This window comes from Felis catus, chromosome B4 (assembly GCF_018350175.1).
Source record: "Felis catus isolate Fca126 chromosome B4, F.catus_Fca126_mat1.0, whole genome shotgun sequence".
Taxonomy (NCBI): domain Eukaryota; kingdom Metazoa; phylum Chordata; class Mammalia; order Carnivora; family Felidae; genus Felis; species Felis catus.
In genome coordinates, this window is record NC_058374.1 from 124,087,832 (window position 1) to 124,227,866 (window position 140,035).

A 140,035-nucleotide genomic window follows, 5' to 3' on the forward strand; every position below is an offset into this window, starting at 1 on the left:
AGGCCGCACAATTTCTTGCGGAACCTTATTTTCTTCCCTAATGGTTCTTTTCCCAGGGGGCCTGCCGAGGACAATTCCCCAACAGACAACACCCCAGGTAGTTTTAAGGCCGAATTACCTAAAAGCGGGAGTACAAGTAGCTTCACTGTGGGTGGTGACCCTGCAGTCACCAATCCGTCCACAGCCCGGGCCCTGCCACTCAGGCTGGGTAGCTCGGCTTCCAGCACTGGCAGGACACAGATGGCTCTCTCCAAACTAATGGTGGAGACTCTGAAAAAAGGGCATTATTTGGAAAGGTCGGTATTAAGGAAACACAGGTTAAGAAAGGGTGCAGTTAGGGAGCTATGACCACTTGTAACTCTGAAGGGCAAGGGGAGGAGGGGTTTCCAGGACTGGAAAGGGAGCAGCCTGCACTGATCACACGAAAGCGACGAGAAGGCTAATTACCCCAAGTTTACAATCTCCTGTTGGTGGTGCCCCCCACTGGCCAAACTCTACTGGAAATCAGAGGGCAGGGGAGCTCCAGTGACATATTATCTTTAAGTCAGCCTCTCAGGACACTGAACAAGTTGAAGAAGAGTGGAGAGTAGGTACATAGAAGCAAATGGAAAATATCCTTGCACAATGTGGGTAGGTTCCCCTGATGTTGTAGGATTCAGCAGCCCTGCACATGTTAAGGAGGGCAGAGCAAGAGCATAGGAGGAGCCTAAGTCCCCGATGGCACCGGGAGTCACCATAGCAGCTGTGAACGAAGTACTCTGAAACACCTAACCGTATGAGGAAAATAAACCATCATGTGGGTACGTCACTTTGGTCCGGTTTCAGTTATATGCCCACAAGCAGTCCTATGTGATTTGTATGCATCTTACATTTGTGGTATTATTAGTTGATACAAAGTATATCTGAGTCATTTTCACTCCGTGTTTACTTTGTATTAGTTGAGAGTCAAATGTTTGTCATTCCTTCTTACCCAAAGGGCCTGCCTTGGCTGAGTGTACTACTTGGTAGATAAGGTCTTAGATAAAATCTGTTAAAGCTGATAGAAGGACTAGAAGGAAAGGAAGAAGCAATCTATAGCAGCAATGAATCACTACATTGGGTCAGGCTGAGAGCCTCTGTTATCGCCTCTGTCTCCCAGGGCTGGGCTCCAAGATCACCCACGTGGGGCAGGAACTAGAACTAAAAGGGGCCTCGGCTCCCTCACTTTTTCCTGATGGGGCTCAATGATGGGTCATCTTCTTGTCCCAAGAGGAGGCACTCCGGGCTCTTCTCTGTTACCAAGCTACAGCCACTGCACCTGCAATGGGCCTCTTTCGCCCTCTTTCGCACAAGAGGAGTGCTTTTCTTCCTCGACTCGTGCACCAGTTGCCTGTTCTGGTAACTGGTGTGGGCACTACCTGGCCTAGAGTCCTGCCTTGCTCTTGCCAGCTGCCCTTCCCATGCCTTGGCCACAGCCCTAGCCAAGACCCGTGGCTGGAGCCCTGCGATCTGTGAACAGACCTCTCAGACACCATCTGCTTCTCTCATCTCAGGAGCAGTGCCTGCCCTGCCTCTCTGCTGAGTCCTGCCCACCTACTGGCACTCCCCAGAACTCCTCCCCAGACCTCTGCCAATAAGCCCTTGGCCTGAGTCCTCAGTCGAGATTAAGGTATCCTTTGGACGTGGCCATTTACACTCTTGGCTGAGAACACAGAGCCGTCTGCCACCTCCCGGCACCAGCCCCTCCCTCCCTGGCTGACTCCTCAGTGGCCTGCAGCTCAGAAGGAACAGTAAAAGCAGTAGTAATATAACGAAAATGACAAAGATGATGCAAGGAAAACAATCTACTATGTACTAAGTGCTCACTACACGTCACACACCACCTACGTGCAGCATAGCCCTTGCTTTGCATGGCGACAGCACAAATTTCAAGTATCAATCATTCGGTTTCATACATCAGGCCCTCAACAATACAGTTCACCGTTCAAATCTGTTACCCGAGTACATTAACTGTGAGTACTTGCCTAAGTACAAATTTTGCTGCTAGCCTTTTCGTCCGTGAAATGACCATGCAAGTAACAGATCCAAATCATGATCTGTGACCAATCGTGTCACTTCTCTGTCAGTCAGCCAGTCAACAGATGACTGGAATTTGTTATTCAGTTTATGCACAGACAACAAAGCACGTGGTCATGTTGTCTCCTTCATTCCCAGTGGTAAACACCTGTGATATTTACAAAAAAAAAAAAAAAAAAAAAAGGATAATCGAATTGCCAACAAAGATAATAGTGTAGCAAGGAAACAAAAAGCAGTAGCGGTGAGAGTGAAGTTCAAGTCAAAGGTAAATGGAGATAGAGAAGAAACAGCTGGCTGTGGGATGACATTGTCACTCCGTCACTATTCTACTCTGGATATACAGCCAGAAGAATTTAGTAAGGGTAAATTGATGAACATAACTGCAGAGAGTAGCTGTGCAGGAAAGAATGAAGATGTTCCAAGGGAAGAGACACGGATAAAAAAAAAAAAATCATCTGTCATCTCAAAGATATTTCATGACATCGGAAGGGCAAAGAATAAAATACAGAAAGCTGATCCAAATCTGGAAAGGAGTATGACAGTTTGCCAAGGCATGGAAAAAATGCTCACTCTGTATAATAAGTTATATGACAGACAGGGAAGGTAAGCACTGTTCAAACTACCCTCGATTGAGTTTTATACAAAAACAAAACAAAACAAAAACCCCCAAACTCAAACATTTAATTCTCCATGTTTCTAACGATTCAAATTACAGGATGACAAATAAAATATTGGGCCTACTAATTTTCTCATTTCCCTAGGCACTTAAAACCAACAAGAAGAGCTGGTTTTCTCTTTGTTTTCTAATGTTTATTTTTGAGAGAGAAAGACACAGAGTGTGAGTGGGGGAGGGGCAGACAGAGGGAGACACAGAATCCGAAGCAGGCCCCAGGCTCTGAGCTGTCACCACAGAGCCCCATGCAGGGCTCGAACTCACGGACCGTGAGATCATGACCTGAGCCGGAGTCGGTCGCTCAACCGACTGAGCCACACAGGTGCCCCTATGTGTACTTCTGAATCCATCGTTTCTTGATCCTTCAGCATCCTGCTCCATCAAGTGTCAATCCTCCCTGAGGCAGGCCTGGTTGGTTGGCTCAAGCAACTTTCATTTCCCACTTCATTCTCCTTTGCTTGTTTCTTCAAAAGACAAAACAAAAGAAAACAACACAAAACTACTTTCCCAAACTCCTGTAGCTACCCTCCTGGAAGATGACCCCCAAAGTCTGTTCTCCTCTTCTTTTTCTGAACCTTGAACATTAGTTGGGAACATGGCCATTCCACATAAAAACTACATTTCCCAGACGTTCTTCAACTAGTCATGGCCTTGTGGCCAAATACTGGCTCATGGGATGTAAGCAGAAATAACATGTACAATTCCAGAATGTATTCTTGAGAAGGGAATTTTCCTTTCCTTCATTCTTTCCTGTTGGCTGGAATACAGATTCAATAGCTGATGCTGGAGCAGCCATCTTGGACCATGAGTTGGAAGGAGGAATTCCAAGCCACAAATTCCAATCCACAGAGTCTACAAATTCGTGAGGACTTGGTGAAATACAGCTGCCATGCCTCCCAGCTTTGGACTGCTACCTGTAAAATTCATTTCTATGGGATAAATATAAGCTTTTAAAGCCATTATTGTTTTGGTATTTCTGTCAGTATAGTGAATGTAATCTTAATATACTGAATGACCTACTTCTAGCCAATGAAACCCTTGGGTGAGTGTGCTAGATGGCTTCCAGGCAAGATGCTTTTTCTCCTTGTAAAAGGAGAGTTCTATTTCCCCATCCTGGCTGTCTTCCTGCCTTACATCTTCGGGCATGATTATGTGAGGACATAATGCCCAGAGCTGCAACAACCTTCTGATGACCACAAAGGCAAGGCCAAGAAAAATTCAGAGCCACTAACCAGAACGGTGACACTATTGAACTACTGAACTAATCCTGGACCCGCCTACCCCAGATTTCTTGTGCAAGATAATGAACAGCCTTATCATTTAGCCTCCGTGTTGAATATTCTGCTACTTGCAACAGAAAACATTTCCAAGTGACATATTCTCTTGCTATGAATATTTGTGCCCTCCTCCCCAAATTCATAGGTGGAAATCCTCACCCCCAAGGTGATGAAACTAGGAGGTGGGGCCTTTGGTATTTTGGTGTGTAGGTCATGAGGGTGGACTCCAGAGAGCTACCCCACCCCCTTCTATCATATAAAGATACAGCGAGAAGTCAGCAGTCTGCAACCTGCCAGAGGGCTCTCCCCAGAACCTGACTGTGCCAGCATTCTGATCTTGGACTTCCAAGATTACAAGTAATCTCTACATGTAATGTGGGCTCAAACCCACAACCCCGAGACCAAGAGTCACATGCTCTACCGACTGAGTCAGCCCCAGCAGCCCAAACTGATTAAGACATCTCTATTGCTCCTACAGGCTCTCCTTTTCAACTGCATCCTTCTGGGGCCCTCAGACATGCTCGTCTCATCCATGCAAAATAGTAACAGCTTGCCATGTATCCATTTCTCCCTGCAGCCACTGTATTTTCTTTCCTTTCATGGGCGAGGCTCTGTAAAAAATAGACTATACACGTTATCTGCACCTCCCTGTTACTCACTTTGATCTTCTGTGGCTTTCCTTCTCCCATTCCACTGGGTGTGTTAATCTAGGCCACTGATAACCTCTTAATTTGCAAATCCAACAAGACACTTGTTTGTCTTTTTCTTATCTGACCTCTCTATGGCTTTTGGCTTTGATAACCACTTCCGCCTCTGTGAAACCCCCTTCACCTGTGGCTTTTTTGACATCACCCTCACCCGGTTCCCTTTTGACCTCTCTGGCTCCTCATTCTCCATTTCCTTCACGAGTGCCTCCTTTTTTGTCTTTACCTCTTGAAAGGTTGGCTTCTTTGGGATGCTGTTCTGCCTCACTCTTCCCTTGCTACACTCTCCTTCTAGGCGGTAACTTCCATTCCTGCAGTTTCAAAGATGGAAGGTAGCTTTCTTGAGAATCAGAGACCTATACTAAACTCCTCACTAGGCAGGGTTGAGTCAAAGCTGCTGTGGTAAAATATTATTCCTATTGGATGGCATGCCTTATCATGGATTGAATTGTGTTCCCCAAAAATATATGTGGAAATCCTAATGCCCAATACACGTGAATGTGACCTTATTTGCAGTTGTAATCAAATTAAGATGAGGTCATTAGGATGCGACTGTGAACTTATAAGCAGAGAAGAGACACAGACACACAGGAACACCACCATGTGATGATGAAGGCAGAGACTGAAGATGCAGCTACAAGCCAGGAAATGTCTACGATCAATGGCCACCGCCAGGAGCCAGAAAGAGGCATGGAAGCATTCTCCCCTCCAGTTTTCAGAGGGCCCTGCTGACACTTTGATTTGGGGCTTGTAGCCTCCAGAGCTGAAACACAACAAATTTCTGTTGTTTCAAGTCACACAGTTTGTGGTATTTTGTCGCATCAGTTCTAGGAATCGAATACACAGTTCCTCCATTGTCCTGCACTTCCTTATCTACACAACCAGTTATGACTTACAATCTCTTCTCTGAATATTTTGCCTTCATCTTTCTCCCAATTCAGGAATGTTCGGTCTTCCACATACCATAAATACGTGGGTTCACAACTTTCAATTTTGTCCTTAGTCTTTTGCTCTAAAGTCATTAAACATACACACAACTTGGGTTTACAACTTCCAATTTTGTCACTAGTCTTTTGCTATAAAGGCATTAAACACACACACACACACACACACACACACACACACACACACCACTACCATCTACTTATGGCATCATTCTTAAGTTAGGACATGTTAACCCTCAACTCTCAGAATAAGGTACAGTTCTTTAAATTAAATATTTTAAGTTCTATGAAAGCTCACTGCTTTGTCCCAACTTTCCCAGTATTGTTTCAGAGGCATACTTTATAGCACAAACATTTAAGAGTTTATGTTATGAGTTTGTCTGTGGCAGAGAAAAATATTAATACATAAATATTCATAAGCTCCTTTCCTTGTTTCCAGCCATCTTCCCCCTCCTTTCCCAAATTCTCTTTGACCATCTTGCAAAATCGGGAAAATAAAAAAGTGAGAGGAAGAACCTGAGAAGCAGCAGCTGAAAGAATAGTGAGAATTCCTTTTTAAAACGGTAGAGAATCACTTCTCAAAAGAAAGTTTAGATAGATGAAAAGGTGGAGAGGCCTGCTTAGGATCGAGGGAGTTGGGGGAGAGGGGGATGATACAGGCATAGGAGAGAACTTGAAAACAAGAGATGAGGAAAAAGGAATTTTAGGAAATCTGCCTGATGTTGTGTGTAGCCCCCTTTGGTACCTTCTCGAGGGTGTGAGGTAGAGATTTAAACTGCTTTCAATAATATTTTTTGTCTTTTTCTGGAATTGTATCTCTTTGAGTGTGATTCGTTATAGGACCGGACAATAAAGCGTCTCAGCCTTATTAGGATTACATATGAATGTGAGCAAAGGCAGTTTACTGTATAGTGGTTAGGGAAAAGGGCTCTGCAGTCAGAAGCCCTGCGTTTGAGTCCCGGTCCCAATCCGCTTCTGCTGTGTGTCCGGGGACAACTGCTTTACTTCTCTGTGCCGCGTATCCCCATCCACGAAAAGGGAGACAGCAGTACCCACTGCACTGGATCGTTGGGAGAATCGTGAGTTCACACACGCAAGGCAATGAGGACTGCGTCTGGCAACCGAAGACCCTCACACGTTATCCAGCAATAAAACAGGCACCTACAGTCTCCCACCTGCTGAAGCAAACCAGCCTTCCGCGGCTCGCTGTTCCTAAACTTCTCGGCGTGGGTACAGCCGCCAAACGCTCAAGTGCCTGATTCGTCGGTGCAGGCTGGGCTCCGACCTTCCCTCGGGGTTGGGGGGGGGGGGCTCAGGGACGGCCGCACGCTCGCAGGGCAGGCTGCCCGCCTCCTCCGGCGTTCGCCGGCATCCTCGACGCCCGGCGCCACCCGCCCGCGCAGGCCGACGTCCCTCTCGGCTCCCCGCGCTCGCGGCACTTCGAACCTCTACGCGAGCTTTCCGCCCCGTCGCGCTAACTGTTCCGAGCCTGACTCGCCCGGGCATCCTAGATGCTCAGTTAAAGTGGCCGTAAAGGCAAACGCTGTACTTTCTCCCGCGATACAAAACGGGGGGGAGGGGAGGGGAGGGGACCCTGTGCGAGGGCTGGGGGCGGGAGACTCGGTCGGGAGGAAAGGTCTTTCCAGCCGGAGGCCCGTTGCCAAAGGGGCTCGGCCGGGACACGGAGCCCGGAGGCGAGGGCGGGGCTCCCCGGCCGGGACCCCTCCGCGCCCCGCGGGCCTCCAGCCTGGCCCCGGGCGCCCGCGGTCACGTGACCCCCCCGCCCCCGGCGCACAGCTGGAGGCGGGTCCCCGCCCTCCCCCGGGAGCGGAGGCGCCGGAGCGGGCGCGGTGCATTGTGGGCAGAGGGGCGGGGGTTGGGAAGATGGCGGCTCCCAGCCTCCTCAACTGGAGGCGGGTTTCCTCCTTCACGGGGCCGGTCCCCCGCGCCCGGCACGGACACCGGGCCGTGGCTATCCGGGAGCTGATGATCATCTTTGGAGGGGGCAACGAGGGCATCGCGGACGAGCTGCACGTCTACAACACGGGTAGGCGCGGCGGCAACTCTACGGCCCCGCCTGTGGGAGCCGCGGAGGGGGAGGGGAGGCGAGGCGGCGGCCGCGGCCCTGACAGCTGTCACCGCCGGGTCACTGCCTCCTCGGGCGGGCTGCGGGGAGCGCGGCTCGGCCGGGCGGGTCCGGGGTCCTCAGCGTCCCGGGCGGCAGCTCCGTTTTCCCGGGGCCCCGCGGGGCGGAACCGGGCCCTGAGCGGGGCGCGCCGGCCCTCAGGCAGGCGGTCCGGGACCTCCTCCCACCCCCACCCCCACCCCCCCGCGCCCCAGCCCTGCTGGCGGACGTAGGCGAGAGAGAGACCGAGAGAGAGAGGGAGGCCGTTTTCACCCGCCGGGGCCTCTTCCCGGAGTCTCGCCCACTCCGGGGGTCCGAGATCCCTCCCCTGTCAAAAACCAAAACCAACTCCAAACCGAAGCTCCGCCGGGCCCTTCTCGTCGTTGCCTGCGGTCTTTCCTTAGGAGGGAGAGAGGCGGGGCGGGGCGGGGGGCGAGCAGGGAAGGCGAGAGGCGTTCTGGTACGCTCCCCGCGAATACTGCCCCGCATCTGGCCGGTGGCAGTCGGGGTTTTTGCCCCGCTGGTCCCCCTGCGCGCTGGCGGGGGAGCGGCCGGTGGCTGAGCCGGGGCGCCCGGCTCCCACAGTGGGGCGTGCTTGCTCAAGTTCAGCTGTGCAGCGCTCCGGAAGACGACTGTCAGCTGGAGCGCCGCTGCGACTCACCAGTGCCCCTTGGCCGAGGGCCCCGGGGATAGATAGGAGGGCGGCGTTCCGTTTTCCCCGCCGTGGAAACGCGCCCGCTGTCGCGCAGGAGCTGTTTCCTCGGTGTGAGGCTGATTGCTGAATTGGGGGTCTATGTCACGATCAGCGACTCGGACCAAATAACAGTCATAGTGGTGAATACAGTAGTGGCGTAGGGGATAGGGGACATTTAATTTATTTTTTCACCCCCCCCCCCCCCTTGCACTCCACTATTTAGTTAAAAAGTTATTTGACAGTTTGGTGTAGTGTAGAAATCCTGGCTTTGGAAGGTGAGACCTGGTTTGGATTTTGCTCTGCCGGGTCCCCAGGATCAGCGCTAAAGTCACCAAACTTAAATAGATTTTCACCGGTAGAATGGAGATGATGATACCAAGCAAGGTTTGGGGAAGAATTAATGACATCGATCAGGGTTTCTCCAACAGCAGCATGTGGCCGTTTTGAACCAGAGGAATTAGTTGTTGGAAGAGCTTGCACGGACCTTGTAAGATGTTTGGCAGCGTCTCTGGGCTCTACCCACTAGTGGCCAGTAAGCATCTCTCCTCTCCCTCTCCAGTAAGGCAACCGCAAAGTTATGTTGTTCTCCTGGGGGCAGAGTCATCCCCAGTTAAGAGCCTATATATATATATATAGAGCCTATATATATAGAAGAGCCTTCTATATGTATCTAGAAGATACATATAAAGTACACACTCATAGTTTGTGACAACAGTGTATCATAATTGGTCTTAATTTTATTTTGGCAACTAGTTACAAATCAATGGTTCCTACCAGCGGTTAGAGGAGACATCCCTCCAGGTTGCGCTGCCCACGGATTTGTCTGTGATGGTACCAGAATATTAGTGTTCGGGGGAATGGTTGAATATGGAAGATACAGCAATGAGCTGTATGAGTTGCAAGTAAGTGTATTTAAAATTTATCTCAATCTGCAGCTTTAATAATGATCTTGCTCTTCATTCTTTGAAAGATTGTGAAATATTTCATTAATGTATTTGAGATAGTGTGAACTTCACATTTTAGAGCTTCAAAGAAAATGTTTCCACTTCACTAAAAAGCCAAAGTTTCTAAAGTGAGTCTTTTTTTCAATACTCAGTGTAACATTTGTAACATAAAGATATGTTACTTAGCATCAATTGTACATGTTACATGTTTGGGTTTTTGTATCTTAGTGTCCTAGTTCTTCAATTTTAGCAGCAACAGAAGCATCTGGAGGGCTTGTGGAAACAGATTGCTGGGCCCTGCTCCCAGAGTTTCTGAATCAGTATTGTCTGATGTGAGGCCTCCCCCCTTGAATTCTTACCAAGTTCCCCTGTGCTGCTGCTGGTCCCCAGACCATATTTTCAAAACCTCTGCTCAGTTATAGAAATTGTTACCATTACACTAATAATCACTTTTCCCCCCGGCAGTATATGTGCACATGCTCACAGACGCGCGCGCGCGCGCACACACACACACGCGCACACACACACACACGCACACACACACACACAGACACACACAAGACAGTTTCTTATGTCCTTTTATGTTTGATTCTCCTAAACCGCACTCAGAGCCCTCTCTGACAGCCCTTAATTGACTTTTATTCCCAAACTGTGCCTGTGTTCACAGGGCTATTATCATGAGGGTATCTGGTAATTGACAGATGTGGGTGAATTATACCTATTTATGAGCAAATCATTTTAGATAAATAGAGCTTCCATGGCCGGAGTATAAGTTTTGGAGTTTGGTTTGTTAAATGACCTTTATGCATACTTAAAGGTTGAAATATATACTAATTTCAGAAAGTAAGAATATATAAATTACGTTTAATCTTTTTTTTTAATTTTTTTTTTTAACGTTTATTTATTTTTGGGACAGAGAGAGACAGAGCATGAACGGGGGAGGGGCAGAGAGAGAGGGAGACACAGAATCGGAAGCAGGCTCCAGGCTCTGAGCCATCAGCCCAGAGCCCGACGCGGGGCTTGAACTCACTGACCGTGAGATCGTGACCTGAGCCAAAGTCTGACACCCAACCGACTGAGCCACCCAGGCGCCCCAAATTACGTTTACTCTTAAAACTATATATATTTAATTTTTCATTTGGAAAATATTTTGAAACTGTTAGCGTTTGAGTTATTATCATGTTTACTATTAGGTTGCTGTTGAGAAAAGCTGTGAATATGGAAGAGTAGACTGAATTTCTATTGCAGTGTTTATTTTAGTTCCAGAAGTTATCTGCTTACTTGTCATTTGTCCCCAGGATAGCTTATTGGAGCCTTCTAATTGGATTTCGATTAAAATGTATTGGTATGATGTTATACTATTGACAATATAGGAATGTTTTCCTGATTTTGCCTGATTGTATTTATGCTCTTTTTTAGGCAAGTCGCTGGTTATGGAAAAAAGTGAAACCCCACCCCCCTTCTTCTGGTTTACCTCCTTGTCCCCGGCTTGGACATAGCTTCTCTTTATATGGTAACAAATGCTATTTGTTTGGTGGTCTGGCAAATGAAAGTGAAGACTCAAACAATAATGTTCCCAGGTATGCTGATTCTTTTTCAGACCAAATGTTTGTTTTATGACTTTTAAGAACATTTAGTTTCTTTCATTTTTAATTACTAAAAGGGATGAAGTTTAGCCTTTTGCATTTGAACCTAACAGTGAACAAATTTGGGTGCACTTATATTTTCCGTAGTCCCTGGAGTATGTATCTGTTTTCAAAACTATGCCTTTTCTAATCAGAAATCGTCTTATTAAATGATACTAATATAACTGCTTATAGCAACATATTTGTACGTTTTGAGTCATGATGTATTTTAGTTGTCATAAATGATAATAAAAAGTAACAAATGGTTATTTTCAAATTAGATGTCTCTAGGAATTTGGTGACAAAAAATTTCACTACAAGATGAAGGCCATCATATCCATTTTTCATACAGGAAGCCGTTAAGGTGGTTCATACAAGCAAATACTTTTTGAACCAATCCTGTCCTCTTTTCTCCAAACAGAACTATCACTACCTCTTTTCTTTTTTGATCACAGTGTTTTGATCACATTGTCATAGCACTCAGGATTTGGAGATTTAGAGTCCAAAAGACTGTTTTCTGATTCACTGCTTACCATGTGTGTCCTTTAGTGGAAGTAATCTAACCCTGTTTTCCTTGACTGTGAAATGGGACTGATTAAATACATAACATTTCAGTGTCATTATAATGGCTAAATAAGATTGTTGGCATCAATCTTTCAATAAGATTGTTGACACTTTCAGGTTGTCATCAGCATAGTATCTACATTACATTGATGTTAGAGGCTTAGCTTTTTTGGTTTTTCAAACTTTAAAAAAATAACACATACTAAAACATCACAGAAAACTTGGAAACTGGAGAAAGGAAGAAAAATTTATCCTACCATACTAATCCAGATACTTCTACTTCTAGCACATGTCTTTTTCATTTTTAAGTTAAATAGATGTTTTTAGTTATAGACTTGTAAAAATTCAAGAAATTAGAAAATATATGAAGTTCTTTCTCTCAACAACACTGTCCTCCAACAGAGGCAAACATAATTCAAGTTGATGTGCTTTTTTAAGAATCTTTTTCTTGTAACATTTATTAGTCAGCTTTTTTTTTTTTAGGTTATATTGTATATATTATATATAATGGGCATGCCTCTCAAGTTTATGCAGCTTGAGGGAGCAAATAGACGCAACGCTTTTTAAAGCCTCTGGTTAAAGCAGATTCATTTCTGTTCACATTCTGTTAGTCAGCGATCCAGAACTGTGTGTTCTGTGCTTGGCATTTTTGTTGAAAATCAATTAACCATAACTGTAAGGATGTATTTATGGACTCTCCATTCTGTTCTCTTGGTCTATATGTCTAGCCTAATGCTGGTACCACACTGTTTTGATTACTATAGCTTTGTAGTAAGTTTTGAAATTGGAAGATATAAGTTCTCAGATTTTATTACGCTTTTTCAAGAGAGTTTTGGCTATTCTGGGTCCTTTGCATTTCTATTTAAATTTAGCATCAGCTTGCCAATTTCTACAACAAGGTCTGCTGGAATTTGGCAGGTACTGTGTGAAAAATATAGATAAAATTATGGAGAATTACTATCTTCTTAATATTGAGTCTTCCAACCCAGGAACCTGGAATGTCTCTCCATTTATTTAGATCTTCTTTAATTTCTCCCAGCAATATTTTGAGGTTTTAAATGTGTGGGTCTTGCTCTGATATTATTAAATTTATTCCTAATTTTTTTATTCTTTTCAATGACGTGAATAGATTTGGTTTCTTAATTTTATTTTTGGATTGTTTATTGCTAGTGTATAGAAATATAATTGGTTTATTGCTAATATATAGAAACACAGTTGCTCTCTGTATATTGAGTTTGTATTCTGTGACCTTGCCAAATTCATTTGTTATTTCTTTGTATGTATGTATGTATGTATGTATTTTGTTTATTTATTTATATACTTTTGAGAGAGAGAGCATGCAAGCAGGGGAGGGGCAGAGAGAGGAAAAGAGAGAATCTTAAGCAGGGTCCACACCCAGCAACATGGAGCCCAATTCAGGGCTCAATTTCACCACTGTGAGATCATGGCCTGAGCTTAAATCAAGAGTCAGACACTTACCTCACTCAGCCACTCAGGCTCCCCTCATTTGTCATTTCTAATTATACCTCTGTGGATTTCAGTTTTATTATTATTATTATTATTATCAATTCTTTGGAGCTCTTTATATATTTTGTTCTTACATTCCAAATATTTTTTCCATGTCTTTTGTCTACCTTTTTTTTTTTTTAAAGAGTTTCATTTTTGTCTTATCAGGTTTGACAATATTTTTTTATTGCTTTCTGGGATTTTTTTTTCCTTGCTTAGGAGTTTCTCCTATGCCAAAATTATTTTTCTATATTTTCTATAATTTCTAGTACATTCTGTATTTTTCTGATATATTCACAGATTTATTCTTTATGTTTCAAATATTTATAGATTTAGAATATATTTTTATGACTAGTATGAAGATTTTTACTTTTCCTTCCTAATGGATTTCTAATTCTCCCACCACCATTTATTAAATAAGCCATTTTTTTCCTCACTGATTTGAAGTCCTATCTCTGTCATATCTTAATCCTCATTTAAATGGGTCTTTTTCTAAATTCTCTAGACTAAGGGTTACAAACTACACTGTATGGGCCAAATTTGGCCTGCTATCTTTCTTTGTTAATAAAGTTTTATTGGAACACAGCCATGCCGATTCATTTGCATATTGTCTTTGGCTGCTTTCATATTAAAAGAGCAAAGTTGAGTAGTTGTGACAGACCTGAAGGCCTCCATAACCTAAAATATTTACTGTCTGACTTTTTACAGAAAAGGTTTGCCAACTCTTATTCAAGACTGTATTCTGTTTCATTAGTATATTTACCCTTTATCATTACTTGTGATCTTTGCTGTAGGTTTCTAGTATTTGCCTTTGGTGAGGTTAAAGAAAATTTTTTTTTTAATTTCTAGTTTGCTAATTGGTTTTTTTTCTCTCCTTTTAACCAAAAATGGATGTTTGTATTCATTTCAGACATGGAAATGAACTTACTGATTTTTCCTTTAATCCATTAATTTTGTTAATTATATTGTTAGGTTCTGAAATGAGTCATCTTTTTATTTATTTATTTTTTTTAATTTTTTTTTTCAACGTTTATTTATTTTTGGGACAGAGAGAGACAGAGCATGAACGGGGGAGGGGCAGAGAGAGAGGGAGACACAGAATCGGAAACAGGCTCCAGGCTCTGAGCCATCAGCCCAGAGCCTGACGCGGGGCTCGAACTCCCGGACCGCGAGATCGTGACCTGGCTGAAGTCGGACGCTCAACCGACTGCGCCACCCAGGTGCCCCCCAATTTTTTTTTTTTCAACGTTTATTTATTTTTGGGACAGAGAGAGAGACAGAGCATGAACGGGGGAGGGGCAGGGAGAGAGGGAGACACAGAATCGGAAACAGGCTCCAGGCTCTGAGCCATCAGCCCAGAGCCCGACGCGGGGCTCGAACCCACGGACCGCGAGATCGTGACCTGGCTGAAGTCGGACGCTTAACCGACTGCGCCACCCAGGCGCCCCGTATTTGTAGTTAACCCCCAGTTTGTTGCATTACAGTGTTCTTTTCATACTTTGCTGAATTCACTTTGCTAACATTCATTTATATTATCTGTATTCACTAGTGATTTTTCCTATAGTGTTTTTATTTGGGGTAGTGAGATCCTGTTCTAATCTGATTTGAGTATCAGGGTTCTGTTATTCCTGGGAACATAACCAGGGCTGTGTTTTGAGGTTATGGGAAGCTCTCCATTTTTTATTATGCTTAACTAACATAATTTCTTGAATATTTAGTAGAAATTTCCCATAATTGAGATTGGTACAGTTTAGGAAGATGATCGTTGACTTCTTTTTCAAATATCTCTTATAGTTATTGATCTATTTAGGTTTTCTACTTTCTCTTGAGTCACTTGGTAATTTATGTTTTCCCTGAAAAATCACCCATTTCATTTAGATTTTTATATTTATTGATAAAAACTGTAAGACAATTCTCTGTATCTCTTTGAAATCTCTATATCTGCTCTTTTCTCATTTTTAAATGCATGTGTTTTCTTTTCTTAACCAGATTCGCTAGTGGTTTGTTATATTACTTGTTTTCAAAGAACCACTTTTTAGTTTTATTATTTTTCTTTTTCATTTATTTTCTTTAACCGTATTCCATTTCTTTACATTTTTCCTTTTCTCTAACTTCTTTTAAACTTTTAATAGTTTGGATGCCTTTTCTAATTTTTTTCTAACTTCTAGTAATTTGAATGATTATTCATTTATTTTCAAATAAATGCTACATATTTTTCTCTGGTTATGGCTTTGGCCATATTCCATAGGTTTTGATATATAGTGCTCTTATTGTCATTAATTTTAATGTTTTTTTTACATTTTTTTAAAAATTTTTTTCAACGTTTTTTATTTATTTTTGGGACAGAGAGAGACAGAGCATGAACGGGGGAGGGGCAGAGAGAGAGGGAGACACATAATCGGAAACAGGCTCCAGGCTCCAAGCCATCAGCCCAGAGCCCGACGCGGGGCTCGAACTCACGGACCGCGAGATCGTGACCTGGCTGAAGTCGGACGCTTAACCGACTGCGCCACCCAGGCGCCCCTGTTTTTTTTTTACATTTTAAAAAATGTTTATTTATTTATTTTTGAGAGAGAGGGGGGCAGAGAGAGGGAGAGAATCCCAAGCAGGCTTCACACTCAGTAGAGAGCCCAGTGTGGGGCTTGTGCTCATGAACTGTGAGATCATGACCTTAGCTGAAATCAAGAATTGGACGCTTAACCAGGCGCCCCTATTTTCTCTTTAACCCAAAAGTAATTTGACACAAAAGTTTAGCTTCCAAATGGAAACTTTTGTTATTGTTGCTAATACCTAGTTTTATTATATTGTGATAAAAATATGTGGTGTATGGGGTTTTTCCTTCTTGGAGATTGTCTTTGTGGTATATGTGGTATATGTGATTGTTCCGTAGGTACTCATAAAGATTGTAAGTTCTTGACTGTTTGGGGATTAGATTCTTTTTAAAAAAAATTTTTTTTAATGTTTGTTAAACGTCTCTTTTTTGAGAGAGACAGAGACAGAATGAGAGTGGGTTAGGGGCAGAGAGAGAGGGAGACACAGAATCTGAAGCAGGCTCCAGGCTCTGAGCTGTCAGCACAGAGCCCTACATGGGGCTCGAACTCAGGAGCCGTGAGATCATGACCTGAGCCGAAGTCGGACGCCCAACCGACTGAGCCACCCAAGGGCCCCGGGGACTAGGTTCTTTATTAAATCAATGTTTTAAATTATTACTCTAAGCTTTTTTGTTTTGTGAGTCTAGGTCAGATCAACTTCTGAATGACATGTTAAAATCTCCCAGTGTGGTTGTGTGTTTGTGATTTGTTCCTCGTATATCTAATTTTCAGCCTGTGTGTATTATTTTGTTGTAGACTTACCTTTTTTATTTTATTTTTAAAAAAATTTTTTTCAACGTTTTTTATTTATTTTTGGGGACAGAGAGAGACAGAGCATGAACGGGGGGAGGGGCAGAGAGAGAGGGAGACACAGAGTCGGAAACAGGCTCCAGGCTCCGAGCCATCAGCCCAGAGCCTGACGCGGGGCTCGAACTCCCGGACCGCGAGATCGTGACCTGGCTAAGTCGGACGCTTAACCGACTGCGCCACCCAGGCGCCCCTAGACTTACCTTTTTAAAATAGGATTAACAACCAGTATGAGCTGGTACAGCATACTGGCTGGTACCCATTCAGATCTGTGTAAGTCTATGCCACATCACTTGTTAGTTTTAATATTATCATTGCTGTTACTTGCTTATAGCTGGATTTAGGGTTCTTTTACTTTGTTTCCCCTACACGCTTCCTGCCCCCAAGAGACTTTGTCTCTTAATAGGGAAGTCTTTTCCTACTTTTGTTATTTTATGTTTTCCATCTATTCTGCTTATTGTTGCTTCTCTACCTCCAGCTCCCTGCCTTTTCCTGCCTTTGCAAGATTTTTAAAAATTGTAATGAGGTTGAACATTTGTGTATGTGTTTGTATATGTGTTTCTGTGTGTGTATACATATACATTTATACAGTTTTTATTTCTCATTCTGTGAACTGTCAGTTTATATCCTTTTGTTTGTGTCTATTGTGTGATTAGTTATAATATTGATCTTGTAGGAGCTTTTTACATTAGGAAAATTTTATCTTTTTTGGTGATGTGTACCAAATTTCTTTTCATAGTTTGTCTTTCTTTTGACATTGTTTTGTATTGTAGTGTTTTTTTCCCCCTAACCATCTTATTAACTGTTTTCCATAGACTGACACTGCTTTGCTTATTTTTCCTTTTCCTTACTTTTTCTTGATGTACTGTTTTCTTCTTTCCTCTTAATGATTTGAAAGTTATATGTGCTAATTCTGTGCTTCTGTTAGTTGTTCAGAAATTATTACACACATTTAAACTGAGAAGATCTTGTCATCTTTGAGAGTAGATTACTGTCTTTACCTTCTTTTACTTACCCTTATTTTCCCATATGTTCCATGTATTTTTGAATCTTATTCCAAATTATAATACTGTTAAGAAATTAATTATTTGGTTAGTCTTACTGTTTGCTTAGACCTCACAACCACACTTATAAACATAAATTTAAATGTGATTATAAATCACTGATTTCTTTGTACTGCCATTTCTCTTATTCAGCGTATTCTTTCTTGGATTTCTTTCATTTCTTTCATTTTTCTGAAATGGCATCTAGTGTCATTTTTTTCCCTAAAACAATTATATAGCTACACTTTGAAGTTTTATATCTCCTAAAGTGTTTTGATTTTGCCCTCATATTTGAGTAATAATTTGATAGGAAATATATTCCTATAAAAGTCATTTTGCTCAAAACATTGAAAACATCAATGTCACGCATGAGAAGTTTTATGCCAGTTTCTAGAGTTAAAAAAAAAAAAAAAAAAGCTCTGCAGGGCATTGCTATGACATTATAGAGTAAAAAGTTTAAAAGAAAAAAGTTACAAAGCAACATTTGTAGTATGTCTCATTTATGCATATGTGGAGATCCATACAGAATGGGGGGTCAGAAAGGGTATTTACTGGTGCACCTGTGTGGCTCAGTTGGTCGAGCATCCAGCTGTTGATTTTGGCTCAAGTCATGATCCCAGGGTCATGGGATTGAGCTCCCCGGGCTCTGTGCTGAGCGTGGAGCCTGCTTAAGATTCTCTGTCTCTCCCTCTGCCCCACTCCCCCACTCACGCTTTCTCTTTCTCTAAAATTAAAAAAAACAAAAGGGGGTATTTACCAATTATTGTCAACAGTGATTGTCTTGGGTATCTAGTACCATGTAATAAACCCCCCAAAAGTTTGTGATGCAAAATAACATTATGCTCAGGGATCCTGTGCGTCAGGAATTAAGATAGGACACAGCAGTGATGGCTAGACCCTGAGATGGGAAGGCTTGAATGGTCACTCCCACATCTGATGCCTCAATGGAAATGGCTGAAGGATGGACTGAACTGGGGCCGTCATGCTGCATGCCTATGTATGCTGCTTCAGATTTGTGTTAGTTGGACTTACCTGATGCTTTAGGATTCCGAGAACAAGTATTTTATAGTGACTTCTGAGGCTTGGCCACAGCCTCAGAACCAAGGCTTGGCTGTGACCAAGCCTCAGAAGTCACATAGCGTCATATCACCACACTCTAGTTGAAGCAGTCACAAGCTTGCCTGGAATTGAGGGTGAGGACAGACATACCTACCTCCTGAATGGAAGTGTCAGAGAATTTGTGGCTATGTTTTCAAACCATCACAGTTGTTGTCTTGGATGTGAGTGTTGGTTAAATGATGGCAGGAATTTTTTTAATCTCTTCTGTTTGCTGCTGATCCCCGCAAGAGTACCTGGTGCATGGTAGTTTTTGATAAATATGTGGTGAATAAATGAGGAAGGGGTTTTTGCTCTCCTAATGCCTTTCTGTACTAAATGAATGTTTCATAGTAAGCATATCTTATCTTTATAAATAGAAACAAAAATCAAATAGAAGATACATGTTCTGTTAATGTTTTAATATTATTTCATGATATCCTAGATATTTAAATGATTTCTATGAGTTGGAGCTACAGCACGGTTCTGGTGTTGTGGGCTGGAGCATTCCAGTGACTAAAGGGATTGTGCCTTCTCCAAGAGAATCCCACACAGCTGTGATATATTGCAAAAAAGATTCTGGAAGTCCTAAAATGTATGTCTTTGGTGGAATGTGTGGTGCTCGCCTGGATGATCTATGGCAACTTGACTTAGGTAAGCTTACCTTGATTCAGACTCAGGAATTGGTTTTGATTGATAAAGGAAAATGTAAAAATCCTTTGAAAAATATTTTCGTTAAAGTATTTATCGAGTCACACTTAGGCTTATAGAAGGCGCGTGTAGCCAGCTCTGGAACAGGTGAGATGTGACGTGAGTGGTTGCTGATCAATAAAGTTAAACAAATGAATGTTTGGTTTATGGCCGTAACTCTCCTGTGTTCCTTATAAGTAGGGTCGCCATATGTCCTGGTTTGTCTAAGGTGACTGATTAATGCTTATTGTCCCATGTAACTATCAGTAGTACCAATTACCACTCTGTAAAATGTCCCAGTTGGGGATGATCAAATTTATATGGTTACTCTGTCTACAGAAAATGTAGCATTAGTAATGTTATTACTGGTCAGTGAAAAACCCTGGGCTAGCTAGCTCTTTTGAAAAGGATCCTAGGAATGAAGTGATTGGGAGGTAGGTGTGCCTCTCACTTTTGACTATCTTCTACACAATGTGCTCTTACTTAAAATGTGAAAATCTCTAATTTGGTTTTAATTCAAAATTGGTGGCACCCTAAATACACCTCTGTATTTCAAACACTAACGTTCAAGTATAAATAGATTACTATAATTAGCTATTTATGTTGGCTGTAAATGCTCATTTTAAGATGAAATTCAAGTAATGGTTTTGAAACAGTTTTGCTTCTTTTTGGTAAGTCCTTTTTTATTTTTTAAGATTCTGCAAGTTGAGGTAATTTGCTATTATTAGACCAAATTGCTAATATACTTAATTTTTACTTCTAGAAACGATGTCGTGGTCAAAACCAGAAACTAAAGGGACGGTGCCACTTCCACGAAGCCTTCACACAGCCAGTGTTATAGGAAACAAGTATGGTGGTGGTTTCTGGTTTTTTTGTTTTTCACTTTTTTTTAACCAACTTAAGAAAGACACACACAGGGAAGAGTGGTGCTACCAAGTTCTTAGGAATAGATTATTGAATTTAATAGTGTCTGATTGTTTCCTGAAGCAAAAATAATAAGCCTACAGAGGCTAAAATACTTCGGCATTTTCTTGTCATGCTGCCTCTTATACTTGTGTGCATTCCTCACAGTGCTTTCCTTGCACAGAGTACATTTACTTAAGTCTGAGGCACAGGCATCTGAGGAACAGATCTGTTCTCTGTTGCCAGGTTTGACACACCTAACTCAGTGTTTCGTTTTACTTATTTTTGGTAGTACTTGACTTATACTCAGGTATGTACTCAGAATGTACACTCACTGGTTAAACTTTGGATAGAGTTATGGTTAGACCGTAAACTCTGTAACCTGAATTCACGTCTCCAGTTTTGGTACTTGTTCTGTATGACCTGGGGCAAGGAAATTTAATCTGTCTATACCTCAGTTTCCTTACATATAAAATACAGTCAATAATAAAACCTACTTCACGAGGTTGCCTTCAGGATTAAATGGATTAATACATATGAAATGCTCCAAACAGTGCCTGCTACATAAGGAGTACGCCATAAAGGTTAGCTATTACTATCATCAGCAATTTCCCTTACTTGTGCATTATTGTGTAAATAGAATTTAATTAAGTATTTTCTTGTGTAGGGACTTTACCTTAAAAGTAATGTTTTAGGAAACAGCTACAACCTCATTAGTTCTTTTTAAAAAATAGCCATAAACAAAATCTGATAGGTACATTTAAAAAAATCTCAGAACCCTTTTATAAAATGTGGTTTTCCACTGGAACTCTAATATAGAAAATAGGTATAAAATAGAGCTTCTCCAGTTGGCATGCTGTCACATCGGCCCTAAGCTCTGCCTGATGAGCCTTTCTCCTTCAAGCAGTCATTAGGCATGTCTCAAGAACCTTTAGGGGCCCGAGGGACATAGTTAAAGGTTTTTTGTGTTTTGTTTTGTTTTAATGTTTATTTATTTATTTTGAGAGAGAAAGAGAGGGAGAGAGAATCCCAAGCAGGCTCCTGCGGGGAGCTCGATCTCACAAACCATGAGATTGTGACCTGAGCCGAAATCAAGAGTCAGACGCTTAACTGACAGAACCACCAGGTGCCCCAAAAGTTTTTTATTTGAGTGATATCAGTGACCAAAGTTATAAGAAACTTAATCTTCTTTGGTTACTGTATGCATACAACTCTAAATTTGACTTTGGATATCGTAGATCATTTGACTATCTTTCTGAGTGAGGTTCACTCATTATAAATAGTATTGATTTTCAAATGTATTAGAATTGAAATATTTTCCACTTAAGTAACTTGCCAGAGACAAATAATTTGATTCTGTATTGCTTCATAGAATTGTAAACTCTTCAGAGAAGATTGCTTTATTCATTATCTTATTCCCATTACCTTGACCATAATAAGTGAGTTAATAGTCCTGAAGCTTTGAGTAAACAAGTAAGTTTAAGTCTATTCTTAGCATTGAAAATCTAAAAAGAAAAAAAAAGTAAAGCTCTAGAAAAAAAAGTCAGCCACTTTATGTTCTCTCTTTTTGTTGTTCAGGATGTACATTTTTGGTGGATGGGTTCCACATAAGGGGGAGAATATTGAGACTTCACCTCATGATTGTGAATGGAGATGTACTAGTTCATTTTCTTATCTAAATCTGGGTAAGTCTTTTAAGAGCTACTTATTGAAATAAAATTTATTAATAAAAGAGTTCTTGTTATTTTGTTATTTAAGAGCAATACTGTAGTCATGGATATTGCTGTCTTGTAGATACAGCAGAGTGGACCACCCTCGTATCAGATTCTCAGGAAGATAAAAAAAATTCAAGACCAAGACCACGAGCTGGACACTGTGCTGTTGCAATTGGCACTCGATTGTATTTTTGGAGTGGAAGAGATGGCTACAAAAAAGCACTGAATAGTCAAGTTTGCTGCAAGGATCTTTGGTATCTTGATACTGGTAGGTAAGAGTATTTAACGAATAGAATTTTCTTTTAGGTAAATAAATACCTGAGCACTGTCTGTCTCTTAAGACTTACTGTAAATGCCACTGCCTCTCTTTTCCATAATTAAAAATGAATGGAAGAAATATTACATTGGAGTAGATATTTCTCACTCCATGAGAGGTTTTTTTTAAGTTTATTTATTTATTTTGAGAGAGAGAGAATCCCAAGCAGGCTCTACGCTGACAGTGCAGAGGCCAGTGTGGGGCTCAAACCCACGAACCACGACATCATGACCTGAGCTGAAGTTGGATGTTCAACCAACTGAGCCACCCAGGTGCCCACGAGAGCCCCTCTCTTTGAGTGTGTAGACTGGGATATGGTGACTCCCTTCCAAAGCATAGAATATGAAAAGAGAAAAACAGTGGCTGTATGGTAGAGAAACCTGGAAAACACCACCTTAATCAAGTAATCAGTGTTAATATCACTAGTGATAGTCATGTTAATATCATTTACCCCTGCTTCTCATATCATGTGATAAGAAGAAACTTCACCTTTGTATTACCCCAAAACCTATAACCCCACTCTGAGAGAACATATCAGATAAGCGCAAATTGAGGGACATTCTAGACATTCTACAGAATATGTGAACAATACTCTTAAATAAAAGTTTCAAAGTGATGAGGGGGGCTTTGAAAGCAATGAGTTGGACTCTTGATTTCATCTCAGGTCCTGATCTCATGGTTCATGAGATCAAGCCCTGCATAGGACTCTGTGCTGGCAGTGTGGAGCCTACTTCGCATTCTCTGTCTCCCTCTCTCTCTGCCCCTCCTCTGCTCTCTCTCTCTCTCTCTCTCTCTCTCTCAAAATGAATGGATATGCACTTTAAAAAAAGTTTCGGGGCGCCTGGGTGGCGCAGTCGGTTAAGCGTCCGACTTCAGCCAGGTCACGATCTCGCGGTCCGTGAGTTCGAGCCCCGCGTCAGGCTCTGGGCTGATGGCTCGGAGCCTGGAGCCTGTTTCCGATTCTGTGTCTCCCTCTCTCTCTGCCCCTCCCCCGTTCATGCTCTGTCTCTCTCTGTCCCAAAAATAAATAAAAACGTTGAGAAAAAAAAAATTTATAAAAAAAAAAGTTTCAAAGTGATGAAAAATGAGGAAAGTGAGAAATAGTTACAAATTGGAGGAGACTAAGGAGATATGATGACTAAATGCAAGGTGGTACACCCTAGATTGGATTAAAACAAACAAAAATGTAAATAGAAAATTGGTGAAATCTGAGTGGTCTGTAGTTTAGTTAACATTATTATTCCAGTGTTAATTTCTTAATTTTGACAAATGTGTTAGGGAAACTGAGTAAAGATAAAGAATATATGGGTACTCTGCATTTTTTTTTTTTGTAAATCTAAAAGTATTCCAAAGTAAAACCATTTTTTAAAAAGTATTACAACACTACAAATTTATTAAATATGGAACTCATCTATTTTTTCATAAATACTTATTGATTGATACTGTATACCAGGAATTGTTCTAAATTGTTCTAAATGCTGAGAAGTGAAATGCTACAGCAGTGAAAGAGACTGATAATGTCCCTGATGTCAAAGAACTTATATTCTTAGAGAGTATGAGGGCAGGGGGATGATGGGCACTAATCAAACAAATTAACAAAATCAGTTCCATTTCTGGTAAGCATGTGAAGACAGTAAGACCAGTGGGATAGTAATGGGAGGCACTGGAGTAAAGAGGGGTGGGGTTAACTTTGGAGTGGGTAGTTAGAAAAGTATGAAATGGCATTTGGAATATAATCCAGATGGGGAGAAGATGCTATCCGTGGAAAAGGCTGGGGGAGCAACACTGTAGGAAGAGTGAACAGCAAGTACAAGGGCCCTGAAATGGGAATGCGTGGCTCGTTTGGGCCCAGTGAAAGAGGAGAGTGTAGGGATGGAGGTTAGAAAAGTGACCACAGGACAGATCTTGTAGGGCCTCAAACATCATGGTAGAGTTTAGATTGTTTATAGAGTACAAAGGTAAGTTATTTATTAGTTTGAAGGAGAGACGTGTCGTGATCTGATGTACATTTTGGAATGGCCACTGCAGTTGCGTGGAAAATAAATTGGAGGTGAGCAAAGGTGCACACAGTGAGACAAGTTAGGAGGCTTTCACAGCAGTCAGAGAAGTCTTAGACTACGGTGGTGCCAGTGGAGTTGCAGAGAAGTGGCTGAATTCAGGATATGTTTTGGAGTTCTTGTTGACAGAACTGGCTGATGAATTGGGGGTGGCATATGACAGAAAGGACAGGAGGATGAAGTTTTTAGCTTGAATAATTTGGTGGTATTTCCACTTACTGAGCTGGAGAAGACTGAGGAGAAAACTGGCTTGGGGAGAAAATTAAGAGTTCCATTTAGACCATGCTAAGTTTGAAATAAGGAGATCAAATAAGTAGTTGAGGAACAAAGAAGTCTGGAGGCCAGCGGAGAATCAGATTTGGAGATGATGTAATGTGCACTGTTATATGAGAAAAGAAGATTATAAAACATATCTATAATTCCAGGGTTTTTTTTAAGTGTATAAATAGAAAATTCTGGAAGGATACAGTAGTATGCCAAAGTGTTATTTAAAGATGAGGGACACCTGGGTGGCTCAGTCGGTTAATCATCTGACTTCGGCTCAGGTCATCATCTCACAGCTTATGAGTTCGAGCCCTGCATCAGGCTCTGTACTGACAGCTCAGAGACTGGAGCCTGTTCAGAGTCTGTGTTTCACTCTCTCTCTCTGCCCCTCCCCTCACTCACACTCTGTTTCTGTCTCTCTTTCTCTCTCAAAAATAAATAAACATTGGGGTGCCTGGGTGGCTCAGTTGGTTGAGCATCCTACTTCAGCTCAGGTCATAATCTCGTGGTTTGTGAGTTTGAACCCCGCATCAGGCTGTGCAGACAGCTCAGAGCCTGGAGCCTGCTTCAGATTCGGTGTCTCCGTCTCTCTCTGCCCTTCCCTGGCTTGTGCTCTGTCTTTCTTTCTCTCAAAAATAAACATTTTTAAAAAATTAAAAAAAAATTAAGATAATTGATGGGGCACTTGGGTGGCTTAGTTGGTTAAGCATCCAACTCTTGGTTTCAGCTCAGGTCATAGATCTCACTGTTCATGAGTTCGAGTCCCGTATTGGACTCCATGCTGCTGGTGCGGAGCCTACTTGGGATTCTCTCTCTCTTTGCCCCTCTGTCTCTCTCTCTCTTTCTTTCTCTCTCAATAAATAAATAAACTTTAAAAAAAGATAATTGATTTATGCTAAGTGAAATTAGTCAGAGAAAGACAAATATCATATGACTTCACTCATATGAGGACTTTAAGAGACAAAACAGATGAATATAGGGGAAGGGAAGCAAAAATAATATAAAAACCAAGAGGGGGACAAAACATAGGAGACTCTTTTTTTTTTTAATCTTTTGTTTAAAAAAAAAATTTTTTTTTTTAATGTTTGTTTTTGAGACAGAGAGAGACAGAGCATGAACGGGGGAGGGTCAGAGAGAGAGGGAGACACAGAATCTGAAGCAGGCTCCAGGCTCTGAGCTCTGAGCTGTCAGCACAGAGCCCGACGCGGGGCTTGAACTCACAGACCATGAGATCATGACCTGAGCCAAAGTTGGACGCTTAACCGACTGAGCCACCCAGGCGCCCCCATAAGAGACTCTTAAATACGGAGGACAAACAGAGGGTTACTGGAGGGATTGTGGGAGAGGGGATGGGCTAAATGGGTAAGGGGCATTAAGGAATCTACTCTTGAAATCATTGTTGCACTGTGTGCTAACTAATTTGGATGTAAATTTAAAAAAATAAAAAAAGATAATTGAAAAAATAATAAATTGAACAACAAAGTTAGAGACTAAATGCTTTGTATGGAAGAAGCACATACTAGCAAGCGGGAAAGAAATATAGAAAATCCAACTTACTGTTGCATCTTTGAAATTGGGAGTTATTACCTGAAGTCCAAGGATAAACTTCAATCCCTGAGATTGGAAGAAAAAATGTGTGTGTATAAATTTTTCTTGGTAGTGAATACATCACTTGAAGCAGATTGTCTAAGTGATCTGTGACTTTTAAAAGATTAAAAATTACTGGCTCTGAATGGCCAGTTGTTCCATAAACCTTAGATGATGTCAACTTAAAAGTAATCATGGTGGGGCGCCTGGGTGGCACAGTCGGTTAAGCGTCCGACTTCAGCCAGGTCACGATCTCCCGGTCCGTGAGTTCGAGCCCCGCGTCGGGCTCTGGGCTGATGGCTCGGAGCCTGGAGCCTGTTTCCGATTCTGTGTCTCCCTCTCTCTCTGCCCCTCGCCCGTTCATGCTCTGTCTCTCTCTGTCCCAAAAATAAATAAACGTTGAAAAAAAATAAAAAAAAAAAGAGTGTAAAAAATAAAATAAAATAAAATAAAAGTAATCATGGCTACTATCATAAAGTTGGAATTTAGATTTTGCTTCTCCTCTTGATAAGTTGGCATGAATTTTGGGAACTGGGGAAATGAGGGCTCTTCATCTTGCTTTTTTTCACTTATAGTTAATCTTTGTGAATTTGATAGCATTTAAGAGTAAATAATGCCATAAGGCTTTTTATTAAAAATAGTCCTTTGCTCCCACCTTCCTCTCATTTTCCTTGCTTCACAAGCATCTGCTTTCAACTCTGTTAAACAATCCTTTTGGGATTTCCTTCCATATTTCCATATAACATTAATATATTACTTTGATTTTTTTCAGTTTAGGCATAAAATGATCACTTTCTACTATAACAGTTAAGGATTTATCTCTTCCTACCATTCCTTGCTTCTCTGCTCTATACCTTTCCTACCCTCATTCTCTCAATATGGTTATGCAGCAATTTTGTTAGATGAGTAGTCATTGTTTACATTATGACCGTATAAACACTGTTCACAGGTGAGCCATGCCATGGATTAATAATTGTCATTTTTGTTTGTCTTTGATATGTATTTACCACCAATTCAGTCCATACTCTTTAATTTGTTTAAATCTTCTCTCATTATGGTTAGATGCATCAGATATATTCTATCATATTTCATCATCTTGAAGAAATTTCTCCTGGGGCTCCTGGTCTGGGTGGCTCAGTCAGTTAAGCATCCAGCTCTTGGTTTCGGCTCATGTCATGATCTCTCTGACCCTCCCCTGCTCGTGCTCGCTCTCTCTCTCTCTCTCTCTCACTCTCTCTCAGAATAAATAAATAAACTAAAAAAAGAAAAGACAAGAACCATCTCCTGCTCCAATCTGGGATGGTTGGCATGGTTCTCCTGCTCCACAAATCGTGCACAGCTATCATCCTGGAGTCTCCCTTCATCATCTTCCTGGAGATATCTTCTGCCTCTCACCTGTGCCAGATTCCCTGTTTCTAGTTCCTGTATTTTTCCCTTTCTTAGTTAACTTTTTCTTTTTTTGTGGAACACATCCCAGGAAAAGAGTGCATAGGAGATAAATTTATTTTCAGATCTTGCATTGTCTGGAAATATATTCAGTCTTCCTTCCATTTAATTGGCTATTTGCAGGGAAATAGAATTCGACACTGGATGTCCTTACCCTTCAGAATTTTGAAAGCATTGTTATATTGTATTTAAGCTTCTAGTGTTTTTGTTGAGAAACCCAAACCACTTCTGATTTTTGTTCCTTTTTTTTTAAAATTTACATATTTATTTTGAGAGAGAGAGTGTATGCAACAGAGGCAGAGAGAGAGAGGGAGGGAGAGAATCCCAAGTAGGCTCTGCACTGTCAGTACAGAGCCTGATGCAGGCCTCGAACTCATTAACTGCAAGATCATGACCTGAGCCAAAACCAAGAGTCGAATGCTTAACCAACTAAGCCACCCAGGCACCCCTGATTTTTGTTTCTTTAAATGTGACCTCCCCCCTCACCTTTGATAGCTTTTGGGACTTTTGTGTCCATTATTCTTAAATTTCATGGTGATGTGCTTTGGTGCATCTATTTTTAACCCAGTGTGTTGAATACTCATTGGGCCCTTTTAGTCTGTAAACTCATGTTCTTTAGTTCTGGGAATTTTCTTGATTTATTTCATTGATGTGCACCCTTCTGTTTTCTCTATTTTCTCTTCATGCAAGCTTCTGTTGTGTAAGTAGTATACTTCTTGGACCTGTCTTCTTTTTGTTTCCTTATGTGGGTTGTCTTTAAGAAACATAAATAAACTGGGTTGAGAATAGGATCATGGAGGAATCTACATGGGGAATAATTGAAGGAACTAGGCTTACTTATCCTCCAAATCATAGTCATCAGTTTTTTCCTGTAAAGGGTCAGATAGTAAATATTTTAGGCTTTGCAGGCCGCGTATGGTCTCTGTTATAACTATGCAACTCTGCTGCTGTAGAATGAAAACAGTCATAACTAATACATAAACAAATGAGCATGGCTGTGTTTCAACAAGACTTTAGTTACAAAAACAGGCATAGACTGGATCTAGCCCATAAGCCAGCCAGTTTGCTGACCGCTTCTCTAAAAGATACAAAAAGATAGATATCAGACATGTTCTATAATGATTAAAATATAGCTTATAGATATCAACTCACTAGGAGACTAAATTTTCTTATGTAACTGTCCAAAGATGGAATGTACTCCCTTAGGAATTGTGAGTTCCCTGAATTGGTAGGTAAACAAAAAGAGGACAAGGATATTGTAGAAATAGTCTCAGATCCTTCTTTCTAGTTCTAAAAGCCTATGATTGTTACTTGTTTTGGAAATGTTGTAATATTTTACATCAAAGTAGTTACCTGTTTGGGGTAGTACAAGTTTTGATAAAAGGGTATTAACTTCAAGAAGTTGTGTTTTCCCAAAATATCATGTCCAAATCATATTTGCTAACACTAACAGTATTTCTAACATGTATGCTATTGGCTGAAAATTGGCTCGTTAAATTAAAAACTTACATAGGTAAAATAATGTAGCTCTAACTATAAAATACTTGGTGCCCTGCCCCCACTTCTAGGGTTAAATATTTCTTTCTGATTCTGGTGACTCACATGGCTTGGAATTTTTCTATTTGTATAAGGAATTAAATAAATAAGTAGGACCAGAACCCCAAACTGTTTTCATTTGACCTACTATAGCTAAGTTTATCTGAATACATCTCCCTGTGGGTAAACAGGTGAAATACTCATTGTTGATGTGTTCAGAGCCCCAGGCCCACACAAATTGTACAAGCAAACTCTTGATACATTTGAAACTTAAAAGTATAATATCAATATTGTTCTTTAGAGAAACCGCCGGCACCATCACAAGTACAGCTGATCAAAGCCACTACCAACTCTTTCCACGTCAAATGGGATGAAGTGCCTACAGTTGAGGGCTATCTTTTGCAGCTGAATACAGACTTGCCACACCAAACTGCATCATCAGATTCCTCACTGGCACCAAATCTACAAGGTAACATAATTTTCACCTGGAAGCTTGCACGTTCAGATGCTTTTTTAAAAAGTGACTACAGGAAAGCCTGTGATTAGGCCTAGTTTTAAAAATGTTATGATGTGATGTTTTCTGCCTGGTTAATCAAATATGTTGCATTTCAGTTCCGAGACTTGCCTGTCTTCCCATCATGATGTGGTAGGTAGAACGCATAGACACATAGGATAGAATGTTTTTTCTGCAGTTCACTCTGATGTACTTCCTTGTTTCGACATGCTACCTGACTTCAGGAGATGGTTTTAATTAGCTTTCATAAATATTTCAGCTTTTTAAACAAGTATTCAAAGTAATAGGCACTTGGAAAGTAAAAGCAGATTTCATTTTACATGTTCTTTTGGAAAGGATTTCAATCAACCAGTAAGCAGGCTATTAAGAAAATAGATTAACTTTGGTAAAGATACTACCTTTTAAGCTTTAATACATAACTTTCAGAAATACTTGATTGTAATATATTTTGTTGAAGCTAATTTAGAGCATGTCAGTCTGAACTTTCTCATTCCTACAGGAGTCAGAATGGACCCTCACAGACCAGGCAGTAATAGCACCGTTCCTAACAGTGTAAGTTAAAAAAAAAATTTATGATGGTAAATGAATGTTTATGGTTAGAGTCCCAATTTTTATTAATATTTGTAGCATATTACCCTAGGACGGAGGTTCTTAACTCTGGCTGCATATTAGAATCATCTCTGAGATTAAAAAACAAACAAACATATACAGAATCCCAAGCCTTTCCCGAGATTTAGTGAATCAGAATCTTTAGGATGATGCCCAGGTAACTCAGGTTTTAAGGAAAAGCTCCATAGAGCACTGTGGCACTGGCCTGGATTGAGAACCCCTAACCAGGAGATTAAAGTCTACCTTCATTGCACACAGCATCAGAGGCTAATCCATTATAATTTATACTTACGGTGTCTTGAAATCTGTATTTTGACATTTCTAAGTATCATACACACTCCTGTTTTAAGTTTCTAAAGATGTACTTCAAAAATGCATATGAAATATATTTCTTTACTATGTATTTCATTGGCCAAAGAATATGAGTTGCTAAGTTGAACACTGATGTTTGTGAGGTTATTTCTTGTTTATGAAGTGCTTCACAGTAGGTATCTGTAGAGACTAATGAATAAGCTCACTAGGATTTACACTGGTTTTATATGGCAAGCTGCTGTCTGCATATACAGTAGATTCTTTTCAAGGGAAATGATGTAGGGATAAGCTCACATGTTCTGAACATGGCTGCTGTGGACAAATATCCTAGAGCCATGAGAAGTTATAATTGACAATGGAGACAGAAAAGTCACAAAAAACAGGTAAGTAGAAGGGGGCAGCAATAGTGGGGTTTTTGAATGAAGCCAGGTAACTTTTATGGCTCAGTAGACCCATAAATATTGCTGTATAGTAACTGATGTTGACCTTGATAACCTGAATTATCAAAAAGTTTAAATGTGTTCATTATAGTGTGTACAAGAAGGCAAAGAAAAACAGAATTAAAGAGACTGCTATTTAAAAATGTTTAATGGCAAAGAATATTGATATGTGTATGTATTAAATCTTGATATCTATTTGGAAACTCAGTCATATAGAATAATTCATTTGCTTGAACTGAGATTTTATTTTTAGGAGTCATCAGGTCTTTAAAATCCATGTTGACTTTGTTAAGAAAATTGGACAAATGTGTTAAACTCAGTAGCTCTGGTGTTGTCGCCTGTGCTGCATACATATTTACTTGCATACTAACTACCACTCATAAAACATAGTCTGGGGTCCCCCCCCCCAGAATATACCCTCCTTTTCCCCTTTATAACTGGTCTTCTGAGAATGGAGATTAAGGGAGGAAATGGGTTTTTTAAACTGTTGTAAAATTTAAAGAATAATCCTATACAAATTAAGTGTATAATTTAAACTTTTATATCTTGGTAAATTTATTTTCAAAAGCATTCAAGTTGTAAATTATTTTGCTTGTTTTTCACATGTATTTCTATTTAACTGAACATTGCTTGCTACAATAAACTTTTATTTCTTATAGATCAGCGATACAACAAACAGTGCAAAAACTGAACATACACCTATGAAAGGAACTTCTGTGAAAAACAGACCAGATCTCAAAGCATCAACTGATTTTAATGCTGCTTTACATCCATCTATGGCAACTAATACTTCTAATCATAATAGTTGTGTCGTGGATATGTTAAGGAAAAATGAAGGTATAAAGATGGCATTTTTTAAAAATGTTTATTTATTTTGAGAGACAGAGAGAGAGAGTGCGAGCAGGGGAGGGGCAGAGAGAGAGAGAATCCCAAGCAGGTTCCGCGCCATCAGTGCAGAGCCCAACACAGGACTCAAACTCACAGACCATGAGATCATGACCTGAGCCAAAACTAAGAGTCAGATGCTTAATCAACTCATCCACTCAGGTGCCTCAAAGATGGCACTTTAAGTAAAGCCAAAGCTTTTTATAATAACGATAGGGAATTATAGTCTCTGAAAGAGTAAATGTTGTATGGTTTGGATCCATTTTCAAAATAATAATAAACTAGCCACATTGACCCTAGTTAGAGTGATGTCAGGATACTAAGAAAGCACTGACCTGAATTGCAAAGCTTAGTTATGAGGTATGGAACTCAAATGAGGCAAGCTCTTGTATGACATTTGAGGTTGGCCAGTATGTTCGGTGTCACATTCCCATTACTGTATTTTCTTAGCACTTAGAACTATCTGAAATTATCTATTTGGGGCAGGGATTTTCTTGTTCATCTCTATTTCCTCAGCACCCAGATCCATGCTTGGTTAATAGTAGTCATTTAGTAAATATTTGTTTAGGAAATAACTGGATTATCCTCAGAAAGATAGTTCATTTATGAGAACTGTTGATTACATTCATGCGGCAGCTTGTACTTTGGTGATCCTTATATTTAAAATGAGTTCATTTGAATATTCTGATGCCATTTCAGATACATTGTATCTGATTTCAGTATCTAAAGTTATTTTATAAATCTCATTCTGATGTCCCTGACATAGAAACATGTGACTTTAGAAACGCCTGGGTGGCTCAGTTGGTTGAGCATCCAACTCTTGATTTCGGCCAAGGTCATGATTCCAGGGTTGTGGGATCAAGCCCTGTGTAGGGCTCCAAGCTGAGCGTGGAGCCTGCTTGGGATTCTCTCTCTCCCTCTGCCCCCCCACCTCACTTTTGTGTTCTCTCTCTAAAATTAAGAAAGAAAGAAAGAAAGAAAGAAAGAAAGAAAGAAAGAAAGAAAGAAAGAAAGGGAAAGAAAAAGAGAGAAAGGAAGAAAAGAAACATGATTTTATTTTTAATTTGAGAAAGTCATGACAGCTGATATAAATCTAATGCCTCTTCAGTGATACGAACTTAACAAGATGAATATTATTTTTATTTCCATTTTTTTAAATGTTTATTTTTGGGAGACAGTGCAAGAGGGGGAGGGGCAGAGAGAGAGTGGGGTACAGAGGAGCCGAAGCGAGCTCCATGCTGACAGCAGAAAGCCCAATGTGGGGCTCAAACTCATGAACCATGAGATCGTGACTGGAGCCAAAGTCAGACATTTAATCAACTGAGCCACCCAGGCATACCTTTATTTCCATTTTTCTTAATGAGTCTGTGGTAGGTAAGAATATTCAATGAAAATAATTTCCTGTAATTTTTCCTTATTTCATCACCTGTGCAAAAGGAGAGCACTTTTGTTTTATTGATTTTCAGGTGGAATCATTTGGTTAAAATTATAAAAGCCTGGTCCTGGACCTCAATTTATATTTCTCTCTTATAGTGATTTTCTATGTCTATCTTATAAAGAAGTTTATGCTCTTGAAAACAAATAGGAGTTTTGAGATTTCAGAATCTTAATATACTCTAAATCGTATGTTGTAAGACAGTTTAGAAAAAATTAGTATGAAACAAATGGGAAAACCAGAGTGGTTGTACAGCGACAGTATCACTGACAGATCGTAGACATTCAAATCTGTGAATGATTGGCTACCCAATCTCAGGTTAACAAGGGGAGATTGGACCTTTTTCTTTGTAGGTTGGAGTAGCTGGTATGTTTCAAAAGTGGAAGAGTGACATGATTAGTTGTTATTGTTGTTTTGGAAAGAACCCTCTGGCCTCACCATCAGAAGAACTGGAGTAGGAAATGATTGGGAGGCTTCGTAGAAGGTTCTTTTAGGACTCTAAGAGATAACCAGAGACTGAAGCAGTGGGTGGAATGGAGAGGAGAGAATATATCATTTCTGAGAGTTTTAGAAACTAACATCTATTACTAGCCTTGGAAACTGGTTGGATATGAGAAATAAAAACGAGTTTACCATGACTCCCAGTTTTTTGGTTGGATATTCAATGAGTGATGATACTCTTTATCAAGAAATGAAATATAGGAGCCAGAACAGATTTGGGAAAAAGGTAAGTTCAATTTTGAACTTAGTGTTTTTGAGACACTTGAGGAACATACTGGTAAAGATTTTTAATCGGCAGTTGGATATTTAGGTGTAGAGTCTAGGTGATAATTTTTGGCTGGAGTATAAATTTAGAAATTAAGGGTAACTAAAATATAAGCCCCACAAGGAGCAGTGACTTTATCTGACTTGTTCACTGCGAGATTCTTAGCACCTGGCAGTGTCCAGGATATATGTATTTGAGAGATGTATGATTTATGAATGGTAGTGAAAACATAGGAAAATATGTAAATGGAGAAAAGAGAAGGCTTGGGAACACCTGCATTTAAAAAGTCATCTGAAGAGAAGAAGCCAGCTACAGAGATTGAAAAGGGGTTCTTAAAAGGCCAGGAAAAGAACCAAGTAGATTGGTGTCCTGTTTTTTTTCTCAGTAGTGGTCATCTCAGTTTGTGTATGCATGTTTCTCTACCACACGATTATAACTTCATGAAGTATTAACCATGCCTGCTTTATTTCACCATTGTAGAAGCATGCACGATATCTGGTAAATAGTAAGTCCTCAGTATTGTGGAGTGAGGGGTGCCTAGGTGGCTCAGTTGGTTAAGCATCCAACTCTTGATTTTGCTCAGGTCATAATTTCACAGTTCGTGGGATGGAACCCTGCTCAGGCTCTGCACTGATGGCGTGGAGCCCACTTGGGTTTCTCTCTCTCTGCTCCTGCCCTGCTTGTTCTCTCTTTCTCTCTCGCTCTCTCTTTCAAAACAAATAAGCATAAAAAATATTGTGGAATGAGTAATTATAAGTCATAGAAAGAAACAACTTCAAAAAAGGAGTATGTGGTCGGCATTGTTTATGTTGCAGAAAGGTCAAGTAAGTGGAAATTGAAAAGCATCCCTTAGAAATCATTGACGTTTGCCAGAGCCATTTCATTAGAGTAGAGGGGTAGAAACCAAATTTGAGGAGGTCAGGGAAGTAGAGACTGCTCTGAAGGAATTAGTGAGGGGTAATGGCAACTGGAGAAGATTTGTGGGGTCAAAGAAGATGGGTGTTTTGTTTGCTTGAGACACTTGATAATGTTCAAGGACTGAGTGCCAAAAAACTGCTAATGAAAAGAGAATCTGAAAACCCTGAAGAGAAAGGAATGTTTGATAAAAGAGGGTCCCAAAATATGGGGAAGGGATAGAACCAAGATCACAGGAGGATTGATTATCCTTCCTCTGGAGAGAGGTCAGTTCGTCCTCTGAAATGGAAGAGAAGATAGAAAGGATGGGCCCAATCATAAATGTGTTTCTAGTTTAGGGCAGAAGAAGGCAGAAAACTCAAGGCATTCATGCCTGATGACTTCTGTTTTTTCCCCTAAAGTGGGAAGCAAGGCATTTGATCTATGATTTAGAAGAGTCCAAGAACAATGATTCAGTGTTTAGAATGGAAGAAGGACCTGAGAAGTTGGACATCTGTTATCTATGTAGTACATTTTATTTTATTTTTCTTTTCTTTATTTTTTAAAAAATATTTATTGATTTTAAGAGAGAGAGAGAGTGCATGAGCAGGAGAGGGGCAAAGAGAGAGGGAAAAAGAGAATCCCAAGCAGGCTCCATGCTGTCAGCGCAGAGCCCGCCATGGGGCTCGATCTCACCAAACTGTGAGATCGTGACCTGAGCCAAAATCAAGAGTTAGAGCTCAACTGACTGAGCCACCCAGGTGCCCCTGTAGTCCACTTTATTTTTCTAAACATTTTATGTTTAGCCTAATGGTTAATTCATATGCATGACATTTGCAGTGTCTGTGTTTATGATTTTTAAAATTGAAATACCAAGAACGTGTGACAAGAACCATAATAAGATAGCACACTTATTGCAGGCGTTATGTTAATAATTGTTTTTTTCACTTTAATTTTAGGTCCTCATACTTCAGCAAATATAGGTGTTCTAAGTAGTTGCCTGGACTTAAGAACAGTAATCCCTGAAACTTCTGTATCCAGTTCTGTTTCCAGCGCACAAACTATGGTAACCCAGCAGACCATTAAAACTGAATCATCCAGTACAAATGGGGCAGTTGTTAAAGATGAAACTTCACTAACAACATTCAGTACCAAATCTGAAGGTTTGAAATGTGTTTCACATACTGTATTTTGAACCATTTGTGTATATAAATTCATCAAACTTACTTGTTTAGATGGGAATTGCATTTCATCTTGGATTGAGTTATATATAAACAGATAAAACATTCCAGTTAAAATTATTATATAACATACTCTTCTGCCTTCCATAAAATATTTAAATCAGCACACACCAAAATACGTTCAGAATGTGTTTTTCCTACTGTGAATATATTCAGCAAATTTTTTTTTCCATAGGAAAGATTTATTCTTTAGACTATGGGGTAGCAATTCCTCCAGCTTGGTAGATTTCTGATTTTATAAATTCTCGTTTCATTCTTTTGCTATAGGAATTGTGTTTCATCTTTGGTAAACGTTCTCTGAAGTTCTAGCTGGCCATCAAACCCTTGAGAAATGAACATTGTGAATGAATTTGAGTTAGAGGGTCCATATTTCTAATTATTGTGCTTTTCTCCCTGGGACTATTTTTTTACGTTTATAAATTATATTTTAATGTGTCTGTTTGATAAGTGATCATGTAAGTCTTATATGATGAATTGTTTGGTTTTTAGTTGATGATACATGTGCCCTGCCTGCAACTAAGATCAGCCGTGTGGAAACACAGGCCACAGCGATGTCATTTTCTGTAAGTACGTGACCTGAAGATCACTTGTGTTTACAGGTGGCCAAGTATGCTTTAAATGCTGAGCAACTTCAGCGTGAATTCATGAGAAGATTCTTGAGTGTCCTTTAGTAATGACTTGACATAGATTGAGAAATGAAGGCTTGAATAGGAAAATGTTTACAGTATACTGTTAAGTGAAAAAAAGCTGCATAAAAAATAATATAGATACGCTGTGGTCCCAATTTTATTAAAAGATTCACACAGTAGATACATTCCTACTCTCACGTGAATCCACATACATCCATACTACAATGCTGGATGACTTTCTTCAGGTTGTGCGACCATAGATGCTTTTTATTTTCTTCTTTGGGCCTTCGGTATTTTCGTATAGTGAAATCTGTTACTTTCATAATCAGAAATATGTATGTGTGTATGTGAACATATATACGTATATATGTAAGTTACATTAATCGTTTAAGAGTAAAAGGACATGGTACAGAATGGAAAACTTGAATGGCTCTATTACTAGCTACTTATTAGGAGAACAGCAGAATATTGCAATATTGGGTAGGCATACCTATTGGGTAGGCCAATAATCTACAACATGGCATCGTTTTATGAAAGGCCAGAACTGGTCTGCATGGCACCAAACTTAAAATGCTAGGAATGTGCCTCACAAGTATACACAACTGTCTTAATTACATAAATACAAGGGTAATACATATGTGTGTGTGTGCATGTGTGTGTATATACCTTTTAATTTATTTTAAAATGCTGAGTCATTTCAGCTTTATTGCTATGAGCAAGAGTTTTTATTTGACCTAATATTTACCTCTTAGCATCTTCAAGAATTATCTGTAGTTTTAGTTTCCTTTCAATCATGATTTTATGGATTTTGATCGTAGTTTTATCTTCATCAGCTTTCACCTTTCCAGAATGTTACGTTAAGTCCTAGAGTTCTTAGACTCAGGGAAAAATTATTAAAGGGAACGTTTTTCTCTTCAATCTGTCTTGCAGCACATCAGACAGAATGGTATTTGTTATTTCAGTTGGAGCCAGTTGTTTTATAAAAGTTGTTGAAGAGAGTTTTTACCACTTGAAAAATGAAAACAAGTTTAAAGCTATTCCTTTTTTTAAAACCTTAAAGACTTTTCTAGTTAGCTCACTTTGTCATGTGTGATAGCCTAAATAACAAATAATGTGAATTATAAGCATGTACCTCTGCTGTTATATATTTAAGACAGAAATAAATAACTGAAGTGCACATTTGTTTTGAGCTTCTGGAAACAGTGTCTCATTTATAAAGAAGATGGCTTAAAAAGGTTAGTTCCAGGGATAAGTATAATTCACTTATCACTAAAAGTAGTTTAAGGTAGAGGAAGTGTATTTGTTTTAAAGCAAGGTAAAAAATGTAAAACTGTTTAATCTGCTCCTCTTTGTATATACTAAAGTATATTCAAATTGCATTTTAGTTTTGAACATTTTTTCTCCTTTTAGGTTTGGAGAATCACAGGTATTTCAAGTGCAAAGATCACTGAATTTCTGCTAGTTGTTTTTGAATCTAGAAATAAGCCAGCTTGGAATGAATTTTTCCTTATTTGCTCCTTTTGGAGCAAGGTATAATGTCACACTAAAGGGATTACATTTTCTGAGAGAGTCTCTGAAATGACAATGTTCTATAAAACAGCTGGCATTTTAACAAATCACTGATTGGAAAGCATGCTAACTCTAGCTAGGTTGATAGTCCAGAGCTACTGACTTGGAGAATGCCTGTCACTCCCCATGTTTGAATTGGCATCCCTGTTTCACTGTCAGTTGACCTAATCTGTTAAGAGTTTATTTACTTATGAGCTGTTAATGTTGTGGTGTTTACCCATATACCTACTTGTAGATCACTGCATGGATTTGTTAAATCTTGAAGTTTCTTATATGCTCAATAAGAGTCTTGATAAATTTTTCTTTCTCTAAAATTAGAAAGAGACTCCTTCAAATCCAGTGGCCACAGTGAAAGCAGGAGAACGACAGTGGTGTGATGTAGGAATTTTTAAAAATAACACAGCTTTGGTGAGCCAGTTTTATTTGCTGCCCAAAGGGAAGCAAAGCATCTCAAAGGTAGCTATTGATATGTTTTCTACACTGTGAGTTTGTAAGTGTCACAAATGAGGTCTTTTTTTATAACCCTGATTGAAGTCACTTTGGATGAGTGAAATTGGGATCTGTTCACATTCTATAATTAAGAGTTCTATATGCCTTCTTATCTTGTATTCTTCTTTTTTTTTTTTTTTTTCAACGTTTATTTATTTTTGGGACAGAGAGAGACAGAGCATGAACAGGGGAGGGGCAGAGAGAGAGGGAGACACAGAATCGAAAACAGGCTCCAGGCTCTGAGCCATCAGCCCAGAGCCTGACGCGGGGCTCGAACTCCTAGACCGCGAGATCATGACCTGGCTGAAGTCGGATGCTTAACCGACTGCGCCACCCAGGCGCCCCTCTTGTATTCTTCTTTAAGGCTCTTTTTATGGACTGTATCATAAGCAGGTCACTTAAAAAATCTTACACAATCACTGGGCTGGATTTTGAGTCAAAATTAATATGGTCTGGCCAGTACAGATAAGGATGTCTTTTAAATACCTCTAATTTTGTTATCTGGTATGTTTAGAGAATGGAACATTTTTTCTTAGAACTTTTTTAATTCCTGATTTCACAACTTAAAAAATTTAATAGCCCCTGTAGATGAAGGAATACAATCCAGTTTTCTCTTGATTCTGAAACCCCTTAAAGTAGAACTCATATATATAAACATTAACCCTCTAAGAATTATCAAATAGATAACAGCTCCAAAGCACACTGAACTAATTTTTTTCTGGAATGGGGAGTTTCAGAGAGTGAATTGCCAAGGAAATAGCTACTTAGTTTGACTCTCCCAAAGACCTGCACAAACGGACAATATATCATTTATCATTATATTTTAGTTTCTCTAATATTACCTCTGGCATCTCTCTTTTTCATATAGAATTTTTCCAATTGTTGACAAAAATGAAAATCCTGGTGAATAATTTGTTAGTATTATACCTAATGAAATTTCTGGCTGTAGCTTAATTTCATATATTAGAAATAACGATATCTAAGGGCCTAGTAATTACCTGTTTTTCCCAAAAGAAAAACAGCATAAAATTTAGAGTCAGTAAACTTGGGTTTGAATCATTAGTTCCAGCACTCAACAGTGTGACCTTGGAGAAGTCACTTGTTTAACCTGAGACTCAGTTTCCTCACTTATAAAATAAAAATGATAAAGCTCCCTTAAAAATGGGAATGATACATTAGGACTACCTGTCTCACAGTGGTGCAGTGAGACGGAAAATATGGAAAAATTGTTTGAAAGTTATGAATGTTATGATCTTTCTACCCAGAGTATACAATCCAATTATTTAACATTTGTTCAGCATCTGCTGAATATTAATTTTTAAAATGCTCCATAATACATGCTGATCACTTCTTTTCTGGCAAGTTTGCTTGCCTGTATCCAAAGGGTATTGTTCCTGGTTAGACTGAGAAGAATTCCTCTGAGATTTCTATTCTAAGTTTATATGGGCGGTTGTTTCTTTGCTTACAGTGGTTGTCAGTTTTTTTCTACCTTTACATTCTTCTTGTGCAGAATATGCTTAAATCTCTTTTTATAATCAGTGGTTTTTAACTGGAAAGGTCACTTTTCCTCCAGAGAAGAATCACTGATTTATAGGCTTAGTTGTTTTTGTATTTGGAGGGTTTATTCCATGTGTGACAGAGGGAAAAAATTAAATGTGAACTAGAACCTTAAAACATAATTCATTCTTTGAAAAGTTTTCTTGTTTAATGACAAAATAATTAATTGCACTTTTTCTTTGACTTTTGTATATGTTACATTTTAGATAGGAAACGCAGACGTACCTGACTACAGTTTACTTAAGAAACAAGATCTTGTTCCAGGCACAGGATACAGATTCAGGGTAGCAGCCATCAATGGATGTGGAATAGGCCCTTTCAGCAAAATCAGTGAATTTAAAACTTGTATTCCCGGTTTTCCTGGAGCTCCTTCTGCAGTCAGAATTTCAAAGGTGAGATGTCCGGTCAAGTCTTGGTGATTTATTTATTGAAAGTTTATACATGAAGTAAAACCATCAGTTTAGAGATTCTTATTAGTAACCGATGAAATGAGAGGTATCTAAAAGGGGTATCTAAAAACCAATGTAACATTGTGTGTCAACACTATTTCAATTTTTGAAAAATTAAGTAATAAGTGGGGTGGATTAAAAGTTTAAAAAATATTGCTTGCTAATAACTCATAGTTTTAAGGACCAAATTTCAAGCAGAATTACAGCATCCAAATTCTAGAAAGTCAGAGAAATCTGGTATGCTTCTTAATATTAACTTTGTTCTTGTTGTATGGAACCAAAAAGTTTGTGTTGGAGAATTTTAATAGAACACATGAAATTGAATTATATTTTATCCTAAGGTCCTGCCCCTCTTTAGAGAAGAAAAGATCTGCTTTCAGGTAAGAAAAATCCCTTTCTTGGGATGGTATAGGCAGACATTTAAGCCTAGTTATGATATTGAAAAGTGGGCAATGAAGTAAACATTGTAAATCCAATTAAGGTAAGTTTAAAAAAATCGGTAATAAAAGTTCTAATATCTAATGTAATTACTTCAGCAAAAAACAATATTTTGTGTTCTAAAGATAGACTCAACATTATAAGTGATATTAGAAAAAATTTCAGAACCTTTACCTGTTTTTGTTTTTGTTTTTTCTCCTCTCTTCAAGAATGTTGAGGGTATCCACCTTTCCTGGGAACCTCCAACTTCACCTTCTGGAAATATTTTGGAATATTCAGCCTACCTGGCTATCCGCACAGCACAAATACAAGATAATCCAAGTCAACTTGTGTTTATGAGGATTTATTGTGGTCTTAAGACATCATGTATAGTAACTGCTGGGCAACTTGCAAATGCACATATCGATTATACGTCCAGGCCTGCCATTGTGTTCAGGATATCAGCAAAGAATGAAAAGGGATATGGACCAGCTACGCAAGTTCGATGGCTTCAAGGTAACAATAAAAAAGCACCTTTAAATTGAGTTTTTCTTTTTTTTTTTTTTTTTTTTTTTTTTTTTTTTTTTTTTTTACTGAAGCTATTGTGATGATTATTTATTAGTAACTGGTTATGAAGATTTGTCATTTAAAAGAGTATTCTCTGACTGTATTTCTAGCACTTATGAGTTTGAGTTTGTAAGTTGTTCTTAAAATGTATTTGCTCAATTTTAGATCCAAATAAAAATAGAAAAGAAGCAAAGACTCTCTGAAAATTAGTGTATGGATTCGTCCTTACAGTTATATAACTGCTCTTTTATAAAGGAAAATGGTAAAATTAAGATAAAAGCTAGAAGGCTGTATTACCCCAATATCTTTTCTAAAGGCCACGTAACTCAGTCATCCTAGAGGTATTGAGATGATTCTAGTAACTGGCTGTTGTACACTGTGCTGTCTTACTTAGTAGATGTTCTCTCCATTGTAAAGGCCCTGTCTTTGAGTACTCCCTATAACTTTATTATTCTGTATGAGCAGTGATTCTCTAACAACTGTCTTCTAGTGGATAATATCTGTGATACTAATATTAGGAGCCACTATTTGATTCATTTTTTTGTTTACCTACAGTTAGCACAGAGCTTAAGAAATTAAAAAAGAAAGAGGCGAGTTTAGAAACTCTGGTTTTGAATTTTCTTTATTTTCCAAGAATCATGGCAAAATACAAAAAGAGTAATGGGTTTTCTTGATTCATACCAGGCTGATACATTGGAATATATTTTTGGCCAAAGCACTTAATGTACCTGGTCTTTGATTTCCTCATTAATACAAGAGGGAGTTGAAAGAATTTACATATAAGGTTTCTTTCAGCACTAAAATGCTGTCTTTTCATCAGAAGCAAAGTATATCTGTGAACATTTTAGCAAGTGTTTTAATGGCTCTAACTTTGCTTTTGCTGAAACTAAAACATGCGAATTTAAAATTCAAAATTGAAGTACATGTCCTCTTTATTGCAGAAAGAAAGAAGCACCTTAACAGGACACAAGTTTTGAAATAGTGTTTTAAACATTTGTAAGATTTTTGTAAATGCTCTAAATGTTTTATTTTTGCATTGTTTTTACCTCAAAATTGTATAAACTTTTTTACAACTGAAAAATAAGCATTAGACAGCTTACTCAGGTCCCATGGCAACCTTAAAGATGCAGATAGGCATTATGGATACTCTGCCACAGGTAGCTTGTTTTGAACCTTTTAGGAATTTCCCGGTTCTGCTGCGGATACAAATCTGGAGTGAATATACAGAGCAATGTAACTGCAGAAAAGATGGTTCAAACTAAGAGCCGTAATAACTGCAGGGGCCCAGGCCTATCTGTTTCTACCATGCGACCTTATGCCAGGTCAGGTGGACTGAGTAGCTGTGTCCTCGAGCTTCACGTATAATACTCCCGGCCACGATGGATTTAATTGTGCAGGATTGATATATATGTATGTTCCAGTTACTAATTTAAAGTGTATAGAATATTTTAATATATAATTTTTGTAAAGAACTGGGATTTTTATACTACAGTATTTGTAATTAATGTGTCTCACTAATTAAGTTTCTCTTGAAGAAAATATGCAAGCTGTTAGACACATAATGAGTGATTTCCAAACTCTAAAGGTAAAATAAATGCACTACTCTGGTGTTATTAGAATACCTTTTTTGTGGCTGTATGAATCCTAAATCTTTAAATGTGTATTTTTACAAACAATGTTTACAAGGAGCTTCTCTGGTTTGTTGTCTCAGCACCTCCCTTGGTGAGAGCTTCATTCTGCATTTGTTAAATTCATATGCTTTGCTTTTAGCATATGCTTGCTTTTTGCACTAGTAGAATTTTAACTTACCTCATTATTATGTTTGTAATCATTTGTATAGCTTCCATAATATGTCTGGTATAGGCTAAACAAATACTTAACCAAAGTTAAAATAAATGGTAAGCAGTTTTGCACATATTAAATGCTAGGGTTTTTTGTGTATATTTGTGTGTTTAGTTATAAAAAGAGTAAGAATGAAAAGTTATAGTAAGTATATGTTTCAAGTCCAATTACTTTAATGATTTATCTGCTTTATTAGAAAAAAGTCTGGCTTTTAACTCCTTATTCTCTGCATTAATTAACAATTTGCATCTTGAAGCACTTCCCTTAATGACAAGGACGAAGTTGACTTTAAGCAAAGAATAGAATATTTGTTTGAGTGTGCACATTTGTAACTATTTAGTATTTGGTTTAGTTTACTTTGCTTATATGCCTCTGTTGTGCTATGAACCTGTGGTTCTAAATACATCTTATTTTCTAGAGAGAAAGGCAGTCTTGCTATATACCAAGGGATTTGTGAAAATAACAAATGTTTTTACTTTGACAATTAGCCCAGATTCTGTTATCGTTTTGTTTTGTTTTGTTTTTTGGCATTTGTGCATTAAGCACTGGTCATATTTATTGGTGACTGAAAGATGCCATTGAGAGATCTTTGTGGCTTGACATTCATAGTTAATAACAGATCTTTAAGCTGCGTGTTCATGAATAGAATGTACTAGGGTAAATAACAAGAGAAGTGCATTTAGCTTCCTATGATTTGCACATTTTCTAAGCGAAGATCCCTTTGAGTAGCAGTGGGCTAGATCATGCAGGTATCTTTCATATGAGGATTTACACTGAGTTAAATGACTCTTTACTCCTCCTTGCTGAATAAGCAATTCAGATGTACAAGCCTTTGTGCCATAGTCCTCTACCTGGGCTCTACAACTTTGGTTCACATATGTAGTAAAAAGATTTTGATGTTGCATGCTCTTAGAATTATATTTTCTAAGATATTGTATTGGCTTTGTTTTAGCTTAGTAAACTGTTTTGGCAGTTTAACTAGAAATAGGGTATTATAAACTCACTGTTATCTGCATTAAAAAAAAAAAAAAACAATCTGATTGCATGTATGAGGCCCCCTTGCTCTATAACCCAATTACATAAATATAATCATCTCTAAGCAGGTGAAACTGTTGGCCTGTTATTTCAAAGACTTGTAGTCTAGCCAAGATTTGTTCTGGTTAGAGATCTGGTCTATTATAACTGAAGGTATTTTTATTTTAAAAAATTGCAGCACTTGTAGCATCAAAATCACTTGTAACATTGCCTATGAAGAGATAATTAGGTTGAAAGTTATTGCAGTAATCTGCCCATGAATGAAATAGGTTGCAAAATAGACTTGGTCTTTGACTGCTTAAGGTATAAACTGACAGTTACATTTCCCAAGACTGATTTTAGGCAGTTTTATGTGTTATGTACCAATGATGTGTAAAATAAAGCACCTTTTCTATTATAACCAATTACAGGTGTTATTTGTTTTGAACTATATGAGAGAAAAATTAGTGATGGATGGCAGAGTAAATCTGTAAAATGTTGATTTTATATCATTCACTTAAAATAACATAGGCAGTCTCATAAAGAATAGATTGTATCCGAAAACTTGTTTTTAAGTTAGTGAATTGTGTTTGGGAGTCATTTTCTCATAGAAATGTAAAGCCTGTCTCTCTAACCCTTACTGTGGCTGAGCTAGTAAGTAAAAAGGCACATGGCTCCAGGAGACAAATCTAAACTGTTGTCATCTCTTTTGTCCTCTAGTCGCTTTTAATTTTTTGTCTGTATGCTTTTCACCCATTTTAATTCACAGCAGCCAGACTTCTGTCCTGCTACTCCATCAAAACGGCTCTAGCAAAGGTCAGGGATAACTTCTCATTTCCCAAATCTAGTGATTTCTCTTGTCATTCGTAACTTAACCATTCCCTGGACACTTGGACATTTTCTTGGTTTCTGTGCTACCGCTAGCTCTTCCTTCCCATAACTCCTCCTGTCTGTAGGCCCCTTTTCTACTCGCACCTGCCTTCATTTGTTTTTTTCAAGACTCACGTCCTTTTTCAAGATTTCAAGATGAAGCATTTCCTGACATGCTCCATTTCCAGGTAGATTTGACCCCTTTGTCTTATGCCCCCACTGTCCTTTGTCAAATCTTCTGTCATAGCTGCCTAAGAAACATTGTGTCCTTACTTGTTAGCATTGTTCTCTCCCTCTGCCAGATGGTAGGTCTTTGAGGTAGAGAATGGGTCTTTCTATTTCTTATATATCAGCCATTTAGCTGGTACTTAAATATGTGTTAACATGATTAAGGAAAATTGTCACCTTCACATTTCTCCATATTCTCACTCCCCTCTCTCAAATTGGGGTCAGAGTGGGAGGAAGGCTTTGATAGGGAAACAGATTTTAGCTCTTCCTTCGGTTCCTAAGAGTTCTGGGATAAATAAAGAATATGTCACATATATACTGGGCTAAACGGGATTTAACATAGGTATGTGTAGGTCTCAAGCAGAAGTCTTTGACCTAAAAAGATCTGAGCATTTAGTGAGATTGGTAGGTATTGCTGGGTTATGATTTTTAACATTGGATGAAATGGAAAATGAGCTAAAAATATTTCCAAACTATTTCCTTATAGAAAAGCCATGGACTCTTGTCTAACATTAGAAAAAACAACCTACCTATTTGATATTAAGCACTGGGACTGCTGGAAGACATAGAACACCAGCATTAATACATATCAAGTCAGGCCACTATTGTCACCTCCAAGCTTATAGGACAAAGGATTCTTACACCACTAGAAAACAACATGACATTGGCACAACTTCCTTCCAGGTTTCCCAGTTAGAGTTGGGATTCCATACTATTTCTGTAACTCAAGAAGACTCTTTTTCCTTTTCTTTCTTTCTTTCTTTTTTTAATCATGCCTGAAAAAACATGAAATACAACATTCTGGGGAGAAAAATTTCTATAAACTGAATGAAGAAAGAAAAGGCTTTAAGATCCAAGGATATCAGCCTCCTTGTTCAGAATAGATTTCTGTATCTTATTAGTATCTATTTGCTTCTTTCCTATCCTCTGAGGAGCTAAAATCAAGAAATGTCCACTTGTGAGATTGTTAATTTCAGCAAGGTCATCTGAAACAGAGTGTGAGGTTCTTTTGTGTATTTAGTACCTTGGATAAATTGAATTGAACAAGGGCCTGATACTTAAAGGCCATCATATTTGCAATCTGACTACTAGTAATGCCAGTGTCTCAAATTCAAAAGTCTTGAGAATACAGGTTATAAAGCCTTTGGCCTTAGATAGAGAGAAGGTTAGGAAGTCACAGGTATGAGGCAGTAGAGACAACAGAAGGATTCTCTATTTCCTGTTTTGATTTTGCTGGTTCAACAAAAAGTCTTTGCAGAGTATTTAGAGATGTCAGGGTGTTTACTCCTGAAGATAAAAAAAAAATGTAGAAAGTATGAGTTTGTGTTATATCAGTAATGAAAGCTACTACAGAGAAGGAAATGGCCCCCTTCCTACCCACCTCCCCCTTCCTGGTCTCCTTACCACCCAGGGACAAAAAGCTAAAGGAGGAGAACTGAGAAAGGCACAGGAGAACCTGTGCCTGAGCATTTGCAGGTTAAAAAGAAAAGGTAGGACTTGTATTTGTTTTTGAACATGGAATAACTCTATCCACTAGTTAATCATGGTCCAACAAATATCCAGCTGTGACCAAGAGGATCACTCATTCCTTGTATCTGGGGAGACAGAGTGGAAGTTCCTTAAGGACTTGAGAAAGGTTCCCTCCTAATTTCTCTGTTTCTTACTGGAGAGGGAGGAAAAAGCTGCCAGTATATTAATGACCGTCCATCATAATAAAGGTGTGGGTGTGATACTTAGGGCAGCATAACGTGTAAGAGAGTGGGCAGAGTTCTGAAGGTCCGACTTTCTGATACAAAAGTCATCCCGCCCTGGGGGGTGCAAGATGGCAGAGTAGCTGGACCCTCAGCTCACCCCACCCCTCCTCTACAGTCATCCTGCCACCACTTGCAGTTTAGCGCCCCCTGGTGCTGTTGTCCCTTCCACTTTAAATAAAGGTGAGATTTTTAGGTCTTGTAGCTGCCTGGGATTTTTAAAATAGCTACAGCAATATCGGGAACTTTCCAGTGTGTTGGCCCTGTGTTAGATCCAGTGGGGGCGAGATTGGGCCTGGAGAATACACTTTGGACTTCCCCATTTTCTGGGAATGGGTTGCAGTCCTTTTGCTGCCAGGCCTGATCTACCTCTTGAAGCAACTCACCCAAGATAATAACTTTAGCTTGCCGTTTGGGGAAAGGGGATGGATGGAATGTTTCAAGATGTTTTGGGTTTTTTTTTTTCTTTTTTTCAAGTTTTGAAATTGTGTAACAAATTTATGGCTATTTTCCTGAATCGGGAAAAATTGCACCTTAACTATCCCTTATTTAATCTGCGCAGTGTCACTGCCAGCAATGACCTTGGCAAAGTCACGATTACAAAATTGTTATGACATTTGTGTGACCAACCTGACACTGTTATTGACCAATGTGGAGAAACAATAACTACCATGCGCTTTCTGTATTTGGGGGGTTACTTAATACATAAATACATTATTAGGAGAATGTGCCAAAGGGAATTTGTACTATTGAAAGTCAGCAGAATTCAGTAAAGAGGCAGGGTCTCCAACCATTTATTTTGGAATTCGCATCACCTGTCTCTATTTTCTGCTTTATACAAGAGATTACACCCAGTGTACAAAGTAACCGGTTAACCAGTGTCATGTTGGTGACTCTGATTCATCCTGGCAGAGCAGGACTGTAATACCCCCATCTCGTTGGATCTGAACCTTTGGGAAACTGGTTAACTTCCGTGAGGAGTAGCGCATCTCATCCCTCTTTTTCTATTTTATCAGGTGCTTCTTCCCTACCAGTTAAAACAATTAGCTGATTTGCAGTGCACAGCAGTAGCTGAAATACGAGGAGATGTTCCCTCTCTTTATTGATGAAATTATATATTAAATAACCTTATAGCTTTTTTCTTTTAAAATATTTCTTGTGAAATAAAATGATCACACATGTATTCAACCTTCAGCATAAGAACTAGAACATTCTCAGATACCCAGAATGCCCCTATATCCCCCCCCACCCCCACCCCACACCACATAAGGTAAACATTATTCTGGATTTTTTTGTTAATAATTCCCATGTTTTTATTTATGGTTCTACCGTCTATGTATGTATCCCTAATAGTATGCTGTTTAGATTTACCTGGTTTTGAACTTTCATGTAAATGGTTTCCTGCTGCATTATATCCTTCTGTGACTTTTTTCAGGCATTGGTTTTGAAATTCCCATCCGTGTTTATGCATGTAACCGCATTTCATTTGTTCTCACTGCTGTATCGTATTCCATTGTGTGGCTCTCCCACACTTTACTTATCTGTTCTTCTGTTCATGGAGATTTGGATTGTTTTCCATTTTGAGCTATCAAACAGTGCTGCCCGGAACGTTCTGCCAATTACAATGGAAGCTCCATGCGGGCAGGGATTTTGTCTGTTTTGTCTGATCTTGTCTGTTGAGACACTCACGATGTCTAGGACAATGGAGGGCACATGGCGATGCTCAATAAATATTTGAGGAATGAATGAATTCTTGTACCTTTCCCCTGGCGCACATGTACAAGATTTGCTCCAGGGAGGTTGTGTTCAAAGTATGGTCCAGGGACCCTTTCAGGGGCTCTGTGAGGACAAAATTATTTTCGTAAAATTACTAAAACATTATTTGTCCCTTTCACTGTCATTTTTCATGAGTTTATGTGTTTTTCCAGAAATGATGACATCATCACTCTGACAGCTAATCAAGTGTATACTTGTGTATTTTTGTGTTTTGAAAATGCCTCTTTTAATTTTCAATTTGGTAAATATTGATAAATATAACCCACACAAACAACTGATTTTGGAGGTCCTCAATATTTTTTAAGGATGCAAAGAGGTTCTGAGACCAAAAAATTGAGAACCACAGCTCTAAGAAGCAGGTTTTGCTTGGTCATGCTGAACTGTTTCTGAAAGCATTTGTACCAGTTTACGTTCCCCCTGGCAATGGTTGAGTGCCATTGTTCCATATTTTAGCAAACACTTGGTCTTGACTATCTTTTATATTTGCCAATTGGGTGGTGATTATATGGTGTCTTACTGTGGGTTTAATTTGCATTTCCCTGATTACTAATGAAATTGAGGGTTTTTTTTTTTAAATATATGAATGTGTTTCCTCTTATGTGAAGTACTTATTCATGTCTTTTCCCCATTTTTGTATTAGGTGTGTCTTTTTTTCATTGATTCATAGGATTTCTTTATAAATTCTGGGTACCAGTCCTTCGTCAGTTAAACATGTTGTATATATATATATCTTCTCCCAGTTTGTGTATTATCTTTTGTAATTGTATTGAATCTGTTGATCAGCCTGGAGAAAATTGATGTCTTTTCAGCAATAAGTCTTCCTAGCCAAAAACACTGTGTTCCATTTATTTGGTCTTCTTTTAATATCTCTCAATAAACTTTAATGATTTTTCTCCATAAAGGCCTTCATGTATTAGATTTCTTCCTATGAATTTTTATATATTTTTAATGCTATGGTAAATTTTTAAATTTTTTCTATTCTAACTGGTTGTTTCTAATATAGATCATGTGCTATGTGTTGATTTTGGATCCAGCAGCCATGCTAAATTTTTATTCTAATAATGTATTTAGATGCTCTTGACTTTTTAAATCATTATCGGCAAGTAGTGAGAATTTTCTTCCTTTATGATGCTTCTACCTTTAAAAAATTTTCTTCTTTAGTTTCTGCACTGGCTATGACCTGTAGTACAATGTTGAAAAGAACTGATAGTGAACTGATAGTGAACATTCTTGTTTTAAACATCCCAGTTTAAAGGGAATGCTTTCAACATTTCAGTTCAGTAATTTTTTTCCCCTGTAAATGGCCTTTATCGATTAAGAAGATTGTCTTCTATTTCTGCTTTGCTAATAGTTTTATTATGAATGGGTGTTGAATTTTATTGAATGCTTTTTTCTCATCTATTTACATGATTGAATGTTTTTTGATGTTAATGTATTAAGTAATGGTGGCTGACTTTATTATTGAACCAACCTTTAATTCCAGGATAAAGCAACTTGGTCATGGTGTGTGTGTTTTATAATACATTGCTGGACTCAGTTTGCCAATATTTTGTTTAGGATTTTTGCTTCTGTATTCATGAGTAAAACTAGCTTATAGTACTTCTTTTATGCTCCATCATTGACTAGTTTTGAGGTATACTAGCCTCATGAAATGAGTTTTTCAATTGTCTGGAAGGGTTCAAGATTGGAACGAGTCTTTAAAACCATTTGGTCTGTGCGCCTGGGTGGCTCAGTCAGTTAAGTGTCTGACTTAGGCTCGGGTCATGATCTCATGGTTCATGAGTTCAAGCCCCACATCATGCTCTCCACTGTCAGCATGGAGCCTGTTTTGGATCCTCTGTCCCCCTTTCTCTCTGTCCTTCTCCCACTCGTGTGTGTGCTCTCTCTCAAAAAATAAATAAACTTTAAAAAAAAAACATTTGGTCATTAAGAGAAGATTTTTAACTATTGATTCCATTTCTTTACAGATCATAGGAATATTAGGATTTTATATTATTGAGTTGATTTCATTAAGTTCAATAAATTTTTCTAACACTTCTCCATTTCATTAAGTTTTTTGATATTTATGTTTTTAGTTTCCTCGGCATCTGTAGTTATGACCCGTTTTCATTCCTGTGAGTTTATTTTGTGCCTTCTCATTTGATTAATCCAGAGGTTTGAATATTTAATCCATTGTTATTTTAAAAGTAGGCTTCTAAATGCTAAAAGTGCATTATGGTTGTCTTAATCTTTATTTCTAATATTTTACTGGCGAATATGAGCTACAATATTTTAATTTTCTGAAATTTGAGACTAGCTGTATGATTTATGTGATCAATTTTCATATATGCTCCATGTATACTTGAAGAGTGTGCATTCCCCACTTGTTGAGTATAGTGTCTATTAAATCAAACTTGTCAGTCATGCTGTACAAATCTTCTCTTTACTGATTTACTTGATACTTGATTTATTTATAGAAGAGTCTCAAGATCTCATTATAACTAGATTTCTCAATTTCTCATGAAGTTCTGTTTGCTTTTTCTTTTGGCTTTATTACTAAGTGCATATTAATTTAGAATTTTTGGATCTTCCTTGGTGATTTAAACCTGTTATAATTATGTAGTGACTGTTATCTCTATTAATGCTCATTGCCTTCTGTCATCGTTGTTGTTGTTGCTGTAGCAATATTTTGGTTAGTTTTTATCTGAATATCATCGATCTTTCTTTGACCTTATATTTTGAGTTTGCAAGAGATACAATACAAAGATAAGGCCAAAGAAAATTTGCCCTTTTAACTGGATACTTAAGTACATTTATATCCATAGTGATGACAGATATAAGTTGGGTTTATTTCTAGGTCCTCATCATAAATGTATCTTTTAATTGTCCACTCCCCACTTTTTGCTTTGTCTTTCATCTTTCATTTTCTTATTCTTTTCTCCCCTCCTGTTTTTTTGTTTTTTTTTTTAGTTTTCAATTATTATTTTTTTCTTACGAACTCTGTTTGGCTTATAAATTTTATTTGTTCTGTGTATTCTTTTGCTCCTTATTCATATTTTCTACATATCAATTTCCATGTGTTGGTACCAATATTAAGAGTCTTCGTGGGTGATTTTGTTGTATAAGCTGTGTTTTTGTTTTCTTGTTTTTTTCACTTATGGTACCATTTTCCTTTCAACTTACTTTTGTTAGAAAATAGGGGTTATTTGAAGTATGGACTAAAATTGAGACCTTTAAGGGAGTATGTTTGCTCTGCCAGATACCCAGAGACTACGAACCTGAGAGCATTTTAAATATTCATTTATTTTGAGAGGGAGAGACAGAGCTGGGGATGGGCAGAGAGAGGAGAGATACGCTGTGGGCGCAGAGCCCGATGCAGGGCTTGATCTCACAAACTGAGATTGTGACCTGAGCCAAAATCAGAAGTGGGATGTTTAACCACCTGAGCCACCCACGCATCTCTGAGAGCACTTTATATTACCAGCTTGATGGTTCTGTGATTTCAGATCACAAACCTTGAGTGCCGGTCTGTAATTACGAATTTGAGGTTGTAGTCGTTATTTATCCCCTGCCACCCGCACCAAAATCGCGACAGGCAAGGTTCCTTGCTGCCCATTTCTCTGTGGCAGTCCTACTAGACTCCAGCCTAGGTGAGCCTTAGGCTTTATGTCCAGTGCCCCTCCACTCCCATCAGTTCATGGTCTCCAGAGTTCAACAGAACTCTTGGGGCAAAAGCAGGCTTTGGTGCTGGCTTACCTCACAGCTTTCCTGTTTTCACTTCATTTTTGTGGAGTTTTGCCTACTTTCGTGTCAATGCAGTGATATATTTTAAATATATTATCTAATATTACTTTGTCTTATTCAGCATTTGCATTCGTTTTGTTTTTAGAGAGAGAGAGAGCACGCGCATGAGTTGGGGAGAGGAGCAGAGGGAGAGAGGGAGAGAAAGAGAGTCCCAAGCAGGCTCCATGCTCAACGCAGAGCCCAATATGGGGCTTGATCCTACAACCCTGGGTTCATGACCTAAGCTGAAATCAAGAACCGGATGCTTAACCGAATGAGACACTCAGGCACCCCCGGCATTTGGTTTTTTTGAACCAGGAGTCATTGAGAGTATCTAGACTGCCTTACTCTCAAGAAATGAAGTCTAAACTAGAATTTGTTTCCCTCTGCCCTTGATGTGAGTATTCCTGCTCACACGGCAGTTTGTGCTCCATAAACAACTATAGGTTGCTTAGTTCTCTCCTTCACACTGTCCTGCAGGGTAATACTCCTGTGGTATGGGTACTGCTACTTGCAAGGTTGGGAATGTACACAAAGAACCCATTTTTTTAAAGTTCTACCTTTCCTCCAAAGTGAGGAATGGCTCTGCCATTTTCTTAAATGGCTGTTAGCTCAAATATTTCTTTCTGTTCTTTGATTAGAGATTGCTTTGGTCTGAGATAAGGATTTGGTCTTGGTCTCTTGCAGACCGAATATTGGGCATTACGTATGCGAGAATAGGCCCCCTTGGCATACCTGCCCTGGCTGTAAGGCACCATCCGTTATGACTTGTCTTTGCCTAGTGATGTGTTTTGTTTTTTAATTTTTAAAATTTAAAAAAAAAAATTTTTTTTAACGTTTATTTTTGAGACAGAGACAGAGCATGAACGGGGGAGGGGCAGAGAGAGAGGGAGACACAGAATCGGAAGCAGGCTCCAGGCTCTGAGCCATCAGCCCAGAGCCCGACACGGGGCTCGAACTCACGGACCGCGAGATTGTGACCTGAGCTGAAGTCGTACGCTTAACCGACTGAGCCACCCAGGCGCCCCCTTTAATTTATTTGTGAGAGAGAGACAGAGTACCAGTAGGGGAGGGGAAGAGAGAGAGGGAGACACAGTATCAAAGCAGGCTCCAGGCTCTGAGCTGTCAGCACTGAGCCCGACACAGGGCTCAAACTTGTGAACCAGGAGATCATGACTTGAGCCAAAGCCGGACACTTAAATGACTGAGCCACCCAGGTGCCCCGCAATGTGTTTTCAACCAAGTACCTGGTGCTTAAAGTTTTGAAATATCTTTCATTCAGATATACTCTGAAATTGAGCCCTGGAAAATAGGTGCCAAAGACTTACTGTTTGCTCTTAGAGGACACTCAAGGAAGACCTAAATTATACCTGCCAAGAGCCAATAGTGTGCACTCTGCCCTGTCACAATATTGTCATCTTCTGTATTGTTGTGAAAGATGGAGGAGTTACCTGTCAACTTGTCATTTCCACCCCCGATGGCCATTAGGTTTCTACAGAGCCAGCACGTAGTTTACTGCTGTCATTTGGCACGCTTGCTGGCGTGAACCTTGGCAAAGGAGTTTTTACAATACGTTGCTTTGCACAGGTATCCATCTACCGTGCTGTGCCAAAGGAAACGGACTCTGGAGCCGGTCAGGGAAAGCTGGAACTGTGTTGTTAGGCAAGCCTACATCTTGAAAGGTGATAGCCAGCAGCCAGAGAAACGGACCCATCCCAATGTCATCTGTGGCCCATGACTTGAAGAGATTCTGCCTTCTGGTTTTAAAATCCTTAAAATCAGGTATAAAAAGCAGCATTGTCTTGAAAGAAATGTCGAAGGGGCTGTAGCAGCCAACATATAGGCTGTGTACAAACCTACTCGGTTTGGGGTGGTGACATCTTCTCTATGTGGTAATACGAAGGTTTAACAAGTTTTAAAGGCTTTCCTGATGGAGTTTAAGCTAAAATCTGAAGGGTGAGACTTAGCCAGGCACAGGAAGAGAAAGAATGTTCTAGGCAGAGGGAAGCATACGTGTTTAAGGCCATGGTGGGGAGGGCAGAAGACACAAAGCACTTGGCACAAGGAGCCAAGAAATCAGGATTGGAGCCTAACAAGCAAGAGGAAGCTAAACCTCAGTTTAGCTAAAGTGAGCAAAGGAGTATATCCAGCTCTAAAAGAAACCATAAATTAAAACTATTAGTTGGGATTGTTCTATTTTTTACTCATGAGCACACGAACACTTAATATGAGTTTAATATACCTAAACATAAATTGTCTAATTCAGGGAAACCAAACATACATATTTAAGATAGCCTAGCTTTTGGTATAGATCTTACCCAGTATCATGTGAGTGACTCAGAAATGTATTTTATCATATAAAGCAACAAATATGGGTTTTGGACTACTGATAAAATGACTTACGCTAAAGAGAAAATACATATTTTTTAAAAATCTTGTACTCAAGGTTTTATTCTTGGCATATGTTAGAAATGATTTTTTTTCATTTGTCATGCTTAATTGATACTGTTGCAGAAATCCTTTTAGTTGGGCCCTCATAACTAGGTTCAGCCGGAATCATTAAAGGTAACTGGCATTCCTTCATCCCACTAAGGCAATCTAGAAAACAGGCAATAAGGCATGTTTTGGAAGAAAAAAAAAATACTGCATAGGTATTACACTGTAGGAGGAAAAGAAACACAGATTACATCATCATACTCAAGTATATGACATGGGGAAGGTAACACGCAAAATTCTCTCTGGACTAAAGCATCTGTGTTAGAATGAGGTAGTGAGGGGGAAGACCGAGGTTACGAACGTCCTTCCATCTATGACTTAGTCACTGAAGCCCATCTCTCTCCTAAATACTCATAAAATCAGTTATCTCCAGAGTTGTAAAGAAAACACTTTTAGGTTAATGTACAAGCTTATTTGGTTAAGAAGTTCTAGGGGAAGAAAATGTGACATTCAATTAAATGCAACCCAGGCCAAGGAAGAAGCCGACACTGCCTCTCCCATGCACGGAAGGAGATTGCGTACCTGACCCCAGCAGGGTGCCAGTGTCCTTTCAGAGGATGAAGGCCACATAAGCCAGACTTGACCTGATTTTACCTCAAGTTTCAGTACTACCAATTACTAACGTTAGACATTTGTTGTGGTTTGTATTGATACAAGTCTTAAAGTTGTCATCTTTAAACTGATTTTAGAGGAAGAGTCTGATAATCAAAGACAAGGGCCTTTATCAGTTATATAGTGATATACTGCCTGGATCAAGTAGAAACTATTTCATAAATACATTAATAGAGAAGTATCAAAGGCCTTCAATTTTTATGTATCTGTTTAACCTAGCAATACTACTTCTAAGAATTTATTTCAAGAAAACAGTCATCGATGTACACAAGATTCAGTGAAGTGTTGTTTATAACTGTGAAAAGATGCATATAGTCAAAATGTCCAATAGAGGATTAAATAAATTACGGTTCAGCCATACAACAGAATAATAAATGAATAAAAATAAAAGACCATGTAATGACCTGGGAAGGATGTTTACAATATATTGTTAAGTGAAAAAAGCAGGTTACAAAACAGTATGCAAGTATGAGCCCATTTTTATAAAAATATACATATTTAGCAAAGTAAAAGGACTAATGATATTTACCAAAATATTAACATTGGTTATTTCAGCATAGTAGGATGATAGTTGATTTTGCTTAATGCCCCTCCTTTTTTTGCCTATTTGAATTTTCTGTAATGAAGATTATCTTTTAAATGGGAGGGTAGTGAGGGAGTTCTTAACCTCAGATTAGTCCAGATGTGCCCCCAAAGGCGCCTTCTGGCAAAGTAAATATTTCTGCTCAGCCTGTATCTGTGAAATTGCTTCTATCTTACAAATTTGAGTGTCCTTCCAAGATGACATTCAAACTGCCTTTTAGGCAAACTGTACAGTAGCAATTGTTGATATTAAAACAAAACAGTTCAATTACCAACAAAAAGGAGGAAATACAAATCCTCACTTTAAAAAAGGAACAACTCGAGCACATACTACTAAATTATACAAAGTCAAACTGTCTTAAGTTTAGTTTATTGCAGAGATCGAGACGGTGGCGCACTCGGAGCTGGGGCTTCTGTTTCACAGCGTCCGTCCGTCCGTCCGCCATCCGTCCGCAGCACTCACTCTTCTTCACTGCATTCACTCACCCATGCGGAAAAAGGTCTGTGGACACGTGAGGGTGTCTAACGCTTCCTGGTTCCCAGAGTGTAACAGGAAACTTGACGTTTCAATTAAAAAGGTAAAATGAGGACATTTACCATCAGACTATAAAATTCCTCTTCTGGAAGAGGATACTCTAATATTTGAAGAGATGCTTTGGAAAAATCATATAAAAATGAAAGGGGCACCATTTCAAGAGCACTAGGACTACATTAAACTTAAATGAATCCCAACATTCATCATCATGTAGCTCAAAAACAAATCTAGTCCTAACGAAAGCTCCAATAAACTAAAACTATCTTAACAGGCACAACGAACAGTGTAAACACTGTTAAAGGGCACCGAGTTTAATAGGGCAGACAATATTTGCTTCTGCATTCACACTTAATTTTTCAATTACATTTTGTAAAAAATGGTGCTGCTTAAGCTATGAATGTTTTACAAAAAATTAATTTTAATAAATATGGCAAATGCTAAAAATCTAGCTAGGTTACCATGCAAGATATTATATAACCAAGACAAACTCAAATTTATAATAAAGGCAACTTGCATTCAAAATGAACTCTACCCTTATATTTTATTAAAAGGGCAAACATCATGAATTAACCCAGCTGCTTACTTGAATTACAAAAGTAACATGATTCAATATGAAAATAAGAAACTGTCTACAAATCTCTGACAGTAATAAATTGCAATATACAATGCATACAGGAGTCATACAGAGCGACAAACTCTCGTACAAAACAAAAATATTTTAATACCTTTAAAATCCAAATTTTTCTTTAAAATCATTCATGAAAAAGATTCTCAAGTCAGAATTAACACCTCAATTAGTCAAGCATCAGGAAGCTACATTACAGCTATTTAATATACAAAGAGACATCTTCCCCCAGTCATTTCCTTCTAATGTCTCTGGTTCCGGAATCGTACAGACTCACTTCTCTCCACTCCCATTCCACCATTTCTTCAGATCATGAAAACTGAATTTGCTGAACACCAGAAATCTAAGATTAGAAAATTTAAATTGAGCAGGATTTTAAAAATAATTTTCAAATAACATGTTATAAGCATTTAAAGAATAAAAATAGGAGAGGCGCCTGGGTGGCTCAGTCGGTTAAGTGTCCGACTTCAGCTCAGGTCATGATCTCGCGTCTGTGAGTTCGAGCTCCGTATCGGGCTCTGTGCTGATAGCTCAGAGCCTGGAGCCTGTTTCAGATTCTCTGTCTCCCTCTCTCTCTGACCCTCCCCCGTTCATGCTCTATCTCTCTCTGTCTCAAAAATAAAAATAAATAAACGTTAAAAAAAAATAAAAATAAAAATCGGCAATGAAAAAGAAATCTACTTCCCACTCTCAAATCATTCTCTCTACACAAGGGAGCTACTTTAATAATTTCTTAATGCATCTCTCTACAAATCTATGCACATATTTAATTAGTAAGAGAATACACAATTATATATTTTGAGAAAGCAATTTTTTAACAACTTTATCAGGTCCTTAATAATAACAACACAATTGATCCTTGAATAACACAAGGGTTAGGTGAGCCAACCTCTGCAGTTGAAAATCTTCATGTAACTTCTGACTGCCCCCAAAATTTAATAGCCTGTCGACCAGAGCCTTATTGATAACATAAAATCAATTAACACACACTTTATGTTTACATGTATTATATGCTACAGTCTTACAACAAAATCAGAGAAAAGCAAATGTTATTAAGAAAATTATTAAGGAAAACACATTTATAGTACTGTAAAAAAATCCGCATATAAGTGGACTGGTGTAGGGGTGCCTGGGTGGCTCAGTTGGTTAAATGTCCGACTCTTGATTTTGGCTCAGGTCATGATCTCACAGTTCATGAGTTCGAGCCCTATGTTGGCCTCTGTGCTGACAGTGTAGAACCTGCTTGAGATTCTCTTCCCCCTGCCTATATTGTGTCTCTATCTCAAAAAATAAATAAATAAACATAATAAATAATTAAGCGGACCAGTGCAGTTCAAACCCGTGTTGTTCAAGGGTCAACTGTAATGTGCTGAAATTAACTACCTGCGATAAAAATCAATGGGTACAATCAATTTTTTACAATAATTTAAAACACAAAGAAGGTTGTATTTTACCTGTTGATATGACGTTGTATAAACCATAACATTCTGTTGTTGACCATCTGCAGTTATTAAGCCAGCTGGTAACTGGTTAGCTGGAAGATAAAGTTAAAAAGTTAAAGCAGGAAAAGAATTACATCTACTCTCTCGATCTGAACCTTAGGTCATGCCATTAATGTCTCCTTACAATTCTGCCACTAATCAGTGTCATCTTGGACAAAATCATAAACCCCCCACATTTAGCATTTTAGAAAAAAAAAACTCCCTAAAAAGTACATTTTTCCTATTGCAGTTTTCAATTTTCTGAATTTTCATTTCTCCAAAATGTACTTGAGCTGGGGCGCCTGGGTGGCTCAGTCAGTTAAGTATCCGACTCTTGATTTTGGCTCCGGTCATGATCTTGCAGTTTGTGAGTTTGAGCCCTGCGTTGGGCTCTGGACTGGCAGTGTGGAACCTGCTGGGGATTCTTTCTCCCTTTCTTTCTGCCCCTCCCTACTCTCTCAAAATACATAAACTAAAAATAAAGTAAAATTAAATGCACTTGAGCTAACTGCCCATGTGTACAACTCTGCAGAGAGAGTGGATGGAGTTTCTAATTCATTAAGTAGATCTACACCATAGGGTAGTGTGGGTAGGGTAGGGTAGTGTGGCTGGGAGCCACACTTCCATAACTAAGCAGTATATATTTTACGTATGAGAAAAAGAAAATATATGCGTATAAATTTTATGAGACACAGAGTCACCGTAGACCTCTTATTTCACCCATATGACAATATTCAGGGTTTTTTTCTCCAGATTTTTTATTTTTTTTAATTTTCTTTTTTTAATGCTCATTTATTTTTGAGAGAGAAAGAAAGACAGGAGCGTTAAGTGGGGGAAGGGCAGAGAGGGAGGGAGACACAGAATCTGAAGGAGGCTCCAGGCTCTGAGCTGTCGGCACAGAGCCAGACGCAGGGATTGAACTCAAGGAACGCAAGATCATGACCTTAGCCGAAATCTTGGATGCTTAACCGACTAAGCCACCCAGGTGCCCCCACAAATTTTTTATTTTAAAGTAATGTGTACACCCAACATGTGGCTCAAACTCACAACCCCAAGATTAAGAGTTGCACGGTCCACTGATTAACCCAGCCAGGTGCCCCTATTCAAATTTTTTTCAAAAAAGCCATCAGTTCAAATTTATTTAAATCACAGATTTTATATTACAAACTACAATTCTCAATATTCCTATCTCATGTGAAATCTTAAAGCAAAAACTAGGGGCTACTGAAATCAGAACTATGGGTGAAAGGTTATAATGTCGGCAGAATTTCAATCTCTATACTTATCCCTCACTGACTTCAACTATAAGGGCATGAACTAAAGAAGTGCTATGTCAGAATACTCAGGGCTGATGGTCCAAAGTACCCCCACATTTAGTATGAGTCACTGCTAACAAACTATGTGACTTATAAGAACACATTCAGTTGCATAAACGTATCATAACACTGCTTACTAAATGCCTCCTCTGTAAGTTCTTCACTTAATCCATCTGTAGTTGTGACTGCTCCACCAATTCCTTTCTCTCCTTTCATAGCCTGGGGAAGGACAAATCAAAAAAGTAATCACTGGCATTCAAAAGACACTGTTTTCTAGATGAGAATGCTTGTTTCCTAAAATTAGGAGTTTCTATTATTACAAACACTGCACAGAGTATTAACACTTCTGGTTAATTACATACAAAGAGGCCCTTCAAAATGCTAACTTTTTATATAAGCAGTAATCATCACAAGGCAGCGTTAGTAATGACCTAGAAAATCTAAAATATTTACGGATAAAAATAAAATCATTCTAATTCCACACTGCATCAAAAGGAAAATAGAAGTCTATTTACAGATGAAGTAGTCTGTTGAAAAGCACTATAAATATTCAGCCCATAAATCTATAAATGATCCAAGTTATCATTTAACTATATACATATAAAGCTCTCAGCCAACCGGACAGTACAGCACTATAATAGCAAGTTTAAAGTTTCAAATTCCTAAATCAAGATTATAGTTTGTACCATAGAGCTCTAAGTTTCCATCCACTTCTACGGTTCTATGATGCAGAAGATTTGGAAAAGTACTGTGAAGAATTTAACACATTCTCTTCCTACTTTAATCACTCAATGCTAAGTCACTAATTTAATGGGGTTCTAACATTAAAGCTATTAAGGAAGTATTTTGAAAGCAATGTGAATCTGACACCCAAGTGGTAGTGTGGAAATAAATACGCTGATCTCAATTTATTTCCACAAAATTCGTACCACGGGCAAAGATAAACCCAGTAAGAAATGCGGAAGAATTTAATCAATAAAAAAGGATAGTTATAATTCCGTTTTTCTTACCTGCAAGGCCTCAAGCTTTGAGACGCTCCCTCTTTTAAATTAATCATAATAACAGCGTGTTACCATTGAGTGCTCACGATCAGCCAAGCTAAGTGCTATACGTGGACTATTTGACTTAGTTCTCTCAGTAACTCTGTGACGTAGGTGCTATTACTCACGTCACTTTACAGACCAGGAAACCAAGGCCTAACCTATTGAAATAATCTGCCCAGGGTCCCAGAGGTTACAGGTGGTGGAGCTTGGAACCAGCCTCCGGGTGGCTGGAATCCAGGGTCCGTGCTCTTAATCATTACATAACTATGATGTCATTAGTAATAAAGGGAAAAAGAAAGGACTTACTATTTAAATACAGTAATAGAAGTGACCATATACTTCTTCTGATGAATGATACATTTAAAAAGTTAAAGTAAATCGTATATCTTAGTTTCTTAAAAGCATAATGAAAGACAGTTTATTTACCTCTCTGAATTTCTGAAGGTATAATTTTAGAGGTTCTACATAACTGTCGAAGCCTAAGGTAGACATGGCAAAGAGAATATCTTCTCCGTTGATTGTCTTCCGTTTCTCCTGATGGCATCTTTCACTTGCTTCAGATGTTATAAAGCTGATGAACTCACTTACACATTCCTGAACACATTCTTTGGCATCTTTTGCAATCTGAAGAGAAAAATCACAGGTAAATCTGCAGGGAATGTAACCATCCCCTTCCTAACAACCTGCAGAAATAAAAGGCTATTCAGAAGACTATAAATTTCAGTTTATGGCTGTTAACATTTAATCTCTGAAATATATGCTAATAACGTTGACAAATTGTGTGCTATCAAAATTCCAACCTTTGGCATGAGAACAAAAACTCGAATACAAGTGAGAGAAGCCTTGACAACTATTCACAGGAAACAGATACAATTTAGGCATAGAAGCAACCACTGGCTGTCCTTACCATCCCATAAAGACGAACACTTACTAAGCAGGTGCCCCAAGAAAATCAGTCTCCTGTGTATATAGTGTACTGCGGGGCTACACTTAGAGGTCGCTTCTCTGCCCTAGCATTTCTGCAAATAAGGACACTGGAAAATTTTAAAAAGACAAAACAGTGAATTCACGTAAGGCTTACAATAGTGACATTTGGCGACATTTTTACTACTGAAGATCCAGAGTGTCAGGTACAGGCTTTGAGTTTATTAAAAAGCCCGCGATGGGGCGCCTGGGTGGCGCAGTCGGTTAAGCGTCCGACTTCAGCCAGGTCACGATCTCGCGGTCCGGGAGTTCGAGCCCCGCGTCAGGCTCTGGGCTGATGGCTCAGAGCCTGGAGCCTGTTTCCGATTCTGTGTCTCCCTCTCTCTCTGCCCCTCCCCCGTTCATGCTCTGTCTCTCTCTGTCCCAAAAATAAATAAACGTTGAAAAAAAAAAATTAAAAAAAAAAAAAAGCTCACCAAAAAGGGGCACACCGGCTACCTCATTATAAAAGCGAGAATTCTTTTAAGGGTGTGGGGTTTCAAAGTAAAGCTAATGAATTAAATCGTACAATTCCAAGTCACTTCTAACAGGAGTAACAAAAATCCTTGCTGAAACATACTGTTTCCTATCTCCATGCCTATTTTATATCCCGGAGAAAAGCAAACAAGAGCTGCAAAAATGCAGTCAGGCAAGATACTATAATGCAAGCTGTATACATAACTTTAGGTTTTCTAGTAGCTAGGTTTAAAAACACAGGTGAGGGGCGCCTGAGTGGGTCAGTCAGTTAAATGTCCGACTTTGGCTCATGTCGTGATCTCGCAGTTTGTGGGTTCGAGCCCCACGTGGGGCTCTGTGCTGACAGCTCAGAGCCTGGAGCCCACTTCAGATTCTGTGTTTCCCTCTCTCTGTCCCTTCCCCACTTGTGCTCTGTGTCTCTCTCTCTCTCAAAAGTATATATATATTTAAAAAAATTTTTTAAATACAAATAACACAGGTGAAATGAATTTTGAGATTTTATTTAACCTAACAAATCCAAGTTATTATCTAACATTTAAACACAGCATCCATTTTAAAATGGGAGAGATTTTCATTCTTCTTTTCATACGAAACCTTCACAATGTGAAGTATGTTTTACATTTACAGCACATCTTAATTCAGACCAGCCACATTTCAAGTGCTCAATAACCGTACGTGGCCAGTGGCTGAGGCATGCAGCCTTAACCTACTTCAACAACAATCAGCAGCACTGATTTATTTCCCCTTAAAATATAAGGAGGACCTCTCACATTGGAACTTCTAGGCTTAGCAATGCATATTTTTAAGTTTATTTATTTGAGAAAGAGCGTGCGAGCAGGGGAAGGGGAGAGAGAGAGAGAGAGGGAGAGAGAGAATCCCAAGTGGGCTCCATGCTGTCAGCGCACAGCCCAAGGCAGGGCTCAAACTCACAAACCATGAGATCATGACCGGAGCCAAAATCAGGAGTCACATGCTCAACCGAATGAGCCACCCAGGGACCCCCTTAGTGATGTATTTTAATAATCTATTTATTTGTGATCTTTATTACTTTCACAAGTACTTTATAAGCTGCAGTGAGAAAGAAAGTTTATTGCGTTATATATAAAAAGTGTGGATTTTAATTCAGACCAAGTGATGAGTAGAGTGACAATGAGTGTTTTTAAGTTGTTCTAAATAACAGTCTATATGATTGTTTGTCTCAAGACAGAACTACTTAAAACAGAATCCTGCCTGTTAACTTCAAAAGTGTGTTAGTATTTATGATTGTACAAAAATAGCTGCTTCCAAATATAAGGATTTTTCTGTATCAGTCCAAAATGACCCAGTTTGGGGGCACCTGGCTGGCTTAGTTGGTGGAGCATGCGACTCTTGATCTCGAGGTTGTTGAGTTTGAGCTGGGTGTAGAGATTCCTTAAAAATAAAATCTTAAAAAAAAAAAGACCCAATTTTGCTGCAACATTATAGAAGTTACAACTCCCATCTGCCCAAACCTGATATTTTATTTTTTTGATTTTTTTTAATATATGAAATTTATTGTCAAATTGGTTTCCATACAACACCCCCAGTGCTCATCCCAAGAGATACCCTCTTCAATGCCCATCACCTACCCTCCTCTCCCTCCCACCCCCCCATCAACCCTCAGTTTGTTCTCAGTTTTTAAGAGTCTCTTATGCTTTGGCTCTCTCCCACTCTAACCTCTTTTTTTTTTTCCTTCCCGTCCCCCATGGGTTTCTGTTAAGTTTCTCAGGATCCACATAAGAGTGAAAACATATGGTATCTGTCTTTCTCTGTATGGCTTATTTCACTTAGCATCACACTCTCCAGTTCCATCCAGGTTGCTACAAAGGGCCATATTTCATTCTTTCTCATTGCCACGTAGTACTCCATTATGTATATAAACCACAATTTCTTTATCCATTCATCAGTTGATGGACACTTAGGCTTTTTCCACAATTTGGCTATTGTTGAGAGTGCTGCTATGAACATTGGAGTACAAGTGCCCCTATGCATCAGTACTCCTGTATCCCTTGGGTAAATTCCCAGCAGTGCTACTGCTGGGTCATAGGGTAGGTCTATTTTTAATTTTCTGAGGAACCTCCACACTGTTTTCCAGAGCGGATGCACCAGTTTGCATTCCCACCAACAGTGCAAGAGGGTTCCCGTTTCTCTACATCCTCTCCAGCATCTATAGTCTCCTCATTTGTTCATTTTGGCAAACCTGATATTTTAAAAAGATTCTTAATTCTACTTTATCTGCTTCAAGTGGGGGAGGGGGAAGCACCGGGGGCCGCGGGAACTGAAAATGGAATACTGTCCAGTAACTAAGGGTGTAGAACTGAAAGAGAGAAAGAGAGACTAAAGGACTGAAAACAATAGCTGACTATATACAGAAACTGTATATACATATTCATGCAGTTTACATTCCCCTCTCCCCTGGAAAAAGCAAGCCGGGTAAAATGTCTCCCCTGCATTACCTTTCCCGTTTGAGGTATGGCGTTTTTCATTATCCTTGCTACGTTTGCAATTGGAAGATATATATCTTGTTCTCTGAAACTTTCTTTTGAACCATTTGTGTCTTCATGGTCATTCATGCTGTCCTCCGTATCTAAAAAAATAAAAATAACTCAGGTTTAACGTTTCTCACAACCTTTACTTCGTCATAGAGAAGACTACCTGAAACAATCTAAGTTCAGAACATCCTGGTTCATTTCCTAGGCATTTTTAGGGAGGAGGGTAGCAGTTCTTTTCATGGTTTTCTCATAGCCATAACCAAACCCACTCCTTAATTTCCAACCCACTGCCTCAAATGCTTTTGTCCTCAGATCTGCCTACTAAAACCTCACCTATCCATTCTCCAAAAAGCTCAGAAACATCTCCACGGCACCTTCAGAAGTGATCTCTCCTTTCACAAAAATATCACAGGATTGCTCTGTGTTTTTTCTGACACATTTTAGAATTCTTTTTATTTCTCATCCTCCCTATTAGATGTTTGCTACCAGAGGCCAGGGATCAGCTTTGTGTACTTCCTAGAACTTGGTATAGCATCTTCCATAGAAGGGGTACTCAGAAATATTTATTACATAACTTAGCTGGAAAACTTACAGACTATGACTGAGGGTTCCTTTCATATTGCTAGATTAGGAGGTTATTTATATGTTTATCCAAAGCCAAGTTTATACAGAATGGAAAAGTGGCCTTGAATATTACTGACCCAATTAGATTGATACTGTTTTTGAACAAAGCTATTGCACCGATCCAGCGATCTTACAATAAGCGAATTCTCAAATGGTATAGATTTAGATATAACTGAAGCTTTCACAATACCAGAAATATCCTTTTATGACTAAATGCAGTATCTTGTAAGTAAACTTCCCACTATTTATGTGTATTAAAAAAGAAAGGCACTTAAGCTGATTCAAGTTACATTTTTATGTGTGTCTGTCTTAGGATGAGGTAACTTCTCACCCACCCCCAACTGCCTTCTAAAAAAATATATCTTAGTGTTTTTTAATCTTACACATCAGAATGCCACAAAGTAAATTATTTCTCACAGGCCGACATGACACTGCCATCCTAACAGCTGACACAGATCAAACTTAATACTTAATGAAAAACAAAAATAAGTCTGTTCGTAAGTACTAGAAATATAATAGCTAGCAACTCACCCTCTAAAGAATTTTTTACTGTATCAACTGAAAAAGAATGTGCCATACTCAGTACTTAAGTAGGACATCAGTAACAAATTTTTAAAGAAACGGTACCAGTTTTTAAAAGGCATACTTTATTTACAGAATTCTTTTCTAGAACTCATCATTCTTTTGAAGACTATTTCTAATAAAAAAAGCATGATACATCTTCTTAGACCATCATTGACCTTTGACACAAGATTGCTAATTTTCCCGTAAAGACCCACGTAACCTAGAATGTGACGGTAATATGATTTCCACTAAGTTACTTCTGCCAGTCGGTGTTTTAGTCGTAGCTTTCCTACCATCGTGGGGCTGTATCACATAGTGGCTTCCTCCGATGTAGTCCGCAGAGATGCCTAGCTGAGAAGCGTCTGTTGTAGCACTGTCGCCATCCATCTACGAGGAGAAAAAGGTTTGCAATACCCTTCAGTAAAACTTGTATTAAAAAAGCATACTAGATTCAATCCTCATAAGCTGTCACAGGGTGGGTCAATTAGTTTTCAAGGCCTTAAGCTTACTAAAAGAAAACATTTATATTTCTTGATTTGGAAACCTTTGGATAATTTCCCAATGATTCAAAATTCCCCTATCCACCCTCCATAAGTGATAAGCACAAGACCAACGGAGAAACAAAACGAGGAAATGAATCTAAAACACACAGCTCTTTCTTTTCAATTCCATAAGCCTCACGTATAGTGCAGACAACCCCGACTTAGAACCTAGCTTATCCCTGGAATGAAAAGCAAAGCCAAAACCAGCTCAGCAGTCACCTACAAGCACCCGTGTCCATCACTTTCCGCTCTCCTGCTACAGTAAAGCCTGTTATCCCTACGCAAACCCTCTTGCGCCTGCCGCAAACTGTCTCTGCTGTCTCACAGAAGTTCAAGGGACAATGTCTTGATTCAAACTGTCTGGTATAGGAAGCATATGGATTCCTTGCACATATCTGTACCCATGCAACCCGAAGGCACACCCATTTTTTTTAACTTTATTTTTTATTTTTTAAAATTCACATCCAAATTAGTTAGTATACAGTGAAGCAATAGTTTCCGTAGATTCCTTAATGCCCCTTACCCATTTAGCCCATCCCCCCTCCCATAACCCCTCCAGCAACCCTCAGTTTGTTCTCCATGTTTATAAGCACACCCATGTTTTGAATGAGGCTGTCATCTCTAAATCTAGTCAACAGTTTCTCCCGCCCTCAAACTTTAGATCCTTTAAAGAAAAAGAAAAGGAGGGGTCAGGGAGATTGGACATCTACATATAAAGACAGTAAAACCATAACCATAGACAAGAATGAGAATTAAAGTGACTTTATTTTAAAAGAAACCTGCTTAATTAAGTTTGCTCAAAGCTAAAAGAATTCTAAGAGGGAAAATCTAGAGAAAACTGAACCCTAACCCTGCACTGTCTCCATTCCATGTCACCAACATAGCAAATCCTAGAAGTCTTTCTGCTTTGCAAATAATACTATTCAAAGCAGGAAGGGACTGGCTATTTGTGGGTAGAAAAATTTTAAACGCATTACCTGAATAAAAAGTGTAGCAAAAATGAAATACAATCTCTACATGCTTTCAGACCAATCCAAAAGAGACACTTGATCCTAAAGGATTCTCAAGGCCTAGGACTTAATGTTTTGACTGCACTATTTAAGCCCTTGTGTTAACACGTCTTTTCCATCTCTGTTAGATTTTCATCTAGTAGTAAAATAACCAACCTAGTTTCCACGTCTTCAAAAACATGGCATTTCTTTGATGCATCTGTTGACTGTGGTATCTAATTTAATTGTAGATAAAGACACATTTCCATAATTTATATAATTTTCTAAGGGGCTAGAAAATAGAATTCACCTGCCTTTAGTAATTTGTGCAAGTACCTATTATTAGGTATCAAGGGTTCCTATTATTGATGACACTTCTTAGTGTCTTCTAAGTAGTAGTAAACAACAGGCAGTGAGCTCTGATTCGGACTCTTCTACTGATCCTGAAAACAGCATCCCTACCCATTAAATGTATTTCTATATAAAATGGAAATAATACCACCTTCCCCATCTTAAACAGCTAACATGTGAAACATTACCCCAAAATAAAATGCTATCTTAATTCTAAAATGCTAACAAGATACTAAGAGAGTGATCCTTAATAGATATGGTGATGGATTTATTAGCCATAAAGACAGCTCAATGAGGATATCTGTGAATTGACTAGTTTTTTCCAGTGCCCTAAGGGAGATTAAGGGAGATCAAGGTTCAGGAGAAAGAACCAAAGTGGCTGTTTCAGAATCTACAACTGGAAAAAAATCTTTGCGGGGTGGAATATGAGAGATTAATTAATTTATAAACACACATTTTTTAATATTAAAAAATATTAAAGGCATAAAGTTTAAATCACATTATCTTCTCAGGCACTGGATCAGCAGCAAGATTATCATTTGGATTCACAGCATTAGCCACTGAACGGCAGTCTTCCAAGAAATACTTCTGAAAGTATTTCAGACTTGTCAGAATGAAATAAAGGGAACTTGCTACAGGGCTATGTCTGGCACGTGGCTCAGGGTGTTCTCAGGAGGTGGCGGGTCCCAACCACCCTGAGGGCACTGGCTTAGCTGTGTCTTTGGGTCTGCAGGTCTTAGCTTTTCTGTCATTTCACCACACCTCTGTCTTCCTCTCCTCTATCTTTCTACCATGAAAATCCTGCCCCATACTTTAATCCCAACGTTCTCCCATCCTCCTGAAATCTTTCTGTTAAGACCCCATTTTGAAGCCTAAAATTAGTGTCCCCTTCTTTGAATCCCCAAGGCAACTTAGTACCTTGCATTCAACAAATTAGCCTCATCTTTGATGCTTATGCTAGCCACTCATATATATGAGGGGGGAAAGGAGGCAGGGAAACTTGCTAGATACATCCCAAAAGCTTTTTCAAGGTCTGAACTTCCTTTAAAAATATACAAAATAGCCTGTAGATTTTAAGTAAGCCAGTTAACAAATATTAACCAAGTAAGCACGTGGTATTTATCAGGTCCGTGCTATGTGCTGGTGACGTAGCAGTCAACAACACAGACAAGATCTCTGTCCTCATCTTGCAGAGAAGACAAATATTACGTAAACTAGTAGCAGGGGGAAGGGCTGGGGAATGCAGTCTATTAATACTTCCAAGGCCCAGGCTCTGGAATCCTATCACCTGGTTTGAATTCCTTCCTACTTACTTGCCATGAGATCTTGAGCACGTGGGACGAGACAGGACTCACCATGGAAGGACTTAGCATAGTATAATAGCAGTACTCAGTAAATGTTATATATAGCTATTAAATAATGACAATTAACTAACTGCTAGTGCCAAATGCTAAGGAAAACAAAGGTGTTGTGTTACATGCTTTGAGAGCTTACTGTAAAAGGGACCACACCAGTCTGGGGAGTCAAGGAAGCAGTCAAAGGAAATGAAATTTCAACTGAGACTGAAAGACAGAAATCAGGCAAAGAAAAATGGGAAAAGAATGTTTCAGGCAAAGCAAACACAAAATATAGTACTGGTGAACTGGAATGAACTAAGTAGAGGCTAGAGCAAGCAGTGCCTCGTGAGTCAGAGCGAATCAAAGGGGAGTTTTAGCGGAATTGTGCAAATCAGATTTCTTTTTCACGGTATCACTCTGGCTACAGTCCGGTGTAGAAATGGACAGAGGGGAGCAAGAATGGAGGCAGAAGACCACTAAGGACCATGAGGCTGCGGTCAGCGCATGACTTCAGGCGAGACGATGAACATTCCCCGTGTCTGGTCCTAGACAACAGCCCTGGGGAACAAGGGGAGCAGAGGAAAGAGCCTTGTAGGAGGTCAAATCGACAGTCCTGGTGACGGACTGAAAACGAACTGGAGGAAGGCCCGAGAGGACGCTGCTGGAATGGCTGCAGCTGGGGAGACAGACAGTGGGAAGGGCGGGGAATAGAAGCGCTGAGCCATGAGAGGAGCGGAGCTGCGGCTGGTGAGCACGAATGTGCACTGGCACCAGGATGTCCAATCGTGGCACATCTGTACCTGGTGTAAGAACAGAGAAGCTGAAGTGTTGGGCTTTATCCAGACAATGAAGAGGGAAGAGCATGTAGGAGAGTGACAACACATGGGTAAAGTGACAAATCATTAGATCCAGAAGAACTAATAAATATAGACAAAGAGTAGTTCAGTCTCATCAAATTAAGTTTTCTTAATGTTTATTGATTTGAGAGAGAGTGCGTGCGCACGGGTGGGGGGGGGGGGGGGCAAAGAAAGAGGGACAGAGAGAATCCCAAGCAGGCTCCGTGCCGTCGGCGGGGCTCTATCCCAAGAAGTGTGAGATCACGACTTGAGCCACCCAGGCGCCCCTCCTGTCAAATTAATTTTATTGGCTATTCTAATTACTTAGTTGAACTGATACTGTTTTCTAGAATATTCTGTGAAATAGCTGGCTAGTACATGTTCATTCTGTAATTTTGTGATACAGCAGTATTTAAATTGTATTAATAATTTGCACAAATGCAGGAAACAGTTCCCTCCTTAGTATGTTTAACATTTATTGAACAGTTTCTAAATACCTCACGCAGTCAGTGTTCACAACCCCACGAAACAGATGAGGAAATTGAGGTCAGGGAAGGCTAATGACTTGCCCAAAGGCAGCACAGTAAATGGGAGTTAAATCCAGAGTCTCAGATGCCAAGTACTTTACAGTACTTGCTCCTGCTAGTTTTTCCTATAGCCCATCAGCCTAAATCGTGACTTTACCCTCTCTCAATTCTAGATCTACTGACCTCATGTATTAAAGACATTTAAAGCTGCGTCTCGAGCCAGGACAGTATCTGTGAGGTGTAAGCCATGCACCCGGTTTTGGGTTTGTGATCAGGACAGACCTGATCTCTCAGGACAGACCACCGGGTTTTGTGTCTTTACTTACCATCCTCTTTGTGCTTCAACTTGCCCATTTTTTAAATAGAGTTGCTATGAGAAGTGAAGTTGTTATATAAGAAATACTTAGCAAAGTGCAGGATACGTACTAAGAACTCAACAAATGTAACCTAGTGTTATTTTTGTCCCTTCAGATACAGCTCTCACCCTTCTTTCTAGGCATGGTTTTCTCTCTCACACAACCACTGTCACCTGTCCTCTGGACCAATGCCTTTTTATCTCTTTGAGAAGAAATGACAAAAAGATTCCTCCCCTCTAACGGATCTTCAGTCCTCCTTGGCCAGCTTCTTCACTCTTTCTTAAACATGCTTAGTCTCCCCCACTGAACACACACAAGTACGCACAGACTCGTAAACCGTAATTCTGCTCCACACCCTTGTCTAGCTATCATTCTCCCCCTGATGGTCCTCATGCACCTTTCCATTCCTAAACCCCCCGGACATGTGCTTCTCCACCCCACCATGACACCGAAACGGCTCTTAAAGTTGCCAATAATCGGGGGCGCCTGGGTGGCTCGGTGGGTTAAGTGTCCAACTCGCAATTTCAGCTCAGGTCAGTGCAGAGCCTGCTTGGGATTCTCTCTCCCTCTCTCTCTGCCCCTCCCCCACTCCCTCTCTCTAAAAATAAACAAACTTAAAAAACGAAAGTTGCCAATAGTCTTGCCTTCAGCCTACCTGCCTGTGGTTAGTAGTGCTGCCCACTGTGGACCACACACTCACACATGGAATTCTCTTCTCCCTTGATTTCAAAAGCAATGTTCTTTCCTGGTTTATTTGTTCCTCCCCACCTCCCAATTGTTAGTTTCATCCCAGGTTATGTTTTCTCTCTCTTCCCTCACTCTCTTAAGGAAAACTCGTTAAATATCACTTTATGCTTAGAAATCCTAAATCTCCCACCATATCCTGCCTGCCGCTCCAGCAGGCCGTGCCTGTAGAACGTGTCTGATAGCCCATCACTGCCAACTTAAGGTTTTGGAAAAGGAAACTCACCCTCCCCGTGTCCTGCAACGAGACAATGGACAAGAACTCCTCGATCTCCTTTTCACAACTTCAATCCCACACTCCAGGCTAATTATACCCGTGCCATCTTACGTTCTTCAGTCTCCTGTAAGTTCCACCTGAACTGTTACCTCTTTTAATAAGTTTTGTGGACATGCCCAGCCATTTTCTGTTGCCGCTGGATTACTACCCACCATACCTGGGTACATACTGTTTTAAGACCGATCTCACTAAAACACCGTTTCTGTAGCTCTTGAACCTATAATGGTTTTAAAAGTCTTCAGCATCAAATCCAAACCTAGGTTTTCATGGCTTTACACGAGCGGATCCCCCATTTAACCTAACTAAACTTGTTTCCAACTCTATCTTCAGGGCTGATAAAAATCTTAGTGCTAGAATGTGCCTTATTTAAGGATCACCAGGTACAGCTCTTTTATTTTAGGAGTGAGGCATGAGTCACGGCTCAAGGAAGTTGTGACGTGCCTGACATCACAGATGTAGTATCTCTCACTAGATTATCCTAGGATTTTCCCACTTGGACCATGCAGATCTACTCCCCATCCCCTAAACAGAAGTTACTAATCCCTGCTTTCAGGCTTTTGCTTTTGGTGAGAGCCACCTATCCAAACTCCACTCAGCCTTCAAGGCTAGGTCCCTGACATTCCCAGCTACCGAGACTGACCCCACCTGTGCTACCTGTGTCTCTTCACCTGTGCTACCCTTAAAACCAGCGTCTTCCCTTCCCTGCATAATGTCCTCTAAGCATTCAGTTCCATTAAAGCCCTTCCAGCAAAACAGCCTCTTAAGAGCTGGGACAAGCTTTTTATCTTGTAGCCTCCACAGCGCTTAGGGGCCCACAGGAAACAATACATGCAAGTCACTAAAAAGAAGGAAGCAACAGGAATGAGTAGGTACTGCCTGTCTAGACTTGAAAGGCATTCATTCTACCTGGGACCTCCAATATACATCCGTTATAATTCTGTTCCCAGCTAATTACTGTTCAAATCTAATTAACAACCAAAATGGTAAAACGTACTTACTGTTATGAAATACTGTCAGAACCGTGTTGCCAGTGGTATTCAGGAACACCTGTCTAAAAGGTGTCTACCCTTCACCCAATTTCAACCTAGAAGATAAACATCTATTAGTAGTAACAACGTATAGCCTACAGGCTTCCTTCCTAGTAAAAATTTAAAAGGCATGTATAATTTCGCCTACTATTCTTATTCAATAGAGTGCAAAAAAGCAGGCACCCAATAAAGGTTTCTTAAATTGGCAGATATATTTTGGAGACTTTGCAAAAAAGTTAATTCTATGGCAGGAGGAATTGCTTTTCTAACATAACCCTGAATTTAGTCATGTTCATCATAAATATTCATCACAACACCCAGATTATATGCCAGAGACCAAAATTTACACATCTAAATTATTGAAAATATTAACACTCAAGACACAAATGCCCCAACTTAATTTCTTGGTGATGATCTTAATATTTTACAGTGAAATTTAGGAGTCCAAAAACTCAAGAGGGGAGAAAAATATCTCAGAATACAATGCTTTTAAATTAAACACCTCAGATTATACTGAAAGAAGAAACATGCTGCCCAGAAAGCATACATGGAACACGATCAATTAAGACCTTTATTTATCATTTTAAAGCACCACCATTTTGGACTAAAATTGCATCTCAATAGCACTTCATTTTCACTGCAAAGCATAAATAGCTGAATAAATTGGTATCAATTACAATGTTACAACCTCCATTTCTCATTTGTTCTTTTCCTTTTTTCAAGTGAAGCAATTAAATTGGGGGGAGGGGCAAAATAAAAACATTTCCTTTCAGTATTAATTTTAAAGGAAGAGAAAATAATGATATGCATTCAAGCACGAAATCTAGTAAACAGAAGAAAAAATTGTAGCCACTGAATTGAATTCTTTAGATGTCAGTCCAGGCAGCAAAGACAGGATGACATTGTCTATTCTGCTATAATCTTAAAAGCAATGTCTAATTTCTTCTTAAATATTGTCCTCTTTCTAACCCCCAAAACTGCCCGGAGAGTCCTTCCTTGTAGCTAGAAGCGTGTTTTTTTTTAAGGGTGTCTCTGAGAAAGAAAATCCCCAGAACACTTAAAATAATAGAGCTATATATATTTATGTGTTTTGCTTGGGTGGGGGGGGGGGGGATGCGGGGGACACACCTCATCACACTCACCCAAATAGTTGACTCCGTATATATTTAGATTCAATACATTAAAGATAAACACTGTCACCTCATATGGTATATATTTTCCTAAAGGCAGGTTATGATATATGTGAAAGCTCAAGGGAATGCATACATCTGTTTAATGTTTGAAGAAATGCAAATTTGTATCCAAGAAAAGCAGCAGACCCTTCCTCCACCCTCCATTCTTTGGCATCAACAACCAGAGTTTTGCATCAATAGAATCCTTAAATTAAGCTACAGGAGCAGTGCGGGGAAGGAATAATTGCCTTTTAAGGCATTCTAGTTAAACTTTCCATACTTTACAAATAAAACCCCTATTTATTAGTGCCACTTATATCGATCAGTTTATCTTATCACTTTATTTTGCCGATTACTTTCCATACTAAGAAAGCCCAAACCACCCCAGTGATTCGGGGCACGAACCGTGGCACCGTGGGAGTCCATGCGGGTTAGTAGGATGCTAAATTTTTTTAAAGGTCGTATGCTAGCTAACCTTGTTTAATTACCCTGTTACAGTACTTTGGGCAAGATTACGACTTGTGGGTGCTCTCTAATTCTTTGTTCTCGGAGACTACTACTACTCCTCAGGCCCGGCAGATCCTCCCCGCCTCCCACCGAAGATTAAAACCTTAGTCCAATCCGAAAGGCTTCCTTCCCACCTTCGGGGCAAGTCCAGGGACCGCAAGCCGCCAGATGGCTGCATTCTTTACGTGTAAGCCAGACTGCGGGGAAACCAAATCCACTCCTTCCTCCCGGGGACCTCGCTTCCTCCCCACGAAGGTGCGCGGGCTGGCCCCGGCCCCACCGCCCGGCCCGGCCGACTGTCAGTCCCGCCGGTGCGGGGCGGCCGCCCCTGGCGCGCATCCCCCGACTCGCCCGCCCAGGGCCCGGGCCCGGGCCCGCGCCCAACGCCTGCCGCCCGCCCGCCCGCCGCGCCCGGGGCGCCGGGGCAGACAAAGCGGCCCGGCCCCGCCATGGCCCCGCGGGCCAGCCGGCGGGCGGGAGGGGGACGCCCCCGGGGACTCCGCGCGGCAGCCCGGCCAAGGGCGCAGGGTCGGGACCGGGGTCCGGGCCAATGCCCCCGCCCGGCTCCCCGCACAAAATGGAGCCGGCCGGGGCGCCGCCGAGAGGGGGCCGGACGGTGCCCCGACGCCCCCTCCTCGGCCTCGGGCCCGGAGCTCGGCGGCGGCGAGCAGGAGGCGGCCTGGCCCGCGTCCCGCCGCTCCTCGGCCCGGCGCACAAAGAGCCGCGCCGCGGCCCCGCGCCCGCTCCCCGGCCGGGCCCGCAGCGGGAGCGGCCTCGCAGGCGCCGGCCCGGCCCCAGCCCCGGCCCCGGCCCGGGCGGGAGGGCGGGCGGGAGGGAGGCGAATGGCCCCGGCCGCGGCGGCGTTGGCGGCGGGGACGGCGCCGGGAGGAGACGGACATTTCATTCGAGCTAAAGTGGAGTCGGTTTAGGAGCGATCATTGGCCGAAGCGAGACACAAACCTCCAATGCAGCCCTGGTTGGCTCCCGTCTCCAATCGGCTGTTTGGTTGGACAGAAAATGGCTGCGAAGGAACCAGTCCCAGCGCGGAGCTCCGCTTCCAGGACTCGGCCTCCCCTCCCTCCGCCGCGGGCCGCTTCCCTCGGCGCGGCACCCTCCCTCCGCGCCTCCCGCGCGCCCGCCCGCCCGCCCGCCCGCCGCGGCCCCGCCCCGGCCCCGCCCCCGGCCGCGGCCCCGCCCCGGCCCTCCTCCGCCGGGTGTGCAGAGCGGCCGCAGCCGCGGGAGCCTGCAGAGCAGGCTGCGGGCCGAGGCGGGCGGCTTCCCGCAGAGGCTGCGCTGCCCTGGCCGGCGGCCTCCGAGCTCCGCGGGGCTTACCGGGGCCGAGACCCGGGCACCCTCTTGAGGTCTCTGCGGGCTTTCTTCCCACGGTGTTTTCCCGGGCCTCTGCGAAGCGTGATATCCCAGGCTTCCCCCCCTTTTCAGCCCCTTCCCTCCCCCACATGAAAGTGTCTCACCCGCCTGAGGGCAGCGTGCCTGCGCCTCGATTTTTTAAGAAGGGGAAACCAAGGGCAGAAACAGCCCTCCAGGGCGACACTCGATCTACCAGGTGGATTTGAGCAACAGCTACCTCCTGGAATGCCTTCAGCGCCTCGTGTTTTCCTTGTGTGCCTGTAAACGTTGCCAACTGCACAAAGGCTTCCCCTCGGTCAACTTGAGCTCGGGGGTTCGTTGTTCAGATTTCATCTAAAGATACAATCCTCTCTTTCAGGTTTAACAGGTTGGTCAGTCTAGCCAGCCTTAACCCTGAATCTAAAATGTTGCATTTCCTGTCGCTCCCGCCCCCATCCCCCGCACCCCCAATAGTTGCTACCTGACAAGTAGCTTTTCCCAGCGGATGATTATTTGGGCCGCAAGAATCCACGGCCTGTTCTCGCTTCTGCAGCCCAAGCTCCCCCGCTGGCTTTCCCTGACTGCAGTCTGGGTCGGACTTCCCTCGGCTGTGACCATCACAGATGGGCTGTGAGCCAGACACCGCTCACTGCAAAGGGCGGCAGGATTTCTGCAACGGGGAGCCGGGAATCGCGTTCCCTTTACTTCCACTAAACAAGTGGCCTGGTGCCACATTAAACTTTCCAGCTTTAATCATTTAAAAATATATAGGCATGTTTTATTTATAGAGCTCCTACTGTTTCTCCGCATATTTTAACATTTCAAGAGCAAATAAGGAAGCGAAGACAAGTGAAAGCCTCCAAGTTATTCCAAGAGGAGTAAGTAGCAATGCCATTGGGGAATCAAACAAGTTGATTTGAATTCCATGCCCACCTCGTCCTGGCTTGTGACCCTAGCCAGATTTCTGTATCTCTCCGCGAGAGTTTCCTCATCTCTGTAATGGGAGTAATACTAGCTACTTCTTAGGATTGTTTGGAAGTAAATAAAATGCACAAAGAAAGCCCTAAAAAAAAAAAAAAAAAAAAAGTTGGTCCATTATCTTAAGATCTCTATGTGATAAAAATTTCAATCTCTATCAAACTTTTTAAGTGTTATTTGCTAAAAAGTAGTAAAATTGGCCTGCATTGAACTCCTCCCTTTCCCTATGATTTCCCCTACAAGTGGAGTTTTCAGAGTGAAATGATGTGCTCAAAGACAGGAAATATAAAAAAGGAAGTAGTAGGATTGAGAGAAACATGACTAATCCACACACTGGATGATGAACCAAAAGTTGCAAGGTGACTGCTTTGGCTGAGTTAACATGCTGGTATTTCAGTACCGTTGATCTAACTGACATGTTTAATCAAGATTCAACAAAAGGGTTATTCAGCTCCCTCTGTTTACCAGGAGCTAGGCTGGAAGCCCCGGGCTGCAAAGGTGGGTCAAGCCCTCTCCTTACCCTGAGGAGCTAACTCTAAAAGACCGAGGACCTGTGCCACACCCCTCTGCTGTTGGATCCCGGGTCATGCTATCTGGACAACCTGAGTTCTCTGTGCCTTTTATATCTGCATTCAGGAAGCCCCCCAGTAAACATTAACTGTTTTTCATGATCACGTGATGAAAGACGTGTATCAGCGTTTAGTCATGGAAAAGACAGTATCTAGACTAATTTAGATTTTCCTTTTTCCTTTTTTTTTTTTAATTTTTTTTTTCAACGTTTATTTATTTTTGGGACAGAGAGAGACAGAGCATGAACGGGGGAGGGGCAGAGAGAGAGGGAGACACAGAATCGGAAGCAGGCTCCAGGCTCTGAGTCATCAGCCCAGAGCCTGACGCGGGGCTCGAACTCCCGGACCGCGAGATCGTGACCTGGCTGAAGTCGGACGCTTAACCGACTGCGCCACCCAGGCGCCCCTCTTTTTTTTTTTTTTTTTTTGACAGTTCAGATGTTTTATTGCTTCTAGAGTAATCTAGACTTTTCACCAAAGGTCAGAGGACAGGTGATTGTCTCTTTTACTAGTCCACACACCATAGCTGCCCCTTAACTTATACCATTATTTATAGGAGTCATAAATCGGCAAACAAAGCACAATGAAGACTTCCCGGTTGGATTCTACTTTATTACTTTAATGAGGCCTCATAGAACTTCCATGATGACACTGTCTTGTATAGAACGGTCTCTGTTTCCAACTTCCTGATTCTATTCTCGCCCTCTCTTCTCAATCCATTCTGTGCACTCAGTGCCTGGAAGGATCTGGCTTCTGCTTTTCTCTCCCCCCTCTCCCCAAATGCTGCCTCTTCCCCTACCCCTTTCCACCTTCTAAACACACTGGTCTTGGCTCTGACACACACACACACACACACACACACACACACACACGGCTCCTGCCTTCAAGGTCTTAACTGGCTCCTTTTCATCTTTGATATCTTACCTCCTCAAAGAGTCTTTCCCTCACCCCTCCTAAAGTAGCCCCCCACCCTGGGTTACTCTCTAAGGGCATCTGGTCGTATCCCTCATGTGATGGTAAACATTTTTTCACTCCCCGATACTTAGCCGAATTGGATTGTCTTACTTATTTGTTGTCTGTAAGTAAATATATCCCAAATGGGGGCCCTTCTCATTACCCCCACTACTAGCCCCATGGTCCAAGCCACATCTCGTTTCTCCAGGACGGCGGCAGCAACCTGGCCTTCTGACTTGTCTCCCTGCTTCCACCCTTGCCTACACAGCAGCCAGAGTGAGCCTTGGAAACTGTAAATTAGATCCTGTCACCCTTCTGCTCAGAAATGCTCCAGTATCTCTCCCTTTCCCTCAGAGTAAGAGACAAAGACTTTACAGTGGCCTTGCAAAGCGGAGGGTGACAAGTCTGTTCGTTCCAAGTTGAACAAAGGAAAAGCCTAATTGTTCTTTGGTCGTAGTACAACCGACCAGAATCTCTTTTAAAATCAATCAGGGACAACCTCTCACTTGGCGGCGACAGCTCCTTGCTTCAGAAAGTCAGCCAATCAGCGACAGCCACACTCGAGTAATCCTGCTTCCTTAGCTAAAGGTCAACTCATCCCCAAACGGTCCAGCTTCTAAAAGTGCGAATCTCCGAACCCACGCTTTCCAAAACACTATGGAAGGCCACAGATTTCTTTGTTCACAGACTCTGCCTTACAGTGCACCTGTCCTTTGCTTAGCAAGAAATATAATCAGCACTTTTGATTTGTTTCTTTCAGAAATGAATGGTTGCCTCTTCCCGGGAAAAAGCCCTATGGTATCTATGATCTATCCCCTCACCGCTCTTCTGTTAACGTCTCCTTTTTTCCTTTGCTCGCTCCGCTTTTTGTTGTCCTTATTTCTAACGGGAATGCTCCTGCCTCAGGCCCTTTGCACTTACTGTTCTACCTGCCTGGTACATTCTCTTCCCTCAGATATCCACATAGCTCGCTCTCTCAGCTCCTTCCATTTCTCAATGAGGCTGACCCTGATCAACTTATCTAGAAGTTGTGATTCCAGCTCCTGATCCCCACTCTCCCTTCATTGCTTTATTTTTCAATGATGATTATCACCTTCTAACAAACTGTAGAGTTTCCTTATTTATTTTGTTTATGGCTTATTGTCTGTATCTTCCCATTAGAATGTAAGCTCTATGAGGACAAGGATTTTTGCTTGTTTTGTTCACCAATGCATCCCGAGCATATAGTAGGTGCTCAATAAATATTTGTTGAATGAATAGATCGTTAATATTTCACCTTATTAGGATATGAACTCTTTGATATAAAGAGTTCACCACTGTATGCTCAGTGCCTGGAACAGTGCCCAGCACATAATGTTGCTCTATAGGTATGTGGTGGCATTGAATGCCTGAGCAGGCATTGGAGACAGGTATATTTTAACTGATAATATAAATGACCCTGAAATTTCTAGAGCATTATAAGTTATCTCTCTCCAGAGAAACAGAGTTAATAAACACATTTAAAGTTCTTCAAGTTATTATGAAGTGTTAATCAAAATATTCAAAATGTATTCATCACGATTTCCCCATGGATTAGTGAGTTATTAATTAATTAATTAGTTAGCTAATTAACTCACTAATCCATGGGGAAACAGTGCAAATACCTTTGATTTACCTGAAAAAGCCACCGGATCACTTCTTTCCAGGGCTGCTCAGGCTGTGGACGGGAGAAAAACCCATCTGTAGTAGGAAAGGCCAGAAAACACTTTTCTCATTTCGTTTGCTTTTTGCTTAAACTATTGGGTCTTCTCTGAATTGATGCCCCTGTCTGCAGTCTCTCTTTAATGTATTTAATATAATAACATGGCCAGATTAATCTTCCTGAAACACAGTTCTTACCATGTAACCTTTTACAGATCATGAAAATAGCTTCCGTTGCTTGCACGGGTGCCGTGTAGCAGGTACTTTGCTAAATTCTACATGTGTACTTTCTCATTTCAGCCACACAATGACGTCATGTTATTCTTATCCCTATTTAAAAGACTTGAAAACAGGCTAAGAGTTTACGAAACCCGGAGATCACACAGCTAGCGGTTGGGGGAACCACGTCTCAAACCTGCTCTGTTTTAGTCTTGCCCCACTGCAGGTTCATTCTGGCCCCAACCCGTCTGATAAAAATTCCTACCCATTCACAGGATCTGAACACACATGTCTCTAAGAAGACATACAGATGACCAATAAGCACATGAAAAGGTGCTCAGCATCAGTAACCCTAAGGGAAATCCAAATGAAAGCCACAAGAAGATACTTCTTCGTATTCACTAGTTTGGCTGTAATAAAAAAGATAAAAAATGACAAGTATTACTGAGGATGTGGAGAAATCAGAACCCACGTTGAGTGCTGGCGGGAATGTAGTATGCCACAGCCACTGTGGAGAACGGTGTGGCAGTTTCTCAAACACTTAAACCTAGAGCTGCTATTTCGTCCAACAATTCCCCTTCCTAGGTCTACACCCAAGAAAATTCAAAAAATATATCCACACAAGGACTCTTACGTGAAGGCTCCGAGCCGTATTGTTCATATAACCAAAAAGTGGCAATAACTCAAATGTCCATCCACCGATGGCATCCCCATACAACGAAGCCTTATTCAGCCATGAAAAGGGAGGACGTTCCGATCCGTGCTGCAACGTGGATAAACCTCGAAAACATTAAAAAGGCGAAGGAAGCCAGAGTATATGATTTCATTTATATTAAATGCCTAAAATAGGCAAATCCTTTGAGACAGGAAGTTAAGTAGCGGTTCCTTAGGGCTGGAAGAAGGGACGAGAGAGTAAGGAGTGGTAGCTATAAGGCACAGGGTTTCATTCTGAGGTGATGAAAATGTCCTAAAATTGACTTGTTGCACAAATATGTCAATGCACTAAAAAACGTTGAATTGTACACGTTGAATGGGTGAATAGCATAGTATGTAAGTGATATCCCAATGAAATCGTTACCAAAAAAACACCCCACCCATTGTTAATATCTGTATCTGAAAAGCACATGCAAATTGATAAGAGAACCACTAAATCTCCGAAAGAAAAATAAGTATGGACACAAAATAGAAAACTCCTAAGAGGAAAAATATGAATGGCTAATAAACATGGTGGGAGGAAAGGTTTACCCTCAAATGCAAATCAGAAGAAAGAGAGATCTTTCAAATAAGCGAAGAATTTTACAACAAAGATGACGATGAAGGGACGGTGAGATGGGTGTTCCCATACACTGATGACTAGAAGCTTTCTAGAAAGCAATTATTAGTCAGTGTGCATTGGCAGCCTTTACGATGTTGTCATCCTTCTAGTCAATAAATGTATCATAAGGAAATAATTTGCCATGCAGGTAATAAGATATTCAGAAGAACGTTGTTAGCAGTAGAAAAAATTGGGGGAAAAGTATACGGTAGGCAGACTAAAATGACCCCCAATTATCCCCACCTCCCGGTATTCACACTTTTGTGTAATCCTCTCCCCTAGTTCGTGGGCTGGACTTATCCACTCATTCCTAATGAATAGACTAGAACAGGCACAATTAGATTATAAAAAGACTCTGAATTCTGTCTTGAGTACCCTTTCTCGTTTTCTCTTTAGATAGATGATAGAGAGGTGCATGGGTGGCTCAGTCAGTTAAGCATCTGACTTCGGCTCAGGTCGTGATCTCACCATTCATGGGTTCGAGCCCCGCATTGATCTCTGGGCTGACAGCTCAGAGCCTAGAGTCTGCTTCGGATTCTGTGTCTCCCCTGCTCTCTGCCCATTCCCTGCTCGCATTCTGTCTCTCTCTTTCTCAAAAATAAATAAAAGATTAAAAAAATTAGATGATAGAGAGATAAGTAGATATTTGTAGATATCTACCCATCTACCCACCTATCTATAGACCGTGGGAGAAAGGAACTGATTCCACCAACCGGCAGCCAGCAAGGAACTGAATTCTGCCAATAGCCAAGTAAGCTTGGAAGCGGTCTTCCCCCATTTGAACCTTGAAATGACTGCAGCCCACCCAATATCTTGGTTGCATCCTTGAGAAGTCCTGAGCCACAGCCACTCCCAGACTTCTTGCCCCACAGAAACTGTGAGGTAATAAACGTTGGTTGTTTTAAGTCATCGAGTTTTGGGGTAATTTGTTACACAGAAACAGATAACTAATACAATCTAATTGTTTAACAATTTGAAAATTATTAATGTCATGAAATAGAATAGTAGATTACTATTTAAACATGGGGGGGGGGCACTTGGGTGGTTCAGTCAGTTGAACATCCAGCTCTTGGTTTTGGCTCAGGTCATGATCTCACGGTTTGTGGGTTCGAGCCCTGTGTCAGGCTCTGTGCTGACAGCACGAAGCCTGCTTGGGATTCTCTCTCCCTCTGTCTCTGCCCCTTTCCTTCTCTCTCTCTCTCTCTCTCTCTCTCTCTCTCTCTCTCTCTCAATAATAAACATTTATAAAAAAATTTCTAAAGAAATTTTAATAACATGGGGGGATGTTCAGAATACACTATTGAGAATAAAGCAAACTATAGGAAGATATACAATACAATCCCAGTTTTGTAAGTCTATATATATAAACCCAAGAGAAAACCTGCAAGTAAAAACGTTGAAAGCAAACAAGTTTCTCTGAAAAACAGAATCGGTGCTCAATGCGTGCTTGTTGATTTCAGTTAGGAAATCTGCCCATCTTTACTGAGTGTCTGCAATGTGTCAGCCGGCCCTGGGGAGACAATGGGGCACAAGACCAAGTCCCTGATCTGGTGAAACGTATTTCTTGATGAGATCTTCTCATCCTTATGGTGGCTGGAGATAGAGAGGTGGAGAGTAGTGGAAAGACTGGCAATACATTTTAGAGGTAGAACATTTTTAAAAAATTTTTAATGTTTATTTATTTTTGAGAGAGAGAGAGAGAGAGAGAGAGATGGACAGACAGACCATGAGTGGGGTAAGGGCAGAGAGAGAGGGAGACACAGAATCTGAAGCAGGCTCCAGGTTCCATGCTGTCGGCACAGAGCTCGATGCGGGGTTCGAACTCATGAACCACAAGATCATGACCTGAGCCCAAGTCGGATGCTTAACCGACTGAGCCACCCAGGCGCCCCCAGGTAGAACATTTTTGTGCCAAAAAGGAGTAGTGAAGAAATAGGGTTTACTCTTGAGGGATTGGCTTGGCTAACTTGAATGGAGGATTCTAGAGCTGGACTCCTTCATATGAAATCCTGATGCGGTCGACTACTGGTGAGTGACCTCGTGTAAATGGGCTACGCGACCTCTGCATGCCTCAGTCTCCTCATCTGCAAAGTGATGCCTCTCCTCATCCATTTTGGAGATAACAACCTAACTCGGAGTGGTGGGGAGGTGGTGAGTTAGGCGAAAGAGCCTGGAAGAGTTCCTGGCACGTTGAAAAATGGCCAAAATTGTTAGTCACTGTTACCGTTGCTAGAATTATTGAGATGGGGACAACTGAAAAAAAAAAAAAATCAGAACTAAGAAAGACTGAGTACTGAAGAAGCGTAACAGCTATTAGTATGTCTTTATTACAGTGGCATCCTGCCATCTTTAAAGGTTATCTAGTTTATCCAGTTATGGGAGTAATTTATATGCTATGTCATCATTAACACCATCATCACTGTGGATTAGAGGTGCCTGGGGAAGGAATAAAAGGGCAATACATTTTAATACGGACTCTAGGGAATGGTCCTAGCAGGGGAGGGGTGATGAGGCAGACTGAGCCCTGCAGAAGGAACTGAGGAAGGTACCTGGTGGGGAGGAAACAGAGACCACAGACCTCCCTCCCACCTCCAGATCCAGGACGGCTCTTGTAGTAGCTCTAAACACCAAAAGGATTATGATGCCATGCCTCCCATATATAATTCAAAATAGAAAGGATGCTTCAGTGCAAAATACATGGATGAAAGTTCTGAAAAGTTCCAGCTTTCTCCAAAACGGGCACCTCGATATGTTTTGCAATACCAAATTCTCCCTCCCAAATATTTTCCCCTCATTTTTTTAATCTCTCTCTCTCTTTATTTTTTTTTAATTTTTTTAACGTTTTTTATTTATTTTTGAGACAGAGAGAGACAGAGCATGAACGGGGGAGGGGCAGAGAGAGGGAGACACAGAATCGGAAGCAGGCTCCAGGCTCTGAGCCATCAGCCCAGAGCCCGATGAGGGGCTTGAACTCACGGACCGTTAGATCGTGACCTGAGCTGAAGTCGGACGCTTAACCGACTGAGCCACCCAGGCGCCCCTCTCTCTCTCTCTCTCTCTCTTTAAATATTCCTGCTTTATCAGTACCTAAGCACATTCTCGGTTTGGATGATAGGTAATTCAGAACCCTGGAAAGTTTTGGCCACTGACAAGCCCCTGGACAAAGTTATCTGGCCAGCTCTGTGGAGCTTACGATCACCTGTCTCCAGGATCCTTACGCCTCCCCTATCTCAGGATCAGAGACCATTGCACCCCCACACTTTTGACTTGACACCGATTGAGTCCGATGAGAACCCAATCCAATCAAAGGATACAAAATTACAAGCACAGATGGAATTCACATGACTGAATTTTCTGAGCCTAGAGCGATAGTTTGTTTGTGTTTTTTTAAGGCATTTATGGCCTCGCTCTAAGAAGTCTCGGAGAAAGATGCCTCTCCCAACTTGGCACATGCCCCGCCTTAACTATCCTTCTGAAACAGCATTTTCCTTCCTGGAAAGGCCCCTTCCACCTTTGCTTCCAGTCAGTGTCACGGATTCATTTGCTGAATTGCTAAGAAGTTCTTGAGATCTTTGAGCTCCAAGGTTATAAACTCCTACCCAGCCAGTGTGGGCTTTGGAGGCAGCACACATTTTTATTTGACCTGTACAAGCTTTGGAGTGGGGAGGGAGGAATTTAAGTTGTTTGGGAGTGATGGCTTCTTTCACTTGCCCCAGGCCCCAATGCTGATGCTGGTTTTGACCTCCAACTCCCCCACATAAAAAGCCCTTCCTTACCCAGGACCGTAAAGCTGACACCAAGGACAGCGGGTGTTGGTCTGTCTCTGGTGTCAAAGCTGGGAGGAGCTGGCCTGTGGGCTGTCGCCTGCCTGGTCACCAGCCCTGTGGAGAAAGCCAACACACGGGGAGAAGCGGAGAGGAGGTACAGAGGAGAGACTCCATTTCTGGTTCTCCACGCTGTCTAAGCTAGTCCTTGCTGGGTCTTCCTCCCTTGAACTTGAGCCCTGAGGAACGCGTCCCGTGTCTAGTGCGGTCCCAGGAATAATAATCGCAAAGGTTAAGTTAATTCTGCCCGTTGTGACCTGCTTGTCATCTCCTTTCGTCTGAATTAGTATATATACTCCCCTCTCCACCACCATTGTGGGTGATGTGCCCTGCAAAAGAAATCATTACAGAGCTTATCATGAGGGCAACAAGGCTGGCTGGTATCCAAGGGACCGCCAAGATGCTTCTAGTGCCCAGCAGCGCCCAGAGAGTGAGAGATGCACTAAAGAGGGTCAAGACAGGGAGACACTGAGTTCTGCTTTCATTTTAAACATTTGCTGGTCATAGCTATGGTTACCCAGGAGGCAAGCGTTCTCGCCATCTTATAGGTGAGACAGCGGCTCGGTGAGACCGAACAGCAAGTCAGTGACACGTTTGACTCAGGTCTGTAGGATGTCAAAGTTCCACCTTCTTTGCACCAAACTAAGGTATGTTCCTGGCATGAACAGGAAAGCTTCCTTGAACCTAGCTTTTTTTTTTTTTTTTCAGGAAAATATGTGAAATCCAATATTTTGAGCGGCAAATTCCTGTCCCATATCCCTTCTTATGGGTGAGGCAGCTCCACACGCATTCTTTCTAACACATCCGTGGGAATTAAAGCCGAATCTACTGGCTCATTCGTTCCCGGTTCTCTGAAAGGTGTCCAGCTGCTTATCTGTCGGAAGCCAGACTGGGGAAAGGCCTGTTCAAATAGACACATCAAGGCTATCTGGAGGCAAAATTATGAAAAAATTCCTACGTGTCCTGGGCAGGGGTTGGCAGACTAGTGCCTGCAGGCCGGCTGCCTGGTTTTATGAATAAAGTTGTGTTTGGAACACAGCCACACGATTCGTTTATGTATTACGGACGGATGGCTGCTTCCCCACTACCGTGGCCACTGAGTAGCTGTGTTGCAAAACTTTAAAATATTTACCAGCCGTCCCTTTAAGAAAAAGTTTGTGGACTCTGGCCCAAGGCGATGCTTAAACCCTACAGAAGTCCTCCGGAAACTGCACAACAGTTTTTAGGTCACTTCTGCCCCAAGCCGAACTGTCCCTTGGATCTGCCCATCAGGGAACATCCCGGTGCTCAGGACAGCAAATGTTATTCACACCTAAATCAGCCTGACATCTCATTCCCCACCCCCACCCTCCCTGCCTCACGCCTTCAGATTTCTTTTGATTTTCCACATCCATAGCCCACCCATAAATCTCACCTCTTCCTCCTACTCCCTAAATCCCATATTCGCTTCTGCCCAGGCCTGTTTCTACCACATTCTTCCAACTGTGGAACTCAAGCTCGCTCTTGAGTTTGGCCAACGGGGGAGGTACTTACAGGAGATCAAAGGCGGGAAGAGAGTGGAGCTGGGATATTTATTTCCCCAGTTATTTTCTTCCTAGAAGCTGTGGGTTCGCTGCCTTCCCATACCGAAGTACACAGTCCTGTCAGTACAGCCCCTTCCAGTCAGCTACCCTCCAGAGATTCTGGAACTATTCCATCCCCTTGCACCCTCAGGCGTACGGGTGTTAATGGTTTCCTGATGTTGCAAACCCAGGGGAACTGCATTGTCTCCTATTGGTTTTCCTAAACCCTGCTCACATCACATCTTCGGTCATCTGTATTATCTTCTTTGGAGAAATGTCTATTCGGACCCTTTGTCCATTTTTTAAGTTGGGTTACTTACCCTTTTTTTACTGAGTGGTAGGAATTTTTTTATAAATTCTGGATATAAGTCCACTATCAGATATGAGATTTGCAAATACCTTCGTCCACTCTATGGGTTGTTTTTTTCACTTTCTTTCTTCTTTGCTTTTTTTTAAGTTTATTTATTTTTGAGGGAGAGAGAGTGGAGGAGGAGCAGAGAGAGGAGAGAGAGAATCCCAAGCAGGCTCTGCTCTGATAGGGTGGAGCCCAACACGGGGTTCGATCCCAGGACCCTGGTATCGTGACCTGAGCCAAAATCAAGAGTCGGCAGTTGAACTGACTGAGCCACCCAGGCACCCCTTTCTTTTGTCTCTCATGCTTCTGCTGTTGTATCTAAGAAGAACTTGCCTAATCCAAGGTTTCAAAATTTGCTTCCATATTTCCTTCTAAGAATAGCTTTTACATTTAGGTCAGTTTCGAGTTTATTTTTGTGCACAGTATAAGGAGGGCTTCAGCTTCATTCTTTTACATGTGAATATCCAGTTGTTCGGCACCATTTGTTAAAAAGAGAACTATTTCCCCATTAAATGGTCTTGGCACCCTCGCTGAAAATCAATTAACCATAAACATGAGGGTTTATTCCTGGACTCTCAATTCTGTTCCATTAATCTATATGACTTTCTTTATGCCAGTATCACACTGACTTAGTAATACATTTTTAATGTATTTTTGCAAAGGTATCAATTCACAATGGATTGAAAAAGAGAAACCCCACTGTGTGGGGGTTTTTTTCAACACCAACAAGCAATTCCCCGACATCGGCTGGGTGTCCTATAATTCAACTCAATTCTGACACTACCTGCCGGTAACGTCCGACCCGCAGGTTGAAGGCTCAGTGCTACAAGACTGTCTTTCCTCCCTTCAAGTTGCCAGTCAGAAATTCCGTTGCCACTTGTGCTTCTGACCATGGGCTATAGACTGGAGATTTCCAGGACCCCCTCTTTGGGTTCACTTAGTTTGCTAGGGCCGCTCACAGAACTCAGAGAAACATTTGCTTGCGTTTACCAGTTTATTATTAAGGATATTATAAAGGAAACAGATGAACCGTCAGATCGAAGAGAAGCATAGGGCAAGCTACGAGGGAAGGGGCACAGAGCTTCCGGGCCCTCTCTAGGGGCGCCACTCTCCCAGCACCTCCACATGTTCACCAAACCAGAAGCCCCCCAAGCCCAGTCCTTTTGGGATTTGATGAGGCTTCATTACATAGGCATGATTGATGAAGGCATGGGCCATTGGTGATTGAACTCAATCTCCAGCCCCTCCTCTCTGGAGGTGGGGAAGGGGATGCTGAGAGTTCCAAGTCTCTGATCACCTGGTTGGGTCCCCTGGCAACCAGCCCCCGTCCTTAGAGGTTTTCCAAAAGTCACTCAATGATATAAACTCAGATGTGTTGGAAAAAGTGTTTGTTCTCCTCTCATTACCTAAAAAATTCTAAGGGTTTTAGGAAGACCAAATGAATATCTCTTACGGTAAATCAAAATGTGGCAAAAAACCAATGGGCTGCTCACCACAAATAGCCTGAGACACCCCGGCCAGGTAAGTTCTCCCTGCCCCCTCCTAGCCGGATCTGGGCGTCAGCACGAGTGACGGCCCACAGCGCGGAGGCAGTGCCTGCTTGCTCTCTCTCACAGTCTTTCAGTTCAATTGCTTAGCCTTCTGTCTTCCTATCTTGACCATGGATTCTTGGAAGTCTAGGGCATCTTTTGTTATTCCCAGCATACGAACCATTGTAGACACTCCACAAATGTTGGTTGAGTGAATATACAAATGAATAAATAAGTAAATAAAACGCTTTTTTCTCTATGGGCAAACTGAGAAAACAGCCTTCCAATGTGGAGTTGAGGGGTGTGAATAGAGCTTGGTTTACACACACGGAGGTGCCCTGGTAGAGTCTCTTCAGTGTCGGTAGAAATGTTATGTTACCCAAAAAGGGAGGGGAGGGGGAAGCCTATGCTCAAATAGGATTGGAAATTTTGAGTGCAAAACTAAGTGTGAAAAAATTATTTTCATTGCAGGACTTGTTAGCGCCGGTACTTAGAGTGTTATGAATGGAGATATGCTTGCAGCGGTTTGCTTTTCCGGAAAAACATTTCTCTAGGACAACTAGTCTGTGGGCCACACTTTAGGAAATGCTTATCTTACCTCTAGATTTGAATTTGAGAGGAGGAGATGAAACCCTCCTTTGAATTCATTCCAGGTCAACAAACATTTACTGAGGACCTACCCTGTGCCCTCGGGGACAGGTGGTGCACTGCACCACGGCCAGGGAGCAGCCAGGGAGCAGCATTCACTTAGCCTCCAACAAATAGCATCCCCGGCAGTTGGGCAACACGGTGGCTCACCCCATTTCACACACCTGTCCTGCCTTGCGCTCCACCTTAACTCATCCCCTACCACTCCGGTACCACCACCATGCTCAGAAAACCCTTGCCTGGCACACTCTGGACTCTTTCACATCCCAGGAACCATAGGGAACTTAATTTGCGTACCAACCCTCTTTCGGCTGGAAGGATGCAAAGAGCAACATCGATATTTACAAAATGCAGTAGGGCTTTGGCGTTTTCCTTTTCTTGTTTTTCTCCTCGGTGACATGAGGCTGTGTTTCTGACTCGGAGTCTTATTTGCTTGGGTCATCTTAAAGTTTCCTAACCTAGATAAGGATTGAACAGGCCAACGGTTGAATTCCACAGACGTCTTAAGGATATAAGGGCCTGTGGGATATTTGGGGCCCATGAAAATATTTGGGACCTTGCAAAAAAACACATTGCTTTAAAATACGAAGAAAAAAAATCTCAAAAAGTTAATAAATGTTGGGGCGCCTGGGTGGCTCAGTCGGTTAAGCTTCTGACTTCGGCTCAGGTCACGATCTCCCGGCTCATGGGTTCGAGCCCCACGTCAGGCTCTGTGCTGACGGCTCGGATCCTGGAGCCCACTTTGGATTCTGTGCCTCCCCCTCTCTCTCTCTCTTCCCCGCTCATGCTCTGTCTCTCTCTCACTCTCAAAAATAAATAAACAGTAAAATTTTTTTAAGTTAATAAATGTTAAATGCGCACGAAGTATCATATTTGTCAAGTTCACTAATTGTTCAAGCTAGTGTTCATAAAAATGTCCCATATACACTGGAAAATAATTTGTAGATTAACATAGTGGTTAAGAGCATGGACTGTGAAGCCAAATTGCGTTCAAATCCTGACTCCTCCATTTACTGGGACTTCCAGCAAGTCGTTTAATCTCTCTGAGGTTCAGTTTCCTCATCTTCTGTAATCCTGTGTAAAAAATGGAATCATTATACCACCAACCTGAAAAACGGTTGACAAGACTTAAACGAGCAAAACACTTAGCTAGGCACACTCCAAGTACTGGCTGTGTACTAACTGTTGTTATTACCATGATTTTCCCACTTGGAAAGGATTCCGAAATATGGCCTTTTTCTAACAAATCACAACCAAATTAAATGAGTTACTCATACTTAAGTAATTTTAAAAGCAAAATTAGGAGAGCTCCTTCCAAAGGATTTCTTAAAATGTCTTATCAGTGAAATTTTCAAGCAAACACAAATGTAAAGAAAATAGTATATAACGAACCCCAGTACCTTTCACTCAGCTTTAGTAATTATCAGCTCACAACTACTGTTGTTTCTTTTATACCCTCTACCTCTTCCCCTGGCGGTCAACCCAGGATTGTTTTGGGGGGTGGGAGGATAGCCAGATGCCCTGTCATTTCATTTGTAATTATTTCAACATTTCTAAAAGATAAGAACTCCTTTAAAAAAGATAATTACAAAGGGGCGCCTGGGTGGCTTGGTCGGTTAAGCATCCGACTTCGGCTCAGGTCACGATCTCAGGTTTGTGAGTTCGAGCCCCGCGTCGGGCTCTGTGCTGACAGCTCGGAGCCTGGAGTCTGCCTCGGATTCTGTGTCTCCCTCTCTCTCTGCCCCTCCCCTGCTCACTCTCTGTCTCTCAAAAATAAACAAATGTAAAAAAAAAAATTAGAAAAAAATACACATAACCACAAAAACCCAAAGACAACATAAAATATTAATACCATCAAATACCTAGCCAGTGTTAATGTTTTTGTGCTTGTTAGAGAATAGATTTAAAAAAAAACTTTTTTTAATGTTTATTTATTTTTGAGACAGAGAGAGACAGAGCTTGAACGGGGGAGGGTCAGAGAGAGGGAGACACAGAATCTGAAACAGGCTCCAGGCTCTGAGCTGTCAGCACAGAGCCCGACGCGGGGCTTGAACTCACGGACCACGAGATCATGACCTGAGCCGAAGTCGGACGCTTAACCGACTGAGCCACCCAGGCGCCCCGAGAATAGATTTTTTTAAAATAGTTTGTTTGAAGCAGGATCCAAATGAAGTCAATTCATTACAAATGAATGTTTTCATATATATTTTTTTAAGATTTTACTTTTAAGTAATCTCTACACCCAAAGTGGGTTCGACCCACAGCCCCAAGATCAAGAGTCTCAAGGTCCACCGACTGAACCAGCCAGGCGCCCCTCAAAAATACTAGTAAAACCTTGGTTTGCGAGCATAATTCATTCTGGAAACGTGCTTGTAATCCAAAGCACTTGTATGTCAAAGCGAATTTCAAGAACCGTTGGCTCAGTTGTGATTATGGGACATTCGGTGTCGCGTACTACACACATTGCAAGACTTCGCTCGTTTATCAAGTTAAAATTTACTAGAAATGCTTGCTTGCCTTGTGGAACATTCACAGAACAAGTTACTCGCAATCCAAGGTCTTACTGTACTTTCAGTCTATAGATTTTCCCCTTCATTTCTCTTCTTTTTACTTACAATTTTTATTGTTGAATAAACCAGGTTGCTTGTCTTGAGGACTTTACCACAGTGTGGATTCTGCTACTTTGCACCTCACAGTGCCACTTAACGTGTCCTTTCCTCGGTATTTCCTCTGAGGGGTAGTCAGTCTAGTTACCTTATTAGATTCAGATGCAGTTGCTTTTGGAAGCCTCCTCAGAGGTACCTCCATCCATCAAGGCCACACAGTGTCTGTGAGATATTTGCAACCATTGGTGATCTTTGCCTAGAGACATGAATTCATTAAAAGTTGTAAAACGCTGATATTCTAATTTCATCATTCCTTTAATAGTTGGGATGCTATTAGAGGAAATACCCCCTCATCGATTATTTCGTTCCTCTGAGGTAGAGTTTGTAGAGGAAAGACAAGAGAAATGTTTGATTCTTTTATTCACTGGTTTTCAAAAGCATGAGTTGGTTCTCTGAAACCCTCGAATGGTGCCCCACGAGTGCTGACTGTGATCTTGGTCTTAGTTCTTCACAATGTGGCTAATGCTGGATCTTGAACACACAGTTACCTTCTTTTTGTTCCTTTTTAAAAATTTAACTTGCAGTATTAGATATCGCTTACAATTTTTTTTTAATGTTTATTTATTTTTGAAAGAGACAAAGGCAGAGAGCGAGGAGGGGAGGAGCAGAGAGAGAGGGAGACACAGAATCCCAAGCAGGCTCCAGGTTCTGAGCTGTCAGCACAGAGCCCCGTGTGGGGCTCAAACTCCCCAACTGTGAGATCATGACCTGAGCCGAAGTCGGACACTTAACCGACTGAGCCACCCAGGCACCCCTCGATATTGCTTTGTTTTATCATTTGATTTTATTTTTTACAACCATATAAAATATTGCATGATTCCTTGAATCTACAAAACAAGGTATACTCGAAGAAGTCTAGATTTTATTTCTGTTCTAATTAGTTTCTTCCCTTCTTCTACAGATGACTGTTCTTTTTAATGGTGTGTTCTTCCATTATCCTTTTCTCTTCCAAATAAGTAAACATACATATAAATTTGTATTTCCCTCTTTTTATGTAAACATTGGCATAATATACTCACTGTTCTCCATTTTGATCGAGTAACATTTACAGCAAAACCCTAAAAGTGCATTGAACGTGTGATGTGGCTGGGCGCTATTTTAATTTTGCCATGGTAGGTAGGCAGGCCTCCAACAGCTCAGAAAAAGTCAAGCCAGCTGCTTTTATCTTCCCACCCAGACAAAATCCATCTCTAAGCCGGGCCAGTTTGAGGTCGATAGAGCGATTGAAATCAGCTGGCTGAACGTGGGACGCATCCCGGAACGGCGAGCAAGTGCAGTTCTTGCCGGAAGCAGCTCCTGTGAGGATCAGGGTGCAGAGCTGGGTCTTCAGCATCCGACTTTTGTGATGGGTTTAGGATTTGAGGACCCCTCCATCTCTCAGAAGGTAAGGTGGAGGCTCACCTTAGGTGAACCACATTGGCTGTTTCGCTCTAACAATAAATAGCCGCAGGTGAGAATGAATACTTCCTGGCAGTTTTGTTCTGCTTTGTTGGGGGGGGGGGGGGGTTGTTGTTGTTGTTGGTGGTGGTTTTGGTTTGTTTGCTTGTTTACAGACTCAAAAGAACCCCATATAGAGTGATGAGGGCGCGGACTATCTCTTCCAGCGGTCGGTGTTCCAGGCAGGGAGCAGGGGGCAGGGCCGGGGGGGCCTGAACGTGTTGGAGGCGGGGCCCCGCGGGTGGTGTGGGGCGGGAGACCGAGCTGGAGGCCGAGCAGGTCGCTGTGCCTCCTGACCTCTTCCTGCTGGAAGCTTCTTCCCCTCGCTAAGCCACCTCAAGCCCCACCTCCCCCGGGGCCCCTAGAACCTGGCACACGAGAGGAGGCTAGGTCGACGGAGTGTAGCATCAATGAAGAAAAGAGGAGAGGGTAGGAGGAGGCTCCCGTGGCTGGAATAGTCTGGAATATCCCTGCTCCTCACATAGTCTCAGGTTGCCTCTTTGCGACCAGGCCTTGCTGGGAGATCTTGCTTCTACAAAATATCTGCCTTCTTTTGTTCTTAAGGCTGGTTTATGTGCTCAGACTGCCTTTGGTGTTCATTTAAAAGTATATTTCCCTTGCCTTCAACGTGGCCCCACTTGCAATGGAAAGAGGAAGAACACAGTAATTTGACCTCTAGGGAAGGCTCTGCCAGTGGGTCTCTCCTCCTGTCTTGATGCAGAAAAAGGGTACAAGATAAGTGGTCAAGGATAAAAGCACAGTGATTAGGGCACATCACTATATAGAATTCTGTAGAATTCTATGTGGCCATGAAAAACATGAAGGAAGATCTCTATGTACTGATGTGGAAGGGTGTACATAGTATATATTGATGACTACAAAATAAATCAAGTTGCAAAATGAGATGTATGTTGCTAAATGTATTGGAAACGTTCAGAGTAAACCGTTCTCAGAAGTTCTTTCTGGGGAGTGGGTTCGTAGGGTGATTTGTATCAGTAGCAATGCTTTCTGCCGCAAGTAAAGAAAACCCCAACTCAGTGGCTCACACAATAAGGAAACGTATTATCTTGTAAAACGAGAGGTCCGTGGGGAGAGGGACTCTGGGGTTCATTAACTCAGCAGCTCAGGACATCACTGGGGACCCAGGTTCTTTCCATCTTTCTGTTTTGCCATCGTCGGTGAGTAGGCTTTGTTCTCAGGCAGCGCACCTCTTGGGAGACAGGTGCAGTCAGTAGTTTCAGGAGAAACATTCAAACTTCACATCGGCAGCAGAGGAGGCCAGAGTCTCCTGCCAGAGGAGTCCCAGCTCACCCGGCCACGCTCCAACACGGCTGGACACAGCCGCTGGGAAACTTGGTTCCAATGCCCAGGCGGTGCAGTGGCCGTCATTCGGTTCGGGCTCCTGCGGCTGCCGATCTGAGAGGACATCCTCAGGACAGTCAAGCTTTCTGTCTTTTGAAGAACAAATGGGCAGCTGACGCCCCCTATGTGTTACGTGTGTCACATGTCCTTGTCCCTACCAAGACCACTATAATTGACTTAAAAATAGACCAATCAGGGGGCTCCCGGGTGGCTCAGTTGGTTTAGCATCCAACTTCGGCTCCGGCTCCAGTCTCGATTTCACAGTCCGTGGGTTCGAGCCCGGTGCTGGGCTCTGTGCTGACAGCTCGGAGCCTGGAGCCTGCTTCGGATTCTGTCTGTCTTTGTCTCTGTCTCTGTCTCTGTCTCTGTCTCTCTCTCTCTCTCTCTCTCTCTCTCTGTCTCTCCCCTGCTCATGTTCTGTCTCTCTTTCTCAAAATAAATAAACATTAAAAAAATTAAAAATAGACAAATCAGAACCACACCTCCAACTCACCTAGCACCCACCTCCCTGGAATCATTTGGTTCTTGGGGGGAGGATAAGAAACTGGGAAAAAATCCAGGTGCTCTTAGGAAGAAGGAAGTGGGGAATGAAAGTCAGGTAAGTAACCAACAGGGCTTCCTACGGTGAGAGGGGGACCTTTTAGTCTGTATATTTCTCTCGTAGTTTGGGTTTTTATGAGCTTGTGTTACTTGTATAATAATAGTTATTTTACTTAGGGCAGTGAGAGAATGAGCCTTGGCATCAGAAAGAAAAATATTTGATTCCGTCTCTCTGATTTGTAATGTGTAATTTTGGGCAAGTAATTTAACATCTTCAAGTCTTTATTATTAAAAAGTTGAAAGTAGTTTTCAAGCTGGAAAAAAAAAAAGGACAGAAAACATTTAAGAGAAATGGGTCTCTTTTATGTCCTGGGAAACAAATGATTTCCTATCTGTAAAGACTTAGAAACATATGTGTTAGATTACACCACCTCAGGTTTGTTATTTTAATATTTCAAAGAACTAGAATAATGCAGTCCTTCTATAAGCACATTAAAGAAAGTCACAATGATTTCTTTTTAACAAGTTGAGTAAAATGTTCTTCTGTTTCCTCTCAACTAGTCTGTTGTCTGGAATTGATAAAATAATATATTTCCCAAGAAGTTATGAGGTTTGGTTATGAGGTTGTGTGGCTATTTTGAAAATGATGAGTTCAGTTCTATTTATTCCTACACTTATATCTAATCTTGGTTCTTAATCATTTAAAATTGAATCGAAGTCCACGATCCCAATAACACTTTGAGTTGCCTGCTAAGAAAACTAGAAAGTTGGCGAGCCATCGTTAAGTAGCAGATTAAGGTTTGGGTATTTTCTAAGAGATATTGGAAGTTGCAGAGAAGAATTGGGCCTTAGAGTCTAAGACGTGATGTCAAGAATTTAGGTCTACCCCCAAATTGTTGTGAGACCTTAGGACAGTCGTTTCACTTTGCTGCTTTTAAGTGTCCTTGTTTATAAAACAAAACTAATTAAGCTGTTTGAAGATTACACCCTATCAGTTATCTATTGCTGCATAAAAAGAACTACCCTAAAATGTAGTGGCTGAAAACAGCAATCCCTTAATTTACTCAGTGTTGGTCCTTCGGACTGCAATCAGCTAGTTAGATATTCTGAGCTAGGGAGCTTTTTTGCTGGTTTCATCTGGGGTCACTCGTGTGGTGATAGTTTCTAGGCTGGCTGAGAGTCGATGGTTCTAGGACGCCATGCCCGAATCCTCATCTCTGCTCCTTCATTTCCAGTAAAACAGCTCAGGCGTCTTCACTTGTCGTTCTCCCTGAGCGAGAGAGGGCAAGCCCAATGCTGGAGCACCACCCCGTGTCTCCTAATGTCCCATTGGTCAAAGCAAGTCACATGGCCACAACATCAGTGGGGGAGGGGTCTACACAAGAGGTTGGGAAGAGGAAAGCCTCACCCAGTGGGAGCCACTGTTGTTACCACAGGCACATCGGGTAACTCAATCACCCTATATGAAGAATTATATTGTAAATTTTAAAATAACAAGTGAGGGGCTCCTGGCTGGCTCAGTTGGTAGAGTATGCGAGTATTGATATCAGGGTCATGAGTTCAAGTCCCAGGTTGGGTGTGGTGCCTACTTTAAAAATAAAAATAAAAATAAAAATAAAAATAAAAATAAAAATAAAAATAAAAATAAAATACAACAAAGTGAGTTATAGTCATAAACCCTTGAAGGCAAAACAAGTGTTGTTACTCAGAGTGTATTTGAAACCACAAGATACGTGGAGAGAGAGATATGTGAACTCAAAATGAGGTTTATCCATGTATCAATATTTTTGTTATTTCAGAAATGTCCACCCCAGATGAAGGAGATGTGAACGGTCCCACCCAGAACCCAACTTCATCTTGACCCCTATTCTGGGAGGTCTCCTGCTCCCTATCCCTTCATTTCTTCTCATTGGACCCGGAACCGATTGCCTCCATACACAGTTGGTAAATTTTAATTCTACACGCATTTGTTTGTTGTCCTTCTCCCCCTGGAGGGTATATAGAAAGCTCCATTTTGACGGGACCCATGTGTGTTTCATTCCCCAGCTTATACCCAGCATGCAGCACTGGAGTTGGCACGTAACAGGAGCCTGATAAGTATTTGCAGAGAAGTGAATGAAATGAAAAGCTACACTTACACAACAAGTACCTCCTGATGTTTCCTGGTGACAGGCAGCTTCTGTTCTGAGAATACAATGGACTTTGTCTCTTATGGATGATTTATTCTGTCAATAATTTGCCAGGGGAGGGCAGTAGCTCCTTGCTTCCAACTCTTGGTCTCCACATTCCTCTTCTGTAAATCAATCCTTCCCCGAACTGTAGCGGAACCAAATCCCATGGATTCTACCTGAGCTCTGCCTCTGGACCCCCACCCTTCCTTCTGCCGCAGCCTTTCGGGGTCTTTGTCACTTCTTGCCCGGATTCCCACCCTAGATTCCTAATTGGGTTCCTTGGCAACAGTCTTGCCCAATCCTGCCTCACCTCCCCCTCAGCTGCCAGAGATGTCATCATCAAAATATTTGAAAAACGAATTCTAGGGTTAAAGACCTCCCCTGCTCTCTCGAACCTAGAGATAGGATCGAGTGCAAACATTTCGGCATGAGGTTCAATAAGCCTTCCAATCTGCCCTGGGGTCCTCCTCCTAGCTCCTCTCCCATAGGCCCCCCTTTCCCACCATGCAGCCTCTGCCCAGCCACAGTACTGAATGAATGTGACTCCCCGGCTGCAAAGCCATGATGTGATGCGGGCCATCTTCTTTGCCTGGCCTGCCTGTCTCCCCTGCGGCAGCCAACAGTCTCCCTCCTGACTCGTTCTTGGGAAGCCTGCTCAGTCTCTGTTGTTCCTATCTCTATTAAAATCTTCATTTTAATGTGTCTTAAGTCTGCAGTCGCAGCTGCTGCTCCTGCTGTTTTTCAGCGAGGAAGGCGCATTGTTGGAAGACACGAAGGAAGGGAGGAGGAAAGGAAAAAATTGGAAGGGAAAGAAATTGTCCCATAGCTAGCACCCCATCCCCGACTAACTTCCTCCTGCCCGCTATTCCACTGAGTTACTCTGAAAGGCCTTTTGTGAGAATGATCTGTTGCGTTTTCCTGCCTGACGTCTCTTCCCTCTTCTTCCCTATGGGAAAAGCTGCCCTGTCTGGTTTGAGTGGGTCATAGCCATGTCCTTGGACCTCATGCATGGGAGAATTGGGCTCATGACCCAAATGATACCATTCAAAATCTTCCTTAAGACTTTTTTTTTTGCCAAAGAAACATCCTCTCCTTCCTCTGAGGATGCTAAGCTGGTATGTGCTTCCAGTGATCATTATGATCTCCAGTAGAGAAAGCCTGTTTAAGAGATCAGGAATCCTGGGGCGCCTGGGTGGCTCAGTTGGTTAAGCGTCCGACTTCGGCTTAGATCATGATCTCGCGGTTTGTGGGTTCGAGCCCCGCGTCGGGCTCTGTGCTGACAGCTCAGAGTCCGGAGCCTGTTCTGGATTCTGTCTCCCTTTCTCTCCGCCCCTCCCCTGCTCACACTCTGTCTCTGTCTCTCTGAAAAATAAACATTAAAAAAAAATTTAAGACATCAGGAGTCCTGATGACATCATTTGAGCTCCTGTATCAAGCTGTGCCTGAAGCTGGCATTCCTTTCCTTAAACCAATAAATTGTCTCTTATTTAATCCAGCTGGTTTGGAGTTTCTGCCAGTTGCATCCGAAGGAGTCCCCAACCACTGTACCTTTAAAACAAAAAAATGCTTCACTATCATCTCAGGTTGACTCAGAGGAGGTGTGGATGAGACGTGAAAAGGAAGGCCCTGGCCTCATGGCATGGGGTAGGAAACGTGACTGAGGCAGAATCTTTGGGCGAGGAAACCATGTATCTCTCTAGCCCTTCTTGAGTCAGTGTCTCACAGAGCCGCTTCCCTCTTGTCTGGATATGTAGCAAGGAAGTTGCCAGAACTCGGGCAAACCCGTTTCCAGATACAAATACCAAAGTGCATTCCTTTGCCCAAGATAAGCCCTTTGGTCTATTTCTCTTTTGTGTTACTAACACCTTAATTATTATTATGGTTACAAACGCTATCTGTATAGCTGTTTTAAAAGGGCTGGATTAAGAAACTGGGTGCCCATCTTCCAAGTACCAAAGCCAGGGGCAATTCCACTCTCCCCTCCCCCCAATAATTTCAGTGAAACATTGAGGTCATTTTGATTTATTCTCGGAAAAAGCTAAAAATGAACACTTACTCCTAGATCTTTCCGCCGAAGCCCATCTCAAGCACAAAAGGAGTTTTGTGGCTACCGAATAGAAATAAAACGGAGCTTGAGAAAAACTTCACACATTGTGGGGAGCCAGTTGGTACTTAGGGAAGATAAAAGGAGAGAAGCCCAAGAAATGATGGCACTTTAAGATCTCTTTATATATATAGGACTTCAAAAGACATTTTTCTTAAAGCGGAGAAAGTCTCTATTTAGAGGTTTTTAGGGCAGAGAAAAATTATGGGCAATTTTGGGAAAAGGAAACTGGTAAAAAGGCAAGATTGACAAGAAAAAAACTGGCAGGAAAAAGAAATCGGCTTTTAAACCATTATTGGCCGTTCAAAACAGGCCAGCGAACCCATACAGTGCTGTTGAGGCGCGTGGGTGAAATGTGGGTAAAATGTCAGAATAAAGTCAGTTGGGACCTCTCGCTGAGAACCAACTTCACGACAAGTTAATAAGCTCAGGCCATCTTGTCTAAAAGGGTTGAGAGAAGCAGTCATGAGAGAGACGTGTCCAGAAGGCCTGGAGAAAGACCAGCCCCATGCAGCTTCCTCACTGACCTTCCTTTCTTTTGCTCCGTAGCACCTTTGATGTCGTTGCCGAGCCCAGGTAAACGGAACATTGATTTCTTCGTACATTCACTTACTCATTTGAGAAATGTTTACTGAGCAGCTACTACAGGTGAGGCACTGCCGAGTGATCTGTGTGACCCGGTGGGGGGCAGAAGGCGCTAGATTGTAGGACTCCTGTCCCCACTCTGCACTCCTTACCTCTCCTAACCTGGACTATTCAGCAAATATTTAGGATACAGGTGTATTTTGTGCCAGGCACTGGGAAACTATAGAACCAGTCATTCCCCTTTGTGGTCGGGGGAGCAGTTGGACAGGGGGTGAGCCCTAAGGAAGCCCTATTAGGATCCCCAAGACAATGTTGCAGGAAAAGGCTAAAATATGGTAATAGCGTTAAAAGTGAGGTCATGCACAGGGAGTCGCCGAAGTCTGCATCACAACAAAGGGTCTGGGGAGGCCGGAAGTGGGCACCATTATCCTTTTGTTACAGGGCGGAGTGGGTATACTTTCTCTTTCAGATCAGGAACCACCGACACGCGCCCTCAGCATCTTAGGATCCGTGTCCAAACTGGCGTGCAGGCTGGGCTGCTTACATCCTGCTGGTCACATGGGAGATTCCTGCTCTGTAACCATCCCGAAGGCAGAGCCCAAGGGGGTTTCACTGAGACAAGGCACGCATCACTAGTCTCACAGGTGACAATGAACAACACTGACAGGCTGGCAGTGACAAGCTTCCCTGAAACTTGCCTTGGCTCCGTGGTTACAAAGCAGCGCTATTAGAACATTATTATGTCTTGAACAGAGGCCAGTGCTGCGCAGGCACATCTCTCACTTTAGCAACTCATCCAGGCCCACAGGAGTTAACCCTGGAGCCCCTTGGATCCATTCCCTATGCTGCATCCAGTGAGTTTTGTTTTTTTTTTTTAATTTTTTTTTTTTTTTTTTTAGTGTTTATTTATTTTTGAGACAGAGAGAGACAGAGCATGAACGGGAGAGGGTCAGAGAGAGGGAGACACAGAATCTGAAACAGGCTCCAGGTTCTGAGCCATCAGCACAGAGCCCGACGCGGGGCTCGAACTCACGGACCGCGAGATCATGACCTGAGCCGAAGTCAGCCGCCCAACCGACTGAGCCACCCAGGCGCCCTGCATCCAGTGAGTTTTAAGAAAATCTAATAAAACCTAGTCTGAAGAAAACAGAAAATAACAATGCTGGCGAGGATGTGGAGAAATTACAACCCTGGTGCACTGTTGGTGGGAACGCAAAATAGTGGGACCACTTGGGGAGACAGTCTGGGGGCTCTCAAAAAATTCTGAATAGATCCAGCCATCCCGTTTCTGCTGTTACCAGAAGACAGGAGGCCTGGATGTTGGCAAAGTCCACAAGTCCACACATACTGCTAGGACAGGGGCTGGTCCAAACTAGGTTTTCTATGATTTTGTTTCCTTCCCTTCTCCTGACTCCAACCTTTCACGTACATCTTTGCGAAATAAACCTTCCTCCTCCACCTGGTCCACAAAGACTAGCTACCACAATGTCTCCCATAACCTGAAGCCCTGTAGGAAAGTTCCATGTCAACCACGGCACCTTGAATCCCGAGGGCCGACTGTTTCTCCCTGACTCCAGGCCACACCCACCTGCCCTTTCAAACACATCACTAATATGAGCCCGGCTTGGATGGTAATGGCCGGCCGGCGTGTCAGGTGAATTTGCACACTTCTTCAGCCCCACACACCTAGACCATCCTCTCCCTTTTTTGTAGGTCCAACTTTCCCCCTCGATATCAACAATAATGCCAAATTCGTGGTATTATTTTTTGTCTTCCCTGTCTTCTCTTCCTCCTATCTCTGTCCCTACTCACCAGGACTTTACTCTCGCTACAACTTTTTTTTTTTTTTTAGGTTTCTTCCTCATTATTAATATTCTTTGCAATCATATGGTCCAAAATTCAAAAGGTGCCAAAAGACACATGCAGCAAAATTTACTCCCATGTGTCTCTAGTTTCCTAGTCCCTTAACAGAGGTGACTACTGTTACTAATTTGTAAATTCTTACAGAGATATTATCTGTACTCATGAGCATGTACATGTATAGATTCTTCTCCTCTTTCCTTTCCTTTTTTTTTTTTTTTTTTTTTTAACGAAATGGTAGTATGCCATGCACACGGCTATGTGCCGTGCTCTGGCTTTATTGTATTTAAAGACTATTTTGGAGAATGTGCATATCAGTACATTAGAGCTTGCTCATTCTTGTTATGGGGTCTTGGCATTGCATTTTATGGATGTATCATAATTTACGTAACCAGTCCCCTCTTGCTGGATGCCATAACACTGAATGTCTGTGTACCTCCCCTAAACTCACATGTTAAATCCTACTGCTCATGTGATGGTATCAGGAGGTGATTAGGTCATGAGGGTGAAGCCCTTATGAATGGCTTCAGTGCCCTTATAAAAGAGGTCCCAGAGAGATGCTTCACCTCTCCCTCTATCCCTCTCCCCTGTTCTCTCTCTCTCTCTCTCTCTCTCTAAAAAATAAAATCAAATAAATACATAAAGAGAAAGAAACTTTAAAAAGGTGATAGCTGGAGTAAAGTCCTGGTGAGTGGGGACAGAGACAGGAGAAAGGGACGACAGAAAAGCAACTGTTACATGAATTTGGTATTATTGTTGATATCCAGGAGGGAAAGTTGTTTATTTTATTTTTATTTTTTTTAAAGAGAGTGCAAGCTGGGGAGGGGCAGAGAGAGGGGGACAGAGGATCTGAAGCAGGCTCTTCACTGACAGGCTGACAGCAGCGAGCCCGACGACGGGCTTGAACCCACAAACCGTGAGATCTTGACCTGAGTCAGACGCTCTATGGACTGAGCCATCCAGGCCCCCGGGGAAAGTTGTTTATCTAACCTAAGTGTCTAGCAAAATGGACCTGAGTGCTGAGACTGAGTGCACCTCGTGTACTTAATGTACATTTCAGGATACAGCCCTGAAATGGAAGATCATGTAGCCATCAAAAACTCAGTTTTCAGGGGTGCCTGGGTGGCTCAGTTGGTTGAGCACTGACTTCGGCTCAGGTCACGATCTCAGTTTTTGGATCTGAGCCCCGCATGTCGGGCTCCGTGCTGACAGCTCGGAGCCTGGAGCCTGCTTCAGATTCTGTCTCCCTCTCTCTCCGCCCCTCCCCTGCTCCCACTCTGTCTCTCTCAAAAATAAATAAAAACATTAAAAAAATGAAAATAAATAGGGGCGCCTGGGTGGCTCAGATGGTTAAACGCCCAACTTCGGCTCAGGTCACAATCTCACAGTTTGTGAGTTTGAGCCCCACATTGGGCTCTGTGCTGACAGCTTAGAGCCTGGAGCCTGTTTCAGATTCTGTGTCTCCCTCTCTCTCTGCCCTCCCCCACTCATGCTCTGTCTCTGTCTCTCTCTCTCTCTCTCAATAATAAATAAACACTAAAAAAAAATTTTTTTTAACTGCAGTTTTCAAAAAAAATTGACAGCTTTGGCTTATCAGCTAGGATTGGTTGACTGTAAGCAACAGAAACTGTCTTTGGCCTACTTAAGCAAAAGGGGACTTGTGGCAAGACATTGGGGGCTGAGGCCACCCAAAAGCAAAGTGAGGCTGGAGGCCCCGGTGGCAAGTGGGCAGGAAAAAGGTGGTTCCAGATTCATGGGCAGCAGGGACCTCTCCGCCCATTAATCTGGTAACAGGAGCTGCTCATGAGAGCACTGAAGTGGCAAAAGGAATGAGCCTCGAGAATTCCCTCTCCCCTTGCCTCATGCGTCTGTGGGGTGCCTCCAGCCTGCACCCAAAGACACCACATTGCTATTAGTACTTGTCTTTGGAAGGTGGATTATGGGTGTTTTACCTTCTTTCTAGTTTTCTGCATTTTCTACTTTTTTTCTAATATGCCAAATCCGTATTTATTTTAAAAAATACCTGTGTGAGGGGCGCCTGGGTGGTGCAGTCGGTTAAGCGTCCGACTTCAGCCAGGTCACGATCTCACGGTCCGTGAGTTCGAGCCCCGCGTCAGGCTCTGGGCTGATGGCTCGGAGCCTGGAGCCTGCTTCCGATTCTGTGTCTCCCTCTCTCTCTGCCCCTCCCCCGTTCATGCTCTGTCTCTCTCTGTCCCAAAAATAAATAAACGTCGAAAAAAAAAATTAAAAAAAAAAAAACCTGTGTGAAAAGTTCAAGTGCACTGCTTCTGGGGGAAAGTACAACTTAGGACTGGCACTAGGTTAACACCACCGGGAGGCTCTTTGGAAAGAACCCTCCCTTCTTCTTCCTCAGATTCCTCGTCCTCAGGCAACCAAAGACTTCACCTTTTCCTCCACTGACTTGCCCCTTTCTCCCTAGCAAAGCCCGCTCTCAAAAAAAGGAGATGATGTCAGTTACCCTCTGGAAATGCAATAGGACTAATACTTACGATAACAAGAAAACCAGCTAGTAGTTACTGCTAAGGACTGAATTGTGTGTCCTCCCCACTCCCTGCAATTCATATGTTGAAACCCCAACCCCTCAAGTGACTGGATGGGGTCTTAATCTGACAGCATTGGTGGCCTTGTAAGAAAAGGAAGTGAGATCTCTCCCTTTCTCTCTCCCCTCCTCTCCCCATCTCCTTTCTCCTCCCTCGCCCTCCGCCCATCTCCTCCCTCCCCCAACATGGTCTCCTGCCCCCTCCCTTCCCCCTCCCCTGCCCTCCATCCCTCCTTTTCTGTCTTTCTCTCTCTCTCTTTCTCTCTCTCCTCACACACACCCAGAGAAATGGCCCTGGGTGATCCTGTGCAAGCCAGGAGGACGGCTCTCACCAGAATCCAGCCCTACCTGCAGCCCGATCTCAGACTTCCAGCCTCCAGACCTGTGCGAAAGTAAATTTCTATTGTCTAAGTTCCCCATTGTATGCTTTTTATTTATGGCAGCCCAACCAGACTGTATATGCTTCCTCTATTCTCAGTGTCTTACGTGTATTAACTTATGCAGTCTCATAAACATCCTAGGAAGTAAGCACTATTATTATCGTCCCGTTCTTCACAAACGAGGAAGATTGAAGCCCGGAGATACTACAGAACTCACCTCAAGTCAACACAGCCAATCTGTGCTGACACAGGCCTGGAGACCTGAAGCCAGAAGGGCTGGCGTATCTGTGCCTACGTGCACTGAGCATACGCTCTCTGCATTTATGTGTTTTACCTTAATTTTTCCAAGCTTCTGTTTGCTCAAGTGGTTGCGTATGTGACTGGTGAGGTCTGGGTTTCCTTGAGCTTTACGCTGTGGGTTCCTCCACCAAAAAGAAGGATTCCGTTTTCAGAAGGAAGGGGAAGGGGGTGCAGGGCAGTCAGATGTGTCCAGATGTCTGTTGCCCACACCGGTCTGGTTTCAGCAAGCGTCAAGGTGAACAGACTGCAACGGAGACGTGCCCTTTGTCTTGTCCGAATTTGTGTTAGAGGAGTCTCAGCCGTGTTTTTCATTTTCAAAACTTTTTAAATGTGTATTTACTTTTGAGGGAGAGAGAGCGAGTGGGGCAGGGGCGGAGAGGGTGGGGGAGAGAGAATCCGAAGCAGGCTCCGTGCCGACAGCAGCAAGCCCGATGGGCTTGAACCCACAGCCAAAGTCAGCTGCTCAACCAACGGAGCCACCTAGGCGCCTCTCATTTTCAATTCTTAAAAATTGTGGTAAAATACACGTAACAGACTTTGCTACTTTTACCATTTTTTAAAAATATTTATTTACTTTTGAGAGAGAGAGCGCACAGATGGGGGAGGGACAGAAAGAGGCACAGAATCCGAAGCAGGCTGCAGGCTCTGAGCTGTCACCACTTAGCTGGACACGGGGCTTGAACCCAGGAACTGTGAGATCATGACCTGAACCAAAGTCCACCCGGTGCCCCAAACCATTTTTTTTAACGTTTTATTTATTTTTGAGACAGAGAGAGACAGAGCATGAACGGGGGAGGGGCAGAGAGAGAGGGAGACACAGAATCGGAAGCAGGCTCCAGGCTCTGAGCCATCCATCAGCCCAGAGCCGGACGCGGGGCTCAAACTCATGGAACGCGAGATGGTGACCTGAGCTGAAGTCGGCCGCTTAACCGACTGAGCCACCCAGGCGCCCCTCCCCAAACCATTTTTAAGTGTGCATTTCAGTGGCGTTAAGCACGTTCAGATTGTTCTACAACCATCACTGGCGTCCGTCCACAGAACTTTTCCTCTTCCTTTTTTTTTTTTTTTGTTTTTTTTTTTTAATTTTTTTTTTCAACGTTTATTTATTTTTGGGACAGAGAGAGACAGAGCATGAATGGGGGAGGGGCAGAGAGAGGGAGACACAGAATCGGACACAGGCTCCAGGCTCTGAGCCATCAGCCCAGAGCCCGACGCGGGGCTCAAACTCACAGACCGCGAGATCGTGACCTGGCTGAAGTCGGACGCTTAACCGACTGCGCCACCCAGGCGCCCCAGAACTTTTCCTCTTCCCAAACTGAAATTCTGTATCCACTGAACAGTACCTCCCCGTTTCTCCCTCCCTCCAGCCCTACTCACCACCATTCTACTCTGTATCTCTATGAATCTGTCTACGTTAGATACTTCCTATGGGTGGAATCATACTGGTTTTGTCCTTCTATGACTGGCTGATTTCACTTGTCATAATGCCCTCAAGGTACATCCGTGTTGTGCCATGTGTCAGAATTTTCTTTCTTTTTTTTTTAAACATTTTTAAACATGTTTATTTAGTTTTGAGAGAGTGAGAGAGAGTTGGGATGGGCAGAGAGAGCGGATCCAAAGCAGGCTCTGCACTGACAGCAGAGAGCCGGATGTGGGCTGGACCTCACGAACCATGAGATCATGACCTGAGCCAATGTCAGCCACGTAAACTGACTGAGCCACCCAGACGCCCCGAATTTTCTTTCTTTTTAAGGCTGAGTAATATTCCGCTGTATGCATGTACCCTGTGTTGTTTGTCCAGCCCTCCAGGGAGCCAGAGGCTGGCTCCGCCTCTGGGCTCCTGTGAATGGTGTTGCTGTGAACGTGGGTGCAGTCCCAGCATTTCCTGAGTAATTCACTTGATTCCGGCACTTAGATGCTGGGCTCCCAGACCTGTAGCCATGTCGGGGGGAAAAGCACACAGGCAGGAGATAAGGGCTTAGGTCCTCTCTCTGCCACGTATGAGCCACATGCCATTGGGAAAAATCTCTTCACTTCTCTGCGCCTTGGGGTTTCTGGGGGGCTCGGATGAAATGATGCAAATGAAGTGGCTGGAGAGAGATAAAGAGGGAAGCACAAATAACAATTGTGTGGTTGCTTGACTCGTTTTCCCAGCTCCCGGCTTACTCTGTACAGGAAGATTCCTCAGGACAGTATTTTTCAGAGGGCACACAATAGAGTTTTTATGTAGAAGCTAGTCACAGGTGCATCCTTCCGTGGGACTTTCCAGAAGCTCCGAGCTGAAAGGCCACTTTAATGAAATAAAAATCCAATCTGTTCCCCAAATGGTCGGCCTTTGGTTACCTTAATTCTCCGTATTCTTTCAGACTAATAGGATTTTTTCCCCTCAGCACTTGATTGATTTGCAATATCATGGACACTAATTTGCCTGATACAGGAAAAGGCCTCGATTCCCCCCTTACAGCTGTGCCATGATTATAAATGCAAAGATTCTTTCTGGAAGGATCCACAAGAACCTAACAGTTGCCTCTAGGCAGGGAGGTTTGGGGCTTGAGGTAAGGTGGGAGAGAGCATATTTTTTAGTGTAAATTCTTCTGTATTTTTTCAGGGGGAAATGTTATGTTGAGTTTTACTGGAAAAATAAAAACATTCTTGAAGGAAGAAGAAATAGTAACCCTGTGTTCATTCGCCTCTGAGTCACTGGTTAAAAAAAAAAAGATTAAAATGGCAGAGGAAACAGTTCTTGAATCAGAAGACAAAGCCAGCCCAAAGAAAATTATAAACCACATGAAGTTGCTTTAATTTTTTTTTAACGTTTATTTATCTTTGAGACAGAGAGACACAGAGCATGAACAGGGGAGGATCAGAGAGAAAGGGAGACACAGAATCTGAAACAGTCTCCAGGCTCTGAGCAGTCAGCACAGAACCTGACGCGGGGCTCGAACTCACAGACCGCAAGATCATGACCTGAGCCCAAGTCAGACAGTTAACCGACTGAGCCACCCAGGCGCCCCTGAAGTTGCTTTAGAGGCAACAGTGTGTAAGATCTGTCGACAAACAGGGCACTGGCGTGACTCAATCAGTTGGGTGTCCGACTTCCGCTCAGGTCACGATCTCACAGTTCGTGGGTTTGAGCCCCACGTCGGGCTCTGTGCTGACAGCTCAGAGCCTGGAGCCTGCTTTGGATTCTGTGTCCCCCTCTCTCTCTGCCCCTCCCCGCTCATGCTCTGTCTCTGTCTCTCTCTCTCTTAAAAATAAATGAACGCCTGGGGCGCCTGGGTGGCTCAGTCGGTTGAGCGGCCGACTTGGGCTCAGGTCATGATCTCACGGTCCATGAGTTCGAGCCCCGCGTCGGGCTCTGTGCTGACAGCTCAGAGCCTGGAGCCTGTTTCGGATTCTGTGTCTCCCTCTCTCTCTGCCCCTCCCCTGTTCATGCTCTGTCTCTCTCTGTCTCAAAAATAAATAAACGTTAAAAAAAAAATTAAAAAAAAAAAAAGAATAAAATGGACCGTGGAGTTTGTGTGTGACTCAAGCAGAAAGTTCTAATAGTAGAGAACTTCAATTTAGGAAAATTGCTTTAAAATGTAAATTCCATGGCAAACCCAAATAACTGGAAAGCTCAAAAAAAAAAAACAAAACTAGAATGCTTTTTCAATGTATGATTGATGGTGGGTGTTGTGTTATATTATTTTCACGTTAATTCTCTTTGGACACTGAGCCAGGTGCTGGGGACACAAAGGTGAATTAGACACAGACCTGCCCTTGAGAACTTCACTATGGTGGAGGGAAAATGGTGGGGGTGCGGCCGGGTGACCGAGGCACCAGAGGGAGGGCTGGGAGCAGCAGATGAATCCAGAGATTTAGCAAGTACAGGGAGGAGCAGCTGGTGGGCTAGGGACCTGGCCATGGGACCAGGGACAGGTGGGAGCAGGACAACCCGGGCAAGCCACACAGAGTTAACTAGAAAAGGGAACTCCTCTTCTGGATGAGGAGAAACATACACCTGGATTGCCAACACTTAGAGATTAAATTCATCAAATACTTGCAAAGCCCTAATTGTTAGGACTTTAAGACTTTGTTCGTCAATTCCATTTATGGGGGCCCCTGGGTGGCTCAGTTGGTTGGGCATCCGACTCTTGGTTTTGGCTCAGGTCACGATCTTACAGTTTGTGAGTTCGAGCCCCGAGTGGGGCCCTGGGCTGATGGAGGGCAGCCTGTTTGGGATCCTCTCTCTGCCCCTCCCCTGCTCACACTCCCTCTCTCAAAATAAATAAACTTAAAAAAATAAGAATAAAACAAATTCCATTTATGGAGTGGCCCTCTGAGGTGGACTGGATGATTTAATGTCAATGAGATGTTCTGACCGCGGCTTTGACATCAATCATCCCATAGAAAATCACAAAGACGGTAGCGGTGGGGGGTGGGGTGGGCATCCATAAACTCTTGTCCCGTAGTGATGCCCTGCACACAGCGAGGGCTCCATAAGTATTTTCTGTGGGGATGGATGAATGCCGCTCCAAGATCACCAACGAGTAATCTCGTTGATTCTCCTTCTTTCTTTCGGCAAATAGTTAGTGGTGGCCTTTCTGGTGTCAGATGCTGCTCTGGGTACCAAACAAAACAGACAGCAATTCCTGCCCAAATCCGAAGTGGGCTCCATGTTGACAGCAGTGAGCCAGATGCAGGGCTCCAACTCACGAACCCTGAGATCATGACCTAAGCCAAAGCCAGATGCTCAACCAACTGAGCCACCCAGCTCTATGGTGATCATCTCTAAGGAGAAAATTGAAGCCCAGAAGAGGGAAAGGAGGTGTTGGGGTCAGCAGCAGAGCAAGGGGTGCAAGAGAAAAGAAGAACGGCCAGGGAAATCTTCCTTGAGAAGCTGCATTTTGAATGAAGATCTGAGGAAGGCAAGGGAGTGAGCCACATGGGTACATGAGGGCATCGTGGTTCCAGCAGGAGGAACAGCCAGGGGAGGGGCGCCTGGGTGGCTCAGTCGGTTAAGCATCTGGCTGTGGCTCGAGTCATGATCTCACGGTTCGGTTCGTGAGTTCCAGACCTGCCTCTGTGCTGACGGCTCAGAGCCTGGAGCCTGCTTGGGATTCTGTGTCTCCCTCTCTCTCTGCTTCTCTCCTGTTTGTGCTCTCTCTCTCTCTCTCTCTGTCTCTCAAAAATAAATAAACATTAAAAAAATTTTAAAAAAGAAGGAAGAGTCAGTGGAAAGACTTCAGATGGGATGTGCTTGGTGTGTTTCAGGGAAAGAAGAAAATCAGTGTGGCTGGACAGAGTGAACAAAGAGGAGAAAAGGAGAGAAGGTCAGAGAGAGTCGGGCTGGGGGTGCCTCACATAGGACCTTTTAGGCCACTGGATTCCCTCCTAGGAGATTGGGAGCCATGGCAGTTTCTAAGCAGAGGCGTGACATGATTTTAACAGGATGCTTCTGGTTGACCTGTTGTAATAGCAGAAACGGGGGGGGGGGGGGGCGGGGGGGGCGCTGCAGGGCAGAGGTAGGGAGACCATTAGGAGGCTGTTGTGATAATCCAGATGAGAGGTACTCCGTTTTTGGATTTTGAAAAATCTTAAGAACTTTTTTATTACGGAAAATGTCAAACATACAAATTAGAGAGAACCCCCCCTGATCCCATCAGCCAGCTTCAACAATTCACACCGGGCCAATGTTATTTTATCTGTATTTCTACCCAATACATGGGGTATTTTAAAGAAAATCCCAGACATATAATTTTAGTTGTAAATACTTCAAAGTGTATCTCTAAAAGATAAGAACTGTAACATTAAAACACTAGCAATATGTAAATATGCAGTCCGTATTTTACACCCGTAAAATGTTTTTACAATTGATTTGTTCAAATCAGGATCCAAAGTCCACACGCTGCCTTGTACTAACATATGTACAACATGAGAATTTTACCCCTTGGAGCATTTTATTTTGATTTTTGATTATTTTTTTTAATGTTTATTTATTTTGAGAAACAGAGAGACAGAGAGAGAGAGGAGAGAGAGAGAGAGAGAGAGAGAGAGAGAGAGAGAGAGAGAGAGAGAGAATGAGCAGGGGAGGAGCAGAGAGAGAGGGAGAGAAAGAAAGGGTCCCAAGCAGGCTCCGCACTGTCAGTGCAGAGCCCGATAAGGGGCTCAAACTCAGAAACTGTGACATCGTGACCTGAGCAGAAATCGAGAGTTGGACGCTTAAGCAACTGAGCCACTCAGGCACCGCCCCCCCCCCCCCCCCCCCAATCTGGAGCATTTTAAAGTCTACAGTTTGGTGGCATTAAGTACATTCACATTGTTATGCCACCACCACCACCACCATCCTTGTCTGGAACTTTATCATCTTCCCAAACCGAACTCGGTCTCCATTAAACTCTAACTCCCTCTGCCCCCTTCTCCCAACCCCTGGCAACTGCTACTCTACTTTCTGTGTCTATGAACTTGACTCCCCTTAGATACCTCATATATCTTAAGTGTCTCTGAAATGAGATGCTCCCACTTCTTTTTCTTTTCCTCTCTTGTCAGTATTCGTTGATGAAATCGGTACATTCTGGATATTGCTGATTGCATACCTATGTGTTGTTTAACTTGTTCCTTTGTCCTCTGTTTCCTATACACTGGTAGTTAGAGGGATTTTGCTTGTTTGTTTATTTTTATTCATTTAAAAATATCGTTTGAAGGTAGCACGGACAGGATTTTCTGGCAAACTGAATGCGGGGTATATGAGAGAGGGGTTGAGGAGAACTCCAAGGTGTTCCGTCTGAACACCTGGAAGAATGGAGTTGCCTTTTTCTGAGCAGGGGAAGACCTAGGAAGGTACAGGTTTGGGGAGGGGACAATCTATTTGGACCCTCTAGGTTCGAACAGTTCATTGGACACTCAGGTGCAGATGATGGTTAAGGCAAGAGACGTAAGTTTGGCAGATGGCACAGAAAGTTTTGAGACCGGATGAAGTCACCGAGGGAGCCAATGCAGATTGAGATGGGGGTGGGAGGGAAGGGCAGGGGAAGTTTAAGGATTGAGCCCTGGGACATTTAAATATTAAGTGCCAGGGAGATGGGGAAGGAACCAGCAAAGGAGACTGAGAGGGGCAGCCTGCAAGATAGGAGGAAATGGGAGAGTGTGGTATCCTGGAAGGCAACTGTTCCAAGGAGGAGAGAATGAAAAATGGAGGTACCATGCTCTGGACAGGCCAAGTAAGCTGAGGACTGAACAGTTACTATTATTGGACCAAATAGAGCCCTCTCTTTTTTTTTTTTTTTAATTTTTTTTTCAACGTTTATTTATTTTTGGGACAGAGAGAGCATGAACGGGGGAGGGGCAGAGAGAGAGGGAGACACAGAATCGGAAACAGGCTCCAGGCTCTGAGCCATCAGTCCAGAGCCCGATGCGGGGCTCGAACTCACGGACTGCAAGATCGTGACCTGGCTGAAGTCGGACGCTTAACCGACTGCGCCACTCAGGCGCCCCAGAGCCCTCTTTTTTGATGTGCTTTACACAGATCATGTATAATTAAATCATCCCTCGAAAACATTTCCCAAAGAGTCCTTTCATGTTATAGGGATTAGTGGATTGCGATACTGCAATCATTACATAAGTTCGTGCTTAAGAGCAGAAGCCCTGGAATGAGGAGACCTGGATTTGCATAGTAGGCCTGTGTATCTGGGCAATTAACCCAGAAGCCTCAGGCTTCTCACTGTAAAATAGGAACAATAACAGGCCCTACCACATAGGACTCTTGTGTAGACAACATGAGATGATGTGAGAAAAACAGTAAGCAGGGTGCTTGGCTCATCTTGAGTGTCCAACAAATCGCTGGTATATGGTAAGATGACTCAGGCAAGCACATGACTGTCAGCTACTTTTGCGTAGGTATTTAAAAAAAAAAAAAAAAGGAAAAGCCATCATTTGAGTGAAATGTGTGCTTTAAATAGAGAAAAAGAAAAGACAACCACAACTGGAATTTTGCTGACAAAATATGTAGTAATTTTAGCATACGTTGAGAAGCATGTTTTGGGGTGCCTGGGTGGCTCAGCAGGTAAGCGTCCCACTTTGGCTCAGGTCACGATCTTGCAGTCCTTGAGTTCGAGCCCCATGTCAGGCTCTGGGCTGACAGCTCAGAGCCTGGAGCCTGCTTCACATTCTGTGTCCCTGCCTCTCTCTCCTTGCCCCTCCCCTGCTCATGCTCTGTATCTCTCTCTCTCTCTTTCTCTTTCTCAAAAATAAATTAAAAAAAAAAAACATTAAAAAAAAAGAAAACCGTGTTAAAAAAGATCTCTGAAATAATAATTCCAACCGAACAAAGGAATTATAGACCTGGCTCACGGAGGGAGGGAACTTCTCTTTGCCTTTAAAAGTCCCCTGCTGGGGTGCCTGGGTGGCGCAGTCGGTTAAGCGTTTGACTTCAGCCAGGTCACGATCTCGCGGTCCGGGAGTTCGAGCCCCGCGTCGGGGCTCTGGGCTGATGGCTCAGAGCCTGGAGCCTGTTTCCGATTCTGTGTCTCCCTCTCTCTCTGCCCCTCCCCCGTTCATGCTCTGTCTCTCTCTGTCCCAAAAATAAATAAACATTGGAAAAAAAAAAAAAAAGTCCCCTGCTTAGTTATATTACTTACCATCATAACAGAGTGTAAGCACCTGGATGAGATTGTTCAGCCTCACTTTGGCTTTGTGCAGTGTCTGTTTTTAAAAGGTTTGGGTTCAGCTTTTGTTTTCTGTATTTAAGCAAATAAGCACCCAATGTTTTCCAAGAGCATTTTGAGTCTGGGTTGCTCCCAAGAGGAGCAGGAAATAAGCTTGCCCACAAATCCAGATGAGAACAAAGGGCCTCACCATCGCCACACATCTGGTGACCAGACAAGCTCACTAAATCTCAGCTGGGATGGATGTTCCTTAAGAGCAGGCAACTTGGTTTTAGACATCCAGTAACCCTAGGACAAAGCCGGATATGGGTTGGATGCTTAATGTATGTTAATTCATTGAAAGAAGGAAAAACCAAGCACTGTGCTGATTGAGAACAGTGACCCCATCTGATGTGGCCCAATGTGGCTTCCATGTTAAAAATCACTCTCAGGTAGTATGGAACTGTTATTCCTTACTCCTAGGAGTATAAAGGGGGACCACCATTCTGGAAGGCCATGTGGCAATGTGCAAGGAGAGCCTGAAAGCTCTAAACACAAAGATGTTCACTGCAGTCTTATGCATAGTATTTAAAATAAGAAACAAATTAAATATCTATCAATAGAGGACTAGGTAAGCCTAGTACAGTAGCTCTATTGGGAGGGCTTTTACATTGGTAGTTATTAAAGATAATGTTTCCTCTCTTCTTCCTTTCAATATTGAATTCCTACCATGTCCCAGGCACAGTTCTAAGCTTTTGGGATACATGAAACGAAAGGAAAAAAAAAAATGCTAAGATGCTATTCTGGTAAGGGGAGGGAAGTGTGAGTAGGAGAGAGAACAGAGGGTAAGTTAGAAGACTGTCATTGCTATATAAAACGGAAGAGTAGGGTAAATTGTGCCCGTCGAGGTGAGGATGGGGTGAGCAGGCTTCTGTTTGAAATAAAATGGTCAGTGTCAGTCTCATCCGTTGAAAAAGCCTGAGGCGGGGGTGGAAGTCAAGAAGTTATCTGGGTGGCTTACCATACTATGTGATCGTATGGAAAATGCTAGTAGTAAGTGAAAACCTGCGAGCAAAACTATGTATTGAGGGTAAAAAAAACTGGAAAGAAATAGTAAACGCGGCAACAGTCATCTGACAGATAAGATCTGTGATGATACCTTTCCCCTCCTTTCCACGTTGCATTTTCCTACTTTAGTCAGCGTATCTCCACGTGAAAAAAATCCACGAGTTTGTTAGGAGAGGAGGCGTGGGCACCGGGGTGTCTCCGCCCGTCGCCCCGCCCCCGTCAGCCCCGCCCACCACCGACAGCCCCGCCCATCGCCGGCAGGGGGCGCGCGGCCCCCGCTCTGTTGCCCTCAGCCCTGCGTTCCCACAGGGCCCCGCGCGCGATGGGCTGCGGGAAGAGCAAGGAGCGCAGGGCGGCCGCACGGCCCCAGTCGGAGGCCCACGGCCGGGGCGGCCGGGGCCGCGATTCGTCAGGTATGAGTGTGGGCGAGGCGCGGGCTGGGGAAGCGCCCCCCCAGACTGCCCGCGCCGCCCCGCGCCCCGCCGGGAAGTGGAGAAGCGCCCGGGGCAACACCGCCGGCGCCGAACGGCCTTCCCCAGCTTGCGCCCAGAAGGGGCGGCCCGGCCGGCGGCCTTCCTGGAGGTAGGAGGCGGAAGGAGCACTGTGCCGGCCGCAGGACCTGCCCGAAGACGGCTCACGAGCGAGCAAAAAAGGCAGTTACTAGCTCCCTTTTGGTCGCGTGCTGTTGCTGCGCCCCTGTCCCAAAGCACCGTGGTTCAAAGGGGAATCCCCTTCACCTCTCGAGATGCCAGGACCCTGGGGGCAGGGTGTCAGGGGCCCAGGTCGAAGGAGCTTAAGCGCCGAAGGGAAATTTAGGCCCTTGTAACTGCAGATTCTGATTCGCGAAGTCTCGGGTGGCGCCCCTGTATCCCCCTTGCCCGCACACACCTTCCATCTTGGAGAATCTTCTCAGATCTTCCTGACCTCCCCTGTCCTCGCCCCCTTGAGGCTTAGGCACATTTCCGACAGCTCCAGCCCACTCTAGCCTTTCCCTCAGTCTGGCAGGAGAAAGGTGCTTGTGTTTTCTCCCACTTTGCAGATAATAGTAATGATGGCGAACAGTTAACTAAGCACCCTTTCAAGCGCTCCACATGGACCATCTTTCGCTTCACCAACAACAGCAGAAGATAGGTTTATCATAACCCTGACTTTACAGTTGAAGAAGCTGAGGCACAAAATGGTTATGAAACTTGCCCGGAGTCCCACAGCAGTAAGTGCTAGAGCTGGGATACAAGCTGGCACACAGGCAATTTGACTCCAAAGCACAAATCATGATATCGCCCTCCTACCCGGGTTTACAGGTGGTTAAGAGTGAGACCAAGAAAGTAGCTTGCCCAATGGATGGAATTGTTACATGTTGTAGGATCTGTCTCTTTGAGAGTCTGACAATTTAGTTGCAAGGCAGCATATGGCCAAGGGCTTAGAGGAATGGTGAAAACAGCCAAATGGCGAAGGGCACCTCCCTGCAAGAGTTAGGATTTGTCAGGGGTGTCTGAGCTGGGAGCAGCTGATTAAACCATTGTGGAGACAATGTGGGTACAGATCCTGCTGGAATTGAGAATGGGAGAATGAAAGGGAGAATGGGAGAAAAGGCTGGATGAAGGTAGTTCCTGCTCAAGGTCGCCGCTAATTTGCGGCAATCACCGAGTTTCTTCTCATGTACACAATGGAATTGGAGTCTGTGTGTTCCAAATTTAGTTTTCCTTTTCCAGCGTTAGGATTTTTCCAGTATCCATGCGCTACCATTAATTTCACTAACTACATTCACCTTTTAAAAACACTTTTGGATTGAAATACATTGGACATACAGAAAAGAGCAGTCATCGTAATACAGCTTACCAACTGACCATCCCCATGCAGCCAGCACCCAGCTAAAGAAACATTTTCTGTACCCCAGAAACCCCCATCAGGCCTCTGACTCCCATACCAAGGGCCACCACTATGATTTCTAATAACATAAAAGTTTCACCTGTTCTATATTTACTTTCTCAAATAAATTTAGCATTGTTTTAAGCATTAATCTATGCAAGCTCTCCTTTGTTCTAGATCTTTTCTACACACATACATACATGCATCCTATTGAAATTTAAAATGTCTTTGCATACGTCACCTATAAACATTCTAGAAGCTGTCTTCTGAATGATCTACACACCAATGATCTACACAACCAAATTTAGTGACATGCTGGACCACATGTTCTCCAAGTTCCCTCCAAATGTGAAATTATATGGCTAGTTTTCAAGGAACTGACTTCTTAAGTGAGCAGCCAGACTCTAACGTGAAGTCTCTCACAATTGGGGCCAAGTTGTAATGATGAAGACCGTCTTGATTGAATGACTCTTCAACCAAGCATTTATTATTTATCAGGCACTAAGAACTCAGGAGTGAACAAGGCATGATCTCAGCCCTGGAGCATACAGTCTAGTGGAGAGGAATGGCGTGGAAAATGCTGTGTCATCATGCATAATCATAAAGATAGATGGGCGCAAGATGCTCTGGAGAATGTTAGAGGGACTTCTGAGTGCGTGGAGTTTAATTTGTATTCCTGCTATGACACATACTCCATTCTGTTGTAACTAACTTGTAAACATTAATTTTTCCTGCTCGATATTTGAGGGTGAGGAATACGTTTTGTTCATTATTATATCGGCCATAGTCCTTTGGCACAGCTCCTTACGGATGGTTGAGACTCAGTAAATGTAGCCGTAGAGTCCACGTGGCAAAGGGTAACTTTTTGTGAGGAATTTTGGAAAAGCCGATGTTACTAACGTTGACCAGTGTCATGGGCAAGCAGTTTCAGGCTTCCAAACTCCATGACATTTCACCACATAATTGCCTTGGCTTCTTACCTGGCACACAAAGCAGAACATAAGACAAGTCATACAACAAATGAGATAACAGAGGGTGTGGGAAGTTAACAAACCAAACATGAAGTCGGTCTGTGGCAAACAGTTAGGATAAGGCCTCAGTCTGGTGCAGGTCAGCTCTCAGCACTTCCTGCTTATCACATTCAAGCGGTGAAGGATCTCGGCTCTATTCCGAGATGCGTCGGGCAGAGCCTTTAGCGACAGCTGCCTTGTTAATATTTTTAAAATATTTTTGAGGTGGGGGAGAGAGAGACGGGGTGCGAGTAGAGGAGGGGCAGAGAGCGAGGAAGACACAGAGTCTGAAGCAGGCTCCAGGCTCTGCGCTGTCAGCACCAAGCTCGACCCGGCTTGAACTCACAAACTGGGAGATCATGACCTGAGCTGAATTTGGACGTTTAACCGACTGAGTCACCCAGGCGCCCCAGCAGCTGCCTTTTTAAACTGGTCAGATATAGAGGGGTCAGTGTCTGAGGAGTTTGACAGTTTGCTGCAAAAAATCCTCCCTTTTTAGGCCCTTGCAGACCTCTTCTGCTTCTGCCTGTTATCAGTTGTGGCGAGTCAGCTGATGCTGGTCTCGGCGATACCTTGTAGCTGCAGTACCCTTAACCTCTTGTGTCATTGCTAGTCGCAGGCCCCTGCTTGACACGAGTGACTCCATCTTGTTCTCTACAACCAGCTCTCCAGTAAGGCAAGGAGACCGTGTTTGTCAAAGTGTGTCCTAAGACCACCTGCAAGAGAATTGATCACATAAAGGGTGGGGACGTGCAAGGTAAAAACTCCGTCTTCCTGGCCTCTATCCCAGACCTACTAAATCAAGTCTCAGGGTATTATTGGGCCAGGAATCGCCATGTTTGGAGCCTCAGGTGATTCTGTTTGACCCAAAGTCTGATAACATGGGAGTGAGGTGTTTGAGCCGGAGTGAACCCACCTTTTCCTGGGGAGAGGCTCTTGTCCTCAGCGGTGGGGTTGAGGCTCGGGTGGAAGATGTAACGACAGGGAATTGAAAGCCGTGGTGTAGAAATTAAGATCATCCTGACTGACATGCTAGGAATCTGCAGCCAGACGTTAATATTGCATAATTTACTAGGTAATTTGAGAGAAAACTTGATCTTAGCGCACATTAGCTAGGTAATTTAAAATTAAAATCTCTGTCCATTGTTTGGAGCTTCACACTAGAATGTTCACCTCTTTCTATTCATGTTTTCTGAGTAGTTAAAGCTTTTAAATTTGTCTTTTTAAAAAAGTATATTTTGGATTTACAGTTGGATTAAACCCTTGAAGGAAGGGATTACTCTGTTAGTGTTTTTAACCTTCATACATCATTGAATATTTCATGAATGTTCCTTATCTCCTGTTTCTAAGCTCTGAGCTCTACTGTGCTGGCACAAACTAGTCTACATGTGTACAGCTGTAAATCACCATCACAAATCTATTTGGTTTGAAGAACAATTTGTTGCCTATTGGCTTAAATTGGACAGTGCAATGGTTTTCAGCTTTCAACTGTCAGATGTGTTAAGAATGCCTTAAATATGTGCTACCAAGTTTTGATCAATATTTAAAAGTTATTTTATGTCCCCATTGAATGTGTGTGTGTATAAGGTATGTATACACACACAGACACACATACATCAGATGCCGGTGTCTGTTAGATGAAAAACTGAGCTGAGCAGGTGGTGGAAAGTGGGAGAGATTGAGAAACAGCTTGTTATGAGAAGAATTAAGAGGCCGTAGTTGAGGGATTAAAACTTAAATTAACTGCAAGGACAGGCAGGTGACAGTGGCGGTGGAGACTGGGATGAACGAGGGACAGAATGCTCTAAAAGGGACTCAGCTGTCCTTTCTTGGGTGGGAAGATGATTCTATTGTTGCCAGACCTTCTGATTTTTTTCAAGAGAAACTGGAAATCTGTATTTATTGTTGTTGTGACTGCTTCCAGTTTGGAAATGTCAGCAATAGTTCAATTAAATAAACCACTTAAGGCCAAGCAAGGTAGGATCAGGCCATTGACAGGCCATTTTGGCTTGTCAATGTGTTAGCGTCAAGCTGGTGCACATTAAGAAGGAAAAGATGGGGGCGCCTGGGTGGCGCAGTCGGTTAAGCGTCCGACTTCAGCCGGGTCACGATCTCGCGGTCCGTGAGTTCGAGCCCCACGTCGGGCTCTGGGCTGATGGCTCAGAGCCTGGAGCCTGTTTCCGATTCTGTGTCTCCCTCCCTCTCTCTCTGCCCCTCCCCCGTTCATGCTCTGTCTCTCTCTGTCCCAAAAACAAATAAACGTTGAAAAAAAAAAATTAAAAAAAAAAAAAAAAAGAAGGAAAAGATGTTGCCTTTTGAGAAGTGGCCGGGGCAGAAGACAGTTTTTCGTAGATAGCAACACAACGCAGAGAAATGGCTGAATGAACAATACAATGACTAAAGTATGGCTTTCAAAAAGTTAAAAACATGATGCTTGTACAAAAATAAGATGAACATGTATAAAAGTTTATTAAATTCAACGTATAAAGGAATCACTAGGTGCTAAAGTTGCTGATTTGAAGGAGAATCCAAGGAGTAGAGCCTTAATCAGTCAAAGGATTGCAGAATTGAATTTGTTAGTAGTTACAAAACTGGTTAATGTCCTCCAGCACAATAAACTGTAACCTTTGGTATTACTGGACAAACACGCACAAGTTAGCATAACACTTCAACGTCTCGTGGGCACCTCGCTGGCTTGGTGGAGCACGTGCCTCTTGCTTTTGGGGTTGTGAGTTCAAGCCCCACTTTGGGTGTAGAGATTACTTAAAATCTTAAAAAAAATACAACAAAACTTCGTGTCTGGACGCTGATAAAATATTACATAACGGAGTCAAGAACAGGTACATTCCCGAGAGGACTGAATGAATGATCCTTCAATGGGCTTGTTAAACACTGCCCCAGTATGGCGCTGAAATGGCATCGTTACCCTCTTACTTTATTTTCAAGTTTTGGATACTTTTTCTTAAGATCGTGGCCATTATACCATAGTTATGATTACCTTGGAGTTATTGCTCACTTATTTAGGGGTATTTTAAGCTGTCTATTCCTCTCTCCCCAATGTGCTGCCCAAATTCGACTACTTTTTTCAGTTATGTGCAGCAGCCTGCAAAAGGTTTAAAACCACTATGACCATTTTGAAGACTTGCTCCCTTCTACGTCCAGTGAATGATTGTTTCACTGAATGCTTTATCACGAAGATTTATTTTGAAGTGGATACAGTGCTCTTGGCCGTCATGTTTGTTTTAGGTTTCTGGAAGTAATTGTGCGTATTTGAGCAACAGCTAGTTGTTTTTTTCTTTATCGTATGCAGTGAGATCAAAGAAGAGGTGGGTGGAGTAGAAGGAACTGGAACTTGGTAAGCAGCTCTCCACCCCCCCCCAGTTTTTGTCAGAAATGTAATACTGAGGCAAACAATCTTTATGTTGGGAGAGCAGGAAGTAAGGTTTCCTTGTACCTGTTTGCAGTAGGATTCCATGATGTCTCTCTGGCTGTGATTGGTCAGCTAGGCTGGTAATACAACCCTCAGGGTTTGGTTGGGCTGATCTGGCTGGGCAAGAGGGATTGTCCGGGCCACAGTAGAATGAAAAGAAAGCTGAACTGGGACTTGGTCCTCAGTCAAGCACAGGGAATAGTGGTAACAGCTCTCTGGTGTCACTAACAAGCAGCTGGGGGTAGGGATTGGCAAGGAGGGAGGCGAAAACCACGAGCAAGCGTTTGTCTGGCAGCTTGTTTTAGGGCACAACAGCCAGAACAGACTTGCTAAGGAGTGCTAGTTGTATTTATTAAAACAACACAACAAAACAAAGTCAAATCAACCTCTTTGGGTCCAGATGTGGGCAGAGTAGTATGGGAAAGGGAGGGGGTAGATTTTATAGAGAACTGTATGTCAGATCTTTTCTTTTTGCTTCGGCACTCATTAATAAACATTCATATGAGATTAGATCGATGCTGGAAGTCATAGTGAGGTTTCCTTTAAGAACAAAGAAACTTTGACAGGTTTAGGCCTCTCTTTGAGCTCGTCTCTCTCCCATTTGGCACACTTTTATTTATTTTTTCTCCTGTTCCCTAACCCTGCCAACCTCCCTCATTCATCTATTCTTGAATGTTTTGTTTTTTTTTTTTTTTTTTTTTCTGCCTGGAATACTCTTCCTTCTCCTCTTTGCTGTGCAGACTCTCCTTACTCATAAAGACCCATTCCAAATGACAGTTTTGTGATTCCCCAAATAGAGTTAGTATTGCCCTTTGGGGACAACGATGGCCCTTTCCATTTCTGCTATAGACATAGAGTGCATTGGGTAGTGTGCCCTACTAGGCTGACTTCCCAGGGCAAGGATGTCTTGCTCAGAGTTGAATTTCCTGTTTGGGATGCTGTACTGCAGCACATGGTAGATGCTCAATAAATGCTTGAATGAAGTGAGTCAAGTTACTCCCTTCTGTCTGATTTTTCTGTCCCAGTGACAGTCAACCCAGGAAACTTTGCCAAGGGGAACGTTTGGAAACTTCTTTTATCTAATTCTCTTTCCCCAACTCTTTGGAATCCTACAAATGGGACACCACAGGCGGGTAAAGCTGCCCTTGTCCCGAGGGAGAGGGAATGGTATTTCCAACACCACATGTGGAATGTTGTAGTTCCCAGTAAAATAGTGTCTTAAAGACGGGGTAACTCCGAAGGCAGTCTTGTAAATTAGGCTACATTTACTCATTCAACACTTAAACTAACCACCTTATAGATGCTATTCATGGTTGTACATGCTGGGGTTATGGGTGAACATGTCTTTCTGGGGTTGTTCTCAAGAGTAATGTATAACTTTTGAGACTTAATGAAAAATTGTAATATTTATTGAATGCTCATTGTGATCCAGGTATTGTGCCTACACGTATTAACTCATTTAACCAATGGAACAACCAGATCCGGCAAATGAGGCCCAGAGAAGTCAAGGGCATATAACCAGTCAGGAGTGGAGCCTGAATCCTGACCCAGGAACTAATGCTCTTAATTCCCGTGCCACACTGACTCACTTAATCCCTGACTCAATAGACTCATTTCTTTTTTTTTTTTTAATTTTTTCAACGTTTTTTATTTATTTTTGGGACAGAGAGAGACAGAGCATGAACGGGGGAGGGGCAGAGAGAGAGAGGGAGACACAGAATCGGAAACAGGCTCCAGGCTCCGAGCCATCAGCCCAGAGCCTGACGCGGGGCTCGAACTCACGGACCGCGAGATCGTGACCTGGCTGAAGTCGAGGCTTAACCGACTGCGCCACCCAGGCGCCCCTGATTAGCCATTTCTAATGTAATGAGAGCCTGCAGCCTTCTGTCCCCTCAGAAGACTCGGAGATAAAATGTTGTGTCATCACGAGAACCAGCAGTTGAATTAAAATACAACTTTTTGGAGGATTGCCGGTACCTGGAAATAGTGGGAAAAGAAGCATATTCCAGACACTTTAACTTTATATTTAGGGACACGTAGAATAAAAGTTACTCATAGAAATCCTGAATAGCCCAAAATGTTCAGTTTAGGTGGTGAACGCTTAATGTTGTGGGCTCGCTGACCTGTCTGCAAAGCAGAGTAGATTGTCCTTTATCACTTCGTGTCCACAAGATCAGTTGTGTCCCTGCAAAATAGCCTTACACTGACTGGAAGAACTTGACATATAAGAACTCAGCTTCCAAGGTAGGTCCCCAGTGTGGTCCCCAACATTACAGACAGCTCCTTATTGAGAGCATGACTCCACAGGTGACTTGAGGGGCAAGGGCCAAAGAATTAGAGTTAAGAAAACAAGTTCCAGTTCTTGCTGTGCGATCCATTACCTCTCTGATCTTGGACAAGTTCCATAGCACTTTTGGGCCTTGGTTTCCTTGGCAAAATAAAGTGAACAGATAAACATTAAATCCTTTCCGGCTCTAAAATTCTGTGGATCTGTCTCCTAGAAAAATTAAATCTTGAGTCCCCAGTGCGTAGGAAATGTAATAATTCCAAATAAAAATGCCTAGCATTTTATAGGATTCCATCATACACAAGGTAATTTCACTTGTATTGTCTAAGACATGTCTTTTTTCCAGTCTTGGCTACTGAAATGCGTGCCTGAATAACTACTGAGGTTTTAACTCATTCATTTCATTTTATGTGGACAAGTCAGTAACTTCTGACACAGCAAGAAAGAACTTGCTTTAAAGTAATAAATATAAAGATCCAAACAATGTCTTACTTGCATTTGAAAAAGATTTGAGTAGAGGAGTGTGCATAAATTCAAGTGTATTTCTGGAACACATTCTCTGAAAGGGATGATCCTTAAATGCACGTCCCGCTTCTCCGTATAAGATCTCTTTTGCAGTCTTGTTTTATATTTTATAACAACTGCATGGGAAATGAGTATATCTTTTTAAATTTCATGTTTTAATTTAACATATAAGTAAAATTGACATTTTTGGTGTTAGTTTTAACACATGTGTACAGAATCAGGATGCATAACAGCCCCATAGTCCTCAAAAAAACTCCCTCATGCTGTCCTTTCATGGACACAACCAACCCCCTCTTCTAACTTCTGGGAACCACTGTTCTCCATCAATATAGTTTTTAATTTTCAGGATTGTCATATAACCTTTTGAGACTGGTTTCTTTCACACAGTGTAATGCCTTAGAGGTTCATCCAATTTTCTGTGTGTAACTATAGTTTATTCTATTTTATGACATTGTGTGAATGTACCATAATTTATCTACCTTTCATTCACTGAATGATATTTGGATTTATTATTATTATTATTATAAATAGAGCTGCTATAAACACTTGTTTAGGGGTTTTAAAAAATTGAGATATAACTAACATACCATAAAAATTATCATCTAAAAGTGCCTAGTTTAGTGTGCCACCATCACCACCATGGAATTTTAGAAACTTTTCATTACCCTTAAAAGAAACCTTGGACCCTTTAGCAATAAATACTACCCGCCCCACACTCTGTCAACCACCAGTCTACTTTCTGTCTCTATAGATTTACCTATTCTGGACACTTCATAGAAATGGGATCATAAATTATCTGTTCTTTTGTGACTGGCTTTTTTCACTTAGTATGTTTTCAAGGTTCATACATGCTGTTGATGAATCAATGCTTCATTTTCTTTTATTGCTGAATAATGTTCCATTGTATAGATGTACCACATTTTATTTATTCATCTATTTGTGGACATTTGGGTTGTTCCTACTTTTTCGCTCTTATGTATAATGCTGCTGTGAACATTAGTGTGCAACTTTGGTGGGGGCACATTTTCCTTTTGCTTGGGTATATACTTAGAAGTTGAATTGCTGGATCATATGATAATAGCGTTTAACGTTTTGAGGAATTGCTGAACTGTTTTCCAAAGGGTCCACACCATTTTACATTCCCACCAGCACTGTATGGAGTTCCAATTTCTACACATCCTTGTCAACACTTGTTATTGTCTATCTTTTTTATTTTAGCCACCTAGTGGTTGTCAAGTGGCATCTCATTGTGGTTGTGATCTGAATTTCCCTAATGACTAATGATGTTGAGCATCTTTTCATGTACTTATTATTTATATATCTTTTTTGGTCTGTCTCTCTGTATATATACATATAGATATATATTTATTTATTTAATTTTTAAATTTACATCCAAGTTAGCATATAGTGCAACAATGATTTCAGGAGTAGATTCCTTAAATTATTTACCTATCTTCTTTGGAAAAACATCTGTTTGTTCTCCATATTTAAGAGTCTCTTATGTTTTGATCCCCTCCCTGTTTTTATATTATTTTTGCTTCCCTTCCCTTATGCTCATCTGTTTTGTGTCTTAAACTCCTCATATGAGTGAAGTCCTATGATATTTGTCTTTCTCTGACCGACTAATTTCACTTAGCATAATATCCTCCAGTTCTATCCATGTAGTTGCAAATGGCAAGATTTCATTCTTTTTGATTGCCGAGTAATACTCCATTGTATATATACCACATCTTCTTTATCCATTCATCCATCGATGGACATTTGGGCTCTTTCCATACTTTGGCTATTGTTGATAGTGCTGCTATAAACATTGGGGTGCATGTGCCCCTTCGAAACAGCATACCTGTATCCTTTGGATAAATACCTAGTAGTGCAATTGCTGGGTTTTCCAGAGTGGCTGCACCAGCTTCATTCCCACCAACAATGCAAAAGAGATCCTCTTTCTCTGCATCCTCGCCAACATCTGTTGTTGTCTGAGTTGTTAATGTTAGTCGTCTTGACAGGTGTGAGGTGGTATCTCATTTACATCCAAGTTAGTTAGCATATAGTGCAACAATGATTTCAGGAGTAGATTCCTTAAATTATTTATATATCTTCTTTGGAAAAACATATGTTCAAACCCTTTTCCCGTTTTGTGATTGGGCTATTTATCTTTTTATTGCTGAATTAAAAGAGTTTTCAAAAATATGTTCTAGATACAAGTCCCTTATCAGATATATGATTTGTAAATATTTTCTATCATTCTATGCATTGTTTTTAAACTTCACTCATGGTGTCTTTTGAAGCATGAAACTTTAAAAATTTTTATGAATTCAATGTATTGTTTTCTTTTGTTGCTTGAGCTTTTGATATTGTATCTAAAACTGTCCAAGGCCACAAAGATTTACTATTTTTTTTCTAAGAATTTTATAGTTTTAATTCTTATATGTAGGTGTATGATGTATCTTGAGTTAATTCTTATGTATGGTGTGAGGAAAGGGTCCAATTTCATTCTTTTGCATGTGGCTATCCAATTATGTCAGCACCATTTGTTAAAAGATATTTCTTTTCTCATTGAATTGTCTTGACACTTTGTCAAAGATCAACATAACAGTTTATTTCTGGAGTCTCAATTCTATTGCATCGATCTGTATGTCTGTCCATATGCTAGTACTACACTATCTTGATAACTATTAATTTGGAGTGAGTCTTAAAATTAGGAAGTGTGAGTACTCCTACTTTGTTCCTCTTGTTCAAGGTTGTTTTGGCATTTCTGGGTCCCTTGTCTTTTCACATGAATTTTATGATCAGCTTGTCAGTTTCTGCAAAAAAGACAACTGGGATTTTGGTAGAACTGCATTGAATCTGTGGATTAATTTGGGAGAATATTGCCATCTTAACAATATTAAGTCTTACAGTCAGTGAACTTGAGTTGTGTTTCCATTTATTTGATTCTTTAATTTCTTTCAGTGATGTTTTGTAGTTTTCAATGTGTAGGTCTGTACTCTTGTTAAACTTTTTCCCAAGTAGTTTATCCTTTTTGAGGTTATTGTAAGTGGAAATGCTTGCCTAATTTCATTTTCAGATTGTTCATATATAGGGATATAATTGATTTTTCTATTTTAATCTTGTATCTTACAACCTTGCTGAACTTGCTCATTCATTCTAAAAGGTGTGTGTGTGTGTGTGTGTGTGTGTTCCTGAGAACTTTCTACACAGAAGATCATGTTATCTGTGAATATAGTCTTATTCTTTCTTTTCAACTTGGATACCTTTTAATTCTTTGTCTAATTTCTCTGGCTATAACTTCCAGTACAGTGTTGAATAGAAGTGGCAAGAGCAGACATCTTTATCTTGTTCCTGATCTTAGGAGGGAAGTAGTCCATCTTTCACCATTAGTAAGATGTTAGCTGTAGTTTTTCATAGATGGCCTTTATCAGGTTGAAGAAGTTTCCTTCCATTCCTAGTTTGTTGAGTGTTTTTTTTTTTTTTATCATGAAAGGGTATTAGATTTTGTCAAATGTTTTTTCTGTAGCTATTGAGATGATCACATGGTTTTTGTTTTTCATTCTATTATTATAAGATTACATCAGTTGATTTTTTTCATATGTTAAGTCAACCTATGCAAAGTTAATCCTGGGATAAATTCCACTTGGATATTGATATATAATTATTTCTGTATGTTGCTGGATTTTATGGAGGATTTTTATGTCTATAGGGAATATTTTTCTGTGTTTTTCTTTAAATATAATGTTCTCGGGGCACCTGGGTGGCTCAGTCGGTTAAACATCCGACTTTGGCTCAGGTCATGATCTCGCAGTTTGTGAGTTCGAGCCCCACATTGGGCATTGTGCTGACAGCTTGGAGCCTGAAGCCTGCTTCAGATTCTGTGTCTCACTCTCTCTCTGCCTCTGCTCATGCTTTGTCTCCTCTCTCTCTCTCTCTCTCAAAAATAAATAAACATTTAAAAAAATTAAAAAAAAAATAAATAAATATAATGTTCTCATCTGGTTTTCAGGGTAATAGTGGTCTCATAAATTGAGTTGGGAAATATTCCCTCCTTTTCTGTTTTTTGGAAGAGTTTGTGAAGAATTGGTGTTAACTCTGCATTAGATGATTGGTAGAATTCACTAATGAAGGCATCTGAGCCTGGGCTTTTTTTCTTTGTGGGAAGTTTTTTTGATTACTAATTCAACTCTTCATTTGTTATATATCTATTTAGATTTTCATATCTTCTTGAGTCAGTTTGGGTAGCATACCTTTCTAGGAATTTGTCCATTTGGTGTAGGGTGTCTAATATGTTGGGATACTGTTGATTTTTTTTAGACTCTTAATATGGTAGATTATATTGATTGAGTTTTGAATATTGAACCAGCCTTATGCCCGCAGGATTAACACCATTAGCTCATGGTATATTACTTTTTTATATATTGCTAGACTTTTTTTTTTAAGTTTATTTATTTTGAGAGAGAGAGTGGAGGAGAGAAGGAGAGAGAGAATCCCAGGAAGGCTCCACGCTGTCAGCGTGGAGCCTGATGCAGGGATCGAACTTGCAAACCATGAGGTTATGACCTGAGCCAAAACCAAGAGTCAGATGCTTAACCGACTGAGCCCCCCAGGAGTCCCTATATATTGCTGGACTTAGTTTGCCATCACTCTGCTGAGGAATTTTATATCTTTGTTTATGAGAAACACTGGTCAATATTTTTCTTACCTTGTAATATCTTTGTCTAGTTTGGGTGTCACAGTAATGTTGGCCTCATAAAATGAGTTGGAAGATAATTCCTCCTCTTGTATTTTCTAGACAAGATTATGTAGATTGGTAGAGGGTTTTTTTGTTTGTTTGTGTTTTTGCTTTTTGAAGTAGGCTTCATGTTCAGTACGCAGGGCTTGAACTCAGGACCCTGAGATCAAGACCTGAGCTGAGATCAAGGGTCAGATGCCTAACTGACTGAGCCACCCAGGAACCCCAGTAGAGTATTTTTATTAAGTTTTTTTTTTTTCCTTCTGGTATTGTGTGTGTGTGTGTGTGTGTGTGTGTGAAAATTTTGCTGAATCAGAGGGACTTCTAAATGTACCTGGTTTCTCTAGTTTTGTCCTAAGCCCTGGGGTTAAGAAAAAAATCTATTCGAATAGAATGCAACCTTATATTTTGTTTCTTTTAAGAGGGAATTGGAAAGATTGAAACAGTTTATTTAAAATTTTTTTAACTGTTTATTTACTTTTGAGAAAGAGAGAGAATAGGAGCGGGTGGGTGGAGGGGCAGAGAGAGGGCGAGAGAGAATCCCAAGCAGGCTCTGCGCTGTCAGCACAGAGCCTGAAGTGGGGCTCAGAATCACCAACTGTGAGATCATGACCTGAACTGAAATCAAGAGTCAGATGCTTAACCCACTGAGCCACCCAGGTGCCCTGAGACTGTTTAAAACCCTAACGTTGGTCACGTTGTCTAGATGTTTAGCATACTATGATTACTCCACTCATTGGCTATTCTTTTTTTTTTTTTTAACATTTATTTATTTTGAGACAGAGAGAGACACAGCATGAACGGGGGAGGGGCAGAGAGAGAGGGAGACACAGAATCGGAAGCAGGCTCCAGGCTCTGAGCCATCAGCCCAGAGCCCGACGCGGGGCTCAAACTCGCGGACCGCGAGATCGTGACCTGAGCTGAAGTCGGACGCTTAACCGACTGAGCCACCCAGGCGCCCCAGTCATTGGCTATTCTTGACACTCATTAGGTAACATAAAGAATATGAAAAATGCAAAATATTTTTTGTATGTATGTTTGAAGCATGCTTATTGAAATTAATGAGAATTAATGGTCTAGTGTAGGCGAGAGTTTTTAGTTAGCTCTTTAATGGTATTTAGTAAATGTGTGTGTGTGTGCCCATGTGCATGAGGGATCGGTTCAGTCATTTTCCACAGATTCTTACTGTATTTTAATGACTGTATTCAGGTTTTATAGTGGCTATGTTATACAATCAAAGGTAGCATCTACATTTTCTTCTATGTATATACTTTATGTTCACAAAGGGCATATTTGCATAAGTTTTGCATGTATCTGGACCAACTCATATCACAGATGAAGAATTGAAGTCCAGAAGGCATTTAAACATTTTTTTTAATGTTCATTTGTTTTTGAGAGACTAGAAAGAGACAGAGCACAAGCGGGGGAGAGGCAGAGAAAGAGGGAGACAGAATCCGAAGCAGGGTCCAAGTTCTGAGCCGTCAGCACAGAGCCTTATTATGTGGGGCTTGAACCCACAAACCATGAGATCATGGCCTGAGCTGTAGTCGGACACTTAACCGGCTGAGCCACCCAGGTGCCCTGAGAAGGCATTATTAAATCAAAGATACATCTCTCAAGTCATTGAAAGTCATTTTTTTTTTAAGTTTATTTTTTAAGTTGACTTTGAGAGAGAAAGAGGGTATAAGTGGGGAAGGGACAGAGAGAGAGGGAGAGTGAATCCCAAGCAGGCCCCATGCTGACAGCATGGAGCCTGCTGCGGGGCTCAATCCCACAACCATGAGGTCATGATCTGAGCTAAAATCAAGAGTCGGAGGCTTAATTGACTGAGCCACCCAGGTGCCCCGAAAGCCATTTTTAAAGATGACGTACTATGGAAAACTTTTCAATTTTATTCTTTCATGTAACATCTTTTATGTTTTTACACTTCTGATCTTAAGAAGTTCTATGGGACACCTGGGTGGCCCAGTCAGTTAAGTGTCAGACTTCAGCTCAGGTCATGATCTTGCAGTTCGTGGGTTCAAGCCCCACATTGGGATCTGTGCTGACAGCTCAGAGCCTGGAGCCTGCTTCAGATTCTGTGTCTCCCTCTCTCTCTGCCCCTCCCCTGCTGTGCTCTGTGTCTCTGTCTCTCTCTCAAGAATAAATAAACATTAAAAAAAAGTTCTATAGTATTTCTTTTAAAATGATTTTCGTACTAACAGCATCAATACAAGAAGAGCTCTGCCCAGGACATTGTAGGCCTGTTGGTAGCACCTTGCCTGGAACACAGTAAGCGCTTTATGTGACAGGTTCTTTGTAAGAACTAAAAATCCCTTTGAGGTTAAAAAAAAAAAAGTGTCCTAGAGTTTTCTTTTAATTTGTCAAATAAATGGCGCTAAAAACTATGTCTCGCGTCAGAGAAGTCATCATCACGTCCTATTAAGAAGTCTTTAGTCTTCCTTCTTATGTTCTTATGTTTTCTTTTTCTAGCATGTCTCATACCCTATAGACTTCAAAAAGCAGGCATAATTATCTGGTCTTCTTCACTTTATAGATCGTGTCATGCTTCCCCATTAAAGCTTCCCCACTCTTAGTTTTTTTATGGAATAACTCGTTATTTCACGGAGTCTTGTTAGACTCGTGTGTGATAATATTCTGTGTGTCTTTTTTTTTTTTACATTTATTTATTTTTTGAGAGACAGAGACAGAGAACAAGCAAGAGATGGGCAGAGAGAAGGAGACACAGAATGCGAAGCAGGCTCCAGGGTCTGAGATGTCCGCACAGAGCCCAATGCGGGGCTTGAACTCACAAACCGTGAGATCGACCCGAGTGGAGGAGGTTGGATGCTTAACCGACTGAGCCACCCAGGCGCCCCAATATTCTGTGTGTCATGTGGATTGAATAAAATACTATTCAAATTATTAATTTGCTAAAAGAAATCTGGGAGCAGTGGTATGTTTGCAAAACTCTTGAGCCGAATTAAAAAAAAAAAATGTGTTTAAGAGCTATAGGATTTGCAGAAGTCCTTGATTTCTTCTGCCATTTTACAGTCCAGATGTTTTAACCGCAGGCAACAGGGTAAAAACATGCATGTGACAAGCCTCCAAACGAGAAAGTGATGGCAACAGGCAGAGTGGAGTGCTATAAAATTTTCATCATCACATTTGAAGTGATCCTGCTGCTTATTAATGGCAGAAATTCAAGTTCTAACAAGTGCCAGTTTTAGGCTGTTTAACTTTGTTATTTTGCTTTCTTTTGTTGGGTGCGTCTTTGCTTTCCCCCTTGTTTCCCTGCTCTGAAATTTACCAGTTACTTCTCTAATCTTTTGACCTGGTGCTCTCAGATGTCTGATCAGTCAACTCTAATAATGATCTGCTGCTGGCTTTTTGTCCTCACGACCCACCGCAGCATAGAAACGCAGGCCTTTGTAGCTTCACGTGATGTGTTAAGGATCAAGAAAAGAGGAAATGTTGGTGAATCGATTTTTTAGTTGGAATCAAGCTGTTTCTTCTCCCCCCTTCCCCTCCCCCTTCCCCTCCCCCTCCTCCTGTTGCTACATTTTGTTTTAAATGGCACAGATGGGGCGCCTGGGTGGCGCAGTTGGTTGAGCGTCCGACTTCAGCCAGGTCACGATCTCGCGGTCCGGGAGTTCGAGCCCCGCGTCAGGCTCTGAGCTGATGGCTCAGAGCCTGGAGCCTGTTTCCGATTCTGTGTCTCCCTCTCTCTCTGCCCCTCCCCCGTTCATGCTCTGTCTCTCTCTGTCTCAAAAATAAATAAACGTTGAAAAAAAAATTTAAAAAAAATGGCACAGAATTAGAATTCACAACAACAACAGAAGCAATTTTTTTTTTTTTTAATTTGTAAAGAGAGGTCTAGATTGAAGGACTGCCCCATTCTAATTAGTTTTGGGGACTTTGGAAGAGAAGCCAAGTTGTGTTCACTTTACTTAGGGTTTTGTTTTGTTTTGTTTTCTTTTTAAGCAGGCCTCGCACCCAACACAGAGCCCAACGTGGGGCTTGAACTCATGACCCCAAGATCAAGACCTTAGCTGAGTTCAAGAGTTGGATGCTTAATCAACTGAGCCACCCAGATGCCCCTCACTTTACTTAGTTTTAAGAGAAGAACTTTTTTCAATCCTACTTAAAAAAAAATTTAGCTCCTATGGGAACAGTACTTTCCATGTTTTCTTTCTTTCAAATTTTTAAAACTATCAAGGTTGTTGTTTTTCAAACTTTTGGTCTTAGTACCCCTTGACTCTGCAACATTGATAAGGAGCCCGACAGTGAAAGAGGCAAATACATCTTATTATTATGAAAATAGTTTTGACCTCATGGATCTCCAGAGTCATGCCTACCACATCTTGATGGTCACTGGCCTAGGAGATGTCTCCTGAAGAAAGGAAATCAAGTAATCAGTCCTAGAGATTCCTTACTAGTACAGATTGACTGACCCAAAGTGGGCTGACTTACAGCTTCCTGAGTTTTTCAAACTCCAACCAGCCATATGCAGAGACATGACTGAAGGTGATGGAGTCAAGATGAATGAGCCAGACTTTTACCACAAATGTCAACAGGGATATACTCTTATGGGCTCTATCGAAAAACTTTGAAGGCCATTATCCCAGCAATTCTAGCAATTCCCCCAGTCAACAGAAAGATTGAAAGGCTAATATAATGAGTACCCATATTCCCTTCTTAAGATTCCCATTTTGCTACAATTGTTTCATTTTTCTTCCTTATATCCTCTTTTCTCTTCCAATATCTCTCCCCCCTCCCCACTCCCACACGCACACTTTTATCCTGAACCATTTGAAGTAAGTTATAGATATCATGACTTTCAGCCCTGAGAACTTCAGCATGTGTCTCCTAAGAACAAGTACTCTTCCACATAAACCTGGTGGACTTAATACAATAATATCATCTGATGTAAGTTCATATTATAATTTACTCAGTTGTGGGGCACCTGGCTGGCTCAGTCCGTGGAGCCTGCAATTCTTGATCTTGGGGTTGTGAGTTTGAGCCCCATGATGGATGGAGAGATTACTTAGAAAATCTCACAGTTTGTGAGTTCAAGCCCCACATCAGGCTCTGCGCTGACAACTCGGAGCCTAGAGCCTGCTTTGGATTCTGTGTCTCCCTCTCTCTCTCTCTCTCTCTCTCTGCCCCTCCCTAGCTCATGCTCTGTCGCTCTCTATCTCAAAAATAAACAAACATTAAAAAAATTAAAAAATAATAAAGTCTTAAAAAAATAGAATACAATAAAAAAATAAAATTTACTCAGTTGTATCCCCAGTTTATTTGGATCAAAGATCTAATTAAGGACCATATATTGCAATTTGTGGCCAATTATTATGTCTTGCGAAAAAATTTTTTTGAAGTTTGAGAAATACAAGAAAGGAAAAGCCATGTATAATTCTATTGTGCCAGTAAAACTTCTATGACCCTATTGCATATCCCTTTTCAGGATTCCTAGATGCAAGGTTTCGCATAATTGTAAAACTATGGCACATAGGATTTGTTATTCTGTTTCTTTGCAATTAACATTATGTCAAACTACTTCCATATTGTTTTGAATCTTGCATAGTATGGAACCATTAAAATTATTGAAAAACAAGTCAGCTACCATATTTTAGCCATCCTCTTAATGTTGGACATGTGCTGTTTTCCAATTTTTTACTATAACCAATGATGCTGTAATTCAACTATTGGTAATATGTAGATAAAAAGAGTGGACTGAGGTTGGGAATAGAAAGGGGCGAAGGAGCCGAGAGAGCAGGTATAGAAGTTGTTTGTCTTTTAGCCTTTGGAGAGGGAAAGGCAGGTGACATAAGATAGAACTTTGTTCCTGTCCTTACAAAGGAGGGTACACATGTGCAGGAGGTAGGGATGGAGAGTGTTGTCAGGTCAGTGGCTTATTTTGTCCTGTCGGAGTTTACAGGAGGTTAACATGATTACTCCTAAAGCTATAGGGCTCAGATCGAAAATTGAGAAATTTTCCCGTTAACTAGGTGGTGCTAATTGTATTAATAGAAATTACTAAAAGGTTTTCCTGTGAGAAGACTAGGAGGTGAGGGTCATTTTTATGAATGTTATGACTTTGTTACTTTAAATTTTTAAAAAGTTTTAAAGGTAAATTCCTGTAAGTAAAAATGCTCGGTTAAAAGGTATGGCTATTTCAGTGGTTTTTGGTCCATACTGTCAAATTGCTTTCCAAAAGAATAGTAACAGCTTATATTATATACCCCCTTATGTCCATGGACTCACTTCAGTATACATTTACCAGCACTGGGAGTTTCCATTTTTAATATAAAAGAAATGATACTCCATTCCTTTAATTTGCATTTCTGATTTTGAAAGAAAAGTAAAATAAATAGACTTTTTATTCTAGGTTTGCTCTTTTCTTTCTAATAAATTGGTTGTTCCTGTTCTTTATTCACTTTATCATTTGTGGTCTTGCTGTTCCTTCACCAATTTGCTTGAATTCTTTTTGTTCTTTTGTTTTTTCTTTATGTAAGTATTTTCCCTAGGCTGCTCTTTTGCCTAAAAAAATTAATATTATTTTGCAATATAGTCTGTTGCTCTTTCCCTTTGTTCTCTCTTTTTTTTTTTTTTTTTACAATTTTTAATGTTTATTTGTTTTTGAGAGAGACAGAGACAGAATGTGAGTGGGGGAGGGGCAGAGAGAAAGGGAGACACAGAATCTGAAGCAGGCTCCAGGCTCTGAGTTGTCAGCACAGAGCCCAACACGGGGTTCGAACTCACAAATTTCGGGATCACGACCTGACTGAAGTTGGATGTTTAACTGACTGAGCCACCTGGGCACCCCTGTTCTCTCTCTCTTTTTTAATGTTTATTTATTTTTGAGGGGGGGAGCAAAAAGAGATGGGGACAGAGGGTTTGAAGAGGGCTCTCCACTGTCAATGGGACACAGGGCTTGAACCCATAAACGAGATCACAACCTGAGCTGAAGTTGGATGCTCAACCAACTGAGCCATCTAGGTGCCTCTCTTTGTGTTTACTTCTAATTTTAGGAAGTTATCACTAGAGATCCGGTAAATATTCCATTTAAAATGCTTTGTTACATAATAAATAAGTAGGGGCACCTGATTGGCTCAGTTGGCTAAGTGTCCCACTTTAGCTCAGGTCATGATCTCACGGTTCGTGAGTTTGAGCCCTGAATCGGGCTCTGTGCTGACAGCTCAGAGCCTGGAGCCTGCTTCAGATTCTGTGTCTCCCTCTCTCTCTGCCCCTCCCCTGCTTGCACTCTCTCTCCCTCTCAAAAATAAATAAACATTAAAAAACATTTATAATAGATAAGGGAAAAAACTTTTTTCTAAATTATCAAGCCATCATTACCATACTATTTTTAAAAATACATTTTTCTTTATTGTCTTGTGATATCTTTTTAACATAAGTTGCTCTATATTTGTCTATTATTGAGCTATCTGATCTTTTTTATTGACATACATAATTTTTGTAAATTATGTAAATGGAGCACTTTTATTATTATCTTTTGTTTGAGTTTTTACAAATAGGACAGTAAGTACTTCATGGATCCAGATATTAGGAACTGATCTTAGGCAGAAGAGTTGAAGTGAAATAAGAAACTCATAATTACAATTTTATCTGAGTTTTTCTGGTCACATGGTTCTGTGCTGTTCTTGCTGCATTTACTTAATATATTTCTTTGAGTGCTGCTTCAAGTTTTATTTCAAAACAAGGGAAAATATTTAAAAACAAAATTTGCCTTTTTGTTAGAGGCAGAATTAAAGGAAAGATTCTAATGATTTTGATTAGTTGGCAATCTCTATCTATCTATTTATCTATTCATTTGTTTGTTTTATGTTTATTTTGGGTGAAGTCTTTACCCAGTAAGGTTGCAGCTTTTTTGGTTACAGAAGATATCCCTTTCCTTGTGCTGGCCCTGATTTCTGTGTTCTGCGTATTGGCAAGTATCTGAGCTTCATAGGTGGGTGGTGACCTTAGCATAGATGTTATGTAAGGAATTGTCACCTTCTTTTAGAGTCAGTCATCCCATAAAGTCAGAGGAGTCAGTAAGGCATAATGAAATCAAAAGGCTTGTGTGGCAGCCGTGACTCTGACACCAATTAATTACCTGTCTGGACCTCAGTTTCCTCATTAGTAGAACGAATAGGTTGGCCTATGATCTCCAGTGTCTTTCCCATGCTGACATTTTGTGATTTTCTTTCCATGAGATGTTACCACTAAGAATCCTTATTTCCATGTTGCCTTCCAAAAAAAGCAACATGGGAAAGAGAATATGAAAACCAGAGTTTAATATAAAAATTTTGAAGTGTCATTGGTGAGGCTGGAGGGCATTGGTGGAGCTTATAGATGGTAGGTACTAAAGGTATGATCTGGTCTCGAATATTCTGCAACAAGTACAAAGCCCCATTGCTCTTTTGGGATCCTATAATTAATTGGCATAGATTCTAGTTTTTCTTTAGGAAGCACACATTCCTCATATTAGATATGGGGATTTCTATATCCTTTTTTATTTTTGTATCTATATTTCAGGTATTAGTAATATTTGAATGTTTGGTATATAAAAAAGCTGTCGCTTAGTTTTTGACCCTGTCTTGACAGTGTATAGTAGGGGTTATTTTTAAAATTTATAACTAGCTTTCAAAAAACTTTTTATGAGAATAATATATATTTATGGTTTAAAAACACATACTACAAAAGATTATATGATGAAAAGTGAAATTCAAGCTTAGTAGAGATAACCACTGTCAACTTTCTTGGGATTAGCACATTTTGTTAACACTGTTTAAATATCAGTTTGGGTGCTGTGACAGTATAGCATACTGGTTAAAAGCAAGGGCTCTACCCTTACATTCGTGGTCAATTTATTTTTTTTTTTAATTTTTTTTTTCAACGTTTATTTATTTTTTTTGGGACAGAGAGAGACAGAGGGAGGGGCAGAGAGAGAGGGAGACACAGAATCGGAAACAGGCTCCAGGCTCTGAGCCATCAGCCCAGAGCCTGACGCGGGGCTCGAACTCCTGGACCGCGAGATCGTGACCTGGCTGAAGTCGGATGCTTAACCGACTGCGCCACCCAGGCACCCCCGTGGTCAATTTATTTTTGACAGAGTTGCTAAGACATTTCAATGGGAAAAGAATAATATTTTCAACAAATGGTGCTGGGACAACTGGATATCTCTGTGCCAAAGAGTGAAGTTGGACTCCTTCCTCACACCATACACAAAGATTAACCTAAAATGGATCATAGAACTAAATGTAAGAGCTAAAAGTATAAAACTCTTAGAAGAAAATCATAGGAGTGAATCTTTATGATTTTGGATTAGACAACAATTTCTTAGATATGACATCAAGAGCTTAAGAAAAAAGAAAAAAATCAAGAAATCAGACTTTATCAAAATTAAAAAATGTCTGTGCTTCAAAGGATACCAAAAAAAGTAAAAAAAAAAAACAAAAAACCAACCCATAGAATGGGAGAAAATACTCACAAATCATATATCTGATAAGGGATTTGTATCCAGAATATATAAAGAATTCTTACAACTTAGGAGTGCCTGGCTGGCTCAACCAGTAGAGCATGTGACTCTTGATCTCAGGGTTATGAGTTCAAGTCCCACTATGGGTGTGGAGCCTACTTAAAATTAAAAAAAAAAAACAAAAACAATAAAAAACCTCTTACAACTTAGCAATAAAGAGATGAATAGGCTAATTAGAAAGTGGGAAAAGGATTTGAATGACATTTTTCCAAAGAAGATATATATGCAAATAATCAATAAGGACATGAAAAGTTGCTCAGCAGTATTAGCCATCAGAGAAATGCAAATCAAACTGCAATGAGACACCATTTAACACCCACTAGAATGGCTAGAATCAGAAAGCAGATAATAAGCATTGGC

At 41.6% G+C, this 140,035-nt stretch overlaps 2 protein-coding genes and 1 long non-coding RNA gene across 13 annotated transcripts; 2 read left to right on the forward strand and 1 right to left on the reverse strand.

Moving 5' to 3' along the window:
* Positions 1–7,495: 7,495 nt before the first annotated feature.
* On the forward strand, positions 7,496–56,688 carry HCFC2 (host cell factor C2). Of its 6 annotated transcripts, XM_023257380.2 has the most exons (18): positions 7,496–7,700; positions 9,226–9,374; positions 10,836–10,996; positions 19,093–19,301; positions 20,101–20,185; positions 21,819–21,925; positions 22,035–22,223; positions 29,463–29,630; positions 30,175–30,227; positions 31,696–31,873; positions 35,976–36,082; positions 36,747–36,820; positions 38,297–38,312; positions 38,774–38,911; positions 40,708–40,893; positions 41,292–41,330; positions 41,598–41,883; positions 43,115–50,312. In XM_023257380.2, exons 1-18 carry the CDS (start codon positions 7,538–7,540, stop codon positions 43,297–43,299), a joined length of 2,493 nt encoding a protein of 830 aa, XP_023113148.2. In that variant the 5' UTR covers positions 7,496–7,537; the 3' UTR covers positions 43,300–50,312. The 6 variants fall into 6 exon arrangements, with proteins under 6 accessions (XP_023113148.2, XP_023113149.1, XP_023113146.2 ...); XM_023257381.2 differs by lacking the exons at positions 38,297–38,312; positions 43,115–50,312 and adding an exon at positions 54,765–56,688 and having other exon boundaries at positions 7,497–7,700; positions 35,976–36,179; XM_023257378.2 differs by lacking the exon at positions 38,297–38,312 and having other exon boundaries at positions 7,497–7,700; positions 35,976–36,179.
* A 1,236-nt stretch (positions 56,689–57,924) lies between these two features.
* NFYB (nuclear transcription factor Y subunit beta) lies at positions 57,925–76,784 on the reverse strand. 6 transcript variants are annotated; one of them, XM_023257385.2, is made up of 8 exons: positions 76,632–76,784; positions 73,963–74,048; positions 67,299–67,392; positions 65,782–65,912; positions 62,294–62,491; positions 60,962–61,043; positions 59,482–59,561; positions 57,925–58,355 (listed from the first exon to the last, which is right to left on the reverse strand). In XM_023257385.2, the coding sequence occupies exons 3-8, from the start codon at positions 67,390–67,392 to the stop codon at positions 58,338–58,340; spliced, it is 603 nt and encodes a 200-aa protein (XP_023113153.1). In that variant the 5' UTR covers positions 73,963–74,048; positions 76,632–76,784; the 3' UTR covers positions 57,925–58,337. The 6 variants fall into 6 exon arrangements, 5 of the variants coding, with proteins under 5 accessions (XP_023113153.1, XP_023113152.1, XP_003989237.1 ...); XM_023257384.2 differs by having other exon boundaries at positions 57,925–58,370; XM_003989188.5 differs by lacking the exon at positions 76,632–76,784 and adding an exon at positions 75,806–76,457 and having other exon boundaries at positions 57,925–58,370.
* Positions 76,785–94,522: 17,738 nt separating this feature from the next.
* Positions 94,523–98,868, forward strand: LOC109501752. The gene is made up of 3 exons (XR_006601027.1): positions 94,523–94,701; positions 98,456–98,600; positions 98,703–98,868. It is a non-coding gene; the product is annotated as an uncharacterized LOC109501752 (long non-coding RNA).
* Positions 98,869–140,035: the final 41,167 nt, after the last annotated feature.

What these genes read in the sequence shown, in the direction of transcription:
- NFYB (XM_045062249.1), bottom strand. Translation starts at nt 76,575, where the DNA reads ATGAAATGTCCGTCTCCTCCCGGCGCCGTCCCCGCCGCCAACGCCGCC.
- HCFC2 (XM_023257378.2), top strand. Translation starts at nt 7,538, where the DNA reads ATGGCGGCTCCCAGCCTCCTCAACTGGAGGCGGGTTTCCTCCTTCACG. An exon ending in GCTGCACGTCTACAACACGG is followed by an intron (nt 7,701 to 9,225) that starts GTAGGCGCGGCG and finishes TTTGGCAACTAG; the next exon opens with TTACAAATCAATGGTTCCTA. An exon ending in GCCAGTGTTATAGGAAACAA is followed by an intron (nt 20,186 to 21,818) that starts GTATGGTGGTGG and finishes TTTGTTGTTCAG; the next exon opens with GATGTACATTTTTGGTGGAT.